Source organism: Gopherus flavomarginatus, chromosome 18, assembly GCF_025201925.1.
Source record: "Gopherus flavomarginatus isolate rGopFla2 chromosome 18, rGopFla2.mat.asm, whole genome shotgun sequence".
In the NCBI taxonomy this organism is placed as follows: Eukaryota; Metazoa; Chordata; order Testudines; family Testudinidae; genus Gopherus; species Gopherus flavomarginatus.
This window is the reverse complement of record NC_066634.1, coordinates 19,036,889-19,175,717: the sequence shown is the minus strand read 5'-3', so window position 1 is coordinate 19,175,717 and position 138,829 is coordinate 19,036,889. Positions and strand designations below refer to the sequence as shown.

Below are 138,829 nucleotides of genomic sequence, written 5' to 3'. Positions count from 1 at the left end.
GCTGTGCGGTGGCCAGCGTGACAGGCAGGGGGTTTTCTTGCTGAGCTGAGCTGTGCCGTGCCCTGCCCAGATGATGATCGCGCTGTCGTCCCACATCGGGGCGCTGGAGGCTGAGAAGCAGAAGCTGCGGGCGCAGGTGAAGAGGCTTTGCCAGGAGAACCTGTGGCTGCGGGAGGAGCTGGCGGGGACCCAGCTGCGGCTGCAGCAGAGTGAGGAGATGGTGGCACAGCTGGAGGAGGAGAAGAAACACCTGGAGTTCATGAACCAGCTGAAGCAGTATGACACCAAGGAAGGGCAGGTGCGGCCCAGACCCCCCTGGTTGGGGGTGGGGAGGGAGAGGAGCAGGTGGGGCCCAGACCCCCTCCCTGGCTGCACAGCATCTACGTTCCCACCTTTGCTGGCTGAAGCCTCAGGCAGGGAGGAGCCTGGGCCTGGCCAAGTGGCAGTGGGGGGTCTGAGATCTCAGGGGCATGTGGGTGTAATTTGGGGGTGGTCGGGGGAGCCCAGGCATGGGGGGTGCTGGGCTGTGAGGTGGGAATGCTCAGCCCCAGCTGCCTTCCCCCTGTACCCTCAGCCGGAAAAGGACGACGCCCAGAGGCGGAAGGATAGCCTGGCCTCCCTGTTTGCCAGCGACGAGGATGAGCAGCGGCAGGGTATGTGCCGGGGGGGAGCCCCAGGCAGGGGGGCTGTGGGGTGTGGGCTGTAGGCTGTTGGTTCGGGCCTGGCTCGCTGCCCCTCAGCTCTGTGAGTGCACCCCAGGATCCCTGCTGTCCGCCCGGGCGCTGACCCAATGGGTCCAATGAGCTCAGCCCCGCGGTTCTGCCAGCGTGAGGGCAGCGACCCGGTGCCTCCTCCCACCAGCGAGGTTTAATGGTAACGGTGGGAACAAAGCGCTGAGAGAAGGTTTGAACCTGCCTATCCTGCACTGCCTGTCTGCCCACCCTCCTGTGCACCCACCCTGCCTGTCCTGCTGCCCCATGCTGCCCTCCTGTGCACCCGCCCTGCCTGCCCTCCTGTCTGCCCCCCCTCCTGTGCATCCGCCCTGCATGTCCTTCTGCTCCATGCTGCCCTCCTGTGCACCAGCCCTGCCTGCCCTCCTGTCTGCCCCCCCTCGTGTGCATCCGCCCTGCATGTCCTTCTGCTCCATGCTGCCCTCCTGTGCACCCGTCCTGCCTGTCCTCCTGTCTGCCCGTCCTCCTGTCTGCCCACCCTCCTGTGCACCCACCCTGCCTGTCCTGCTGCCCCATGCTGCCCTCCTGTGCACCCGCCCTGCCTGCCCTCCTGTCTGCCCCCCCTCCTGTGCATCCGCCCTGCATGTCCTTCTGCTCCATGCTGCCCTCCTGTGCACCCGCCCTGCCTGTCCTCCTGTCTGCCCACCCTCCTGTGCACCCACCCTGCCTGTCCTGCTGCCCCATGCTGCCCTCCTGTGCACCCACCCTGCCTGCCCTCCTGTCTGCCCGTCCTCCTGTCTGCCCACCCTCCTGTGCACCCACCCTGCCTGTCCTGCTGCCCCATGCTGCCCTCCTGTGCACCTGCCCTGCCTGCCCTCCTGTGCATCCGCCCTGCATGTCCTTCTGCTCCATGCGGCCCTCCTGTGCACCCGCCCTGCCTGTCCTCCTGTCTGCCCACCCTCCTGTGCACCCACCCTGCCTGCCCTCCTGTCTGCCCCCCCTCCTGTGCATCCGCCCTGCATGTCCTTCTGCCCCATGCTGCCCTCCTGTGCACCCACCCTGCCTGTCCCCCTGCCCCGTGCTGCCCTCCTGTGCACCCGCCCCACCTGTCCTGCTGCCCTGCGCTGCCTGTCTGCCTGCCCTCCTGTCTGCTCACCCTCCTGTGCACCCGCCCCACTTATCCTGCTGTCCTGTGCTGCCTGTCTGCCTGCCTGTCCACCCTCCTGTGCACCCGCCCTGCCTGTCGTCCTGCCCCATACTGCCCGCCCACCTGTCTGCCCACCCTGCATGTCCTCCTGCCCCGTACTGCCTGCTCACCTGTCTACCTGCCCTCCTGTGCACCCGCCCTGCCTGTCCTCCTGCCCCATGCTGCTCTCCTGTGCACCCGCCCTGCCTGTCCTCCTGCCCTGTACTGCCCTCCTGTGCACCCGCCCCACCTGTCCTCCTGCCCTGTGCTGCCCTCCTGTCTGCCCGCTGTCCTATGCACCCGCCCCACCTGTCCTCCTGCCCCATACTGTGCACCTGCCTGGCTTAGCCATCCACCTGCCTGCCTGCTCGCCGTCCTGTGCACCCACCACACCTGTCCTCCTGCCCCACAGGTGCGCAGTGCAGGGCAGGACAGGTGTGTACCCACACCTGTCCTCCTACCTGCACTGCGCACCTGCATGGCCTAGCCATCAACTTGTCTGCACACCCTCCTGTGCACCCGCCCCACCTGTCCTGCTGCCCCACGCTTCCTGCCCGTCTGTGTACCCGCCACACCTGTCTTGCTGCCCACCTGCCTGGCCTAGCCACCCACCTGCCTGCCCACCCTCCTGTGCACCCGCCTCAGCCCACCCTGCACTCCTGTGCTCTGGCCCACTCTGCCCTCCTGCTCCGCCTTGCCCTACCTCCTGTGCACCCTCCCACCCCATCCCAGCCTGGGCAGGCCCAGCTTCTCTACACAGCCAACGGACGCCTGCTCCAGCAGCCCTGGAGAGTCCCTTCTACCCAGCCATTCCCAGGCCGTCCCCAGCCACCCGCCGGCTCTAACAGCCCCCCAGGGTTTGCAGTCGGGTGACTCCCACCCCCGGGCCACCTTCCGGATGGTTTTCTGACAGCCCCCTATGACCTGAGCCGACCCATCTGTGCAGTGATGACCCGCAGCTGTCCCTGCCACCCGTCACCGAACAGCCCCACGTCTGCCTCAAACTCTGGGGGCTCCCAGCCAGCCGGACCCCTAGGCAGGGGCGGATGGGCTCTGGATGGGCTCCTCTGCATGTTCCCCGTGGCACCCCTCGCCTGCCCACACCCCTAGAGACAGCTGCTTCCTGGCACCAAGGGGGTTAACATTTTTACTGCCTCCCCCTGTGGGGTTTTACAGAGCCCCTGCCCCCGGAGCCCAGCCTAGCCCGAGACTGGAGCATCCACCCAGCTCCTGGTTTCAGAGTGGGAGCCGTGTTAGTCTATATCACCAAAAACAGCGAGGAGTCCTTGTGGCAACTTAGAGACTAATAAATGTACCTCAGCTAAGCTTTCGTGGGCTAAAACCACTTCGTCGGATGCATGGAGTGAAAAATACAGAAAAAGCTTATGCCCAAATACATTTGTTAGTCTCCAAGGTGCCACAAGACTCCTCGTTGTTTCAGCCAGCTCTAGTTGCTGAGTCCAGGACCCTGGGGCAGTGAGCCAGGGATGAGAGGAGGGCCAGTGTGGCGGTGGGGTAGGTGAGAGGAGGGCTGGAGGGAGGAGGCAGCCCGGGGGCAAGAGGAGTGTGGGGATAGGTGTGTGGGAGGGGAAGGGGACCCGAGGGGAAAGGAGAAGGAAGGAGAGGAGGGTCGGTGAGGGTGGGAGAAGTTGGGTCAGTGCGGGGGTGTAGGAGGGGAAGGGGGCCTGGGGTGAGAGGAGTGTTGGGATGGTGGGGAGAGGTGGATCAGGGGGCGGGGGGGAGAAGGTGGCCCTGTGGGGAGAGGAGGAGCCCTGAGGCGTGGAGGCCTCTGCTGACTTAGCCCCATCAGTTGGGGAGCTGGGTGAGGGGCATCCTGCCGGGGGGTCTTCGCCCCGACTCCCCCAGCTGTGCTAGGCCCTGGGGGTTGGGGGGCGCTGACCCTGGCTCTGTCCTGGTGGGTCGGCCCTGAACTGGGCGCAGGACAGCTGTCAGGGCCTGGGGCTCGCGGGCGCCTCCCTTCACTGCTGCTCTCCGTAGGGAGCCAGCCGACCAGCTCAGCCATGGCAGCAGCACAGCAGGGTGGCTACGAGATCCCGGCGCGGCTGCGAACGCTGCACAACCTGGTGATCCAATACGCCTCACAGGGGCGCTACGAGGTGGCTGTGCCACTCTGCAAGCAGGCGCTGGAGGACCTGGAGAAGAGCTCTGGGCACAGCCACCCTGACGTGGCCACCATGCTCAACATCCTGGCGCTAGTGTACAGGTGAGGGCCGCAGCCAGCGGGGCAGGGCCAGCCCTCGCATCTCCTCCCCCATTGGGCTCCTGGCTGATGCACGATGCAGCCCCCCGGGGCTCAGAGACACCCCCAGCCAGGCATGTGGCAGAGCTGGCTCCAGCACTGAAGGACATTGGCAGCGCCATGTGCAGAGGGAGGCTCGCAGAGGCCTTGGGGCTTGTCCTGTGTGGCTAGCGGCACGTGGCCTGGGCGGGGAGGGGTCCCAGGCCTGGCTGGTATCTGGGCAGGGATCGGGGATCCAGGTGAAGTGAGGGTGGGCCAAGCTCCTGGGTGACACTGCTGCTTTCTGCCCTGCTGCAGGGACCAAAACAAGTACAAGGAGGCCACGGACCTGCTGAACGACGCCCTGGACATCCGGGAGCAGGCCCTGGGTGTGGAGCACCCGGCGGTGAGTGCCAGGGAGGCGGGGGGTCTCCCTGGATCAGATATCCTGGGACAGTGGGTCCTCCAAATGCAGCTGGAAAAGGGGAGGGGCCTCCCCATCCCAGTGACTCTTGGGTCCAGCACGGTTTCCAGGCACGGGCCCTGAATCCTTCTCTGGAGAGATGAGTCCATCGCCAGCCACTGCCCACAGAGTGCAGCGGGAGAGCCCCTCGTCAGCCTGCTCCGCTCCCCACAACGCCACTGCTGGGGGGGGCTAGAATAGCTAGGAGCTCCGCCCCCCCCCAGCGCCCCCTGCTGGGAGAGATGGAGCTAGAGTCCCCTGGAGCTTCCCCCATCAGCATCCTTGCCCCCCTCCCCACAGCGCCCCCTGCTGGGACAGGTGGGGTTGGAGTAGCCAGAGCCTTGCCCCACCCCCTAGCGCCCCCTGCTGGGAGAGGTGGGGCTGGAATAGCCAGGAGCTCCCCACACAGCCAGCGCCTTGCCCCCTCCAGCGCCTCCTGCTGGTAGAGGTGGGGCTGGAGTAGCTGGAATCTCCTCCCATCAGCCAGTGCCCTGCCCCACCCCCTAGTGCCCCCTGCTGGGACAGGTGGGGCTGGAGTAGCTGGGAGCTCCTCCCATCAGCCAGTGCCTTGCCCCCCCCCCAGCGCCCCCTGCTGGGAGAGGTGGGGCTGGAGTAGCCGGAAGCTCCTCACACAGCCAGTGCCTTGCCCCCCCGAGCGCCCCCTGCTGGGAGAGGTGGGGCTGGAGCTGCCTGGAGCTTCCCCCATCAGCCAGCACCCCTGCCCCCTCCCCACAGCGCCCCCCCCCCATGTCTGTGGCGCGTCTGTGGTGGGGGTGCTCCCTGCGGGAAGGAGACGCATGTCCGTGCTGGTGCATCTGGGCCCTAATGCTGCCCCCTCCCCTGGCAGGTGGCCGCCACCCTGAACAACCTGGCCGTGCTGTATGGCAAGCGGGGCAAGTACAAGGAAGCGGAGCCGCTGTGCAAGCGGGCGCTGGAGATCCGCGAGAAGGTAAGGCCGCCCTGGCGGGCACTGCCAGCCACAGCCCCTTGGCCTGGCCCCATCCCTGACGCTCTCCCTCCCCTCCCGGGCAGGTCCTGGGCCCCACGCACCCCGACGTGGCCAAGCAGCTCAACAATCTGGCGCTGCTGTGCCAGAACCAGGGCAAGTTTGAGGAAGTGGAGCAGTACTACGAGCGGGCGCTGCGCATCTACCAGAGCCAGCTGGGCCCCCACGACCCCAACGTGGCCAAGACCAAGAACAACCTGGTGAGGGGGGGATCTACAGGCGGGGGAGGAAGGGCCCATGACTGCCCCTGGGGGGAGGGTCTGGGGTACTGGGGGAGGAAGGGCCCATGACTGCCCCTGGGGGGAGGGTTGCTTGGGGAGGGGGAAGGGCCCATGACTGCCCCTGGGGGAAGGGGAGGGTTGCTAGGGGTGGGGGGGAGGGTCTGGGGTGAGTGAGGGGTTGGAGTACTGGGAGAAGAAGGCCCATTGCTGCCCCTGGGGGGAGGGGGAGGGTCTGGGGGGCTCCTTGGTGGCTGGCTGCAGGGTTTCTGCAATTGTAGCATGCATGGGTGGTGCTGCACAGGAAGGACTAAACTGCCCCTGCTCCCTGGTCTGGCCTTTGAGGGGGGAAATCTGGCCCCTGGGGTGGGGGGCGGCGGCGCGCTGGCAGCGCCACCTGCAGCGGCGCTGGGTGAATGAGGACTCCCCTGGTAATGCTCCTCTTCCCGCCAGGCCTCCTCCTACCTGAAGCAGGGCAAGTACCAGCAGGCCGAGGAGCTGTACAAGGAGATCGTCGCCTCACATGACCAGGAGCGGGCAGCTGCCCACCACGGTGAGGCCACCCAGCAACGGGGCTGAGCCATGCACCGGCATGGGGTTCAGGGGCAGGTTTATTGCCGGGGGAGGGGGGCAGGGTCTCGGTGTGGTTTCTCTTAATCTCCTCTCTCGTCCAGGTGACCCCGCAGCAGGCCAGAGCAGTGCAGACCCCCTGAGCCAGGTAAGCACCAGGGCCTGTGCAGGGGCCAGGCCCAGTCAGCAAAGGAGGGGCACTAACCAGCCTGGTGGGCTGCAGCTCCTCCCTGCCGGGAGCTTTGCACACCCCAGCTCCCCCCTGTCTCCCCCAGGATGCCATGGGCACTGTGCGCCGGAGCAGCTCCTTCTCCAAGCTGCGGGAGTCCATCCGGCGTGGCAGCGAGAAGCTCGTCTCCCGGCTGAAAGGCGAGAGCGTCCAGACCATTGACCCCAACCCTGGGTAAGGAGCTCCTGCACCCAGCGCTCTAACAGGCTCTGATGTCCTTGCCAGTGTCACTAGTGCCCACTGGCACAGCTGTCTTTGGCCACTGAAGTGCTCCTTGGCCCAAGGCAGCTGCCCCTGCCAGCCCATGGCTCTGTAGAGCTGCCCCGACCCGTCGCCAGTTACTGCACTTGTGTGCCACCCAGGGAGGGGCCAAGAGCAGAGCCCCACAGGACCCCCATGCCTGAGGGGGTGACCACTCCCCCTTCCCAGCCATGATCTAGCGTCTAATCCAGTCAATGGGGGTGACCCTGGGTTGGCAGAGTGCAAATGCTTTCCTGGGAGGGTGGGGGGCACCTGTCAAACCCTGGGTCTGTTCTGCCTGGGGTTACCCTCAGCAGCCAGCTCGACTGCTTTAACACCTGGCACGGCCAGTGCCCCACTGTGAAGGCTCTAGCCCTTGTGCTGGGTTGGCCTGTCCCAGGGTGGAGGGCAGGCTGACTAGCCCCTGGGCAAGAACTGTGGCACTGCGGGTGCACTACCCGCATGCAGCGACGCCAGCTGCTCACCTCACGCTCTCCCCTGCAGGATGAAACGCGCCAGCTCCCTGAACGTCCTGCATGTGGGTGAGAGGCCACCGGTGCCAGCGGCTTCCCCAGCGGTGAGAACTGGGCCCAGGGCCCCAGCAGCTGCAAGCCCAGCAGCAGGGTTCCTGGCCCAGGATCCCTTAACTCCCTGCTCCCCTTTATTCCCTCTCCACAGGTGCCCAGCAGGAACCTGAGCGCCAGCAGCAGCTCCCTCTCCAGTGCAGGCTGAGGCACTGCCATGATCAGGCCAGCTGGAGTCTCAGCTCTGCTTGCTACCAGCCCCCCTGCAGCCTGCCCATTAAGCCTCCAGGGAGCAGAGTGCACAGAGCAAGGGGCACTGCTGGCTGCACCCCAGCCAGCCCCCACACTGGCTGCAGTGAATGTGCCCCCCTCAGCTAGGAGAGACCAAGCCGGTGCCTGCCCCCTACTGGGCTGCTCTGGCTCCATAGCACAAGCTGCTCCTTCTCAGGATGCCCAGGGGCTTGGCCTGGCCCTGCTCCAGCTGCCTTAACTCCCCCCCGATTGCAGGGGCCAGCGCTCGCTATTTATTCTATTTATAGGACATGGTAGGTGAGAGCAGAACAAGCACAATGTGAATAAAGGTGTTTAGCAACTGCTGGCTCTGGGTCTGTGTCAGGCCTCAACCCCGGGAGCAGGAAAAGCTCCCCGGCCCCTCTGGGAGGCAGCAGGCCGGTACTGTTGCCACCCAGGCCAGGGACCCCCTCACCAGAGGTGTAGGGCAGGGCCCTAGCCCCCCAGTTAAAATCCTGCAGGTTGGGGGAATACCACCCCCACCCCTCAGCAGCAGGGAGACGCCCAGCACCCTTCTGTAGTGGTCTCCTGGTTTGCAGTGGCTGGGGGAGGGTGATCACACAGCACACGTACTCTGTCCTGGTCTTTATTGGTGAGTCCCAGACAGTCACTTTCAGTATAAAAGCCAGTAGCAACCAAAGCCCTGGCGGCAGGGCCAACCCGGCTGCCACTGGAGCCTCCAGCCCTTTGCTGGTGTGTCTGCTGCTGCTCCGGCTCACACCTGGTGCGCGATCTGCTCGACCTTGCGGAGCATCTCCTCCGACTGCAGCTGCTCCAGTGTGAGCAGGGACAGGCCCAGCTGGTCCTCCTGTCAAAACCACACAGCCTGTGAGAGCAGGGCTGAGCTTACAGCCAGTTCCCCACCTCCCACTGCCCCCGGACAGCGCTCACCTTGTGGAAGGGCTGGGCCATCTGGCGCAGGAAGTACTTGGCCACCTGCACGGCCTCGTCCACCGTGAGGTTGAGGTTGGCGTCCGTGATGTGCTCCTGGATCCAGCGTGGCAGCTTCCCCCGCTTGTCTGCCCGGGCAAAGCGCTACCAACCAAAGAGACCCAGATGGCCCTGAGCTGTGGGGCCACTGCCCCCCAGAGCATGCCATCTCCCCCTCGGGTTAGCATGCTGGAGCCCCAGGGTGAGGCCTGCTCAGCAGCCACTTCCTGCAGAGCCCACCGTCCTGCCCCCTCTGCCCACACACCTTGTCTGCAAAGATCATGAGCCCGTAGTCTGTCTTGCCCCGGATGGCCCGGCCCACGCACTGCGCCGCGTGCCGCATGGCGTCGAACGTCAGAAAGTCGTTCTCCCGAATCTGGAACTGATCCCGCAGGTACTCCAGCCGTGCCTGAGGGGGCAAGAGCAGGGTTGTGGCACACACCATGCGGCCTTGGGCCACAAGGCTCCTGCTATAGACCTCAACTTCAGGGGGCAGCAGGGCGAGGAGCCCCTGTGCCGATCCTGCATTTGCACCCCATCTCCCTGCCCGCAGGGCCCTGTAGGCTGATCCCCATTGTGCTCTCAGGAGGATAATCTCTGCACCCCTCCCCCCCAGTGCACTGGGTCCCGGCTCACCTTGAGGATGCGGCTCTGGGTGTAGACGTAGGGTACGCCAAACATGATCACAGCTCGCCCGTAGTGGTGCACTGCAGGGGCAGATCAGAGGTCAGGCTGCCACTCTGCCTCACGCCACCCCCGGCAGGTGCCACGCGAGGGGCCTGTGGTCAGAAACCGAGCTCAAGCTATTGCCAGCAAGGACGTGCTCTGCCCCGGCACCCAGAGCGAGCCCTGCGGGGACATGTCATACCGGCTGGGAGCAGGAAGAGCTGTGCTCAGGTCAGCATTACCCACCCCACAGAGGGCGCTGAGAAAGTCCTGCACCCCCAAACAGCAGCAGGCCAAGCAGGGGAGCCGAGGCAGGGCCACACTGGCACTCCCTGGCACACAAACTCACCGAAGTCGATGCCTTCGGACACCTTTCCCCTGGCCACGGACAGCAGGATGGCTCCCCGCCCATTCTCACAGGCCTGTGTGCAAACGGGTCACACCAAGTTAGGACCATCCTGCAACCCGTCCCAGCCAGTACAGCACAGGGGAGAGCTAAGGCTGAGTCCAGGAGCGGGCACGGCCAGTTTCAACCCAGGAATCTCCATCCGCCCCCGCTGGGACACGGCGCAGTCCAGCAGCTGCGTTCCAGCCCAGCGCCAGCCCGAGGGGTTCAGGCGGTCGGGAGATAAGGGAGAACTGTCACAGTGGGAGCACCCTGGCCCTCCCTAGGCAGCTGGGCAGTGCTCAGTCAGCACGGGTGCTGCAGCAGAGCCGCACTGCCGTAACCGGCCTGGCACAAAGAGTCGGCTCCCTAGCAGCAGGCAGCTCCGCTCCATCCCAACCTGCAGCCTCATGCCCTTTGCCTAGCCTGCAGGGGCCAGCCCCTCCCTTCCCCAGCACCGGGACTGGGCGGGTGCTGGCACAGTGCCCACCTCCTGGTACTTCTCCAGCGCCATGCTGGTCTCGGCCCCATCCTGCGTCTCGATGAAGATGAGCTTGTTGCGCTGGATGTTTTCCAGGATGCCCTGTGGGGAAAGCAGCCTGGGTCAGACACCGGGGCTCAGCACACCAGCTGCCCAGGGAGCCTCCGGCTCAGCTGGGACCCACAGCAGGGCCAGATCAGGTTCCAGTCCCACTCACGGCTTTGTGGGGGAGAGCAGCACATTCCCCTTCGTCAGGGGCTGCAGCCTCTGGCCACGGGAGGCTCTGCTGCGTCACAGGCTGGAGACCAAACCCGACAGGAGCTGGCAGGCGCTGCTGTGGGACCCTGCACTCCTCCCTACCCAGGGGTCCCACACTGCCAGAAGGGTCAATGGGGAGCAGGAGGGGTGACCCCTTTCCTTCCCTCTCAGGGGGGTGGAGTCGAGTCCCATGGGGGACCTGACTGAGAGAGGGGGATGCAGCCGGGCACCCTGATGCCAGTGCACCATGCCAGGAAGGTGTGGCATGCAGCTGCCTCACCCAGGAGCCTGGCAGGGAGTCCCAGGAAAACTGCGGCTGGAGATGAGCTGGGAGAGAAATTTCCTCCCCAGAGACTCGCTGTGGCTCAGTGCCCGGCCAGGCAGCTACGGCTGTGAGCAAGCAGGACTGGAAGTCAGGACGAACCCACCGGCTCCTGCCCCGCCAGCAGTGGGCACTGCCGAGGGGAGCCAGCTAACACAGCCAGGGCCCTTTCCAGCCTTTTCCTGCAGCTGTGACATTCACCCATCCGCCCGCTCAGGCTGGCAGGGTCCTGGTGTCACACTGTGATCTCTCCTCTTCCGGGATGGCAAGGGGCCGGTCTGGATCCCAGATGCCCAAGTGCCCATTAGGCACCAGAGTTCACGGTGTTAACAGAACTCAGCCTAGGAATCCCCCACCATGGTGCCTGCTCAGCCAGTGTGCCCACAGCTCACACCCTGCCCGCGGGCTCTGTGCCGCTGGCTGCCCTGCCACATTGTCTCCACACCAGCTGGGCTTCTTTGGCAGGGCAGTGGCTGTGGCAGCAGCTGCGTGGGCAGGGAATGGGCAGAGCCAGCAGCGGGCACCCTCTCTGCAGACAAGTCTGGGATTTCTGGCAGTGAAGTGGAGCAGGGAAATCCCTTGCAACTGCCTCCCAGGCCACCCTTCCTGCCAGCCACTCCAGCAGCACTGGCCAGACCCGAGGCCACCTCTGCGTCCAGCCCCCCACTGGCCCCCCTGTACACACCTGCTCGTACCACGAGGCCACGATGTTTTCCATGTACTGGTAGCTAGTGAAGAAGGCCACAATGCCATCGGGCACGATCGCAGACATCTCCAGCAGCAGGTTGCCATAGTTCCGGATCACAGCTGCGAACGGGTAGGGAGGGTGTCATGGGTCCAGACCCAGATGGGTCGTGGTCAGGGGTGAATCCCCACACGGCAGTGGGGCAGGGACTGAAGCTGAGATCTGGCCCCCCACTGGCCCATGCTAGGGGCAGTCCCAGCCAGTGCTCGCGGGGGTGGGGGGGACATGTTCAACTCCCCAGTGGTAGAAGGCGGCCATGGAGGAAGGGCCACAGGCCTGGAACTGCAGTCGGTCCCATGGCCAGGAAGACCGACAGCTGTCACACCACATGGGGCAGGTGGGGGCTGGTCCATTGGTGCTGACTGACAGCTCACTCCCGGGGGGGGGCATATGGCACAGATCACCCCTGCAGAGCAGGGGTCCCCCCACAATTCTGGCACAGCAGCACCTGGCAGAACAAGGGAAGCTGGCTGCTGCAACAGCCCCCACAAACCAAGCTGTCACTGGGGGACCCTAACTCTGCCACAGGGCCAAGGCAGAGGGGAGCCGGGTGGGGAGCCCCTGGCAGGGCAGCCTATCACCACAGCTGGGAAGAGGAGAGGTGATTCCAGGGTAAGCCCATGCCCCAGGGTGGCGCCCACATCCTCCCCCCAGGTTAACGCCCTGTAGCAGCCCTACCAATGTCCTCGCGGGTCTCAAACTTGGAGCTAATGGCCACCTGGTCATTTCCTCGCCCCACAATCTGAAAGGAAAACAGGACGCTGGCAAGTGGGCCCCGGCCCAGAGTCAAGCTGGGCCCAGCTGCCCAGGAGCTGCCCCCAGGAGAGCTGGGGCTCAGAGGTGCCCAGCAACTGCCAGACACGGGGAGAACGGGGCTTTTGGCAGCCCCCCACCCAGCCCAGCCCCCTGCAGCTACCCCCGCCCAGCCCAGCCACCCACTCACCATGGGGCAGAGACAGGTCCTGGCCAGAGTCATGGTAAAGGTGGCCATGGTAACAGGATGGAAATCCAGGATCTTGGGGTATATATCCAGCGGGGACAGTGTCTACATGGGGAGATGGGGTGAAGCATGAGCTGGGTGGCTGCTGTTCACCAGACACTCAGCCCATGGGACCTTCGTTCCAAAGGCCTGGATATGAGGAGGTGGCTGAGCAGAGATGCCAGCTACAGATGGCTCGAGTGTCTCTGCTGTGCCAGGGCAGGGCTCTGCTCTCAGGGTGACCCACATGCAGTGCCAAGGTTCGGGGGGTCCCCACACACACGTGGGAGCCAAGCTGGACTCGCAGCACTGGGTCACCAGCCCAGCCCATGGGCCCTTGGCAAGCCAGGGCAGCAGAGGGCTCCAGCCAGGCACCCTCAGAATTCCCACCTATGCCCAGGCCAGGCCGGCTCTGCAGGGGACGGAGAAGCCGGGCTGGCCCAAGTCGTGGCACACACCAGAGATGCAGCCCTGAATGCAGCAGATGGGGGGAGACAGAAGCACCCGGTGAGCGGGAAGGGCTGTTTCTAGCAGAGTTGCCATGCAGAGCAACAGCCAATCACCGGTGCCTGCATCGGCCACAGCTGCAAGATGTCCCGGGCCCAGCTCCACACCAGCTCCCCCCAGCCCAGGAGCCACGTGCCAGGCTGCCACTTACCCCTGAGGTGATGATGACTGACTGGAACCTCTCAAAGACTGGCTTGATGGCGATGGAGGCGTCCATGCAGCTGGAAGGACAGGACGAGTATTTTGGGGAGTGGGCAGCAAACAGTGGCTCCTGTGCAAGCCTGCCCACCCCCCGCCGCTCACCAGAGCCAATGGCCTTTCCAGGCCTGTTGCCCCGCCCGCTCACCTGAAATGCAGGATGGGGTTGGCGATGGTGGGGGTCCTGTCGTCGAAGGGCTCTATGATGATGGTGAAGCCTGCAGAGGGGTCAGAGCTCTGGAGTCAGTGAGGTGTCAGGATCTCTCTTCATGCCTCATCCCACAGGGCTCCCACCTCCCCTCACCACTGAGATGCGGCCCCCCCCCCGGTGGCAGGGACCTGATGATTACCAGCACTACCCGCAGTGGCTTCAGCTGGACGGCTCAAAATCTCAACCCCCTCGTGCCAGGCTGGGGCTCACCCCTGTACTCAATCCCCCACCCCCTGCTGCTCTGCTGGGGTCTCCACACACACACTGACCAGCTGCACCCCTGTATTCACTCCCTGCACCCCGCTGTACGGAGCTTTGTACCAAACATGCTTTGTGAGGTATCTGGAGACTGGTAACTCGCTGGACACAAATGTGGGGAAACGTGTAGCAACGTTGCATGTAAAGCTATGAACAGAGGCTGAAATCAGGACTGAAGCGTTTCCCAGACATGCCTGGGCAATGGGTAAACCCATTTCTCAAGGACGAAGGAGAAGCTAATGCCTGTAGCCGGGTGTCATCCCCTGCCCAGTGGCCATCTTTGGCAAGGCGGTGGACAGTAGCAAATAGATCTGCATCTTAGCGAACAGGAGCAAGGAACCTCTGTCACCACCATGCTCCTGGTCTCCGTCATCACGCTGGGAATGACCTTTGCCAGGGGTAACCCTGAGGAAAATGCTTTTCAACAGCAGCCTGAACTATGAAAGGGAGGGGCAAAGGCAGCGCTCTGTCCACCGCTCCCACTTCCCCTGAAGACAACCGAAGGAAGAGCCGTTGAACTTGGGCAGCAGATCCTGGCCTGGGAATTTGTCCAGCAGTTACACTGGGAGCACGTGGTAAGGGAGCCCACCTCGACCCTTAGGCTAGGTTGTTACGCTGCAGTGCTAGGAAAAGGTTTATCTGTCGTTCTCTTATAACCAATTCTGACTTCAATGCCCTGGATGTGTGCTCCCTTAAAACCTGCCTCCGTGTAGCTAAATAAACGTGTTAATCAGAATGAATCCAGGGCTGGGAACTGGGCAGGGACCACCATGTGAGGCAGCAGACTGCTGTACATTGATCCCCTTAGAGCAGGGGTGGGCAAACTGTTTGGCCCAAGGGCCACATCTGGGCCAGGAATGCTCACAAAATTGGGGTTAGGGTGCAGGAGTGGGTGAGGGCTCTGGCTGGGGTGCACCAGACAGGGACTGAGGGGTTCAGAGTGTGGGAGGGGGCTTCAGGCTGGGGCAGGAGATTGGGGTGTGGGAGGGGGTCGGGGGTGCAGGCTCCAGGAGGCGCTTACCTCAAGCAGCTCCCGGAAGCAGCGGCAGGTCCCTTCTCTGGCTCCTACGTGGAGGCTGGGCCAGTGGCCGCCCGTGCAGCTCCCACTGGCTGGAGTTCCTGGCCAATGGGAGCTGCAGGGGCATCGTGCAGAGCCCCCTGGCTGCTCCTATGCATAGGAGGAGTAGGGGGGACATGACGCTGCTTCTGGGAGCCTCACAGAGCCACGGCATGCACGCATGGAGCAGCCCCCAACCCTGCTCCCTGGCTGGAGCACGGGAGAGCAGGGCAAGCCCCAGACCCCACTCCCCTGCGGGAGCTCAAGGGCCAGATTAAATCGGCTGGAGGGCTGGATATGACCCGCGGGCCATAGTTTGCCCACCTCTGCCTTAGAGCAGCAACAGACCTAACACATCTGAACTGGCCAGGAGAGGGCTGGACTGTGCAGAACAAATTTGGGGCAACATCTGGGGCTGGGATTGAGCTAGGGTCACCCTGCAATGGTAACCCAGGCCGGTGGAAGTCAGCGTGGGAGTGAGCGAGGGTCACCCTGCAATGGTAACCCAGGCCGGTGGAAGTCAGCGTGGCTGGCGTTTGCCGACAGCCTGCTGGGGCGAGAGCTGCCGGAGCAGACACCTGAGGTGCAACCGGCAGGCTGGCTGTGAGCAGCCCAGGCAGAAACCACAGCAGCATAGCATCAGGGGGCAACCGAGTCTGCAGGGCAGGGGTGACCCAGCCCCTCTCTGGTCTGCATTGCCCCAGGAATGCCCTAGCCCCTGTGTAGCTGGAGACCCGCCCAGGGACCAGTGGGGGCAGCCTGGCTGCAGGCCAGCCCTCCAACGGCTCAGGGCAGGGAGCGCCCAGCTCACCTGCTCTGCCGTCTGCCCCAGCTCTCCCTGAAACAGTGGGGGGGGGGGGGCAGGCATTTCCTTGTGGGCAGCAGAGAAGTATCTGGGCTCGAGCCCTGCACTGCCTGTGAGTGCTGCACACAGGAGCTGGGGCCCCTCTGCTTGGCTTCTCCCATTAGCCATCCGGTCTCACCCAGCTTGCCTGCCGGGGGCACCATGGAGATGGGAGAGCAAGTGACGACGGCTGCTGTCCCAGATTTGCAGTCCCCTGCTGTGTGCAATCCCCCGCTGAACTCACACAGCCACCGAGCTCCTGGGAGCCCGGCCCTGGTGTGACAGGCAAAGATACAAACGAACAGGAAAGCCAAGCCCTGCTCGCCCCCTGCACTCAGGCCCCATCCGTCCCCCTGCATCCAGGTCCCGCTCACCCCGTCCAGGCCCCATCCATCCCCCAGCATCCAGGTCCCGCTCACCTCCTCCAGGCCCCATCCATCCCCCAGCATCCAGGCCCCGCTCACCCCCTCCAGGCCCCATACATCCCCCAGCATCCAGATCCCACTCACTCCCTCCAGGCCCCATCCATCCCCCAGCATCCAGGTCCCGCTCACTCCCTCCAGGCCTCATCCATCCCCTAGCATCCAGGTCCTGCTCACCCCCTCCAGCCCAATCCATCCCCTGCACTCAGGTCCTGCTCACCCCCTCCAGGCCTCATCCATCCTCCAGCATCCAGGTCCTGCTCACCCCCTCCAGCCCAATCCATCCCCTGCACTCAGGCCCCGCTCACCCCTTCCAGGCCCCATCCATCCCCTGCACTCAGGCCCCGCTCACCTCCTCCAGGCCCCATCCGTCCCCTACACTCAGGTCCCACTCACCCCCTCCAGGCCCCACTCGTCCCCTGCACCCAGGCCCCGCTCACCCCCTCCAGCCCCACTTGCCCCCTCCCACTCCTGGCTCCACTCACCCCCTGCACCTGGGCTCTGCTTGCCCCCTCCTACCCTGCCACCTGCTCACCCCTGGCCCCTGCTCGCCCCCTGCTCACCCTACACACCCACTGCCCGGGCTCCACTCCCAGCACTAGGAGAGGAGCAGGTGCCCACCAAGCCCGGCTTAGTGCTGCTCTGGAAGGAGTGCTGGAGGACGGCAAGCATCTGTGCCAGCCAGGCCCACAGGGCCGTCACACTGAAGGGAAGGCCCCAGTCCACGTGCTGGGAGGGGAGCAAGCTGCTTAGCACTAAGAGGATTGAAACTGCTGCATCCCCAAGGCTGAACGCTTAAGAAATTTATGTGGTATTTATATTCCACTGCCACATCAGCACGCTGGCCCAGAGAGACGCCTCTCGGTGGCGGGGCACCTTACCCTTGGCGTAGGTGCTGACGAGCGTGGCGAAGTTGGCGATGAGGGTGATGGGAGAGAAGTCAGCGATGTCCACGATCTCCAGTGTGCGGAGCAGAGAGCGCAGCCGCTCGGCACAGAACCTACGGCAGGCATGAGAGGTCGAGGGGGTTACCACAGTGGGGGGGATGTTACCTCCGGGGGAGGAGACGCCCCTTTATCTGCCCTCCAGCCCCACACACTGCGGCTGCAGGGGGGTTGCTGATCCCTCTCCCAGCATGGTGTGGCTGCAGAGCCGTCTGGGCTGAGCAGGGCACAGGGCATCCAGTGGCCTTGGGCAGCACCAAGCACAGGCACCTCCATGGCACCCCACATGGGCAGTATGGAAGCAGCTCAGCCAAGAGGGGGCCGAGATTCAACAAGTCAAACACTGTACAAGGGGCTCTGCAAGTTCTGTCTGCCCATATCGGAGGAGTGCCAGCGCCTCCAGGGGGAAGACATGGCAGAGGGGAGGGTGGGCAATGCCCAAGTGGGGAGGGTATGGGGAGAAAGCAGACGGCAGACCAGGTGAGGGAGGGGTGCTGAGACCAGAGGGGCAGGCCAGGCCGGGCAGGGGTGCAGAGCAGAGGGGCAGGCCAGGCCGGGCAGGGGTGCAGAGCAGAGGGGCAGGCCAGGAATGTCCAGCCAAGGCTGGGCAGGGGCGCAGAGCAGGGGGGCAGGGCAGGGAAGACCAGGCCAGGCCGAGCAGGGGTGCAGAGCAGAGGGGCAGGCCAGGAATGTCCAGCCCAGGCTGGGCAGGGGTGCAGGGAAGACCAGGCCAGGCCGAGCAGGGGTGCAGCACAGGAATGTCCAGCCCAGGCTGGGCAGGGGTGCAGAGCAGGGGTGCAGGCCAGGGGAGACCAGGCCAGGCCAGGCCGGGCAGCGGCACAGGGCAGGGGGGCAGGCCAGGAATGTCCAGCCCAGGCTGGGCAGCGGCGCAGAGCAGGGGGGCAGGGCAGGGAAGACCAGGCCAGGCCGAGCAGGGGTGCAGGGCAGGGGGGCAGCCCAGGAATGTCCAGGCCAGGCCGGGCAGCGGCACAGAGCAGGGGGGCAGGCCAGAGAAGGCAGAGGGGCAGGCCGGCTGTGCTGGCTGGGTCCAGGCCAGCTGCTTACCGCAGTGGCTTGCGCTCGATGCACACCTTCTCGAAGACGTCCTTGAGGAAGGAGGGGGGGCTTTCCTGCACCATGTGATGGACCCGCAGCCGCGACTTCAGATACTCCAGGAAACGCTTCATGAAGCCCACGAAGTGCTCGGCTGTCCGGATGTTCCCAGGCACGGCCTCTGCACGGGATAGAGGCTCATCCTGAGTCACAACCTGCCCCTGCCCACACCCCAGCCACATGGGGGCACGACCAGGGTGAGCATGCCACTGCTGCAGCCCAGCCCTCCTCAGGCCCCATCCAAAGGGGCACGGATGCCCACCATGCCCTTGACTGCAGGGCCTGCGTCAGTGGCCGGCAATCAGGGCTCAGGCTCCATGGTTCCAAGGAGATCAGGGAGAGGGCTGAGAAACACCAGCTCATCTCATGTACAGCACCAGGGGGCCTGGCAGAACAGTTGCTGAGTCAACAGCAGCCCAGGCTGCGGTGGAACTGATGCCGTTGGGGGAAGGCCCTGTGTCCCACTCCCCACCCACCCCCAGTGCCCTCAAGGTGTCAGTCCCCCTGCCCTGGGGCTGGACTGGAGCCTGCACCCCTTGGAGGGGAAAGGGCCTGCATCCATTCCCTGCCTGCACCCACCAGTGCCAGCCAGTCCCTTGCCCTGGGGCTGGATTGGATCCAGCTACACCAGTATCCCATACCCCAGCCAGCCAGTTCCGTTTGTCCTGGCTGCACTGGGAGGCGCTGGTCCCCAACAATGCCACCCTCCCCACACCAGCTAGCAGGGCCCACCTTGGAGAATCTCGTCGGGCAACACTGGATTGGCCAGGTAGACATCTGTTTCCCGGGCAACATTGGCCTCTCTCAGCCCCTCTACCAGCCGCCTGTATTCCTCCTTCAGCTTCTGGGCGTCCGTCTCCTTAATCCTGAAAGAGGAGCAACGCCCGTGAGCCTGGGAGGGCACAGGGAGGGCAGGGAGGGGGTGCGGGGAGGGCACTCACTTCTGGATGGTGGCCTGTAGTGTGGTCACGTTGGCCTGGCAGCGATCCAGAGTCCGGCGCGTGATGTTCACCCCCATGGAGTCGATGCACACGTTGTCTGCAGGAACAGGGCACCTGGTCTCCAGGGGAACCCAGCAGTCGGGCGGGCAGGGGGCCTTGTAGAGGGACTAAACCCCAGGTGGGAGTGGGGTACAGACTCCAACTCCCCTGACAGGGAGCAGGCTGGGCAGACGCCCCACAAGCGGAGTGAAAGGACAGGTCAGTTCTGCCAGTGGGGGCCAGTAACAAGCAAGGACGGGCGGGGGGGGGCGGGGGGGGCAGGGACTGGCCTTTACATACACACTCCCCTGACCCACAGCAGACAGTAGTTGAGGACAACAGCCAGCCCAGGGACACCCTGGCACGGGGCCTGGGGCAGTCCCACTGGCTCGGACAAGAGCAGCGTCCTGTCCCAAGTGACAGCCGCAGGGCGGGAGCCAAGAGACAAAACAGGACACGAGGGACTTGGCAGAGGAGGCAGCGATGCCCTGAACCAGGAAACGTTCAGACGCCAGATAGCGAACCCCAGGGCACTGGATCCAACTGGACCAACACAGGCACGGGCTGCATGGCCCCGAGCAGGAAGGGGGCAGCCAGAAGCAACTGGGCACCTCGTTAGCACACAGGGCTTGACGAAGTAGAGGTAGATGGGAAGGGATCCGAGCCCTTCCACTCCCCTGGGAGCCCAAGGGGCGTGACAGGGAATGGGAGCAATACCACACTCAGGCATCAGGAGACATGCCCATACCCGGATCAGGCGGGGAGTCGTTCCCCAGGGGGCTGGTGCAGGGATCGTCTGCCCAGCACATTCATAACCAGCTGGGACAGTGTGCCAGCCAGCCGGGCATGGAGCAGCCCCACAGCACCAACAAAAGGCTCAGCCGCCCCCACCAGGGGCCCTTAGTACTGAATGGCAGGCAGGGACCTGGCACATATGGCAGGCAGGCCCCCCCAGGATCCTGTCCGCCCCCTGTGAAGGCTCACCCATCCCCCATTACCAATGTTATGAGCTTCGTCAAATACGACGACGGATTTCCTGGCCAGCTCCTTGGACACCAGGTCTGCGATCTTGGGGTCCAGCAGGTAGTGGTAACTGTACACGACAATGTTGGCGTGGAGAATCTGACCAAAGGAAGGAAAGGGTTAATGCCCAGAACACACACACACACACACACAGAGACCTCCACCGCTGGGGGCCCAGAGACAGGCAGCCCCCGGGTTGGCATACTACCTCCCTAGCAAGCCCTGGAGGGCCACAGGCTAGCAGCCCCCGGGTTGGCATACTGCCTCCCTGGCGAGCCCTGGAGGGCTATAGGCTAGCAGCCCCCGGGCTGGCATACCTCCTCTCTGGCAAGCCCTGGAGGGCCACAGGCTAGCAGCCCCCGGGTTGGCATACTGCCTCCCTGGGCGAGCCCTGGAGGGCCACAGGCTAGCAGCCCCCGGGTTGGCATACTGACTCCCTGGCAAGCCCTGGAGGGCTATAGGCTAGCAGCCCCCGGGCTGGCATACCTCCTCTCTGGCGAGCCCTGGAGGGCCACAGGCCAGCAGCCCCCGGGCGAGAGGGAGGCTCCGTGTCCGGCAGCAGGGCTGTGCACGGCAGCAGCTGGGATGGGCTGGCCTCAGCAGAGTGGGTAGCCGCAAGGCAAGCAGCTCTGGGTGGGATGGGCTGAGGCTGCTCTAGCTGCCTAGGCCACTGAGCAAATGGAAAATCCGGAGCCCCTGGGGGGAAGCTCAGGGGGGAGGCTGTCGACCCCGCCAACTGCTTTGCCCTGGGGGCTCACTCAACCCAGGCCTGGACCCACTCAGACTCCTCAGGAACACATGGCCCTGGGGGACCAGTGCCTCAGCTTCAGCCTCTGCCCAACCCAAGTGCCCATGGGTAGCCTCCCAGCGCGGGAGTACCCGGCCTGGGTCACAGCCAGTGGGGCTGAGGAGGCCAGAGCCACCGGGGCCAGAGGACAGGCTGGCATTGTACTCAGCAGGGGGAAGTCACCCAGCCCAGGAGCACAACCGCACCCAGCATCACAGCTCCTTCCCCTCACCAGGCAGTGCTGGACTGGGCTCCCTGCTGCCCGCCCGGGGAGGAGGTTCACTGAGCTCCCAGCCCCCCATCATTAGGGCCAGCAGGGCCCGATGGCCCGCCACGTACCGAGTAGCGCGCGAGGAAGTAGGGGCACCAGCCCTTCTGCCGACAGTACCCTTTGAGGTCATCCAGGTTGTAGATGCCAAAGGGGATGGGCACCTGCCGCCCATGGGCATCGAACTCCTGCAGGGGGGCACAGCACGCTGCACATCAGGGCCGAGCGCCACCCAGGCTCATGTCCCTCCCTCTGCTGCGCCAGGCCTTGGGCCAGCCCATCCCCAGCTCAGTCCCTTCATGCTATCATCCCCGCTGCCCAGCTCCCTGCCCATTAACCCTTCCGAGCGGGCCACGGGGAAGCCTCCCATCAGTGTGAATGGCAACAGCCAGCAGCCAGGCAGCAGAGTGGGTCTCCTCTTCGCCAGTGTCCTGGGCTGGCCGATGGGGCTGGGAGCTTCCCCCGGGGAAGGCAGACCGCTTGGTGCCACCTGGCAGAAGGGTTTACAGGGATCCCCTGGGTCTGATGTCTACATCATTCTGTGCCAACGGGTGGCACGTGCGGTCTCTAGTGAGAGCCCCTAGCTGGCTGGTCACAGGACAGTGTCTGAGGTGGTGCCTATCAGTGTCGTACTAAGGCCTGTGAGTAAGGACCAGAAGGCGATGCTCTGGTTCAGCTCCGGCAGGGGATACTGGCCGTGGCTCTCCTGGGTCTCGTGTGTCTTACAGTAAGAGTCCACTGGCATAAGAAGCCACCAGCTAACCAAGACTGCAAAGCTGCCATGACACCACACGAGCTCCAGAACGCAGCAGGCGGCGCCCTGCTTACGCCCAAGATCGAAGACCAAGGCCGGTGTGCCTGGGGAACACAGAGACACACCTGGGATCCTCCCCACCGGGGCCCAGCTGCCAACGGTTTGTCTTATGAATGCAGGGTCACGGCCGGCCTGGCTGGGAAACGCTGGGAGAAAACCCAGGCGCGAGACCCCCTCAGATAGGCAGGCGGCTGGTGAGTTACATCTGGGATCTGGAAGGCGAGTTAGGATTTTGTTTGACTCGTAACCATGTTTCCAGTACTTCTCCCTCGAACCTTTGCTTTGTCCCATGAACTTCACCTGGTTCTCAGTACAAACGAACGGAAGGGCTGCAAGCCGGGCTGGGACTGGGGAGACAGGCTGGACGCTTTGGGCCAGCGGATCTGTGAAAGCTGCATGCGGGCACTGGGAGGCTGGTGTGTGCCTATTGCTAACCCGCAGGGGGACGGCGGAGCTGAGCCCGGCTGGCACAGACAAGGCTCCCGCCAGCTCCGGCAGATGGCAGCAAGGTGCCACATAGCCCGGGGTACCCCGGAAAGCATCCCAGTAGCCCTTCGGTTCTAGTGACAGTGCTCAGCTGGCCTGTCAAACCCCCGCCCCGCTATCTCCCGGGAGGGGAAGGCTGGCCCCATGGGCTGGGAGGGGCTGACCCTCGCCCAGGAACCCTGCTACCTCAAAGAAGCGGCATGAGGGGATGGCGCTGTCCCACTGCTGCTGCGCCCGCACATACGACGCCGTCAGGCTCAGACACTTGCTGTCCACCTCCTTCCCGAACCGCAGCGAGCTGACCTACAACGAGCAGCCGTCAGGCCGGGCAAAGAGCCAAGGGTGCCTGGCCACGGGGCCCTCAGTTCTGGAGAGCACAATGTGTAACGCACAGGGGGGCTGTCTACCCTCCCCTGCCTCATCTGCCAATGCCCCTCACTCCCAAACTGCAGCCCCCCTGCTAGCCCAGCTCTGGGCTCCACCCCCACAGCTCTGTCTGTGCCCCTCACTCCCGACCTGCAGCCCCCTGCTATCCCCACCCCGGGCACCATCCCCACAGCTCTGTCTGTGCCTCTCACTCCCAACCTGCAGCCCCCTGCTAGCCCAGCTCTAGGCTCCACCCCTACAGCTCTGCCTGTGCCCCATACTCCCGACCTGCAGCCCCCTGCTATCCCCGCCCCGGGCACCATCCCCACGGCTCTGTCTGTGCCTCTCACTCCCGACCTGCAGCCCCCTGCTAGCCCAGTTCTGGGCCAACCCCACAGCTCTGTCTGTGCTCCTCACTCCTGACCAGCAGCCCCCTGCTAGCCCAGCCTTGGGCTCCCCCAAGCTCTGCCACTGCCCCTCAATCTCAACCCACAGCCCCCTGCTAGCCCAGCCCTGGGCTCCACCCTAACTGCTTTCTCTGTGCCTCTCACTCCTGACTTGCAACTCCCTGCTAGCCCAGCCCTGGGCTCCCCTAGCTCTGCCGGTGCCCCTCGCTCCTGAGCCGCCGCCCTGTTATTCAGCCAGAGTGGCGATCACTGGCACATGTCAGACTCAACCACACATGCTCACACAAAGGGGCAGCTGCTGGGGCACACAGGGCAGTGGAGTCACCATGCACAGGAAGGGGCAGGGCAGGAGGATCTGGCTCCGGAGGAGGGGAGGGCAGGGGGCAGCAGTTCCACAGTCACTCCATGGAGCAGCCTCAGCCTCTGCCCAGGGCTGGGCGTGGGGCGGCAGGCACGGAGGGCAGACCAGTCCTGGGCTCCTCCCCTGGCCTGCCGGGCAGCTGAGTCCTGGCTGTGCCCCAGAACCAGGGACCCAAGGGTGGGGAGCCAGGAACCAACTCACCTCAGGGTGGATGCAGAGGTTCTTCCTGGAGCTCAGAGCCAGGCCGAGGAAGGGAAGCTTCTCCCTTGTTTGTTTCTCATAGAAATCCAGGAGCTTCCGTAGTTCCTCAATGACCTGTCGGAGCAGGGGCAGTGAGAGGCCCACCATGATCCCCCACACCCTCTTCTCCCTGCAGGGCAGCAAAGGGCTCCGCTGCAATCCCGCACCCACTCCCCCTCCTCCTCCCAGGGCAGTGAGGTGCCCTGTCACCATCCCCCACACCTTTCCCCCAGGCATTCCTCCCCTTGGGGCAGCAAGGATCCCGTCACCATCCTCCACACACTCTCCTTCCCCCCACTCGGTTCCCTCACAATCTCCCCACTCCCCACCACAGGGCAGCAAGGCCCCCCCCCATGATCTCCACCCACCCCCCAACACAGGGTCACGAGGGGCCCCAACGCATACAGGTCCGGCCCACCCCTCCTCCCCACTGGTCACCTTCTCAATCTCAGGCACGGTTCTGGAGCAGTAGATCAGCTTGGTCAACTCCAGTGGATGGGCCTAGGGAGAGAGGCCAGGCACCTGCATTACTGGGCAGGGTGGGGGCTTTGCTAGCCCCAGAGGCCGCCAATGCCGAGCCTGGAGCAGTCAGGGCATCAAACTCCCCAGGCTGCTTTCCCCTCCCCACCACCGTCACAGCTACAGCCCAAGGGATGAGGGGCCGGTGTGAGCACTCCCACCTGGCTACGGGGCGTAGTCTGCCCAGAAGGCACCCTGACCCCCAGCCCCAAGAGTCCCCAGATCAGGGCTGCCAGTGGAACAAGCAGAGGCAGCTCCAGCCCCTGCCCAGACCCACCCACGAGGTCTGCGGAATAGCGCCAATGCTGGGCCAGCACCTGCCACGCTGGCCTCGGGGGAAAGTGCCTCTCCCAGTGGACCCCCCTAGACACAGGCTTGGCAGCCCCTGCCCCCAGCTCTTGCCTGGCACTCACCTGCTGGTAGGCCACAATGAGCGACAGGAGGGAAATGGTCTTCCCAGTCCCTGAGGGCATTTCCAGCACGCCATGGCCCTGGGAGAGAGGAACAGCCGTCACATAGGGAGCCCCGAGGGCGTGGGCAGGGGGCTAGTAGGGAAGGCTGAGCCAGGGCCTACGGAGCCCTGATGCCTGCCTCTGCAGGGACCCAGAAGGGCAGAAGAGAGAGGAGAAAGCAAGAGTCCTGCGAGGAAAGGCCCTGGGAGCGGAAGTCACCAAGCCCAAGACAGAGGCAGGGCTGGGAGGAACGGAGACTGCAGAAGGACCCCACTGGCTGAGCCAGGCCACGCTGGTCCCTCCCAGCAGAGTGGCCTGGGCAGCGCAGGGGCAGTGTCACACTGGGGACGGGGGGGAGGGGGAGAGACAGGGTTAGGACATATCACAGACAATGACCCTTGCACTCGCAACCAGATCTCAGGCTCCAGGGACAGCAAGCACCACCCATTCCACCCCCACGGCTGTCCAGCCAGGGGACCTCTGGGGCATCTCTCCATCTTCTGGAGCAGGGTTCTGACCGTAGTGGAGGGAGGGCTGAGATAGTCCGGCAATCTGGCCTGGTGGCATGCAGCCCCCACAGTGTATCATTGCCCCCAGGACACAGAGATTCACCCTGCTAATTTCTGAGTGGGCATCACATCTGCCATCCAGGCCAGGGTGCCCAAGCCAGGTGACGGGCTGCATGCCAGGAGCCCCACGTGGGCAGGGCTCTGGGGCTCCAAAGGGTACATGGGTGAATACAAGCGCTGGTATTTAACCATGCACAGTGAGATGTGCCACCCCCGCCCTCCGGTGCTCCCCACCACCACGCAAACCCCCCATCCCCAGGAGGGACCTTGGCATCCAACGTCCTCTTGAGCTCCAGCATATACGAGTACTGCTCCGGGTAAATGTAGTCATAGGGGAAATACACCAGCAGCCCATCGATGTTCAGCCTGACAAGGAGATCAAGTCATGGGCTCAGAGAGGCAGCCGAACCGTGGCTACGAGGGGCACCCTGGCACAGTGGGGCACAGGAGGCTGGCCCAGCAATGAGCAAGCGAAGTCACTGTACAGCACGTCCGGGTTCTCCCAGACACAGCGTCTTTTTTAAGCCTCCTTTCTCTGGCCAGCTCCCCTCCCTGCTGTCCCGACCTCCTCCATCCCCCACAACACCCCCCACATCCCTTTCCCCTCCAACCCCCACAACACCCCCCACCTGTGTTCCCTCCATTCTCCATCCCCCATGCCCGCTTTCTGCTATCCCCGCCTCCTCCATCCCCCACAACACATCCAGCACCCCTTATCCTCCATCCCCTACAACACCGCCCACCACCCCTTTCACTCCATCCCCCCACCCCACAGCTCCCCTCCCTGCTGTCCCCGCCTCCTCCTCCCCCACAACACATCCAGCACCCCTTATCCTCCATCCCCTACAACACCGCCCACCAGCTTTCACTCCATCCCCCCACCCCACAGCTCCCCCACAACACCCCTACCTTCCCCATCCCCCACAACACCCCCGAGCACCCCTTCCTCCTCCATCCCCCACAGCACCGCCCACCACCGCTTTCCCCTCCATCCCCCACAGCACCGCCCGCAGCCCTTAACATCCCCCCCCCCCCCCCCGCGCGCCCCTCACTCACTTCATGGCTCCGGGCCCCGCCCCTTCCCTCTTCTCAGCCCCTCCCACGCCTCATCCCAGACCTGCCCCGCCCTCTGCCGGTTCCCACCTCGGTCCGCCACGCCCGCCCTCTCCGCCTACTGCCTGGAGCGCCGTCCCGTTGGGCAGAGTCCAACTGCCATTGGGTGAAGCCCTTGCCAGTCAGGCCGGAGAGGCGGGACTTGCCGCCTGAGCGGCAGGGTAGGCCGACAGCCCGTAGCGCGCGGTGGGTTCGGCTGCACTGCGCAGGCATGAGCAGCGCAGGGGAGCTCCATGGATGGGCAGGCCTGAGCAATCGAGCCGAGAGCTGCAGGAGCAGCTCAGCTGGGGGCTAGGGTGACTCTGGGTTGGGGTGGAAGGGGGTAAGGGAGGGGTCAGGGGGAGGATGACCCTATGGCAAGAGAGGTGCTCTCAGTTCTCAGGGGTTTATGGCCAGTCTCACATGGTTTGTTGCCCCAGCCCCAGAGTCATGGATTTTGGGAGGAGCCACTGCTCAATTTAATAGGTTCTAGATTCATACATTTCAAGGCCAGAAGGCACCACTGTGGTCATCCAGTCTGGCCCCGTGTAGAGCACAGGCCGGAGAACTGCCCCAAAACAATTCCTAGGGCAGAGGTTTTAGGAAAACATCCAGTCTTGCCAGTGATGGAGTATGTACTGCAGGGGTAGGCAACCTATGGCACGTGTGCCAAAGGCAGCACGCAAGCTGATTTTTAGTGGCATTCACACTGCCCGGCTCTGGCCACCGGTCTGGGGGGCTCTGCATTTTAATTTAATTTTAAATGAAGCTTCTTAAACGTTTTAAAAACCTTATTTACTTTACATACAACAATAGTTTAGTTATATATTATAGACTTATAGAAAGAGACCTTCTTAAAATGTTAAAATGTACTGGCACCTGAAACCTTAAATCAGAGTTTTCCCCCTGCTGCCACGTGGGCTCCATAATACGGCTGGACACCGTTGCTGTGGCACAAGGGTGTCACTGGGGGACATGGGTCAGCCCTAGGGAACCCTCCTCCCAAAGTCCCACCCACAACCCCACAATGCAGGCAGAGGGCCAGGGAGTGAGGCCCCATTCTGGGAAATGCCAGTGTCCCTGAAGTGCGCTTTGCTGTCCAGGCGTCACTCCTGAGCCCAGAGGTGAGCCTGCTGCCGGCCCAGGGTTTGTGTCACAGGGCTGCAGAGCCGCAGGCAGTTGCATGGGACTCAGGCACTGTGCAAGGACAGATGCAGCTCAGGTCGTCCGCTCCCCAATTCTGCATGTGCCTCTCCTGGTGGCTTGGCATATGGGCCTTCTCTCTCTCAGGCCGGCCTCATGGGAGCTCCTACCCCGCTTGCCCCAGGGACAGCTGATTTCACTGGCCCCACCCAGACACTATGGGCTTTGCTTTGGGCACCGTGGGGTTTGGGGAGGCTGCAGGCTGGGTGGCTGGGATCTCCGCAGCTGCTTCTGTGATGATAACAAGCTCTGCGGGTGCCATTCCCCAGTCAGAGCCAGGAGCTAGTGGGACGGGCTGGTTCTGATGGCGTTACATGCAGTCAGGGTCAGCTCCAGCTCTTCTAGAGAAACCCCCCCCCCCAATGCAGGGGCTGCAGGGAGCTGACCCAGCAATGCTTCCTGAGTGTTCAACAAGCCCCCTGCCTCATCCACTGCCCACTGCTTCCCTCCGCCTACCTCATCCACTGTTGCCTGCCCCACCCACTGCCCACTGCTCACTGCCACCTGCCCCATCCACTCCCCACTGCTCACCTCGGCATATCCCATCCACTGCCCCCTGCGCCCCTCCGCCTGTCCCGTCCATTGCCCACTGCTCCCCTCTGCCTGCCCTGTCCACTGCTCCCTGCTCCCCTCCACCTGCCCCATCCACTGCTCCCCTCCACCTGTCCCACCCACTGCTCTTTGCCCCCTTCCCCATCCACTGCTCCCTGCCCTATCCACTGCCCCTTGCTCCCCTCTGACTGCTCTGTCCACTGCTCCCCACCCCTGCCCCATCCACTGCTCGCTGCTCCTCACCCCTGCCCCATCCACTGCCCCCTGCACCCCTCCGCCTGTCCTGTCTGCTGCCCACTGCTCCCCTCTGCCTGCCCCGTCCACTGCCCCCTGCTCCCTTACACCTGCCCCATCCACTTTTCCCCTCCACCCGTGCCACCAGCTGCTCTCCACCCCCTGCCCCATTCACTGCTCTCTGCCCCATCCACTGCCCCCTGCACCCCTCTCTGCCTGGTCCGTCCACTGCTCCCTGCCCCCTGCCCCATCCACTGCCCCTGCTCCCCACCCCCTGCCTCATCCACTGCTCCCTGCCCCATCCACTGCCTGCTGCTCCCCTCCGCCTGTGACAGTTGGGGCCCAGACACCTCGGGGGGTGGGGCTGTGACAATCGGGGCCCAGATGCCCTGGGGGAGGAAAGATGTGGTGGGTCTGAAACAAGCAAACATGCATTTGACTCGATGGAGGCACATAGCAGGAATGTGTCTGGCAATATGTGGCGTATGCAGTGGTTCTCAGTCAGGGTCCAGGGCCCCCTGGGAGGCTGTGAGCAGGTTTCAGGGGGGGCCACCAAGCAGGGCCAGCATTAGACTCGCTGGGTGCCGGGGCTGAAGCCAAAGCCTGGGCAACATCACTTCACAGTTCCCCCTGTGGTGTGGGGCCCTGGACAATTGCCCTGCTTTACCCACTAACGCCGGCCCTGGCTTTTCTATGCAGAAAACCACTCGCTGTGGCACAGCTGGGCCATAGAGATTTTCTAGCGTGTTGCGGCGTCTCCGAGGGGAAAAGGTTGAGAACTCCTGGCGTACAGTCCCTCCTGAGCCCGAGGCCTGTTCTGACCATGCTGGTCACTATGCGCTGCAGATCTAGGGGTGGGGCTGCGAGTGTATCTCTGCCTGTGCAGCTGGGCTCATCCCTGGGGCTTGCACCATTCAGCCACCCCGCCCTCTGCACCTCCCCCAGGGCGGTGGGCAGCCAAGGGCTGCCTCCTCCCTCCATGGGACTCGTGCCAAGCACCAAGCACTGGACAGCCCAGGAAAGACACAGGATGGGCCATTAGGGTGAAAGGAATGGTCCTGCTTTGAGCAGGGGGTTGGACTAGATGACCTCCTGAGGTCCCTTCCAACCCTGATATTCTATGAAAGCACAGTGTCCTCCCAAATATCCCTGAGGCACCGTGCAGGCAGGGGTGGGGGGGCAGCCTTTTATACAGGGGCTTGAAACTGAGGTGATTTTCATCCAGAGGCTCCATGTGGGAAGCTGGCCATGGCCCGTGGGTGCCCTTGATGGCACAGCCCACGCTGGGAACCCCGTCAGCCACAGCAGGACAAGGGCCGGCCCCTCACACAGCCTTGCGGCTTCAGAACTTTTGTTTGGTTTTCCAGACTATTCTAGCTGCTCATGAGCTGGGCACCGGTATGAGAGCCCAAGCCAGGGCAACATACCATGAGGGTCCCCCTGGGCACAGGACATCCTGCCCCCCCCACTGGGTGACCCCCAAAGGTCTCGGTTTGCAGCCTCGCTGCTGTGGCTCCTTGCTCAGTGCCCTGGTGCTGGTGCACACGCTCCTCGGCGGCTCTTCTGACTCCAATCCGGCCTGTCCTAACGGCATGGCACCTTCACTGGGGCTCGTTTCATACAGGGCCGTATTCTGTGGACTGAACTTGGACAAGCACAGCCACCGTCACCCCCCCACACACACCCCACCATCGACCCCCAGCCAGTGAGCCAGGCCCAGCCCTCAAAGGAGGGTTTGGGGGTATTTGTACAGGCCCTGGGGCTGTGCATTGCAGGCCAGTGGGTCTCTCCCACCCCCTCATTGTCCCCCCTCCCCAGACAGGGATGGGCTCACAGAGGTTTGGCCCATCAAAGCAGAAGCACATTGGTCCAATTGATGCAGCTTGCTGTGCGAGTCTGTCCATCAGCTTCAGAGCTATGTGCACAAACCCCATTGACACCCGCTCCCCCCCCCTACACACACCTGATTGGGCCGCGTTCTGCCCCACGGGTTCCTGGGCTGGAAGGGCCCCCTAGACGCTGCCTCACCTAGAAGCAGCAAGTGGCCCCAGCACACCTAACCCTAGCCCTTCATGCCGTAGGGTGGCAGCTCTTGGAGCTCCATCCATTTGGGAATCAGGGCAACCATGGGCATGTGCAGGAATTTAAATTTGACCATTTTTGTGACCCCCCAGGAGCTTGCTCTCCCCCCTCCCCACCAGGCCCCGGGAGGAGCTCGATCTTCCCTCCCTCAGCTGTTCCAGGGCCAGAGAAGTTCTGTGCCCCTGATGATTATGGTGGGGGCATGCCCCTGAGGGCAACAGGTCTCCCCAACCCACGTGTGACTGGGAAAACTCTGCTCCCTGCCCCAAGGCCCTGCCGGGGGAGGGGGTTGCATGGGGACCAACAGCCCCAGGAAGAATGGCCCCAGATGCTTCGGGCAGAGGGGGTGGGGCACAGGTGAATGGAGAACCCCCGTGGGTCCTGCCCAGACACCCCCTCAGAGCCTCATACCCACAGCGGCTCCCTGGATCCAGGGTGATGGGATTCCCAGAGGTGCTTGCCTGGGTCTGGCCTCACACTGTTCCCACTGGCATCAATGTGGCTGGGAGATGGAGCCTCTGGGTGGTCAAGGGAGTCACAGGAAGCCACAGGGCAGTGGAGACCCGCGAGGGCTGGAGCAGCAGGGAGGGTGGACAGCAGAGGTGGGAGTCAGGGCAGTGGAATAAATGAGGGGGTTTCAAGCGGGTTCTGCAGGGAGCAGTGCTAACCCTGACACTTTTGGACATTGTCAGCAATGAGCCAGAACTAAACATACTACAGCTTGGTGGAGCAGTGAATAGTGAACACAGGGCCATCAGCCAGCACGAGCTGGGCCCATTCGAACACGTCTAACCCAGCCCAATGCAGTTCTATGTGTGGGAACAAGGGACGCCAGCCTCCCCTACCGCACAGGGGGCTGTCTCCTGGCAAGCAGGGACTCTGAATGGGATTGAGGAGTCACAGTGGGCAAGCAACTCAACATGAACTCCCATGGTGATGCTGGTGCCAAGAATGTGAGAATGGCCAGACTGGGTCAGACCCATGGTCCTGCTAGGCCAGCATCCTCTCTGACCATGGCTGGTGTCAGATGCTTCATACAGAACAGGGCAATTATGGAGTGATCCCTCCCTGTCATCCGTTTCCAGCTTCTGGCAGTCAGAGACAAGGGATATCTAGAGTATGGGATTGCATCCCTGATGATCTTGGCTAACAGCCATTGATGGACCTGTCCTCCAGAAACTTAGCTCATGTTTTTCGAACCCAGTTATACTTTTGGCCTTCACACCATCTCCTGGCAATGAGTTCCACGGGTTGACTCTGCCTTGTGTGAAGAAGTATTTTGTTTTAAACCTGCTGCCTTAGTTTCAGCAGGTGACCCCAGGTTCCTGTCTTATGTGAAGGGACAAATACTTCCTTATTCACTTTCTTCACACCAGTCCTGATTTTATAGACTTCTATCATATCCCCCCTTTGTCGTCTCTTTTCCAATGTGAACAGTCTCAATCTTTTTAATCTCTCCTCATAGAGAAGCTGTTCTATACCCTTAATCATTGTGGTTGCCCTTCTTTGTACCTTTTCCAATTCTAATATATCTTGAGATGGGAAGACCAGAACCACCCGCAGTATTCAAGGTGAGGGCGTACCATGGAGTTCTATAGAGGCAATATGATATTTACTGTCTTATTATCCATCTCCTTCCTGAAGATTCTCAACATTGTTTGCTTTTTTGACTCCCGTTGCATGCCGAGTGGATGATTTCAGAGGACTAGCCACAATGACTCCAAGGTCTCTCTCTTGGGCGGTAACAGCTAATTTAGACCCCATCATTTTTTATGTATAGTTGGGATTGTGTTTTCCAATGTGCATTACTTTGCATTTATCAACATTGAGTTTCAGCTGCCATTTTGTTGCCCAGTCACCTAGTTTTGTCAGATCCCTTTGTAATTCTTCACAGTCAGCTCTGGACTTAAGCGTCCTGAGTAATTTTATAATGTCTGCGAACTTTGCTCCTACCTCCCCGTTCATGCCTTCTTTCAGATCATTTATGAATATATTGAACAGCGCTGGTCCCAGTACAGATCCTGGGGTGACCCCCCTATTTACCTCTCTTCCCTATGAAAATTATTTATTTCTACCCTTCGTTTCCTGTCTTTTAACCAGTTACTGATCCATGAGAGGACCATCCCTCTTATCCCATGACTGCTTATTTGGGCCTTTGGTGAGGGACCTTGTCAAAGGCTTTATGAAAGTCCAAGTAAACTATATCCAGTGGATCACCCTTATCCATCGTTGTTGACTCCCTCAAAGAATTCTAGTAGACTGGTGAAGCGTGATTTCCCTTTACAAAAGCCATGTTAACTCTTCCCCAACAAATCGTGTTTATCTATGTGCCTGATCATTCTGTTCTTTACTATAGTTTCAATGAATTTGCTTAGTACTCAAGTTAGGCTCACTGGCCTGGCATTGCCAGGATCACCTCTGGAGCCTTTTTTAAAAAAATCAGTGTTACATTAGCTCTTTTCCTGTCATCTGGTACAGAGGCTGATTTAAATGGTAGGTTACATACCGCAGATAGTAATTCTGCAATTTCACATCTGAGTTCCTTCAGAACTCTTGGGTGATACCATCTGGCCCTGGTGACTTATTACCGTTTAATTTATCAATTTGTTCCCAAACCTCCTCTAGTGACACCTCAATCTGGGACCGTTCCTCAGATCTGTCACCCAAAATAGAATGACTCAGATTTGGCAATCTCCCTCACCTCCTCTGCAACGAAGACCAATTCAAAGAATTCATGTAGCTTCTCCACAACAGCTGTGCCTTCCTTGAGTGCTCCTTTAGCACCTTGATCATCCAGTGGCCCCACTGGTAGCTTGCCTGGCTTCCTGCTTCTGATGTACTTAATTTTTTTTTTTTTTGCTGTTAGCTTGTCCGCTTTTTGCTAGTTGCTCTTCAAATTCTTGCTGGGCTGCCGAATTCACGTCCTACTTGTCAACCTTTGTGCTCCTTTCTGTTTTTCTTAGGATCTAACTTCCAATTTTTAAAAGATGTCTTTTTGTCTCTAACCACCTTGTTTAGCCATGGCAGTATTTTTTCCCCATTTGGGATATACATTTAGCCTGAGCCTCTATTAGGGTGCTTTAAAGTTCTCAGTGCCGAGCACAGTCTGTTTAGCTGATCCCAGAGAAGACTGAGAAGCGACTTGATCACAGCGTCTAAGCAACTTCACAGCAGCCACACTGGGTACTAAAGGGCACTTTAATCTAATGGAGAAAAGCAGAACAAGAACCAACGGCTGCAAGTTGGAGCCCGACACATTCCAGTTAGAAATTAGGCACAAATATTTAACAGTGGAACAAACTCTCCAGGGCAGTGGTGGATTCTCCACCTCCTGATCTCTTCCAGTCCAACCTGGCTGCCTTTTGGGAAGACGTTTCAGCCAAGCACAAGCGATTGGGTCCCTACAGGGGTAACCCTGGGGCAGTTCCCTGGCCTGTGACGGAGCAGGTCAGACTAGATGATCTAACAGGCACGTCTGGCCTTGGAATCTGAGAGAAATACAGGTTCTACCGCTGGAGTAACAGCCTCTCCCGTGTGCACAGCGGCCAGCCGCACAGGGGCACAGGCCCCGGCAGCCGGCTTCATGCAAAGGGCTGCAGGACAGCACAGCTGCATCCCCAGCCCACTGGGGTTCCCTGACTCAGCTCCACACCTCCAAGTTGCCCCATTGATTGGAGAGCTTTCCCCCCCACTTCAGCATCACGCCGACATAACAAACAGCCAGAGTGGCAGAGAACCAGGGCCTGTGTGGGGAGCTGAGCTGAGCTGAGGCTGGCAGGTAGTGGGGGGGTCAGAGGGACATCTTTGAGGAGAGGCCTGTGAGTGAAGGGCACAGAGTGGCGCTCAGCTCAGCCTCATTCCCCACTCCCTGGCTGAATGGGGGCTGGGCTCCAAGCCCCACGGGTAAGGAGGACAGCAGCACCCTAGGGCCCATTGTACTGGCACCAGGAGTGCTGCCAGACTGTGGAGGAAGCTGGGCCCTGCGCCTTTTTGGCCTGGGCCTCTGTGGAAGTGCCCAGGCTCCAGTGAGGGTGAAGCCCCCAGAACCTCACCGCTGGGGGTCACCAAGCCGACTGTCCCCAATGCATGCTGGGACCCAAAGTCTTCATGGGCTGCATGTCCATCTCTCGAAGGACTCTCCCCCTGTATGCCCATTAGCTGCGACTGGCAAGGGCTGGCAAGCAGATGTGCCTGGGTCCAGTGATTCCCACAGCTGCTCTGAGACTGGGCCAGGAAATGACCACTCCCTGCACCTTCCCCCAACCACGGCACCGGGACAGGCTGGAGCCCACAGGGTTGGGGAGGGGCAGAGTGGCACCTGGTCTGGCACAGGAGGCTGCCCCCGCCACACTCACCCGCCCTCGGGTTTTCCCAAGGCACAGACTGTTTAGTTTCATTAGAGACCAACTTGAATTTGTTCCCCACCCCCTGCAGTCACATATACAAGTCTCTGATGCAGATGAGCCACGGACAGGGCCCGACCGAAGCCAAGGTGAGACCCAGGCCCCACCAACGCTCTCACCCCCCACAGTGCACACCAAAGCCATGACCCCACCCCCCATCCCACCTCTCTGCCAGCAGGACATCTGCCCAGCCCACCTGGCTTCCTGGCAGTCCTGCCCCCCATCCATACAGCCCCCAGGGGCCAATTGACCAAATCCTTGGGAGAGGGGCGCACTTCCCAGCAGGGGAGAATCCCAGCAGCAGAGCCCCATGTTCTCCCCAGACCCTAAGTTCATTGTGTGCCAGCTGCATTCCCAGGTCTGCAGCAGCTGCAGCAGACGGGCCGTGTGCTGGCGCATTAGACCTTCTTCTGCTGAGGCCTCACCCTGGGGAACAGCTAAGGGAGGAGAGAGAGAGAAAAACAGTGTGAGCTTCCCCACAGCAGTGCCCTGCCAGGGGCTGGAGCGCCGCGAGCCTCCCCACAGCAGTGCCCTCCCAGGGACCGCGGCGCCGCGAGCTTCCCCACAGCAGTGCCCTCCCAGGGACCGCGGCGCCGCGAGCTTCCCCACAGCAGTGCCCTCCCAGGGACCGCGGCGCCGCAAGCTTCCCCATAGCAGTGCCCTCCCAGGGACTGCAGCGCCGCGAGCTTCCCACACAGCAGTGCCCTCCTAGAGACTGCAGTACCACGAGCTTCCCACGCAGCAGTGGCTATTGGTCAGTCGTGGTCAGAAGCCTGCCAGTGTTCAAGGGTCCACAGCTCAACCAGCGAGCCTGCCCGTCCCCCAGATCCTGGCTGGAACTGGGGCTCCAGGGACTGGCCGGCTCCCAGCCGTGGAACTGCGAAGTGAAATTGCCATTCTTCTCCGTCTCGTGGCTGCGATTTACTGAACAGCTCGGAACTCTTGTCAATTTCACAGCTCCGTTTCAGGAGCACCATAGTCTGGTCTTTCTGAAACCAATTTTTCAGGGCTCTCTGGTTCGCCAGGGAATTTTGGTAAAATGTATTTTCTGAATCTGATCCAAAGCAAATTAGAAAATACCAAAGCTTCAGGCGAACTGAAATCCCCAGGCCTCGGGCCAAATGCACACCAGCACAGCTAGGTTCATCGGGAGGCGTGTAAAACCACCCTGGCCAGTGACCCAGCTCCGCTGTCAATGCCCCGTGTGCAGACAGCGTTGTCGCTGGAGGCTCGGGCAGGTTCAGGTTCTAGGGCTCGGGGAGATGGTGTTCCTAAAGCAGCAGGACTCCTCCTATTGTCAGCATAAGCTGCGTCTGCACTAGGGGCTCTGCTGCCATAGCACAGGTCCCCAAAGTGTGGGACACTCCCCCCCCGGGGGGGCATGAATGAACATCCAGGGGGTGCAGCGGGGTCCAGGCCAGCCCCCCTTTGGGGGGGGGTAGTGCTACCCAACCCCACTCCACTCCCAGCTCTGATCCAGCCCTGCCTCCAGCCATGTCCCTTGCTCCAACCCGGCCCTCTGGCCCATGGCAGCCCCCAGCCTTGACAGCTGCTCCATTCCCTGCCAGGCCCCCACCGTAGCCTGGCTGCAGGTGCACTTCCACTCCCAGCCTCGGCCCCACTCCAGGCTCCAGCCCCCAGACCCACCCCCAGCCCTGCCCGCTTAACCGGGGCCGCGTCCCCCCCTTCCCAAGCCACAGCCCCAGCCCCAGCTCTGGGAGATTGGAGGTACGGATGGGGCAAGGGGGGGTGCATTTGGGGACCAGTGCGCTATCAGCTTTGCACTGAAGACATAGCCTAGGTCAGGTCTGCTCCCAGGGGGTTCCTCCTCCAGCCCCGGTTCAGTGCCCAGCCCTTCCCCACCCCGGCGAGCTCAAGGCAGGGCTTACCCCAAAGTAGTTCTTGGGCACGTAGCCCTCCTGGCCGTAGAGCGAGGCCCACCACCAGTCCAGTTCCTCCTGGCTGTCACGCCGCAGCACAGTGACCGGCTCCCCCTCGCGGAATGACAGCTCGTCGCGGAACTCGGCACTGTAGTCCCACAGCGCGTAGACCACCCCGTTGTTCAGCAGCCCCATGTTCTGCTCCACATCTGCAACGACAGCCCGACCGGGCCAGGGGACGTGAACCAGACAACCACGGGGATGGGGGGAGGCGCACGAGCGAACCAGCTGCCACGGGCTTGGGAGGCAATAGCCAGCACCCCTCAGGGGAGGACCAAATCCCTCCATGGAATAACTCACCCTCCTGGCCCCACCCCTCCTACCAGCCACCGGGCTCCCCACAGCAGTGTCCTGCCCCTTCCCCCGGGGGCAGGGGCAAACCCTGGCCCCTCCAACAGCTGCCCCCACCCACCCCTATGAAGTTGGCCCCCCTCACCGGCCAGGTAGTTGAAGCACTCGCTGTAGCCCTCGCGGTAGGGGTCGCACTTCTCCAGGGCCATGCTGCCGTCACTGAAGGTGGTGGTGAAGATGGCGGCTCCGTGCCGGATGAGGGCCATGCAGATGGCCGTGTCGTTGCAGGAGGCAGCGCAGTGCAGGGGAGTCCTGGGGGCAGGAGGGACAAGCTGACAGGCACCCAGGGCAGTGGAGGACTCTGCTGGAACCGTCAGCATGTGTCTGCGCCAGTGGGCATGACGGAGACCTCGGGCAGGCAGCACTGGAGATAGGGACGGATCAGCAGCCTGGGCAAGCTCTGCCTCCCCAACCATGCACACAGCACCCACCCACCCACCTCAACTCTGCCCGTGGGTCTGAGGTGCTGAGGGCACAAGGCTAGGCCTGGCATGCTGCGAGCGAGGGGCAGGGTGCCGGGCTGGGCATCAGGCACTGGGTGATGGGGGGACATGGGGACTAGAGCAGTGCTCTGAGGTGCCAGGGCTGTGCAGCAGGACCTCAGGAGGGCAGGGATGGCGCTGCACATAGGGTGTGGGCACTGGGATGCTGGGGCAATGCTGCATGGCTGCATGACGGGGGGCCACAGGGCAGCGCTGGCAGGCACAGGGCTAGGCACTGGGACACAGGGCAGCAGGCTGCATGGCAGGCGTGGGACCAGGCACTGGGAACAGGGTGTCAGGGCAGCGCTGGCAGGTGCGGGGCAAGGCACTGGGACCAGGATGCCAGGGCTGCATGGCAGGCATAGGGTGCCAGGGCACGGCTGGCATGCACAGGGCTTGGCACTGGGATGCAGGGTGCCAGGGCTGCATGGCAGGCGAGGGGCTAGGCACTGGGACCTGGGTGCCAGGGCAGGGCTGGCAGACGCAAGGCTTGGCACTGGGATGCAGGGTGCCAAAGCAGGGCTGGCAGGCGCAGGGGTTGGCACTGAGATGCACGGTGCCAGGGCAGGGCTGGCAGGCACGGGGCTTGGCATTGAGATGCAGGGTGCCAGGGCTGCATGGCAGGTGCGGGGTTAGGCGCTGGGACCAGGGTGCCAGGGCAGCGCTGGCAGGCACCAGTGGGCACAAGACTGCACCATGGGTGCTGGCAGGCACAAGAGTGCAGGCTGGGTGCTGTGCGGGCAGGCGCTCACCATCCGTGGCTGTCCATAGAGTTGACATTGGCGCCCACGGCGATGAGGAAGTCGACGATGTTGTGGTTGGCCCCGCAGATCGCGTTGTGCAGAGCCGTGATGCCCTCGTCGTTGGGCTGGCTCGGGTCGTTGAGCTGCGGGCCAGAGCTGGTGAACTCCGAAAACACTGCCAACCCCCCACCCCAGGGCTGTGCCCCCTGCTCCCCCCCGCACACCGGGCCCGTCCCAGGGACTGCGTCCATCCCGATCCACCAGAGCAGAGCAGGACACTCGCCATCTCCCTGTCCACTGCTGACAAAGGAGCCAGAGCAACCGCCCAGGGGCCTGCCGGCCATGGAGTACAGGATGTGCTCGGCCTGCCCATGACAGCCCCTCTTTGGGGGGCCCCTTGGCTGATTCCTGTGGAGATCGTGGGCTGATGGGGGAGCAGCTTTGGCTCACCAGCCGCGGGCTGGAGTCTGTGTCTAGCTGCCCAGGCCCCAGCCAGACAAAGGGGAGCGGAGCAGCCTGGGGGTGCACCGGCCCCCAGCCATTGCCTCCTGCCCAGCCTGTGCTCAGCAGGCTGGGAGCCGCCTGGGGATTCTGGGGTGGATTTCGGTGGTCCCTGGCAGGCCATGTGGCTGCAGGGGAGTTGGCAGCTCTGGTGGTCCCTCCCAGAGGGGCGGGGCGGGGCAGGGCAGCAGCCTCACCTCATTCACTGCCTGCTGAACCACGTCCAGCTCGCCCGTCAGGGCCGCGTCCAGCAGCAGCACCAGGGGGTTGAGCTGAACCCGTTTCCCCAGCCATCGCCTCGGGGACGAGAGCTTGCGCAGCGCCGAGCGCTTCTCCTGCAGGCATGCAAGGGGCAAGGTCACGGTGTGGGCAGGAGGGGCCGGAGCTCAGGCTGCGCCGGCGAGTGGGGGGAAAGAGCTAGCTGACAGCTCCATGGTGCACTGACAGGGCTGGGCGTCGGGGTGCTGGGGCTTGGGGGTGTGTCTGGCTGACAGCTCCATGGTGCACTTACAGGGCTGGGCGTTGGGGTGCCGGGGCTTGGGGGTGTGTCTGGCTGACAGCTCCATGGTGCACTGACAGGGCTGGGTGTCGGAGCTTAGGGACGTGTCTGGCTGAAAGCTCCGTGGTGCACTGACAGGGCTGGGCGTTGGGGTGCCAGGGTTTGGGGACGTGTCTGGCTGACAGCTCCATGGTGCACTTACAGGGCTGGGCGTCGGGGTGCCAGGGTTTGGGGACGTGTCTGGCTGACAGCTCCATGGTGCACTGACAGGGCTGGGCACCGGGGTGCCGGGGCTTGGGGACGTGTCTGGCTGACAGCTCCATGGTGCACTGACAGGGCTGGGCGTTGGGGTGCCAGGGTTTGGGGACGTGTCTGGCTGACAGCTCCATGGTGCACTGACAGGGCTGGGCGTTGGGGTGCCAGGGTTTGGGGACGTGTCTGGCTGACAGCTCCATGGTGCACTGACAGGGCTGGGCGTTGGGGTGCCAGGGTTTGGGGACGTGTCTGGCTGACAGCCCCATGGTGCACTTACAGGGCTGGGCGCCGGAGTGTCGGGGCTGGGCGTCGAGGTGCCGGGGCTCTCCGTAACAGCCAGCAGAGGTGACGCTGTGGGTGCTGGTGGGCTCTGGGGCACGGGCGCCGGGGCAGGGCTGACCGGGGTTGCTGCCTTCAGCTCAGCTGTCTCAGTGATGAGTGGCAGGTCGTCTCCCGCCGACACTGCATCCTCCTTGCGGCCCCGGTGATGGAAAAGGCGGCTGATGAGCTGCTGATATTGCTTCTTGTGAGCGGGCGGCAGCACAGGGCCGGGGCTCTGCTCCATGGAGCCGCGGCGCTTCAGAGGCCGGGGAATCTCTGCCAGCACCCGGGCCACCTCCTCGAACTCGGGCACCTTCTGAGCCTCGGGGGGCAGGACAGGCTGCAGGCGGGTGGGGCTCAAGGGGCGAGCCACCTCCTCCGCCTCTGCAGCCTCGCTGCCCCGCAGGATGCTCTCCAGCTCGGGCTCCGTGTCGCCCCCCGCTGGGGCCCCTCGCACGGGCTCCACTGGTGCTTCAAGGGCTGAGGCCCTTCCTGTTGCTGCCAAGAGACACGCCAGGTCAGCACTCCCAAATCCCCAACGCCAGTCAGCACCCTCAGACATGGGACAGCACCCCCGGACTCAGACCCAGCACAGCACCCCAACCCAGGGCAGCACCCTGAGACCCGGATCCCAGTCAGCACCCTCAGACATGGGACAGCACCCCCGGACTCAGACCCAGCACAGCACCCCCAGACTCAGACCCAGCACAGCACCCCTAACCCAGGGCAGCACCCTGAGACCCAGACCCCAGTCAGCACCCCCAGACTCAGACCCAGCATAGCACCCCCTAACCCAGGGCAGCCCCCTCAGACCTGGATCCCAGTCAGCACCCTCAGACCCATGACAGCACCCCTAGACCCATGACAGCACTTCCTTCCCCAGATCTGCAGGGGCAACCAGGGCAGCACCCATTCCCCAGCCCAGCACCCCAGGCTCAGACCCCAGTCAGCCCCTCTAGACCCAAGAGAGCCAAGGCAGCACCCCCATCCCAGATCCACAGGGGGAACCAGGGCAGCACCCCCAGACCCTCACACCAGTCAGCACCCCCAGACCCAGGGGAACCAGGGCAGTACCCCTTCCCGAGACCCCAGGAAGCACCCCCAGACCCAAGGGAGATCCCCAAAACCTGCTCAGTTCCACACTTATCCGAACAGCTCGGGGGAGTCCCAGATCCACTACCAGCCCCCCGGCCCTTGCACATACTCAGCGCCCCCTCAGGGCACCCCATTGCTGAGTGTAGAGCAATTCCCCATTTCCCCACACGCTGGCCGGTGCTAGGGGTCTGACCTCACTCCCACCCCGGGGGGACCAGGAGACCATCAGGCCCTGCAGCAGCTGCCCTGGGTCTCTCACCTTCAGTCCCCGAGGGGGCTGGTCGCAGCGGAGCCTGGGCCGGAGAAGGCGGCTGCTGGAGCTGGGGCTGTTTCTGTGGGGAGCGGAGGAAGATGGGGGAGCCTGGGGCCCCCTGGGGTTGGCCCTTGGCACTGGAGGCTCCGGATGCCCAGAAGGCGTTTTGCAGCTTGAAGATCATGGAGAGGGGCAGGGGCTTGTGGCGCGTCGCCCGCGTGCCATGTGGGCTGGGGGGCGGCATAGCGATGCGCGAGACGGGCTGCTGGGAGAACTGCCAGTTGCGGGGCAGGGTGCCCGTCTGGGTGGCGGGTAGCAGCCTGCGGAAGGAGCTGTCTGGTCTGCGCTCGCCGGGCAGCAGGGACACTTTGTAGTTGCGGGGCAGCGTGGCGCTGTGGATGGCGTAAGGCTGGGGGCGCTCGTCCTGGAGGGGAGAGAGGGGGCGCTGTGAGCCGGCCAGGATCAGATGCAGTGCTGGAAACACCTCCCGCCCAGCAGCACAGGGGGACACCCAGCCATAAATCATTGCAGCTTCCACCCCTAGTCAGTTCCCAGCGCAGGGGCGAACTCATGGGCCCAGCTGGCCCCAGACCCCTCCCCCGTCACCCCAGATCAGGCCCAGCCCTGCACCAGTGGCCCTAGATCAGACCCATGGGCCCAGCTAGCCCAGTATCTGACCTCTGGCTGGGGTCAGCTTGGCCTGATTCAGATGCAGATGAATTCTCTTCACCCCCCAGAGCACGGTACTAGGACTCCTTCCTCCCCATGTGGTACCATGCTATGGGCCAGCGCTGCCAGCTGGTAGCCCTGGCCAGCACTTACCTTGCCTTGCCCTGCAGCCCCATCCAAGCTCGATTCCCTCCAAGGAGCCAGCTGCAGCCCCGCGGGCGCCTGCCTGAGCCCGGCATGCAGGTCGCTTCCTGTGGGAAGGCAGCTGGTGAGGTGAGAGGCTTCGATGTTGTCTTGGGGCCAAGCCACACCCTACCTTCCTGTCCTGTTAGGACAGGGGATTTGAGGGGCTCTGTGGAAATGGAGCTGGTGCCCATCATGGAGCAATGCTAGGAGGGACCTTCGGCGCTGCCAGCTCCCCCGTGGCGCTGCCAGCTCCCCTCCAGCCACATGGCCGGCCAGGGACCCCGGGTGCTGCCAGCTCCCCTGCAGCCATGTGGCCGGCCAGGGACCCCGGGTTCTGCCAGCACCCCTGCAGCCACGTGGCTGGTCAGGGACCCCGGGCGCTGCCAGTTCCCCTGCAGCCACGTGACCGGTCAGGGACCCCGGGCGCTGCCAGTTCCCCTGCAGCCACGTGACCGGCCAGGGACCCCCGGGCGCTGCCAGCTCTCCTGCAGCCACATGGCCGGCCAGGGATCCCCGGACGCTGCCAGCTCCCCTGCAGCCACGTGGCTGGCCAGGGACCCCCGGGTGCTGCCAGCTCCCCTGCAGCCATGTGGCTGGCCAGGGACCCCCGGGTGCTGCCAGCTCCCCTGCAGCCATGTGGCCAGCCAGGGACCCCAGGAGCTACCAGCTCCTTCAGAGCCAGGAGCTTCCCAGAGACTGGGAGTAGGAGAGAGAAGTCTGTCCATCCCCCCAGGCCCTCCCCACGGACCCCGGGCACTCACTCTCGTAGCCGGCTGAGTGGGACGATTTCTTCTCATACGCCACGTCCAGGTCCGACTCGTTCCAGCTCCTCTGGGGCCTTCGCCGGATCACCAGGTCATCTGGGGAGAGAGACTCTGAATGGTCTCACCCGCCCCAGCCCCTGGGTCCTCAGCCCTGCCCTGCCCCCACCAGGGGCCATTCCAGCCCCAGGATGGGCAGGGGCGACCTCACTAGTGTGACCCAGAGACCTCCACGTCCCCCAGGGGGTAACTGCCCATCTCAGCACCAGCTGGTCCCTGCTCTGAGCCGGGGTCCATGCCGCACCCCACTGTTTACTGGCTGTAAGGGTGAGCAATGGGGCGGGGAGGAGCGAGCAGGGGCTTGGGGGAAGAAGGGGTGCAGGAGCAGGGCTTCGGGGGCGGGGACAGCAAGGGAGCAGGGAGAAGGGTCGACGCAAGGGCGGGGCCTTGGGGCAATCCGCAGCGTCAGGGCGGAGCCTCAGGGGAAGGGGCGGGGCCACAGTTCAGGCACCCATGTTGGGTGACCAGATGTCCCGATTTTATAGGGACAGTTCCGATATTTGGAGATTTTTTTTTATACGGACTCCTATTATCCCCCCACCCCCACTCCGATTTTTCACACTTGCTGTCTGGTCACTCTATCATGCCCTCCCTCCCCCCCCTTTTAGAGAACTCCCATCACTCCTGCTCTGAGCCCCCCATAACGCTGCAGGGTGCAGCAAGCACCCCCTACGGGAACAGGCCCAACGGTGCACTCTGCTAGGCCCTCCCCTTCCCCCCCAGCCACATGGGGAGGGGGCTTGTGTATCAGGCTGGGGCTGACTTACCTTGGGCCCGGAAGGGGGCGAAGGAGCTGGGCCCAGTGGGGAACAGGCTGTGGCTCTCGTAGGGCGGCGGGTGGGGCGGCCGGGGTGACAGCGCGCGATCCGGGAAGAACATCTGGGGTGCCGAGGCCTCAGAGGGGGTGGGCACCAGCCTGGGGGAGCCAGCGCGGCCCCCCGGCCTGGAGAAGGACAGGCGCTCCGTGGCACCAGCCTGCCACAGGGAGCGCGGGGAGGGCGCACGTCCCTTGGGGCTGGGCAGGGGCAGCGAGTCGTAAGAGACGGGCAGCACCTTGGGCCGAGGAGACTGGGCCCGCTCCAGGGGCTCGCCCTGCAGGTAGAAGGGGGACTGGGGCGAGGCGGGGTGGGCCTTGGCAGGTGGGCTGCAGGCGGCGGTGGGTGAGAAGGTCTCAGCATAGTAGGAGATGAAGCTGTCGGTGCTCTCCAGGGACAAGTTCTTCCTGGCGTACTGAAGCTGTGGGGACGTGGCCAAGCGAAGCGGCTCTGGGGTGTGCGAGGGGCTGGCGCCGTATCTGTCCACCTGAGAGTGGCAGGGAGAGCAGACAGGCTCAGCACGGGCCTGGCTGCTGCAGCACATGGCCCTGGTGGGGCAGAAAAAGACCCTGCCCCATCCAGGGAAAATCAGACTCTTATTATGGCGCCACTGCACCGGAGGGGCATAGCACTAGGGGGTGCTGCGCTGCAGGGAGCAGGGCAAGGACTCGTTGGGGGTGCTGTCCCTTCGGGGTGAGTGCTGACCCCACTGGCCCAGCCTGGCACTAGGGGACGCTGTGCTGCAGGGAGCAGGGCAAGGACTCTTTGGTGGGGCTGTCCCTTCGGGGTGAGTGCTGACCCCACTGGCCCAGCCTGGCACTAGGAGACGCTGTGCTGCTGGAGGTACCATTTGGGGATGAGAGACCTGAACTCTTGCCCGCTTGATTCCTTCACTAGCCCATTCACAACACTCCTCCTTTCCCAGGGTGTTAGCCCTGGGGTCCTAGTCAAATCTCATTCCTCCTCCCTGAAACATCCCATCCCAGAGATGGCTGCATCTCAGTGGTGAGGCAGTGCTCCCCATGACAAGCCGTCTCCCTTCCCTGCCGTACCTTGGGCTGCCCAGCAGCCTGCCCCGAGCTGTCCGTCCACAGGGTTTCCAGCTGTTTGGACAGCTCATCCACCTTGGCTACGGCCGTGTCCAGTTCCGCCTGCTTCAGGTCAATGTGCTTCATAGCTAGGGCTGGGGGAGACGGCAACATGAGGCCCTGTGCCAGGGCAGGCTCTGCACCCGGCTGGCCCTGGCTATGCAGCCATGGCCCTGCGGGGCCCTTGTCCCACTCTGAGTGTATTCGGGCAGGCTGGCGATTTCAAGAGAGGCCCATAGATTCAGTGAGCGATGGGTCCCAGGTTCATCCCATCCCCAGCTCATCTCCAGGCCTCTCCCAAGGAGTCAGTGGGTAGCAGAGAGCTCGGGCCTGTTGGTGGGACACCTGGGCTGCTGGATCAGCAACTGCAGCCCAAGAGCTCTGGGAGGCTGTGACCAACTAGCTGAAAATCCTACTAGCTACTGCATCCCCCAGAATCCCAACCTACTGCACCCTGAGCCCCTGGCCACCACACACACCCTCTGCACCCCCCAGAATCCCAACCTACTGCATCCCAAACCCCAGGCCACCTCACACACCTGCCAGCTACCATGCACCCTCTGTACCCCCCCAAAATGCCAACCTACTGCACCCAAATCCCCACCCCAGGCACCGCACACACCTGCCAGCCACCGCACACCCTCTGCATCTCCCCAGAACCCCAACCTACCGCACCCTGAGCTCCTGGCCACCACACACACCCTCTGCACCCCCCAGAACTCCAACCTACTGCACCCCAAACCCCTGGCCACCTCACACACATGCCAGCCACCATGCACCCTCTGTACCCCCCCAAACCCCAATCTACTGCACCCCCAACCCCCACCCCAGCCACCACACACCACCACCAAATTTCCAACCACCCCACATTCCCCCACCCTTCCTGGCCACCCCACATGCCACCATGCACCCTCTGCTCCCCCCAGAACCCCAACTCCCTGGCACCCCAAATCCATAAAAGCCACCATGCACCCTCCAACCCCTGGCTACCCTGCACCCCTGCCAACCAGCAGGCACTGCTCCCAAGCCCCCGGTCACCAAACACCCACCAGCGCCCGCTCCTGGCCACCCCCCCAAACACCTCCCCCCAGTCACCACACAGGCCCCATCTCCCTCAGTCACCCCTACAGACCACTGTGCACAAAGCAGAGGGCCTCCCCACCCTCCACCCCCCAGCCCTTTGCTCTTACACTGGAAGCTGAGGTCCAGCAGGTCCTGTGCACCCTGCATCTTCTCACTTGCCATGGTGCAGGGGGCTCTGAGGCCACTGGCCACCAGCTGCAGTGTTGCAGGGATCTGGGGACGAGAAGCACTGCCATTGGGACCCGGAGCTGCCTTCTCAGCCAGGGCCTCCCCCTTGCCCTGCCCAAGTGCCAATGGGCTGAGTATGCGCCCGGTGCTCAGTATCGCTCCCCTGCCTTACGACGCTGCCCTGGGAGCCAGGGGCGTGGCTGGCTCCTGCCCAGTCCTGGGAATGCAGGCGGAGTGGCTGACTCAGGGCTCTTGGGCAATGGAAGCAGCAGCAGAGACACCTGGCCAGGCCACATGCGCTGCCAGTCCCAGCCCTTGCTAGCCAGATTGCCACAGCTGGCATCCAGCACCAAATGGGAGAGTCTTGGGGATGCCCAGGCACCGGGACCCGACACCAGGGCCGGCTTTAGGAACAGTGGGGCCCAATTCAGTGGCGGTCCGGGTGAGTAAATGCCACCGAACACCCGGAGCGAGTGAAGGACCCATTGCCGAAATGCCGCCGAAGACCCGGAGCGCCACCGGGTGAGTGAAAATTAAAAAGTTAGGCGCTCTTCCTTAGGGCGCGGTGCGCTCTTCCTTAGGGCGTGGGGACCGATTCGGGGGAATCGGCCTAAAGCCGGCCCTGCCCAGCACTACCACCGATGCACGGGCTAGGGACACAGCGAGCACCCAGCCCACCTGGCACCGCCCCCACCAGGTTGATGATACTCCAGCCGCTGGCACTTCTGCCCCCCTCGTGGAGCCTGCCTGGCGCACAGGCTTGGCACAGCCATGCCTGAGGCTGCTGAGCACCATGTAGGGGAGCAAACCCTCCTGCAGCTGGGCCTGCCACCCACAGCCATCCCAGGCAATAAGCGAACACCCACAGCTGACAGCTACGCACTCGGGCCTGCTTGCCAGGCGCACGCAGAGCCAGTAGTGCCCTGCTATTTGCCAGGCCAGCAGTACAGCTACTATCAGCTTCACTCTGAGTGGCTGCTCCCGCCCCATCTAGGGACCTGCCCTCCCCTCATCACCCAGACCCCCCAAGGACCTGCCCATTCCATTCCCCTAGGGGACCCACCCTGTTACCCCGAATCCCTTGGGAACTGGACTTGCCCCCCACCCTGTTATCCAGAATCCCTAGGGATCCTACAGCCCATTCCTGGCTGCATGCTGTGACTGGCTTGAATCACTTTCAATAATAATAATAAAAACAATCCATTGTGAGGCTCTGCACCGGGCATCCTACCCAAGAGCAATCACCGCGAGAGCTACCTGCCGCGGGCACCTCTGCCCCGAGTGAGGCATCCCCCTGGACACGTCATGCCTGCGCCAGCGTGTGGCACCAAAATGGAAGTTATGGTGAGAGGCTCCAGTGTATGCAGGTTAAGCCAGGCCAAATCCCAGCTCCTCGAGCCTGAACCAGTCCTCATACTGGGCTGAGGGCCACCACGGCCTGGCCTGGCACAGCACACCCTCCCCCGAGTACCAGCAGTGCCACAGCTCCACAGGAGGGTCTGGCCTCAGCTCCCCGAAACCCCACAACGCAGAGCAGGCCCCCAGAACGGTCTCCTGAGAGCCAGGAACAAGTGGCATTAGGATACATGTGGGCAAACCTACCTGGGCACATGGAGACATAGGCCCACACATGGGACCATGGAGACCCAACTGCATGGACAGGTACAGACAGACACACAGTGACATGGACACACGTACGCTAACCCCATGGGACTCTTACATCCATCCATGGGTCCAGAAAGACTGGGGTGGCCCAATCCAGAGCTGAGCCTTGTGCCTCTATCTGGGCCCAGCCAGAACCTGGCCTGTCCTCCACAGCCACAGGGACCCAGAGCCTGGCTGCTCCTGGGTCTGGTTCACATTGGGCCCCTTGCTGGAAGGATTTTGAGCTGCAGCCTCAGACCCACTGAACCAAGGCTCTGCACTGTCTCCAGTTACCAGCCACAGGCAGAAACCACGCTTGGGGCAAGTCAAGGGGGCAGGGAGGGCACCAGCAAATGAGCTGGGGGACATGCAGCAAGGGGTTCAGAGCTGTGGGGCAGGGGGTCGAGCTAGTTCCCACGGCTGAGGCTGTGTTACCTGGATTTGGACTTTCCAGTGCGGTGCCTCCGGGAGCTGTTACTGTGGGGTCCAGGCCAGATCGCACTATCTCCAGCCCCCAAGCTAGGGGCCATGGCCCAACCCCACACAGACCCTATGCTCTGAGCTGTTCTGCCACTTCCCCATCATGCCCCAGCAGCCCCCACCCAAACTTCAGGCCAGCTGGGATGCGTCACGTGAGTTCCCCTTGAAGCCAGGCAGGGCAGGTGGGCGGAGAGTGCTGGTGCCCACAGCGCAGGAGACACCATGTCCCCGGCACTACAGACCTCTGCCGGGCCAGGAAGGTGCCTGGGGACAATCACTGCAGGGGAAAGGGCAGGGAGGTGATGTCTCCTGGGGACTAAGCCCTGCCTGCAGCAGGGCAAGGAGGCTGGCTAGATGCCCAATGCAGGGGGCCATGTTGCGAGCATGGAGTACAGTGCTGCGCCCTCCCTAGTACCACATCCTGAGCCACGGAGAGCTCTTGGCGTGGTTGGGGGGGGGGAAAGCTAAGGCATCGAGAGAGTGAGGCGCAATTGGGGCAGGGAGTGACGAAGTGGGAATGTTCTTGATGTGTTCTTTGAATACTGACTGGGGAGTATTGACCTGGGAAGGTTGCAGGAGAGTTTTGCTGGAACTGTCTGCATTGGGGAAGGGAGCATACCTGAGTACGTAACATGAGAACCCAGGAAGGGGCGGGATGGAGGCCAGGTGACACCTCTGCCCTGGAAACTGGACAAAGGCTGGTGGGGGGGGAGCCGGGGGGAGGCTGAGTGAGAGGCTGGAAGGAGTTTCAGTTTGGAGCTGGCTGGGAAATGGAGAGGGGTGCCCCAACGGGGCTTGGGCTTCCCAACAGGGCTGTGGCCTCCCTGGGACCCCCAGATGGACCTAACTAAAGGGGATCCTGTTGTCTGCACCGGCAAGACCTGTTTTGAACTGTGTTCCTGTCATCTAAATAAACCTTCTGTTTTGCTGGCTGGCTGAGAGTCACGGTGAATCACAGGAAGCCGGGGTGCAGGGCCTTGGCTCCCCCACCCTCCGTGACACAGGGATTAAACCTACCAGTGCAACAGGGGAACTGGCTCCAGGGAGTGCGCGGAGCCCATGGGGGGGGCAGGACTGGGAGGGACAGGCCGGTGGGTCAGGGGATCGAATTCAATTCTCAGCTGTGGACGCCCCATGTGACCTTCATCGCCAGCCCTACCCCGAGCCGCAGCTACCCCTGAGCTACAGCTGATCGCGGGGCCTAGCAAGGCTGGCACCGAGGGCCAGGGAAGGAAGAGCAGGGAGGCCATAGGGGGAGGAAGTGACGAGCTATGGCTGCGGTGGAACGAACAGGTCCTGGGAGGAGCCAGCCGGTAGGCCACGGAGGAAGGGAATTGGAGGGGATTTGCCATGGGGTCTGGGAAGGAGCAGAGTGAGCTAAGGTGGGATCACTATGAGACCCCTGCTCCCAGGGGAAAGGAGGGGCCTGGGGCATAGGTGCCAACTCTGTGGGTGCTCCGGGGCTAGACCACCAAAGGAGAAAAAAACAGTGGGTGCTCAGCACCCACCAGCAGCCCTGCCGGTCAGTTCCTCCCCTTCCTCCCAGCACCTCCTACCCACCAGTGATCAGCTGTTCAGTGGGGGGCTGGAGGCGATGGGGCAAGAGGGGGCGAAGTGAGAGTGGGAAGTGGCAGGGGTGGGAAGAGGCGGGGCAGGGCCTTGGGAGAAGGGGTGCAGGGAGGGCAGGGCCTGGGGTGGAGCAGGGGTCGAGTCCCCCCTGGAAAATTAGAAAGTTGGCGCCTCTGGCCTGGGGCACAGTGCCAGCCCTGCAAAGCTGAGCAGTGTGGGTCAGCCAGGCTGCAAGTCTAGCTTGAGGGGCTTGCCCAGGCTGGGGAACGAGAGGTGTCATCACCCACGCCAGCTAGCCCAGGTTCAGCACCAGAGCCAACCAGCTTGTGGTTTCCCTGCCACAGGGTGGGGGCAGGCTCAGATCTCATGGAGACAAGGCTCGGGAGGGTTAACCCATGGTAGCCAAGTGAAGCCAGCACTAGCCCCTGACTGGGTATGCTCAGGGCACTGCTGCACAGCCTTGTAAAACCATCACGGAGACAACAGGAGAGCAAGTGCGGGTTGGAAACACGCGTTTTTATGGGTGGTGAGGGCACAGCCCGAGGGGGGTTTAAAGCCAGGTGAGTTAAATTTGCCCCCTTTAAGCTCTGCCCTGCACTCAGCGCCTGTCGCTGGAGCTGTGCGTGGTCGTACACTACCACCTCTCACGTAGGTGCAGCAATCGGCCTGCTACCCATATGGCAGTAACTAATGTGCTACAACCCCTCGCACCACCCCGGTAGAACTGCCTCCACACTGCAGGCACATTCGGACCTATGTACAGATGAGGCCCTGAAGCAGGGCCACCCGGGGGGGGGGGGGGGGCAAGTGGGGCAATTTGCCCCAGGCCCTGCAGGGGCCTCCACGAGAATATAGTATTCTATAGTATTGCAACTTTTTTTTATGGAAGGGGCCCCCAAAATGGCTTTGCCCCAGGCCCCCTGAATCCTCTGGGCAGCCCTGCCCTGAAGCCAATAGCCAGGCTCCGGGCCGCATGCTTCTGTGACGTGCAAACTCAGATGTTTCCCCGTGTGGCCAAGCCCAACCCACGGCTGGCTCTGGAGACCCAGGGAGGTAACAGAGACTGAGGCTGTATCTACACTGGCACTATTGTCGGTCAGGGGTGTGAAAAAAACACCCCCACTTCCTGGGCCGCTGTAAGGTCTGTAGTGTAGTGCGGACATAACCGGAGATAAGTCAGTATGGGAGCAGCCTTCAAGTACAGACAGGACCCTGATCCTGGTCCCACCCTGGTAAATCCAGGACCAGGGGCCATGGGGAGGGAAGAGTGGATTCCCCAGGCAAGAATCGAAGGAGTGCGGAGCCGCACGAGGGCCAGAGTGGCTCTGTCTGTTTTTCGGGGCCCAGCCAAGGGGAAGGGCTTTGAGCTCCAGCTATCCGATATCCACCAGAAGCAAGGCTGCCTGGGCCTGTCACCTTCCTGCTGGCAGGAGCGCAGGCTGGAGAGGGAGCTGCTTTGCGGGTGGGCTAGGAGTCAGAGCCTCGCTCACGTCACATCAGCCCAAGCCTCAAGAGCGCCACTGCAGACCACGCTAACCAAGGCCAGAGAAACAGGCCAGGGGATGGGCCCAGAGCAACGCAGCTAACCCTCCCCCAGGAGTATCTACAGCCCAGGAGCCGCCTGGCTGGCCAGGAGGGCTGGGACCTGGCCCTGGGCTTAGTGAGAATCCACAAAGCCTGGCAGGGTGTGAGTCCTGTGGAGGGAGGAGAAGGCGAACACCATAGGGACAGGCCGGGGGCTCTGCCACTTCCTGACGGGGATGGATACAGCCAGGAATCACCCCAAGGGGGAAGGCTGGGGGCCCCATCAGGAGGGATGTATAGACCCAGATTTGGCAAAGGCTCAGGGACAGACTGTAAGGATGCTGCTGCCTGGCTCTCTACAGTCAGCCCAGACAGGGCCTTTCTAGCTTCTGCCCCATCATCTCGTCATCCCCCTGCTCCAGGGTTAGGCCCCCCTGTACTCTGTCATGCTGGTAACCCATGCAGCTCTGCTCTCATGCTGTGCAGCGCCCCCGCCCCTGGACTGAGCTCCCAACTGGGGCAGTCTCCCCTGCGGAGTTACACCAGCAGTAGAATGCCTCTGTAGCCCAAGCTGAGCTCCGTCCCTGCACCCCCTCTGCCCTAGGGAAATGACTGCGGCACTCTCTGACCAGGAGCTAGGGCCAGAGACTGCAGCTCCAGAGTGCTGTCGGCTCATGGCGTTGCTGGGACTCTGCCTCAGCATCCACCAGCTGGGTGACCCCCCAAGAACGCCCCTTGCAGAGCAACGTTAGGGTCACCACAGGCAGGGCCTCCCAACATCATGGGCGAGGCCAGAGACTGCTCCCGGTGCTGCCACCTGGGCAGCACTGGGCTCGGCTGCTACCAAGTGCTGACATGCTGTCTTGGTGGGTAAGCACAACGCACATGCAGACACAACAGGCAGGTGCACACACACCATAGGTGCATGTAGAGGTACCTACACCAGATACACATAGCGCATGCAGACACGCAGAGCTCCATCCACCCTACATACACACAGCACATACATATACACAGAGGAACACATACCCTATGCACACAGCACATACACACAGAGGTACATACACTCTACACATACACAGTGGAATATACACCTTACACACAATGCATACAGACACACAATGGAATGTATACCCTACACACGCACACAATGCATACAGATACACAGAGGTACATACATCCTACATACACACACAGTGCATACAGACAGAGGAATGTACACCCTACACACAAACACAACACATACAGACACACAGAGGTACATACACCCCCCACACACACATACAGTGGAACACACATCTTACATACAATGCATACAGACACACAGAGGTACATACACCCTACGTACATACACAGTGCATATAGACACAGAGGAATGTACACCCTACATACGAACACAACACATACAGACACACAGCGCATACAGATACACAGAGGTACGTACACCCTACACACACACACAGAGCGAGGACATACACTACGCATACAGATACATAGAGGTACATACACCCTACATATGCACACAGTGCGTACAGACACACAGAGGCGGTTACCCTACTCCTGGGATAAAAGGAGTGAGAGCAGCTGAGGGAGGCTGGCTGGGGAGCTGGCCACAGGGCCTGTTAAGAGGGCTGTGAGTAAGGAGCCCTGAGAGTCTCACTCCAGCCCTGGAGTGGGAAGGACCCAGCTGCCTGGGAGAGACACGGTACCTTCGGCAGAGCAGTGCTGGGGAGCTCAGGCCTGGCAGGAAGGCCTAAGGAGGTACTGGGGCTGCAGAGAGATAGCTGGGGCTAGAAAGGCAGCAGGTCCAACCCCCTTGACAATGAGGAGTGGCCATTACAGACTGCAGTGTGCCCCAGAGAAAGGGGGCTAGATGACGACTGGCAGTAGCCACTGAGGCAAGGGGGCATAGGGGGAGGGGAGACCCAGAGTGTGGGGGCGCTGCTGTGGAGCAGCACCCCAGGATAAAGGGCACTGAGGTCAGGGAGGGATGCGGGGCCTGAAGTGCCTGAAGTACAGTGGTGGAGATAGACGCGGAAGCAGGTACCGGTAGGGAGATACCGGCCAGCAAGAGGCGCTCTGAGGCTGGACTGAACTGATTCCCAGACTGACCAGCAGGAGGTCAGGGGCCGTGGCAGTCAGTGCCCACCGTGCTACACCACTTTACACATACACCCTACACACACACCGTGCATACAAAGAGCTATGTACACCCTACACACACACTGAGCACATGCAGAGGTATATATACCCTACCTACCCACACACACACACACACACACAAAGCCCAAGAAGCTGGGCACACTTGCATGGCTGAATGGCCAGCGGTTTTGCTGAGCGTCTCCCAGGCCCAGCCTGGCGTTGAGCGTTACCGTGATGCGTCCATCAGGCTGGAGGAGGCAGGTTGGGAGACACCGATACAGAGATGTTGCAGCACATGGGGGCTGAGGCTCTGTGGGGCTGAAGCAGCCTGACCTGGTGCTTCCAGAGCGGAGCAGCATCGCCCTGTAGGTCACTCCTGTCCCCCCTTGTGTATCACTGCCGCTGCTCCAGTGGCCCAGCTCTCCAGGCTCTGGTCCTGCCCATCTCTGCTCTAGGACGAAGGTCCCAGGACGGCAGAAAACAGGAACAGCCATGGAGGATGCCCCAGTCTCTTCCTACCAGCTCCCCAGGCCAGCTTGCAGCTGAACAGACATATCCCCAGGGGGCTGCAGCTCAGCTGTGACACTCTGCAGGAGAAGGGGATGGTGGGAGCGCCAAGCCCAGGAGTGTCAGGCACCCACGTCACCCCAATCCCCTCAGAGAACCCAGCCAAGGCACCCAGGGTACGAGCCACGGGCAGCACTCCTCTCCAGGAGCTCAGTAGGCTGGGGAGACCTGGCTCCAAACACACTTAGGGGGCAGCCCCCACCCCCAAATGCACTTGCAAACCCTGGTAAGATCCCACTCCAGGAAAGCCTCTTGGCATGCACTTGACTCCTAGCTTCAGCAGGGAATCCAGCAGCTTCCATGGGACTTCACAAGCTCTCAACAGGAAGCAACTGTTGGACGTGTGTGTGACCTCGAGAAGCTCCAGAGGGGTTCAGATCATGGGAAAAGCACATCCCTCCAACCCCAATTCTGTACTTAACCATTTTTGCATAAACTTTCTAAGTAGGTGAGGGGCGCCGGGAGTCCCCATGGCCAGAAGGGAAATGGGGCGCCAGGGATCAGCGCAGCCCTTCAGGTGAAACAGGCCCCAGATCCATTGCTGCTGGCCAGTCAGTCAGGGCTTGAGAATCCTACAGGAAATGGAAGAAGTGGCACGTCACCAAGGAGCGTACAAGAGAACAGCGCGAGCATGTAGGGACAAAATCAGGAAAGCCAAGGCAAAGAATGAGCTACAGCTGGCAGGGATGTTAGAGACAATAACAAGGGGTTCTACAAATACGTCGGACAGAAAAGAAAAATCAGGGATGGTATGGGGCTTCTGCTCAATGGAGAAGGCGACCCAGTAACTGCTCAAGGCCTATTTTGCTTCAGTCATCACACAAATAATAACATGTGACCGGACGACCAGCGAAGTTACCACTGACAATAAAGTGGACGGGATAAGTAGAGAACATGTCAGATCTTCTGCCCAACCGGAATGAATTCAAATCAGCAAGGCCGGGAGTTCCAAAGAGGATGGATCTAGACTGTTCTCAGTGGTACCTGACGACAGAACAAGGAGTAATGCTCTCAAGTTGCAGTGAGGGAGGTTTAGGTTGGATATTAGGAAAAACTTTTTCACTAGGAGGGTGGTAAAGCACTGGAATGGGTTACCTAGGGAGGTGGTGGAATCTCCTTCCTTAGATGTTTTTAAAGTCAGGCTTGACAAAGCCCTGGCTGGGACGATTTAGTTGGGAATTGGTCCTGCTTTGAGCAGGGGGCTGGACTAGATGACCTCTTGAGATCCCTTCCAACCCTGATATTCTATGATTCTATTCACCCCAAGATGCTGAAGGAATTAGCTGACAAAATCTCAGAGCCACTGGCGATAATATTTACAAACTCAGGGATGACAGGAGAGGTCCCAGAAGACAGGAGAAGGGCCAACGTGGTGCCCATCTTTAAAAGTGGAGGAAAGGAGGAGCCAGAGAACTACAGAGCACTCAGCCTGACCTTGATACTTGGGATCTACTAGAGAAATGTATAAAACATCCCATTTGCAAATACCCAGAGGCTGAAGGGGTGATGACTAGCAACCAGCCTGGATTTACTAAGAACAAATCATGTCAAACCAGCTTAATTTCCTTCTTTGCCAGGGTAGCTGGTTTGGTGGATGGGGGGGAAAGCAGTGGACATCATAACCTGGACTTTAGCCAGGCTTTTGACACAGTCCCACATGACAGTCTCATAAGTAAGCTGGAGAAACGTGGGCTCAGTGGAACCATTGAGTGATACAGAACTGGTTAAACCACCACAAACAAAGAGTAACTATAAATGGAACAATGTCAGATTGGAAGGAGGTCTCCAGTGGGGTTCCGCAGGGATCTCTTCTGGGTCTGATGTTGTTTAACACGTTTATTAATGACCTGGATGTAGGTATAGAGAGCACACTGGTCAAATCTGCAGATGACACAAAGCTGGGGGTGGGAAGTTGCCAATACTTTGGAGGATAGAGCTAGAATCCAAAAAGATCTTGATAAATTGGAGAATTGGGGTATAGACAACAAAATGAAATTCAGCAAAGACAATTGTGAGGTGTGAAAGCAGCAAAGAGTCCTGTGGCACCATACAGACTAACTGTGAGGTGCTACACTTGGGGAGGCAGGAACAAATACAGAATGGGGGATAACTTGCTTGGCTGAGAAGGATCTGGGAGTTGTGGTTGATCCCAACCTCAACCTGAGTCAACAATGTGATGCAGTTGCAAAAAAGCAAATGCAATTTTAGATTGTATCAGCAGAAGCATAGCCTGCAAGTCACAGGAGGTGACAGTACCGCTCTACTTGGCATTGGCTAGGCCTCAGCGGAATACTGTGTCCAGTTTTGGTCACCAATGTATAGAAAGTGTGTGGAGAAACTGGAAAGGCTCCAGAGTGGAGTGACAAAGATGATCAGAGGGATGAAACGCAAGCCATATGAGCAAAGGCTGAAGGAACAGCATATGTTTAGTCTGGAAAAGAGGAGATTAAGGGGGGACATGATAGTGGTTTTCAAATACTTGAAAAGGCTGCCATAAGAAAGATGGAGATAAGTTGTTCTCTCTTGCCACCGAGGGTAGGACAAGGGGCAGTGGGTTCAAACTACAGCACAGCAGATTTAGATTAAATCTCAGGAAAAAACTTCCTAACTGCCTAGTGCTGTATGAGGAGTGTTAGCCTGGGAAGGTTGCGGGGGAGTTTAGCTGGGACTGTCTGCATTGAGGATGGATGACTTGCCTTGAGGGGGATACCTGAGCATGTAACATGAGAACCCAGGAGGGGGGTGGAGGCCAGGTGACACCTCTGCCTGGGAAACTGGACAAAGGCTGGGGGAGGGGGTGGAGGAGAGGCTGAGTGAGATGGCTGGAGGGAGTTTCACTTTGGAGCTGGCTGGGAAAATGGAGGGGAGCCCCCTCCCACAGCTCTGAACAGAACCCAGGAGTCCTGGCTCCCAGCCCCCTCTCCGCTCTGACCACTAGACCCCATCCCCTCTCCCAGAGCTGGGAACAGAACCCAGGAATCCTGGCTCCCAGCCCCTTGCTTTTTTCCACTAGACCCCACTCTCCTCCCAGAGCCATGGACAGAAACCAAGAATCCTCCTTCCAACCCCTGCTGTCTCCATAGCTCCCGAGAGAGCTGCACGTGGGATCTGTCCACTCAGAACTCCTGCTCACCCCCGGCCTAACGAGTGGAGCAGTGGGCACACACGGCCGAGAGTCCCAGGCAGTTATGGGTACCAAACCCAACAGGTGCAAGCACACCAGTGGGCACCCAAGAGATGGCTTTTGGGAGTGTGCAGCTGTCCAAGCCTCCTGGCCCAGGTGAAGGGCTGGTTCCAGCCACCAGCCTCTGCAGAACTAGGGCAAACAGCCCTGACGTTGTCACTTTCCCCAGAGCAAATGCAAACTGAATGGAAGATGGGCCTGGTCATTCAGTTGGCTACCTTGGTGCTGGCAGCAGACACTGAGGATCAGGGAGCCAGGACCCTCAGCACAGGGTTCAGCTTTCCACTGGCAGCCATGGACCTGCCCTGTTCCCAGCTTCTCCTCATTCTCTGACGGGTCTGACTGGATCTGCCAGGTCAAAGGGGCTTTTCCAGGGAGGGATGGCAGGAGCTACCTGCCTGCCTGTGAAGGGGGTGGGGTGTGTCTCCTGCCAGACACCCTGTGAGCTTCTCCTCATATGCTGCCCATGGCTGGGCCTTGGGAGGGCTCTTCTGGGGCCTAGTCCTGATGCTGACCTGTTGGGGCCGCATAGAGGAGGGAAAGGGGTGAAGGAAGAGGACTTTGACAGGAGGTGCTGTGGTACTGTCCCCAGCACAGCTCTGCACCCAGCACTGAACCCCTGGCTTCCCGCACCTGCCTTGAGGGAGCGGTGAGTCCAGGGGTGAGCCGGCAGTGGGCTGTAACTGTCCCCAGGGCCAGCGAGCTGGCGCTAGCCAGGTGCCACCTCTCTCCATCCCTCAAGCCAGCCCAGCTCCGAGCCAGCTGCAGCACCGGTGGCTTTGGTGCCCCCCAGCCGGCAGAACGTCCCACACATCCTTGCGTGGCTGGCACGCAGGTCCCTGCATGGCTCTGGCTCCCAGGCGGCGCTGGCGGGCGGGTGAGTAACACGCAGCGCTGTTCATGTCCCAGACACTCGCTCTTCCACCGCCCACTAAGGAAACCTGCTCCCTAGCCAGCCACACCCAATTCCAGAGAGCCAGGTAACACGCAGCTGGAGCCACCCAGCCCGCAGGATGCACCAGGCGGACAGACTTGCCCAACACCTCCCAGCAAACTAGCCCTCGCCGGTCCAGGGGCAGGGCCCCAGCTGTGAATGTCACCATCAGGAGACACCATCATGGACCAAACTGCCCTGGACCCAGGATGCCACCCGCTACTGCCAGCTCGGCAGGGAGTCTGTGGGGGTCAGTGTGCTCCTCCCCTGCAGGACCCAGGAGTCTGGGGCTGGGTCCCTCTCACTGTACTACACCCATTCCCTGGTTCAACCCAGAAGCAAAGTGGCACTGGCCTCACAGCCCCAGATTCTGGCAGGTGGAGGCCTCTGAGCACAGACTGCCCTGCATGGAGGGCTACCCATCAGCAGATGCCCCCCAGGGTGGGATGGGGCCCTGTGACCACGGCCTCAGGTGGCTGGAGCTCCGGGTCCAGCCCCCCCACAGCAGTGTCACAGCTGCAGCACAGGAAAGGTTTTGCTAATCTGACCTTGTGACCTGATGGCAGCCAGACGTGACCCAAGCTGACACTCCCCCAACACCCCATTCCAGAGGGACCCAGGGCTCCACACAGACCTTCTCTAATCATAGAAGATCAGGGTTGGAAGGGACCTCAGGAGGTCATCTAGTCCAACCCCTGCTCAAAGCAGGACCAATCCCCAACTAAATTATCTCAGTCAGGGCTTTGTCCTTCTCCCTGCTTAGCCCTCATGTGTCCCACGTGTAACCCCTCTGATTATTCCTAGATCCTCTGCATCCATTTAACCCCCTGACATCCCCTGGCTTGTGTCTTACAAGTCAGACTGGATGGTCACAGTGGTTCCTCAGGGCCTTGCCTCCCAGCCCATCCAGGCTGGTGGAGCCGGAGCGAAGCGTTCAAGGAGATACAGCCAGTTTGGAGTTAAACCCTCCAGTAGATTGGGGGCCTTCCCGTGGCTGGTTAACACCCCTCACGGCTACACCCTCTGGCTGCTCTGGATCTATCTCAGCTTCCAGCCACTGACCATGCTCTGCCTTTGTCTGCTGGGCTGCAGAGCCCTCTGCTCCCAGAACCCTCCTGCCCAGGGTGTTGCAGACAGATTCAGTCACCTCGGACCCTTCTCTGGGGCAAGGAGAGAGACTGAAGAAATTCTAATGCAGGTTTCCAGCCCTTGTACGGCTCTCATGGCTCTTTTCTGAGCTCCTTCCAGCTCATCGGTCCCCTTTCTGACAACCCCTGAACTGGGCACAGGGTCCATGAGGGTCTCATTAGTGTCATATACCCAGGTGATCCCCCTTCCTGCTCCTGCTCGGCATCCCTTGTTCATGCACCCAGGGATCACATTCGCCCTCTTAGCCACACTGCCCCAGTGGTGGCTCAGCTGATGTCCACTGTAACCCCAAGTCCCTTTCAGTCTCTGCTCCTCGTCCCACCAGCGTGAGCACTGTCCTTGGTTCCTAGACGCAGAGCCTTGCCTTTAGCTGTATTAAAGTGCACATCACTCTGGGAGCCCAAGTCCCTCCCACAGGACACGACCCTGAGCCACCCTCCTCTTCTTAGGTGCCCGGGGTCTCTGGGACAGAGCGCAGTTCAGAGCCTCCTAGTCAGGGGAGGATGTGAACCTGGGCACGGCTGAGCCGCAGAGGAACCCAGTTACTCAGGGACAGCAGCCACCTCACACACCTGGAGCAGGAGTCAGCAACCCCCAGCCCAAGGGGCCTTTAGGGTTGGCACTGCAAGAAATGCTGGTGCTGACACAGGCAAGGTTCAGTGAGTGCCCCTGAAGGCCACAGAAATAAACTTGGGGGAGAAGGGGAGGCTGTGAAGCACCAGGAAGGTGCTGGGAGGGATGAGTTGGGGAGGACGTGATGTGCCAAGCTGGGGGAGGGGACCCCATCCCAAGGACTTTGCTTCCTAAACAAAATGTGTTTAAATTCCAGCTGGCCCAAGTCTCCCTGACCATGGGGTTCTACGTCAGTGCCCCCCGCTGGCTCAGCAGCCCCTCAAGCACGCCAGGGCAGGAGCATCTCACTCTTGAGCCTGGGGAGTTTGGGGCACCCTAGCCCCACTGAATTCCATAGGCACCCCTGTCCTCTTGGCTTCTTTGAGAGCTCAGCCCTGGGCCATGCGATGGCGACAGAGCCAGAGACACGTCCCCTCCAAAGCTCAGCAGAACGGGTGCACATACACTGGCAGGCATGGCCATTAGGATGCCCAGCCTAGAGCTCCCCAGAGACGGCATCGCACCAGCATAGCGACCTCCAGGCTCTGCTTAGCATTGGCCATGCTGCCCACACCCATGGTGATGCCACAGTGCAGATAGGCAGGGAACACCCTGCTCTGGGGCATGATGGGAGTTAAGGGGAATCTAGCCAGTGAGCGTGGGGCCGGGTAAGCACTGTCCTGCTCAAGTACACGGGGCGCAGCGAGACCCCGCCACTCCCGGAGTCAGAATCCCATAGGAATTAAGGAAAATGCCTATTTGGTGCTGACTTGCCACAGACACTGCCAGGAGCTGCACGTCCACCGTGCCACAATGTCCAGGATCGGCGCCAGCCTCGCTTGCGCTGGAGTCACTGGGGGGCACTGCACAGGACCCCTGCTCCTGGATACTACAGCCACAGGGTGACTACCATGAGTTACCCACACCCCTCACCTCCAGTCCCCACCAGCGCAGTACCTGGGCGCCTGGCAGCCCCAGCAGTCTCCCCACAGTACGGCTGGGACTCGAGGCCCAGGGAGGCTGAGTGACTCGTCCCACAGGCAGCCTGCAGCAGAGCAGGGACTGGACCCCGGGGCAGAAGAATGGCTGCTGGAACCACAAACAGATACACCCCTCCACTGTCAGCAGCGGGGCGGGGGGAGACCCCAGTGTGTCTGCGCCCAAGGCAACGAGGGCAGTTCTGGGACAAGCCAGCACCAAGGGGGGGTGGGGGAAGCCAAGGGGCCAACTAGAGCCCCCAAGGACACAGAGCTCTGCAGACAGTGGCCCCAGCTCCCCAGGGCAGGCTGGAGCCCTGGGGTCAGTGCTGCCAGTGGGGTAGTGTAAGAACAGAAGTGGACAAATCAACCCACGCTTGGGTCCATGTTCCCCAGATGAGAAGAGGGTGAATGCCATTCCCTGGGTGTAACTATGCTACCGAGTCCTGCCCCGGGTCCAGGAGGGCTGGCCAGGCTTGATGGTACCTGTCTCCACATCCAGAGCTCCCCCCTGCATGGGACCTGGGGCTAAGACCCTTTCCGGAGCCAGTGGATAATGCCAGCTCAAAAGCCAGACGCCGGACTGGTCCTGTCCCGCAGGAACTGCACTCCGAGCCCCAGACACAAGGCTCCAGCCCAGCCGGGATCCCCATTCCCTAGGGATCAAGTGGGCCTGGCTGCCCATGGCCCATTCAGCCCCGAGCCTCTTTGCTGAGGTTGTATGGAAGGGGTCTGTTAGTGCCACTGGCCACAGCAAGGTTGGCGATGGGACCCTACCCTAAGGGCTGGGTCTCATCAAACCCCCTTCACCTCAGTCACGGAGCAGCAGAGAGGGGAGACGGTGCAATCACTCGCAAGCAACACGGGCTGGTGCCCTAGAGCGGAAAGGCCTCAAGTCCCATTCCCTGCCCCTTGAGCCAGCCCATCGTGCCCCATTCCCTGGCCCCCGAAACCAGCCCATCCCATAGCCCTGAGGCCAGACTGGTGCTATCGCCCTCTAGAAGGGAAAGGCCCCATGCCCCATTCCCTGTCCCCTGAGCCAGCAAGGCCCCTGCGCAGGGGCCAGATCAAAGCAGACGCTCTCTGTTTGGGGTGGGGCTGTTGGCACCCTCCAGGCACTTTACCATGGGAGTATGCCTGGTGCAGAACAAAGCTGACAGAGCTCAGGGTCTGCCAAGGAAGCTGTGCAGAGGCAGGAGCTGCCATTCTGCATGGAGGAGGTCCTCGCCGGCGCCGCCACAGAGCTGGGGGGAGCAGGCAAACAGGAAGGAGACCCCCCAGCAGGAGGTGGAGAGAGAAGGAACAGTGATTGCCTCATGCGAATGGCGTGTACTCGTGCTGCCAGGCAGGCGTGGCTCTGCATCTGTACAAGCACCATCTAGCTGCAGACAGTGCTGGGAGCCGGCCAGAAGATCAAACAGCCACTTCCAGTCAGGTCGAGCCAATGCACCAAAGCCCTTAATAGCAGGGCAGGCTCTGCGGCAGTGCCCGGCGTCTGGGAGTGACTCTCATAAAGCACATCCTGCTGCCCAGCCCAGGCGCCTCGCTCCCCTGCCTGACACAAACACCAAGAGCCGCACTCACACCTTGGACCTGCCCCGCCCCTGCTCGGCACCCACAGCGGGGAGCATGAGGCCAGGTGTAAATGGAAGCCAGAGGACACGGCCCTGGAGAACCAGGCCCAGGGGGTGCACACAGGAATCATTTCACCCACTGCTGAGGTGCAGCCAGGCGGAACAGGGCAGTTTGTTAAACAGCCACACAAGCAACACTTGAGTGCAGTTTGGGACAGGAAGCGAGGAAGGTTCCCACAGCAAACTACCGGGGCCTCGAGAGATACACAATGGGCACCACAACCCGTCATCCGTGCTGCACGGCACGGTGGGCGGAGCACGGGCTGACGAATCCCCCACAGCCTAGCAGAGCAGGGATGTCAGGGGAACTAGCCAAACAGCCAGTGGGAACGTGGTCCCTCTCTGTGACTAACGCGCTGCCCTCCTGCAAAAAGTCCCTGGGATCTTTAGCAACCAGCATCTCTTTTGAAAGATGGCATCTCCATGGGCATAGCGACACCCGACACCACACTGGAGTCAGCACTGACAGCAAGAAGACAGCACCCCCTGCTGAGCCCCCGCCCGGCTCCCTGCAGCACAGCACCCCCTGCTGAGCCCCCGCCCGGCTGCCTGCAGCACAATGCTCATTAGCACTGTACTGGGGCATTGGGGTTGGCACTGCTTACAAGGGGAGAGCACCCCCAGCTAAGCTCCAAGTGCCACTTCCTGAAGCACAGTGCCCAATTTACTGTGCCCAGCACCATGTGAAGTAATTGGCACCAGCGCAAACTGGGTGTTTAACATGCAGGTTTTGGCCCTCACTTTTCCCTGGCAGCAGTGGCTCTGCAGGGGGTCACTGATGAACCATTCCCCCAGCGAACTGGGCCCTATGAAACGTGCAAAATTAGCAGCCACAGGGGTTCAGCTGCCAGTTCCTGCCCTGTGCTGCTATCTAGCTGGTCTGCCCACACTCTCTGTGTGATGTCCCTGCTCCCAAGCCTCTGAGCAGGAGGAGCAATTAGCCAGCAGCCACTTCACTGAACCCAGAGAGGGGTTTGGCAGCAGCTGGGCTCGGACTGGCTGCTCAATCCCAGCCTGGCTGGCAGGGCCCCTTGAGGAGTGGAGACAAGCCAGTTTCTGCAGCATGAGCTCCTTGCCGATATTTACCCGGCAAATCTGGGAACAGAGGCCCACTGTGAACAATGAGCACAGCCTAGCGCATCCCAGCAGCAGGTTTCCCGGTCCCTGCAATCCCAGCCCCCCACCCCAGCAGCTTTGCACCACGAGCCGGGGGCTCTGGATTCAGGGCCAGTCTGTGCTCAAACCTCCCAGCAGCACCTCAGAAAGGCAAATGCAATCCAACCCTACCCGAGTGGAGCCGAGAAACAGCATTGGGGCACGAAGTCAGACACGGGGCGGGGGAGGCGAGTAGGGTGACCAGACGTCCCGATAAAATTGGGACTGTCCCAACTTTGAGGAGTTTGGCTCATGTCCCAGCCAGAGTATGGTCGGGACATTATCTGACCCAATATTTTGTTTCTTGTCTTCAGCAGAGAGTCCTTCAGTTGCGGACGGACTTTGGCAGTATTTCGGCAGCAGGTGCTTCTGTCTTTGGCGGTAAGGTTTATTACCCCCTGCCAAAATACCGCCAAAGACCGTCCGTGACTGAAGGGCTCTCCGCCGAATTGCCGCCGAACTCCCGGACGGGTGAGTGTAAAAAAAAAACAACAAAAAACGCCCCCCCTGCGACGGTCCTGATATTTTCCCCTTAACATCTGGTCACCCCGGAGGCGAGTGGGAGCCAGTCTCCCTTGCCGCCCTCTATGGAACAAGGGGAGAGATGCCCCCTACCATTCTGGCAGGGAGGAGCTCTGAGGGGACAGGCCACAGACCATCCCCACAGTGCTGATAAGGGGTGTGCCTCTCCCTGCTGGGATATCTATCCCCACTGCTCTGGCTACTTTTTGATGCTGCCCAGTCTCCCCATATCCTCTCCTATCCCACATGGGCTCTTGGCCTGATTCTCCCCCACTGAGAGCCCTGATCTGGAGCACTTCATGCCCACTCTGCACAGGGGTACATGCCCCACAGGGCACCAAGTCCTCTTGGCTGGAGGCCTTTCCCTGCCTGGCACTGCAGCCCCCCACCCAGCTCTGATCTCCCGCCTCCGTGCTCCAAGGCCTGGAAGAACCTGTACCTTCCGCAAGTGAAAGTCAAATGTGCCTTCCTCACCCACCCCCGGTCCTTTGGCGAAGGACCTGCCAGGGGAGCCAGATGTGTCAGGGCCACTCAGCTGGAGGGAGCAACACCACAAAAACAGATTGCATAGCACCCCCTATCCTGGCACAGGACACCACATATTCAGCCCCTCTTCACTCCATCCCAATGCACTCATCACCACTATATCTAGGCACCAAGCAATGTTTCCTAGTGCTGTGGAACCAGCAGCAGCCAGGACTGCACTGGGAGGTGCCTGGGGAAGCCGAGAGCACAGAGAACGACCCATTACATAGAGGGTGCCCATCTGCTTGCCTGCTCACAGAAATACATTTGTTTTCACATTCCAAACCTGACACTGGGCACAGCGCTGGATAACACATTGCCCAAGCTTCTGCTAACATGATCAGCAGCCAGAGAGCTAATGACCATCCATCAGCATTAGGGTCCAGAGTCAACACTCCGCAAGAGTTGCTCACACCTCTCCACATGGCTATCTCCAGCTCTTTCTCAGCAGATTCAGCTCAGTCATTCAAATGAGCAATTTGGTGGGCAGAGCATGGGCCCACCAAGCTCCCACAGCCTGGCAGAGCAGGGACACCCAGGGAACGAACCATAGAGCCAGGAGCAGCACATGCCACCCAGGTTGCAGGAGTCTGAACCAAGGGCCGGGGTGGTAGGAAGGCCCAACCGCAGCCAGCCCAGGGATGCTGTTAAATTTCACCAGCCCAGCAGTGCCTTTGGGGGCTGATAGCAAATGCCATTCTCTGCAGGCAGTCTGCTAGCATGCCGCACAGCAGCTCCCAGAGCCCCTGGCATGGGACACTGACAAGCCGGTATCAGCTAATGATAAGAATGTGAGAGGCCAGAATGCAGCCAGCCACTAGGAGCCTTTTATGGCTGGCTGGTATGTGGACTTATCTCAGGCTGCTCACTCCAGACTGGAGGCGAATCCCAGTGACTCATGTGCAGGCTGGGCTGGAGCCTGCACAAGCCCAGGGGGTCTCTGAGGCTGCTCCGGGCCTGGTCCCCTCGGTAAATGGGGAGTTAAGTTACACTGGGATGAACGAGGCCAGAATCAGTCCCGAGGCTGGTGCTGTTTCACATCCCCACCCACAACGCACATGGTACAGGGGAAGTGGGACTGGGAAGCTCAGCGGAGTCCCAACCAGAGGATGCATGGCTGGTCTGTGTCCACAGAGGCTGGACCTACCGAGACAAAGCCAAGGCATTTCCTGGGGCTGGCAGCACCCCTCCCCAGCTCCTCTGGGGCCTGCCTGGGCATGGTTGGAGCAAGGGTTAGGGTCCCAGTGTGCAGGGTCTCTCAACAGTCCAACGCCAAGTGCCAGCAGGGAGCAAACCCTGAGCCAGACCAGATCAGCACCATGCTGTATCTCCCTACAGACCAGAGCACCGGGCCTGGCGTCATGCTGCAGCCGGCTGACCCCGGGGATGGCTTAACCCTGGCCAAGAGACAGCAGCGCCAGAGGGAAGCACAAGGCCAGCCTGGGTAACACCAATAACCAGATCCCCCCAGCCTGGGTAACACCAATGACCAGATCCCCCCAGCCTGGGTAACACCAATGACCAGATCCCTCCAGCCTGGGTAACACCAATGACCAGATCCCCCCAGCCACACTCCTCCCACCAGCTCTGTGTCCAGCTCTCTCCCCCTGCAGCAAAGCCCAGCCCGACCGGTCCCACATCCCGTGCCCCAAACAAGCTCAGACACGTGTCGGGCGGCCGGCGCAGCCCGCGCTAGGAGGGTCTCAGCGCCCCCCAGCAACCCCCCCGAATCGTACCCCGGGGGGGGAGCGCCCCTTTCCCGCCCCGCAGCTGGAGCATTTCCCACCATACCACGCCGGCCGGGGGCGCCCCCTCCCTGCAGCCGGGTCCGCTCCAGGCGCGCCGGGCGCTCTCCCCCCGCCCCCAGCCGCTGGGTGCCCCGGGCAGGCGACAGACCCCAGCCCGCCCCCCGCGGCAGCGCCCCTGGGACGGGCCAGTCCCCCCGCACAGCGGGCGCAGGTGCTGGGGCTGCGCGACCCCCCGGCCGGTCCGGAGCGCGCGGGGCTGGCACTGACCTGGCGCCGGGCGCTGCCTACGCACTCCCAGCTCCCTCCGGCCGCGCCGCGCTGCACTGCGAGCAGGTTCGGGCAGCTGCACAGGTGGGACAGGGAACAGGCGCGCCCCGGTGCACGCTGGGAGCTGTAGTTCTCCCGCGGATCCAGCGGGGACCGCGGTTCCGGAGCCTCGAGGCTCCAGTGGTCAGGGCGGGGGGGCCTCTGTCCTGCGTTTCATCCAGAACAGGGTGAAATCTGGGGACAAGGACCGGCTCTGCTCTGGTTTGTGCAGCACCCAGCGCTCGCTCGGGGCTCCGAGTGAATGGTTTGTCCGGGGAGTTCCCAGGGGCAGGGACCGGCTCTGCTCTGGTTTGTGCAGCACCTAGCACTCGGGGTTCCATGTGACTGGTCTGTACGGGGAGTTCCCAGGGGCAGGGACAGGCTCTGGTTTGTGCAGCATCTAGCACAGCAGGGGTCTGGGTGACTTGTCTGTACAGGGGGGTTCCCAGGGCCAGGGACTGGCTCTGGTCTGGTCTGTGCAGCACCTAGCACAGCAGGGATCTGGGTGACTGGTCTGTCCAGGGGGTTCCCAGGGGCAGGGACAGGCTCTGCTCTGCTTTGTGCAGCACCTAGCACAGCAGGGGTCTGGGTGACTGGTCTGTCCAGGGGGTTCCCAGGGGCAGGGACCGTCTCTGCTCTGGTTTGTGCAGCACCTAGCCCTCGGGGTTCCAGGTGACTGGTCTGTACAGGGAGTTCCCACCAGGGCCAGCTCTAGGTTTTTTGTCACCCCAAGCGAAAAATGTTTGGCCAAGCCCCCCCCACCCCCGCTTTTTTTGGCTTTTACACGTTTGCACTTTGCAATTTTTTTATTATTTTTTTTGTTTTGTTTTGACTGTTTAAAATTTAAAAAAAAGCACCAGAAAGTTGTTTTCGTTTTTGTCCCAGCATTTTAGCCCTATAACCACTGGCACCAACGTGACATGGAAATTGGTGCGAATGGCGCCGATAGGGCGGCACAATACACACAAGTAATTGTGATTCCTGATTTAATTAATCAATAACTATTAACATTTGCACATTTAGGCATGTTCACATTATGAGTGACTGTGTTATGACGTGACATGATATTTTTCACGTCATGCTCCTACCGCACTACTGGAGATTTTTTTGATCTTCATGTATTTTTTTTTCGTACATTGGTGGATTTTTCTGAAAAAAAAAAAAGGATGTCCAGAATGCCAGCCCTGGAAATGTGCCACCCCAAGCATGTGCTTGCTTTGCTGGTGCCAAAAGCCGGTCCTGCTTCCCAGGGGCAGGAACCATCTCTGTTCTGTTTTGTGCATCACCTAGTGCTCAGGTGTCCAGGTAACTGGTCTGTGCAGGTGGGTGAGAGGGTTTCACAGACTCACAGGACTCGTGCTCTCTCCCGGCTCTGTACAGTCCCTGGGAGGAACCCCCTTCAGAGCGACAGCCCTTCTCGGGGGTCCATTCTCTCGCGGGGTTAAGCCCCTCTGCCTCCTGGAACTGCATCTCTCTGAGCCTTAGCATGCCTGTCTCTTGCTGTGGGCCCCCTCACAAGTCCAATCACTCTGGACCCCCGAGGCTTCCACTCCCAGATGGAATAGTGCCACCCTGTTCTCTAGACCGGAGTGACTCTCAGCCAGTGTAAAACGGGAGGGTTCTTTGAGCGTCTGAACACAGCACAGAAAACTCTCCAGGCCCTCAGGCCTAGCAACCCCTGAGCACAGTACATTTAGGTTTCTTCTACATCCAGGAAGGCTCTGGCTGCTCCTTTTCCTAGTCCAGCGGCCCCCCTCCTTCCAGCCATCCTATATCATCTTCCTCAACCGCTCCTCCCCTGTCCTATGTCTTCCATCCCAGGTAAACAGGTCGCTGGGGCCCTCTCTCCTCTGGCTGGAACTGGTTGGTCAGGTCACCAGGGTCCTCTCTCCTCAGCCCTTTGTCCTCCCACTGGTCAGAACCGGCTGACTGCCAAGCTGGGCTGGGCCTCTTAGTCATCAGGTCATCAGCTGTTAGGGTCCCCCATCTCTAGGCTGTTGTCCGGGGTTCCCTGCTGCTAGGTGAGGTCACACCTGGTCCTCTGCAACAACAAATCCTCTCCCACCACCTCATTAAACATGCAGCACATGGGGAAACTGAGGCATGCACACACTTTTAATGTAAAACACTACAAAAATCCCCAGCTTTGTCACACAGAGGCAGGGATCGGCTCTGTTCTGGTGTGTGCAGCACCTAGCACAGCCGGGGTCTGGGTGACTGGTCTGTGCAGGAGGTTCCCAGGGGCAGGGACCAGCTCTGCTCCGGTTTGTGCAGGACCTAGCATGCTGGAGCCCAGGCGACTGTTCTGTCTGCAGAACATCTATAATCCAAGACCACTGCTCTAGCCCCCTGAGCTATGGAGCCCCTGCCCAGGTCCCTTTGGTAGAGGGAGGTTAATGCTGAGGAGACATGAGCTATCAAGGAATGAGTGACAAGCCAGCAGTGAGGAGATTCCAAATCTGAGACAGCTACCTAGGGCCCGGCAAGATTAGAGACAGTGACCCATGCAGTCCAAGGCCACTGCTCCAACCCTCTGAGCTACAGCTGGTCTAAGGGTCTAGCAATTTTCAACTCACAACCTCACACTTAAATAGCAGCATTGTAACCACTTAGCAAAAAGTTTAACAAGTGACAATGTTTCAATAGAGGAGATTGCCTGCTTGGCCAAGCACTGCGGAGTCTTACCCTTGAATCAACAGCGTTTCTCTGTTAGTCTGTCTGCATTGGGGCAGGGGCAATAACGTGCGGATGGATTCCTGATGCCAAGGGGGAGTTTATGATTTTCATTCTCAAACACAATGCACAAAACAGGAATCAAACCTCAGTGAGTGAACTAAACCAGGGCCGGCTCCAGGCACCAGCTCAGCAAGCAGGTGCTTGGGGCGGCCAAGCAGACGGGCTCTTTGGCAGCAATTCAGCAGCGGGTCCCTCAGTCCCTCTCGGAAGGAAGGACCTGCCACCGAATTGCCCCCAAAGAAGGAAGTGGCGGTGGTAGAGCTGCCCCCGATTGCGGCTTTTTTTTCCGCCCTCTTGGGGCGGCAAAAACACTGGAGCCGGCCCTGAACTAAACAGCCACTTCCAAGTTCTTTGAGTCAGAAGGGGCCATTTGTACCTTTCACAGAGTAACAAGGCCATTTGGTATCTTTCACAGAGTGACTGGGTGGCCTGTGACAATGTTACCCAGGGTTTTAGAACCCAAAGCAGGGATAACTGAACTGTTTCTCTCCAGGAGGTGCCAGGAATAAACCAGTGGGGACACAGCTCTTGCCATCTGGTGAATGATTGATACAAACCAGAGTGCTTTCACCTAGAAGTACTTTTATTAGCTCTCAAGCGTGCGTACACACACACACCCCAGGTTCAGAGCATCTCAGACATAGTTCCTCAAAGTCTGAGATGGTTTGGCGTGATCCCTAGCTGGGCTACTGGGGGGCTTCCTTCTGTCTAGCTGATGGAGAGTTTAGATGTCCACTCCTTGCCCAAAGAAAAGCTCCCGAGGTGTTTAATTTACTTCATCTTCTGTAGCTAACACTTACAAAACACACATTACACAGTAACCACTACTCGGTCAGCAATTCTAACTTCAACAAATTTCTCATTGTCTCTGATCACCAAAGCATTTCCAATATTACTAGTCATAACAACAATAAAATGTGTCTGTCGGGGGCTCTTAACAGCAAGGTCGCTATCCACTTACTCCCTTCCATTCTCATGGTCTGTTAACTTTTCTATCCCATCTTTCTATTCTGATTAGCAAAACTGTGATCATGCAGCTGCTTGGCCTTGCTGCCTCTCAGAGTCCTAACAATCATTCCTAGCTATGTGGGGTTTGGTTTTCAGCTCACAATGGCTGGACACACAAAATGGCTGCAGTTCAATCTGATCAGGTTCTGGAGTTATAACAAGGCTGGGACATTGACCCACCAACTTTTAACTCCTTTGCTTTCAGCAACTTTACTATTCGTGTCTGCCACTGTAGTTTAAATGATCCAGCCCTTGACTCCCGGCCAAACCCCACCGGATTCTGTAAAGCAGCGGGGCAGGGATCCAGCAGGTGCCTCTGATTCCTTGATAAAGATTTTCTTGCACCGTGTGTGTATGAATTGTTGTGTGTATGGAAGCGATGAATGTGGGACTGACCCTGAACTGAAGGAGGGAAATGGTTGTTTACGAAAGATGGGGGGAGAATAAAAGTGGCCCACAAAGTTGAGGAAAGATTAGCAAACTGTTGCTGTAACTACTTGGTCACTTAGTCTGATGGGTTTATTGTTATTTAATTGTTTTTAAGGTCTCTGCTGCCTGTAATCTTTTCCCCAGCTGGTAGGGTTGCCAACTTTCTAATTGCACAACCCCAGACACCCTATCCATATCCCTTCCACGAGGCCCCACCCCTTCCATGAGGCCCTGTCCCCACTGACTACATTCCCCCTCCCTTGGTGGCTCACTGTCCCCCACCCTCACTCACTTTCATTGGGCTAGGGCAGGGGGTTGGGGTGTGGGAGGGGGCGAGAGCTCCAACTAGGGGTGCAGGCTCCAGGGTGGGGCAGAAATGAGGGATTCAGGGTGCAGGAGGGGGCTCCAGGCTGCGGCGTGGGGCTGAGGGATTCAGAGTGCAGGAGGGGGCCGCGGGTTGAGCCAAGGGGTTCGGGTGTGGGAGGGGGTGAGGGGTTCAGGGTGTGGAAGGGGGCTCTGGGCAAGGGGTTGGAGTTCAGAGGGGGGAGGACTCTGGGGTGGGGCCACGGATGAGGGCATTGAGGTGCAAGAGGGTGCTCCCGGCTTTGGGGGGCTCAGGGCTGGGGCAGGGGGTTGGCGCATGGTCTTACTTCAGGCGGCTCCAGTCAGTGGCGCAGCAGGGGGGCTAAAGCAGGCTGCTTTCACCCACAGGCACTGCCCCACCCCATCTCCCATTGGCTGGTGCAGCATGCAGAGCCCCGTGTGCCCCGCACCCCCACGCCTAGGAGCTGGACCTGCTGGCCACTTCCGGGGCGCAACGCGGTGCCAGGACAGGTAGAGGCTAGCCTGCCTCAGTGCCGCAGCACCGCCAAATGGACTTTTAATATCCCGGTTGGCAGTGCTGACAAGAGCCACCAGGGTCCCTTTTCAACTGGGTGTTCTGGCTGAAAACTAGACAGCTGGTCACCCCACCAACTGGGTGGTGGGGAGAGGTTTGGGCTACTGAAAAAACACTCTGTGGTATTGTACAAGACTACGGCCATGTCTATACTAGACAGCGCAGTTGTCTCACTGCACTGCGGCGGTGTTCTCATCGAAAAGGCATTTCACTGAATGATCATTTCCAATTGTTTGCTCACACCAGCTTCCCCAACACACTCACTGCTGTGCAGTTGTGTAAGTGTGGCCAGGGCTGAATCACAACATTCCCTACCAATTTCCCTTCTCTCTGCAGCATAATTTGAGTGTGTTTGTGGTTAATGACATGGCTGTAGAGAGTTGTTCATTCCCTATCCTGACAACTGAGACAAGTCTTTTCTCACTCATGTCTCCTGCAGCTCAGGGATTCCAATAGCAGGGGTCAGGTTTTCCCTGGGAACCCGAGCTTGGTGGCTCTTTTCTTTCCTCACCCTGGAGGGAACTCAGCCTTTCATTCCATCCCTGGCACTCCCAGAAATAACCCCAGCCACAGAAAGAAAGAGGAGAGGGAACATCTCACGGTCAGAGAGGAAGGTGTTCACGTCCCCTCTGTTTAGCCACACATCTCTGTTGCAGGGGAGAAGGTTTCGATGGAGCTGAACACCTCGGCTCAGAGAAGAGATAGAAAAAGATTGTGCTGCTCATGTAAAGGAAATTGTGTCTGTGCGTGAAATTGAGGAGGGAAATGAAATGCCCACGGGATGGTGCAATGCCCTCAGGAATGTGGCTGAAAAGGATGCAGGCTGAGAACTGAATTAACTCCACTCCCTGGGAACTAAAATGACAATGGATTCCTAGATACTCAGGAATGAGAGATTAATTCAGACATAAAGGAAGGGTGTGAGGGAGGCTTCTTTAACTGTTGGTAAACACATGAACTTGATTACCAGGAAGGGAGAGAGGAAAAATCCAGAGATGCCTTTATTCCCAGGCTGGGGTCTCCTGGGCAATGGGAAACATCCCTTATTTGCTGCTGAGTTGCATCCTGAGTTGATGGGATCCTTCTGCTCCTAAGTGGGGATGGGGTCACTGGACAATCTGAAATGGAAGGAATGATCCTGGAAGAGAAAAAGGAACAGAGAATGGAGAGGAAATAAATAGAGAGAAAACACCTATTCTCTCTCCCCTACCCCTCCCAGCAGGACATTTTATAAAGGCCATGTTGCTAACTCTCTGGTGTCCTTGTTTGCAGTGCTTGGGAAAACGCCACACACAGTTCCAGGAAGTTGTCTTGGCACATCTGAAAGTTCTGCAGCTACTGCTCATCGTCTCATACATCAGGGCCGTCCGTGGGGCGGGCAAGTGGGGCAATTTGCCCTGGGCCCTGCAGGGGCCCCCACGAGAGTTTATCGGGGCCCCTGGAGAGGGGTCCTTCACTCGCTCTGGGGCCCCCGGAAAACTCCCGTGGGGCCGTGGCCCCCGGAGCTTCTTCCACTCCGGGTTCCGGTGGGAATTTGACGGTGGGGGGTCCTTCCGCCCTGGAGCGGAAGGACCCCCAGCCGCTGAATTACTGCTAAAGCGGGACCCGCCACCGAAGTGCCAGGTCTTCTGGGCACTTCGGCGGCTGGTCCCGGAGCGGAAGGACCCCCCGCCGCTGAATTACCGCCGTAGCGGGAGCCCCTTGCTGCCGAAGACCCCAGGCCCCCTGAATCCTCTGGGCAGCACTGCCATACATGCATCATGCTGTGATCCCATCACTCACTGCTTGTTTCCTGAGCTCAGTACCGATGGTCCACCTTGGCAAGCTATTCCGGGAATGCCAGCAGCAATCTTCAATTATTTGTTTCCATGGCAAACAGCAAGGCAGGCATCACCGATTCACTCTCTGTTTAACAGCTCATGAAATACTGCAGGACCAGCCACATTGTGTTCAAAATGCTCGCTACCAGAATAGTCAGCAGCTCATCTATGCTGCCTGGCAGAGAGGGAGGGTCCACAGTTTGCAAGCACTGTTGAAAAATGGCACAGAACAAAGTATGAAGCCCATGGAATGATGGGATGGAAAGAACTGCATCGTGGGACAGCCAATATCTCCCCAGGATGCACTGCGATCCATTACAGAGCTTCCAGCAGCAAAGTGACTGATGAGTTGCACTGTGGGATAGCTACCCACAATGCAACACTCTCTTTGTCGCTCTGACTGTGGGCACACTCAGCCGACACAAGGAGAGTTGTGTGGATGTGCTTCACTTGAGGTTATTAAAATGACTTATGATCATTGACATAACTTAAGTCAACTTTACACTGTAGACATGGCATTAGGCAGGGACAACAGCAGTTCTGTCTAGATGTCAGGATTTCTGGTTTTCACCCAGATGATGTTTGTTCAACTCCCAGTGGGAGAAAGAAGCAGGACTTTGCTCAGAGATGGCAGGTAGTGTAAACAGCAGATCCATCTGTTCCTGGCACAATGGGGTCCTCAGTGTTGGTTAGGGTCTGTATCGTGCCTGGCACAAAGAAGGCCCTAGTCTCAGTTAGTGTTTTACAGCGTGAGTGAAAATTGTGGCCTTTGTTTTGACGGCGGTTTCTGCAGCATGTGGCACAATGGAGACTCTGATCTCGCTGGAACTGGTTATCCCAACTCAGTTCAGAGCAGCCTAGGTGTGCCAAGGAGAGGCCAATAACAAGATCAGTGTGTAGTGGTTACACTCAACTTTGAGTCATGTGCAAATTTCGATGGGATCTCAACACACCTAGATGTTTCTATTTTATTATAATCTTCACTTTGCAGCCTTGTCTGGCTCAATCTCCAATCTTCTCCTTACCAAAGTATATTAACAGTCTCCTTTTATTCCCCCCTTTTAGTTCATCTCCCTTTTCTTCATTGCATTATTATTCTAATTTAAGGGATGCGCAGCAACAAGAATGGACACAGGCCTTTTGCTTCCCGGTTCGGTGCCCTTCAAGCAGGAATAGAGCACAAACACCTCCTGGAGCAGACATGGGGACACTGCAGCCCATGAGATACAGATGCACGTTCCCAAGGATTGCTGTCTTCCTCAAAAAGAACAGGAGTACTTGTGGCACCTTAGAGACTAACAAATGTATTTGAGCCTAAGCTTTTGTGAGCTACAGCTCACTTCATCAGATTCATAGAATGGCACATATAGTAAGAAGCTATATATACATACAGAGAGCATGTATGTTTCATGTACATGTTCTTGCTATATGTGCCATTCTATGCACCATTCTGCAGATACAGACTAACAGGGGCTGCTACTCTGAAACCTGTTTTACTCAAGTGACAGACGGGTGATGATACCTCCACCTCCTCGAAGCAGACACTTATGTGCATTCCCTTGGGAGGCGGTGGAGGGGAGCTGGGAGACCCTGGACACTGCGGGATATTTACCCAGAGCTCAGGAGCAATCTGCTCAGGACTGATGCAGTAGAAACGAGCCGGGCGCTGCTTTCCCCAGTTATTTCTCCTTATCCCGGGTCAGTCTCTCGCTCCTTTTTCCCTCTGTAACACCCCACTCCGGAGACTTGTCACTTTCCTGTTCCCAGGGGCGTTCACTCTCCACTAGCTGGATCGGCCCCGGTTGCAAGTGCTAACAGGAGCCTGGGTGCGGGCCAGGCCGTGCAGGGCTCTGGGACACGGGCTGCAGGAGCAGGGAGGGGGCTGTGAAAGTCCCTGTCCCAGGGAGTGCGGCAGCTGCAGCCCAGGTAGGGCCCGGAGCGAGCGGGGGCCAGGAGGAGGAAGCAGGAAAAACAAGGATCAGAAACACTGGGCAGTAGTTCCCGGGGCGGAGCTGGGAGCGGGGCGGAGCAGCGGCTCCTTCCCCAGCTGGGCCTGAGCTGCTGTACCGCGCCTGGCGGGACTTTCTCCGGCTGGACCCGGCCCCGGGCTCTGCCACCCCCGCCCGGAGCCGCAGGCACCAGGTGCCGGCGCGAGCTGGGGGCTGCGCGGGGCAGACAGGGGCTCGGCGCTGCACAAAGGGGCCGCGCGCTGCAGGTCTCGCAGCCCCTGGGGACGCGCCCGGGCTGCTGCACCGGCTCGGGCAGGCAATGCGGCCGCGGATGGGGACAGAGGGGGCGGGGCCCGGGGGGGTTCTCCGTGGTGGGGTCAGACGGGACGTGCTGGAGATGGGGGGTTGGACCATCCCTGCAGCCAGGATCCCCCGGGGCGGCCAGGCTGGTGACAGGGGGAGGGGGGCTAATGAAACCCCCTCTTTGATTTGGCCTCGTGTCTCTCCAACAGGGCTACAAATCTCCCTTCTTGTCAGTGACGGGTGTAAAATCCAGGCAGGTGTCTCCCCTTTCTAATCACTGACCCTGTCTCTAGTCTCCGCCTCAGATTTTACCCCATTTTCTCTTATAGGCTCCCATGTCCATTTAAAATCTCCTGCGATGTGGGATAGTTTCCCACCCGTTTGACCTGCTACAAATTGTCCTTTGTTAGGTGGGAAACTGAGTCATTCCCCAGATGGGAAGGGGGCTAGTGGGGGCAGCTTGCAGAGCCAGTTCTCCGCCAGCAGCAAGACCTGGGATGGTCCAGTAAGGAGAAATGGCAGCAAATGGAGACCTCCCAGCCCCAGGTTACCCACTCCTGGCTGCTGCTCCCCACAACTGCCCTGTGCAGCTGCCCTAAGTCACCTGCACACCTCTCCCCCACTGCGGGGGAGTTTTCCCGCTCCATTTCCCCTCACCTGCCCTCTTAACATAGCTCCCCAAATGGCTCCTTGCTGCCCATGTAGACTGGTGGTGGGCGGGAATTCTTACTTTTGATTTATTAATTGAACTTTCATATACAGTCCTTGCAGATTTCCCCACATTTCTCACTTATTTAATATCAACTCTTGCTGTTTTTCTCAGCTGTTATCTAATATTTAGTTTTTGCCTTCTTTCCTCTCCAGTTCTCAGACATTGATAGCACATATCCTTACATTTGGCCCTGTTTTCTCTCCGCTTCTCTATTCCTAATTTAATATGTCCTGAGATTTTCCCCTAATTAGATAATATTAGCATAAAATCTGCTCAGATTTTGCCCGTTTCTCAAATTCTTGACTATTGATAGGAATCCTTGCACGTTGGCTCTTTTATCTCTATTTATCAAATAATAATCTGAAATTCACTCCTGATTTTACTACTTTAGCTTTTTCAGACACAGGAAGTAATTCTCCTGCTCTGCTGTGAGCTGATTAGGCCTCAGCTGCAGTATTGTGTCCTGTTCTGGGCACCCACGCTTCAGGAAAGATGTGGACAAATCGGAGAAAGTCCAGAGAAAAGTAACAAAAATGATTGAAGGTCTAAAAAGCATCACCTAGGAGGGAAGATTGAAAAACTTGGGTTTGTTTCAGCTAGAGAAGAGACCACTGAGAGGAGACATGAGAACAGTTTTCAAGTATATAGAAATTTGTTAAAAGGAGAGGGAGAAAAATTATCCTCTGAAAATAGGACAAGGGTGGTTTAGGTTGGTCGTTAGGAAAAACTTCCTAACCGTTGGGGTGGTTAAGCACTGGAATAAATTGCCTAGGGAGGTTGTGGAATCTCCATCATTGGTGATTCTTAAAAGCAGGTTAGACAAACACCCGTCAGGGATGGTCTAGATCAGGGTGTTCTCAAACTGGGGGTCGCAAGTTAGTTGCATGAGGCTTGCTGTGTGAAAGGGGTCACCAATAAAAAACGTTTGAAAACCATTGGTCTAGATCAGTGGTTTTCAAACTTTTTTTCTGGTGACCCAGTTGAAGCAAATTGCTGATGCCCATGACCCAGCGGAGCTGGGGATGAGGGGATTGGGGTGTGGGAGGGGCTCAGGGCTGGGACAGAGGGTTGGGTGCAGGGCTATGGGCTGTAGGGTGGGGCTGGGAATGAGAGGTTTGGGATGCAAGAGGGGGCTTCAGGTTTGGGGGGGCTCAGGGAAGGGGGTTGGGGTGTGGGAGGGGGTCAGGGCTCTGAGGTGGGGCTGGGGATGAGGGGTTTGGGGTACAGGAAGGGGGCTGGGGCAGGGGATTGGGGTGCAGGAAGGGGGCTGGGGCATGAGGTTGAGGCGCAGGCTTATCTCTGGCAGCTCCCGGTCAGCAGCGCAGCAGGAGCGCTAAGGCAAGCTTCCTGCCTGTCCTGGCACCGCGGACTGCACTGCACCCTGGAAGTGGCCAGCAGCTAGTCCGGCTCCTAGGGGGAGGCACACAAGCGGCTCCACACAGCTCTCACCTACAGGCACAGCCCCCTGCAGCTCCCATTGGCTGGTTCCCAGCCAATGGGAATGCGGAGCCAGTGCTCAGGCTGGGGGCAGCGTGCAGAGCCCCCTGGCCCACCCACCTAGGAGCCGGACCTGGTAGGAACTAGCCTGCCTTAGCCAATGGGACTTTTAACGGCCAGTGCCTTACATTCAGCGATCCAGTACTGGGTCGTGACCCACAATTTTAAAACCACTGCCCTAGTTTGTAAAAATTGATCTAAAATTCTTCAGATTTCCACACTTTTCTCTTTAATTACTGAACATTGGTATCAGCTCTCAGATTTTGCCTTTTTTCGTGTAGGAATCCTCTCAGGTTTTGGGATATTTCCCCTGTTTTTTAGCTGCAGCTGCTTCCCCTGTGCAGGAGGGAATAGTTGCTTTGAGTCATTTTCCATTCTGGTTGCTGCAGAGGGTTAAATGATAACCGTCATGAGAGGGGGAAAGTTTATTACTTTTCATCTTACTGTCCTCTAGGTGCTTACAAATTAATGTTTTAATAATTTGTTCCAGGATCTTTCCAGGTATTGAAGTAACACTTGATTGGTCTTTCATGCGGCAGGTGGTCTTTGTTCCCCTTTTAAACGATAGGTACTATATTTACTCTTCTGGGACCTCACCATGCTCCAGAAGTTCTCAAAGATTATTGCTAATGTTTCCGAAAGTGCTTCAGCTACTTCCACAGCTACCCTAGGATGAATTTCATCAGGACCTGATGACTTTAACACATCTAATTTAGCTAAATATTCTTTAATCTGTTCTTTCCATATTGTGGGTTTCTGCTCCTTCCCCCTCATTGTTCGTAATTACTGTTTTACGTATGTGGTCACAATTACACTTTTTTGTGTGTGAATATTGAAGCAGAGTGGCATTAAACACCTGAGTCTTCCTGATGTCATCTGTTGCTAGCTCTCCTTCCCTGCTAAGTAGAGGCCCTACACATTCCTTCTCCTTTCTCTTGCTACTAATATAGTTATAGAGTCTTATTGCCTTGTATGTCTCTTGCTAGGTGTAAATCATTTTGTGCTTTTGTGATTTTTGTCCCCGCAGGTTAGTGCTACTCTTTTGTATCCATCTTTAGTAATTTGTTCATTTTTCCCTTTTATTTTCCAGTCATTAAAGAGCTCTGGATGGAGCCATAGTGGCCTCTTCCTATCTTTTCTTGACATTTTGATAGTTTGCTCCTTTAATATTTTCTTAGAGAAACTGCCAGGTCTCCTGAATTATTTTTTCCCTTGGATCAGGGGTGGGCAAACTTTTTGGCCTGAGGGCCACCTCTGTGTGGGGAAATTGTATGCAGGGCCATGAATGTCGGGCTGGGGCAGGAGTTGGGGTGCGTGAGGGAGTGCGGTGTATGGGATGGGGTGCAGTATGCAGGAAGGGGCTCAGGGCAGGGGGCTGTAGAGTGCAGGAGGAGTTTGGGATTCAGGCTCCGACCCAGCACCGCTTACTTTGAGTGGCGCTGGGGGTGGGGGGCAGCAGCGTGCAGTGGGGCTAAGGCAGGTTCCCTGCCTGCCCCAGCCCCACCCCGCCCCTCTCTTGGAAGTGGCCAACATGTCTGGCAGTGGCTCCTGGGGGTGGCTGCCTGCTCCACCACGCACTGCCCTTGCCTGTGGGTACCACCCCCAAAGCTCCCATTGGCCACGGTTCCCTGTTCCCAGCCAATGAGAGCTGCAGGGGTGGTGCCTGCAGGCGAGAGCAGTGCCCGGAGCCCTCTGCCCCCTCCGCCCCCGCCCCAGGGGTTGCAGGGATGTGGTGCTGGCTGCTTCTGGGAGCAGCATGGGGCCTGCCTTAGCCCTGCTGCGCCATGAGGCTGGCAATCCCACGGGCTGGATTGAAAGCCCTGATGGGCCAGATCCGGCCCATGGGCCATAGTTTGCCCTCCCCTGCCTTAGATTTTATTCCAATGGGCCTCTACCAACCATTTCTCTAAGGTTTTTTTTTTTTTTTTTTATACAAAGTCTTGTGTCAAAAGCTGACTTTCAATAGATTGCAGCGAGGTAGCTGCTCTGACCCAGAATCAGGCAGTCAACGAATGATTTAGCACAAAGTTCCCCATGAATATGTGTTGTGCCATGAGTAAGAGGCAGCTCCCTTCTGTCCGCACTCCAGTCCCAACACAAATGGCTCTCCTCACCGAGCCCTGCCCCCCAGAAGGGGGAGGGGCAGCTATCCGGAGCCAACCAACGCTCCACGGCACTGCCGTATCATTACGTTTAGGGGGGATTCTGACTTAGAGGCATTCAGTCATAATCCCACAGATGGTAGTTTCGCCCCATTGGCTCCTCAGCCAAGAACATACACCAAATGTCTGAACCTGCGGTTCCTTTCCTACTGAGCGGGATTATTACTGCAACATGCAAGTCTGTTTTTTCCAATTCCATAGTCCTTATTTTACTGCTCTCGTTCCTTCCTTTCTTCAGAGTCATGAAATCTGTCATTTTGTGATCACTTCCACCCAGATTGCTTTGCACCTTCTGTTTCATAACCAATCCTCCCCTTTAGTAAGAATGAAGTGTAAAATGGCTGTCCCCCGATTACTGCTTCCATCTTCTGAAACAGCCATTCCACGAACATATTGGACGTTGTTTGGTCGGAGAACTTTCCCAGCAGATGTCTGGGTAGTTAATTGTGTTTTGAATATTTCTCTTATTTGCATGACAGTGTCTAGAACATCAGTGTGCAGGGAAAGAGGCTGCAGGGAATTGTGATGTGAAATTACTCAGACCTGTTCTGAAATCTCTCCAATTGCCCTTCTTTCCTTGACAGGCTGCAGCGTGACATCCGTGTTTTGCTCCGGATCGACCCATCCTTCTGTGGGACATGGAAGGGAAATGGCTGCAACGGAGGCAGTTCAGGTAGGGATTATTGCGGGGTGGCTGGTGGGTTCCTGCTAGAAGGAGAGGGGCAGTAAATAGATAAGAGGTGGGGGCTTCTGGATGGTTGGTCTGGAGGTGGAGGAAATATACAGAGGGGAGAAGGGGAGGGGAATAGGATGACAAAGGTCCTGGATTTGTTTACTTGGGCCCTAGATTCTAGAAACAGACCCAGGGGGGTTGTGGGTGGAAAGTCGTTAATTTATGGAAAAGGAAACAAACTCCCTGGACTGGGCTGGGAAAAAGTGACCAGACTCCAGATGCTGGAGCCTGAATCTACTAGCCAGAGTCTTGTATGAAATATGAAGGAAATACCCACCAGTGATGATTTGGGGAGACGCCCCATCCCCTCCCATTCAGCTGCTGGCAATAGGGAGGGTGTTGGGATTCCTACCGGGGGCTGTTCCTGGACAGCACTGGATCCCCATCTCCTGTATCAGCCTCAGGCTAGGATTTGTGTGATGAATGTGAAGACTCCTGTTGCCTGTGTCTACTGTATAGAAAGCTCATGCTCCAGTACATCTGTTAGTCTATAAGGTGCCACAGGACTTTGCTGCTAATATAGGAGAGGGGCTGTCTGTCTCCTCTCACCCTGATGCCTCCTGGCTTTGCAGGGCAAGTTCGGTGTAACACTTTGTCTACTTCCCTGAGCTGCCATGTGGTTGTCCCTCCTCTCCCGTGAGCAGTGGGGTTGTCATTAGGCAGCAGGTACTGAATGCGGGGGAGGATTCTTGCTCTTTCAGGCACCAGTGACCTTCGAGGAGGTGGCTGTGTATGTCACCAGGGAAGAGTGGGCTTTGCTGGACCCTGCTCAGAGAGCCCTCTACAGAGACGTTATGCAGGAGAACTATGAGAATGTGACCTCACTGGGTAAGGATTCCTGTCCTCTCAGTTCTTAGAAAGGGAAGTTAAGATTTAAAGTTCACAACACCAACAATACAACCTTAACTCTGCCCTGGTTCAGCAACACCTTGACAGGCCAATGACCTGTGCGAGCGCTCTACCCTCTCCCGCTACAGAATACTTTGGGAACAGAGCACAGGAGCAGCATAGCACAACATCTAACGCCGTCTCTTTGCTAGGGCAAAACTTGGGTTTAGGTCTGGTGTGGCGAACAGAAGCTTCATGCACGTGGGCTGAGCTCAAATACTGAGCCTACTCCACGCAGACCAGGTCAGACTTCTCAAATGTTACCACCCCTTTACCCTCTGCTAAGTCATTGCCTTCACTTACCTCTCACTAGGCCCTGGAGACTTCTAGCATGTATGCCACCAGAGTGCTGACAAACTCCATGGCAAGGACACACCCTGGTGCACCGTTACTGACACAACCTCCAGTGTTCAGCACTTACATGAGGCACACCTGTTCCATCAAGGTTCATGCGCACCTGTCTTTATATCACAGTCACAGCTTTGCCAAGCGGCACCGGCTCATCCCATCACTGTTCCATTAACATACAGCTGACACAGTGCACACAGCTGGAGTACACGCATGGAAATGCTGGTATTCAAATACGTAGAACACAACACACACAATGGCATGTTCTCTTAGTCCTGCCTCATATCGATTATAAATTAATACAATTTAAGGCCAGGAGGGACAATTAGGTGATCTAGTCTGATCTCCTGTATTATACAGGCTGTGGAATTTTATCCACTTACTGTTGTATTGAGCTTAATACCTTGTGTTTGACTAAAACATCTTCCAGAAGGGCATGAAGACTTCAGGAGATGGAAAATCTGTCACTTGGTAGTTTAACTTATGCATTATCCTTACTGACCTAAGCTCCAGGGTTAGGGGGCAGTAGCAGAGTTAAGGCTGCATTGCAGGAGTGGCATGGGGTTGAGTTCTTCAGTTCTTGGTTTTCAGAGGTTTTAAATGTAGCTACCGTCCACATGCTGGAAGGGCATGGGGCAGCACTGGGCAACCTGAACTCTGCATTTATCTAGTTTATGGATATTTAATGTTCTTGAGTTTTTAAAAGGACTTTTTTGCCACTGATAACTGTCACTAGAGTTTTTGCCAGCAAAACTGTGTTGGATAGGGATGTGAAAGTGATTTGCAGGTGAAACATTTATGTGGTCACCAGGCCAAAGTCTCCATGTGGATTTTAGAGCACCTTAAGAATATTGTCCTGATACCAAGATTTCTGGGTTAAGAACAACATTTCTAAGAGAAGCTCCTGCGGAATGTCAGAAAAATCCACCCCACCCATTTCTCTGGAAGCTGTCGGTGGTGGGGCTCAGATTCAAATGCACTGGTGGAGTTCAGGTTCCGTGGGCACAGCATGTCCTCTTGAGCCTACCAGTTAGTATGAGAGCCGATTGCTCTGGCTGTTCGGAGTCAGTCTTGCTACACACGTGCATTTCAATCTCCTTGACCAGGCGTTCTCAAACTGGGGGTCAGGACCCCTCAGGGGAATTGCGAGCTTTTTACATGGGGCATTGTGAGCTGTCAACCTCCACCCCAAACCCTGCTTTGCCTCCAGCATTTATAACGGTGTTACCTATATATAAATTAAACACACTTTGTAAGGGGGGGGGTCACACTCAGAGGCTTGCTGTGTGAAAGGGGTCACCAGTCCAAACGTTTGAGAGCCACTGTCTTTGACTGATCAGTTTGGCTTGTGTCAATCTTACATTTCAAACTCTGCAATATTTAACTTTTTCAGTGCTGCTTCCTCTAAGAGGCAGTGGGGGCCATGGACTAACTGAGATAAATGCCAAGTGACCGTGATTAGTCAGGGGACCATTAGAACTACAGTTTGAGCAGGGCTTTGGAGCAGAGCCCGGAGCTGGAGCCCAGAGCAGCGGAGCTGCAGGTTTTTGCCTGGAGCTGAAGCAGAACCGGAGCACAGCTCCAAAGCCCTGCGGTTTGAGTCCAAGTTCTGCAAGGAAGTGTTTATAGGAGCAAAGTGATTTTTGTAAAAAAAGCTGCTTTTGTGGGGGCTGTCTCAGATACTTCTTGATCAAATAACCCCATCTTTGGGGCACTAACCCAGCCCTGCACCCCAAGGATGAGCGGTGTATTTCAAGACAATATGAGTAAGAATGTAAATTTTAGAAAGATTAGAGTAGCTGACCTTTAAACAGAAAGTAATGCTGAGCTTAACTCTGCTGTAAAAACTTGCAAATGCATGGCAGGGGTTAGGTGCTTCCCTCTGTAGACAGGAGACAGTGTGAGGTTCTTAAAGAGGAGCCCTTGAGTCAAGCGAAAGCAGAGAGCAGGGAACAGTGGGAGAAGAGATGATAGGGGCGGGGAGGGTTGATGGTGCTGAGGTGCCACAAGGCAGGGAGGGCTGAGAGCCAAGGGCATGAAGGGGAAGGGTTTGTGGCACATTGGGACGAGAGGGAATCAGGGATGGTTGGGTACAGTGGAAGGAGGGAGTCGGGGTGGGAGGCACTCTTGGGAACGGTGTGAACTGGGAGAGTGGGAACGGGGGAAAGGGGGTGGAGGGCCCAGCAGCAGTGATGTTCTAGAGGAGGGTTGGGTAGAAGATCCATTTTACATGGGAGTGGGGAACGCTGGGGGTAGAAGCATGGGAGAGGGAACAGGGTGGGGAGTGGTTGCTCTAGGGAGTGTGGAGGGTCTGGTGGAGCTGGGAAGGGAAGGTTTCAGGGGGTGAGAGGGAGATTTGGGGCACTCCACTGAGACTGCTTTTGCCAAGGTCGCTAATAACTGTTAGCTAGGCAAATCTCAGAGCCAGTACTCCATCCTCATCCTCTTTGACCTGTCAGCCACCTGTAACACCACTGACCATGGTCCTTTTCTTGAAATCTAATCTTCAGTAAGCCGCTCCTGATTCTCCTCCTACCTCTCTAATCTCTCCTGCAGTGGGGCCTTAGGAGAACTCTCCTCATCCCCTCCCCAGCATCTGAGGGGGGTATCATAGCATTTCTTCTCAGATCTGAACCTTAGAGTTCAGAAAATGAGATACTAGCACCTGAATCCTCTAAGCTTAATTACCAGCTTAGATCTGATAGCACTGCCACCACCCAAAAATATAGTGTTTTGGGGCACTCTGACCTCCCCAACCTTCCCTGGGGACCCCAAGAACCAGGTCCCTTGGGTTCTTAAAACAAGGGGAAATAAACCATTCCCCCACCTTTCCCCCTCTCAGAATTTCCCTCCCTGGGCTATCCTGAGAGATACTGATCTAACCTCTAAATCACCATACAGAGAAGCATCTCCCTTCCCTTCCCCCAAGAGGCAAACAGATTCAAGGAAAACAAAGAGATTCTCTCTCCCCCCCCACCCATCCCGGCGAGTATCCCAATTCCCTGGAATAACACAAGGGAAACAAGGAAGAAAAAAAATCAATCAGGTTCTTAAAAAAAAAGAAATCTTTTAATAAAAGGAAAGAAAAAGTAAAGAATTATCTCTAACTTCAAGATGTAAATCTTACAGGGTCCTATAGCTTACAGACACCAGAAAGAGACTTTCCCCCCAGTACCAATACAAATCAGAATATTCCCAGCAACTACACATATAAAAGTTAACCAGCCAGATCCACAATTACAAATAGAGTAAAAACAATCAAAAAGCCTAAACCACCTGTTTTTACTTACTATATGAAAAGAAACTTAGAGAGCCTGTAGTAATGTCTGGTCTCTCTCAGACCCTCCGAGAGAAGAACACACAACACACAAAGAACACACACAAAAGTTTCCCTCCACCCAAATTTAAAAGTATCTTGTCTTCTGATTGGTCTTCTGGTCAGGTGTCCCGTTCCCTGCTTGTAACCCTTTACAGGTACAAGAGACATTAACCCTTAACAATCTGCTTATGACAGGGGGTTCACAGGGTTACCAGGCAAGGTTGTGGAATCCCTGTAATTTGAGAATGCGTGAAATAAACCCCTCTCAGGGATGGTCTAGGGATACTTCTTCCTACTTTAGGGCTGAAGGATGCACTAGATGGCCGCTTGAGATGCTTTCTACCCCTACAAATCCAAGATTTTATGATTCTTTATCCTGCCCCTTTGCTATATCTTTATCTCCCTCTGGAGAATGTGAGGATTCAATTAGTTTTTTGTTTTTAAATGAAAAATATGCATGAGTCCGCTTCTCTTCCCACTTTGCCTTTTTACCCACTGGCTGTGAATGAGTTTATTCCTCTTATGGGACAGGGGAACAGTAGCTGTTGAAGTAACATGGGCTTCTCTATATTGGCATGGATACACTATCAATAAGCACCTTGGAGAAACAATGGAAGACCCAGGGGCTGGCTACTAACTTGTAGGGACTGTGATAAGGGTAGCAGAACATGGGAACACAATGGGACTGCAAGTTAGGACTTAGGTTACAAACAGACAAAAAGCTTGCTGCTGCCCAGGGCAAAAAGATCAAGAGAGGGAGACAGAGAGAAAGGTGAAATGGAGGAGGCTTGGGGAAAGCCAGGCAGATGATTCTTGCAAAATAAACTTTTGAGTTCAGTTTTGTTTTACCAGTTGTAGATGTGTGGACTCATCCCTGCAGCACCTCCTGATGGTCTCTCAGGGAATTAGCCCAATTTCCACTCCAGAGCACCCTCTGCAGGCTGGTGATCAACCTGTTCTCCAGCCCCCATGTCCCTCTCTGGACTCTGGTGCCCTGTTAGCTGGGGGTCTTCCCCTGGCAGTAACCCCTTTCAGCCTCAGGGTCTCCCCCTCCCAGGGGAACCTCCACCCAACCTCAGTATATGGCTACTGCACCCACACCCTGGGGCAGACTACAGTATCAGCCTACCCATCACTGGCAAGGTTGGGTTTAGAACTGCTGCCTTGGCCTACCCCTGGGCTTCCCTCTGCAACCCCCAGTACCTGTTGGCCTTCTGCTAGGCCACAGCCTGGGGCTTTCCAGGCTGGAGCTCCCCAGCCCTGCTCTACTCAGATATCCTGTCTCTAGCCCCCCCCACCCTACAGCCAGGCCCTTCTCTTTCTACAGCCAGAGAGAGACTGACTGGGCCTCTGGCTCACAGCCTTTTATAGGGGTCAGCTGGCCCTGATTGGGGCATGGCCCCAGCTGAGCCTACTTTCCCCCAATCAGTCCAGGCTTTTAGAGCTGCAGCCCTCTGCAGGGCTGCTTTTAAACTCCTCAGGGCTACACAGACTAACCTATGGATCTTCAAATGCTGTATTTCAGTTGCCTAATCAGTGTCTAATCTTGTTTTGAAAAGGCTGTATTGCATTGCTGCAATACCTACTAGTTGCAGCACCCGACAGAGAGAGTGTTTAGCAGGAGTCTGAAATCATTTGCACTTTCTGGAAAAAGGTCTGTCTCGGAGCTGTGGGGATCTCCCATGTGAAAAGCTACATCTAGAGTGTAGCACACTATGGGTATGTCTACACTGCCTCCCAGCCTGGGTCCATAGACCTGCACTGGTGGGCTAAACACACCTGTATAGATGTTGTTGATTGGGCTGGAGCTCAGTCAGTCAAGCCAAGGGTGGGCTTGACAGCCTGAGCTACAGCCTGAGCCACTGTGTCAAAGAAATGTCTGTATGGATGTTTTTTTAATGTGCTAAGATTAGCATCGCTGTGGATCCAGGCTGATCGGCTCGCTCCCTGATGCAGTGTAAATATAATGGGGCCAAAGACTGCATAAAAACTGGGGCATATAAGACCTTGTAAAACCATAACTTCCTATCTTCCCTGTCAAAGCCCTTCATGGCCTATCCCTTCCTTGCGAATCATCTCTCATTTGGTACTGAGGTGCTAATTCCCACCTCTGATTAGCCCATGGTGCCAGCCTTCATCACTCATTTATGAAATCTTAAAACATGCTCCTTAATGGACATGGAAAATTATAATTGTGTGATAGGAACAACAAGAGGGAAATCAGTGGGGGAACCTGCTCAACGTCTAGATGTCTATATAAAAATACAAAGAGTGTGGGTAAGAAAGAAGAAGATTTGGAAGTATTAGTACATAAGCTAAATGATGACTTAATTAATATCACAGTGACTTGGTGGGGTAAATGTCATGACACAAATATTGGTATAGAGGTGTGCAGCTTGTTCAGGAAGGACAGGTGGGGTAAAAAGAGAGGAGGTGTTGCATTCTAAATCAAGACTGTACACACTTGTTCTGAGCTGCAAAAGCAGGTGAGAGCCAGACCAGTTGATAGTCTCTGGGCAAAGATAAAAGTGGTTAAAAAGTAGGGGTAACCTCATGGTAGAGGTCTACTATAGTCCACCGGATCAGGAAGAGGAGGTGCAGGAGGCATTTCTGAACAAATCACAGAAATATCCAAAACAAATAAGGACAAGGGACTTCAAAAAAGCAGACTTGAACAAACTCAGAACTGGTAGGTATGGGAAGAAAATCTAAGGGAAAAAGGAGTTCTGGAGAGCTGGCAGTTTCTTATGGAGACAATATTAAATATGCAGCTGCAAACTATCTTAATGTGAAGGTGAGATAGAGTCACATTGATCTGTTACTATACTGCCTATCAGGAGTGTTTTACTGAGCTGAAAATCAAAAAAGAATCTCTCAAAAAGTTGAAACGTGGACCAGTTGGTAAGGATGAGTACAAAGGATAGCCCAAGCATGTAGAAACACATTTAGAAAATCTAAGGCACAAAATGAGTGATACCTAGCGTTGTCAGTAGCTACCGGTGTGGTGCTCTGCTCTTGTTTGATGATGATAACAGTCGGCTGCGTGCGTGTTCCCTCTGTGTGCTGCCCCGGCTCTGCACAGATCGCTGACACAGCAAACCCCGAGAGAACCCCCAAAGACCGCAGACTCTAGTAAGGTACGAAGGAACCCGAGCCAAGCTTATTGTCAAACAAAGCACAGTAATAGTTTCCCATAGACTCTACAGAACATACTACGAATATGTGCCCCCTGGCAATGGACACAGCTCAATCAGTGGCGGGACACTCCACTGACCCCTGGGCTGGCCAAAGACACGCACTCTGCGACCTACTTTTATACAGTTATAGGACAGATTACTCATCCCTCCTGACGTATTGAGGTACAGCCCTTTGGCTCATTAGGGTGCTGTCTCTCCTTTGATCATGTTGTTCCAGACATAGAGATCTATCCATCACGCTGTCCTGTCTTTAAGATACACATGCCTGTTCCTTGTTATGTCTGTGGAGTGTCCTGACATCATCTTGGCACAAGTTCATCTTCTAGCTACTTCTGTGAGTGAGGCCTGCCTCTGGCTCACAGCCCAGCGTTTGCTTAGCAATGCCTGGAAGTTCTTTGGTTCAGGCTTCAGGCTTTTAGGCCTCAGACTAGGCCTCTGACACAAGAGTTTATGTTTCAGGGCCTCATCTTACTACACCTAGAAAGGGACATAAAAAGCAATAAGAAGATATTTGTTCAAAACTTTGGGAGCAAGAGAAAGATGAAGGAAAGTGTAGGTCCTCTACTTTGCAGGGAAGAAGAGCTATTAATTGATAACATCAAAAAAGCTGAGGTGTTTAATGCCTATTTTACTTCAGTCTTTATTAGAAAGGTTAATGGTGACCAAATACTCATCACAATTAATACTAACAACAAGGGGGCAGGAATGCAAACCAAAATAGGGAACAAACAGGTTAAAGAATACTTAAGGCTATGTCTACACTACACAGCTTTTAGTGACACGGCTGTGTTGCTACTGCCGTGCCGCTAAAAGGCGCACAGTATAGTCACTGTTTGTCAGCTCTCCTGCCGACAAAAAACTTCCATCCCTGACAAAGCATTGTTCACATCAGCACTTTTCATTGGCAAAACTTTTGTCTTTCGTGTGTGTGTGTGTGTGTGTGTGTGTGTGTTAACACCTCGGAAAGACAAAAGTTTTGTCCTTCAGTTGTCACTGTAGACATGGCCTTAGATAAGTTTGATGGATTCAAGTTGGCAGGGTCTGATGAAATTCACACTAGGATACGTAAGGAACTAGCTAAATCAATAATGGAACCCTTAGCAATTATCACTGAGAACTTCTGGAGGATGGGTGAGGGCAAACATAACACTTGTATTCTTTAAAAAGGGGAACAAAAAGGACTCAGAGAATTATAGACTAGTAGGCAGCCTAACTTTGGCACCTGGAAAGATACTGGAACAGATTATTAAACAATCAACTTGTAAGTACCTAGAGGATAGTAATTTGATAAGTTATAGCCAGTACAGATTTGTCAAGAACAAATTGTAGCAAACCAACCTTATTTCCTTTGATGAGGTTACTGGCCTAGTGGATGAAGGGAAGCAGTAGATCTTGATAATTGTTACCCACAAAGACCACAGACTTGGTTTGGTGGTGAAGGCGCTCGGCCAGTTTTACTGCCCTCAAGACACAATACTAGCTTCTCAGATCAGTATCTACAGGTACACTAACACATGAGTGCCCAGTGGCAAGGACTCAGCTTGGTCAGAGGCGGGATTTTCCAGTGTCCTCTAGGCTGGACAAAGGGTTAAGGCAAGGTACCCCTACATTTATAGGCTGAGACATACAACTGGAATAAACAACTTACATACCCCCTTACATGTTTCATGACATCTGTTTTGTTACCTCCCTTTGTTCCTGATATCTCAGACAAAACATCCCTATTTGTTATTCTGTCAAACCATCTAATCTTGTACTAGATTGGGACATAGCTGTACTAGCTGGAATATATTTACGTAAATATCTAGTGCACCAGTAACAACATCGCCAAATTCATTTACTGGACAGTGAACTTGTACGCATCTGCTTTACTACATGGGCTGACTTTGGTTCACAGCCTCTGGTTCAGGCCTCAGATCTTGCACCACACCCAGTGATCCAGGCTCTCTCTCTCTCTCTCTTACACAAGGGAGGTTGCGGGTTGCCCATCGCTGAAGATTTCTAAAAACAGGTTGGACAAACACCAATGCCGAATGGTGTAGGTTGACTTGGTCCTGTCACATCTCAGGGGACTGGACTTGATGACTTCTTGGGGTTCGAAGACTGGTCCTGCTTTGAGCAGGGGGTTGGACTAGATGACCTCCTGAGATCCCTTCCAACCCTAATATTCTATGATTCTACATTTCAGTGGTTCTGTGCTTTCTCCCATGTTGCCCCTTCCTCTTCAGAGGACCTCCCCATAAACATCCATAATTACCTCGTTATCCTCCTTCCTATCCCTCTGCACAACGCCTCTTTTCCATAAAGCCTTCAAACACATGAGAACTGTTGGGGTGCTTGTGTGCTGATACCACTGCCTCTCCTGGTGACCAATGTTGTCTCACTGGTTCCTTGTGCTGCCTCATCTCTATTCAGGATAACTGCACCTGTATTCCCCCTTTATGGACAAGGACACCCACTCTCAGGCTCCCCTGCCATCAGCTTCCTTGGGCAGAGACGCACATCTCTCTCCCTCCTGACTGGGGTATTTCCAGGCTGCTTAACTCTCTGCCTACAATGTAAATTCCCCAGCAAGATAGACTTCTTCAGCAGGCCTTCTTTGCCTTCCTTCCTCAGAGGCTATGAACTGTCCCCGGTGAAGGTACCACACAGCCCTTTCCAAGCACGCATTTATTCTTAAGGTAAAGCATTACAGAGAAAACATACTGAAAACAAAAGAACTGGCACACAGGCCAATAAGCTTACCAGAGATCAACCCAATTCCACCAAAGGTTCTGGCATTTGAACAGACCTTCAAATGCCTCAAAGGGTTTTTTATTGTGGTCACAAGCTCATAAGAGCTGTTAGCTCAGGACAAGCACCACCGGGCCTCTGCGTGTCACCTTTTGTCCAGTTTGGGCCTGTGAACTTGGCTTCATGTAACAGGTGATCAGCAGGCAATGGGTTTCTCCTCAGCATGCAGCTTGAAAAGGTTTAGTCTGAAGGTGAGAAGTTGCCTTCCCCACCCCCCCCAAGTGTTTTCTAGGAATCCCACTTAACTTTGCTTGCCTAGCACAGTGGTTCTCAACCAGGGATAAACATATCCCTGGGGGTACGCAGAGGTTTTCCAGGGGGTACATCAACTCATCTAGATATTTGCCTAGTTTTACAACAGGCTACATAAAAAGCACTAGCAAAGTCAGTACAGACTAAAATTTCATACAGACAATGACTTGTTTATATTGCTCTATATACTATATACTGAAATGTAAGGACAATATTTATATTCCAATTGATGTATTTTATAATTATATGGTAAAAATGAGAAGTAAGCCATTTTTCAGTAACAATGTGCTGTGGCCCTTTGCATTTTTTTGTCTGATTTTGTAAGCAAGTAGTTTTTAATTGAGGTGAAACCTGGGTACACAAGACAAATCAGACTCCTGAAAGGGGCACAGGTGTCTGGAAAGGCTGAGAGCCACGGGCTTAGCACATTAATTCAAAGAGTCCCCAGAGATGTTACAGCCAATCCCACAGTAACATATACACACTCATATTTCTAATACTCCTTAGATACTGAAATTTAGCATAATAGAAGATTAGGGTAGGAAGAGCCCTCAGGTCATCTGGTCCACCCCCCTGCTCAAAGCAGGACCATCCCCAATTAAAGCATCCCAGCCAGGGCTTAGTCAAGCCAGGCCTTAAAAACCTCTAAGGAAGGAGATTCCACCACCTCCCTAGGTAACCCATTCCAGTGCTTCACCACCTTCCCAGTGAAATAGTGTTTCCTAATATCCAACCTAAACCTCCCCCAATTAATGTGGTCAGGATGGTCCAGGATATTGAAGGAAATTTCCATCTCTGTCACACCCTTGTCTGTATCCAGGTGTTCCTTGTCATCTTGTCATTCTTTGGGGGCAGAACTGTTTTTGTTCTGTTTGGAGAATGTTGAACTCAGTGGGATCCTGCTCCAAAACGTGGTTCTAGGCTCTATGATAAAAATGGGGCAGTTCTGGGCAGTGGGAGGGAGGGTATTGGAGAACCAGAGAGAGGAAGGTTTGGGACAAAGAGCTCCTGTGAGTCAGGAGGGCTGGGGGCAGTGGGATGGGGTGGGGATGCAATGGAGCAGCTGCTGTAGGGAGTTGAGACGTGCAGAGGGCTGGAAGAAATGGAGCTTAAGGAGTTGGAAGGATTGGTGCTGGATGGAGTAAAGGGAATGTAGGTGCCAAGGAGTGGATGCACCAGCAACAGGAGGAAGGGAAGGGACACTTTGTTTGGCAGGAGCCCTGTGGAGTTAGGAGCAAGGAACATTTGGACAGTGGGACTGGGGGTTGGGGGTGGAAAATGGGTGGGGGGGCAGAAAATTTGGGAGACCTGGTAGTGAGGAGGGCAGCACTCAATGGGAGGAGAGGAGAGGAAAAAAAGGAGTGGGTGCTGCTTGGGCCCAATGCGGAGTGGAGGGCTAGGGAGTGGGTGTCATAGTGAGTGACAGGGCTAGCTGCACCTCTGTCCCCTGCCTGATGTCTCTGACTGCCCCCACTCAGCTGTCAGGCCTCGTGTCTTTCCCTCTCCTGCAGTGCATCTGGGACTCTCTGTGTCAGTGAGAAGTAGTTCCAGGGGGACTTCCCGTCTGGCTGGAGTCTTCCCTTCCTGGGAAATGGAGTTACCTTCTCTGGGTTTCAGGAGCCTTTTTGGTGCTGAATATCTGGCTGTGTGTGTCCCTCCCCCCAGTGGAGGTGGAGATAGTTAAATCCCTCATAAGCAGAGTGTGCTGGGATTTTACTCCGTTAAAATGGGCTGGAGTTAAAATAAGGGAACTTTTTTTGGTGACAAATATCGCATGAATTCACGTGAATTCATTTCTCTTTCTATTGAACAGGGTTTGCAGCTTCCAAACCTGATGTGATCAGCCATCTGGAACGAGGGGAAGAGCCGTGGCTTCTAGAGCTCCAGGGCTCTGAGGAAAGAGAGATCCTGGGAGCCACCAGCCAAAGTGAGGAGTCATTAAACCAACTGAAAACCTGTCAGTGCCGGCAAGGAACAGCTGGGCTTCCCTGCAAAGCCCTTGTGAATTCTCAGAGTAAATCAGGATTGTCCCCAGCAGGCATCATATCTTCTAGCTACGTATTGCTCATGGCTTCCAACCCTTCCTGACTGACTCCTGGCAGTAATTCCCTCCATTTCCCCTTGGGAATGGAAGCAGAATTGATCCCGCACATCTCCACCCTGTGGGGAAGAGTTTGGGGGAATTCAGACCCTAACACAGAGGTGGCCAAACTACAGTGGTCCGCGGGACTGTCCTGCCCTGCCCGGCCCTTGACCTCCCGGCCGGGGAGGCTAGCCCCGGCCCCTTCTCCGCTGTCTCCCCTCCCCTGCAGCCAAGCCGCTGTGCGGGCAGCACTCCAGGTGTCGGGATTGGGTGTTCCTGCTGAGCAGTGCAGCAGCGGGGCTGGCTCCGGCCGGGCAGCACGGCTGCCAGACATGCTGCTTCGAGCGGCATGGTAAGGGAAGCCGGGGTCAGGGGGTTGGAAAAGGGGTGGGAGATCCTGGGGGAAAGTCAGGGGACAGGGAGCAGGGGGTGGTTGGATGGGGCAGAGGTTCTGGGGGGCAGTCAGGGGACGGGGGAGCGGTTGGATAAGCGTGGGAGTCCCGGGGGGCTTTCAGGGGTGCGGGGGTGGATAGAGACCAGAGCAGTCAGGGGACTGGGAGCAGGGGGGTTGGACGAGGCGGAGGTTCTGGGGGGGCGGTCAGGGGATGGAGGTGCAGTTGAATAAGTGTGGGAGTCCTGGGGGTCTGTGAGGGGTTTGGGGGTGGATAGGGGTCAGAGCAGTCGGGACTGGGAGCGGGGGGCGTTGGATAGCAGGTGGGGTCCTGGGGGCAGTTAGGGGACGGTTAGGGGAGAAGGAGCAGGGGGGGTTTGGATGGGTCAGGGGTTCTGAGGGGGGCAGTCAGGGGGTGGGAAGTGGGAGGGGTTGGATGGGGGCATGGGCCAGGCTGTTTGGGGAGGCACAACCTTCCGTACCCAGCCCTCCATACAGTTTTGCAACCCCAGTTTGTCCCTTGGACCAAAATAGTTTGCCCACCCCTGCCCTAATATGTTCCCCCTGTCTCTCCAGCTGTTATTTTTGTTTGTTCTCCATGTTTCCATCCCTGTTTCTGAGGTGTCTCCCTTTCTCTGTCCCAGCAGGTGGCAAGATGGTAAGTGAGAAGAAGGAGCAGAATCCTCGGCAGGAAGTGGTTGAGCAAATGCCACCACATATGGCCAGATCCCAAGAGAATGTGTCCTGGAATCATGAGCAAGGAAAAGCCTGTGAGCATCAGTGCAAGTCAGAGAAGTGGCAGGAAAACCAATCAAGGGAGAAAGTTAGTAAATCTATTAATTATCAGGGAATTCAGAAGGGTCTCAAGGAAACCAAAGCCCAGCAGAGCATCCCTGCGGGAGAGAGAAATAACACATGCTCTGAGTGCAGGAAAAACTTCCACAGCCACTCACACCTCATTAGACATGAGAGAATCCATACTGGGGAGAGACCCTACGAGTGCTGTGAGTGTGGGAAAAGCTTCACTCAGCGCTCGCACCTTCTTACCCATCAGAGACTCCACACAGATGAGAGCCCCTATGAATGCCATCAGTGCGGAAAAAGCTTCAAGGAGAGATCAAACCTTCTTACACATCAAAGAATCCATACAGGGGAGAGACCCTATGCATGCTGTGAGTGTGGGAAAAACTTCAGTCATCGCTCAGCCTTTGTTGTACATCAGAGGATCCATACAGGAGAGAGACCCTACAGATGCTGTGACTGCGAGAAAAACTTCAGTTCCCAGTCAGACCTTATTAAACATCATAGAATCCACACTGGGGAGAAACCCTATGAGTGCAGTGAGTGCGGGGAAAACTTCACCCAGAGTTCTGCCCTAATTACACATCAGAGGATCCACACAGGAGAGAGACCCTATGCATGCTGTGAGTGCGGGAAAACCTTCAGTCATAGCTCTGCTCTTGTTACCCATCAAAGGATCCATACAGGAGAAAGACCTTACAGATGCTGTGACTGCAGGAAAAACTTCACTTACTGCTCAGACCTTATTAAACATCAGAGGATCCACACAGGGGAGAGACCCTATGAATGCTGTGAGTGTGGGAAAACCTTCACTCTGAGCTCACATCTTACTGCACATCAGAGGATCCACACAGGGGAGAGACCCTATGCGTGCTGTGAATGTGGGAAAACCTTCAGTCAGAGCTCACACCTTAATAAACATCAAAGGATCCACACAAGAGAGAGACCCTAGGAATGCTCTGAGTGTGGGAAGTGCTTCCATCAGAGCTCAGCCCTTATCATCAGAGAAGCTCCAAGGGAGAGAAACACCGTAACAAAATTGTCTAAGGCAGAGAAAAGTTTTTTTTCCACCCCTTTTTCACTTTTGCTGTTTCCCACATTGTGAACATTAAGGCTGTTTGCTGCATTTGCGCCACCCTGGTCTCTCAGCTGAATTGCCCTCCTCTCCCTTTGGCTGCTCACCCTTCCTTAAGGCAAATCCCATGGTCCTTTTTATCAACCCACAGGTCATGGAAATGTGTCCCCCTCCAACAGGAATGTCCATCAGCTCCAGGTGGGGAAAACAGGGGTAACCTCAACTAGCTACATTGAGGTTAAATCTACCTGGGCTTTGTCCACATTACGATTTAGCTAGCGAGCATTACCTATCCTGATGTAAAACACAACTATTCTGGCACTAAAAAAATAGTCCACATATAGTCACTGGGCTAATCCAGTATGTTTCTTCGTGACTTGACATAACCTCCATCACTTGTCCTAGTCTAAACAAACCCGCAGCATCACATTTATACTCTTCTTTCCACTGAAAAGTACTAGTCAGTCACCCAGTTCCCTAACCGGGGACAGATTGGCTCATTCTTGGGTCTTCTTACGTTGCACTGGGTTCTGCTGAAGAGCAGTTATTCTTGTACCATTTTTCTCATGTAAATATATTTAAATATAATAAAGAGCACGAGGAGGGGGGGGAACGTGTTTTTTCAGCTGCTGTGACACCCGAAGATGATGGCGTGAGTCGGAGGGATTCCCACCTTCCTTGTCACCCCAGCAGTGTTGCCTTCTTGCTGAGCTATATGAGGTATATCTTCTCCACAATCGACACCTCCCCAAGTGTCATGTGATGCAGTGTTCTCAGCTCTCTGTGCTTGGGAAGCATAGTTTGATTTCTTTGGTCTTAAAACGTATTCATTTAGGGCTGGAGATGAAGGTAGCACAGATCTGGAAGAGGAATTTGAAAGGATCCCAAATGCAATGTGAGTACTTGGAGTATAAATCCATTTCTGTCTGTTGGCAAAGCCTCTGCTAGGTTTTTTTCCTACTGATCTGGGATTGTTTGCGGATGGGAAGCCTGCTCAATAACATCTCCTGAAGCCACTGGCCTCCCTCAGCCCTTAACTCCCAGCAGAATCTGCTCCTTGCTGAAAATGGGGCTGTGAAAGGGGGCAAATCAGAAGGGAGGGTTGGGCAGAATTTGTGCAGGGCAGGCAAGCTGAATGCATTGGTGGATCAAAATGTGGAGGCATGGGAGGCAGCGGGGCAAAGTCAGGGCCAGGGAGTAGGAGCTGGTATTAAGAAAAGGGAAGATGCATGGCCAGATCATGGTGACAGGGAGGGGTACAGGGAATAACACTTCATAATTGGGGTAGCCTTCCAAAGTGTTTTCAAACCTAGAATGTAGAGGCAGAGGGGCTTTACTGAGCCCCACAGGATGGTCCATCTCCGTACCCCCTCCCCAGGGCTGTGTTCCTTAAGGCACATCCCTAGGCCTAGACGAGGCACTGATCCCGATCTGAAATGATGTATGGAGCTGCTGTAGGAGACTGGAAGCAGTGACGTATTTTTTACATCCGCTCCTTAAAAATGGGTAATTTTCATACATGTTTTTGGAGTTTAAACTTGAGAGTGCTCGGTAAGAGCAAAGTAGCAACCCGTGCAGGAGAGCAATTCATTGGTTATTATTACATCTATATACCCTCAGCCCTAGAAGCTCCAGTCACACACACTGTGTCCCTGCTGTTTTAAGTGTTGTACAAACACTGAGCAGCCCTAGGCTTGAGGAGCTGACAAGCCAGCCAGACACGATGGAGCAGGGGTAGACCGTACCAGCGGAGTGAACGACGTGATGGCAGCAACTGGCGTGTTAATGTCACCATGTTTTCTTTTTGCTGGGCTGAATTACAATGTGACCAGCTAAAGAGGAGGGACAGGGACATTGAATGGATGGGGTGAGGGGGGAAGGGGTGCGGAGAACAGGGTGAGACAAGTGATGGGAAGGTGAAGAGATTGGGAGGGAGGTGAAAGGTGTAAGAGGACTGAGGGCTCAGACAACCGCTCAGCACAGGGCAGAGGAAGCCCAGTCCAAAACTGGTCTTTGAACCTCCAGAAGTCTCTTATTTTGCTGCTTCTGCTCTGACTGGCTGGGGTTTCAGGCTGGCTGGTTCTGCTATCAAAGTGTCCCCTATGACCCCCTGTCCCCCAGGAGAACAATGGGACTTCAGGGAGCTGGATTGTTACCTCAGAATTTGACAGTACTGAAGTCAGCAATTTTGCATGGTCAGACACTCCCAGCTCAAAACAAAACATGACAGAGCTAGAGGTAAGGCCACATAACTGCATGTTTTCTGGTTTGCTATCAGAATGAGAGGATGGGATAAGTGAATGTATTGTAAGAATAGCAGGAATGTTTGAACGACCGACGTTGGTCTTGAGCACCTCTGACACCATTAACATATAAGTTGAGTTATTGTTATGAATAAAAATGTTTTGATGATAAGAGATAAGGACTAGTTTTGCTGAAAGTAGGAGAATTGGTGACCCACTAGGGGTTACTGTGGTGACCCACTAGGAGTCACTAGAAGTTATGTGCTTTGTTTGAAGTTAGCTAGTAAAGATCAGTGAAAGAATTTGCTTTGGAACAGTCCAAGGAAGCTTTCTTTGGGCAAGGATCTGACAGCTACATTCCTCAGCAGATAAATCGAAGGCAGTCCCTCCCAGAAACCTGGATGCTGAACCCTCAAAACCATTTCTTAACTTTAGGTAAATATAAATGAAGATTGGGGTTGGAAGAGATCTCAGGAGGTCATCTAGTCCAACCCCCTGCTCAAAGCAGGACCAACCCCAACTAAATCATCCCAGTCAGGGCTTTGTCAAGCTGGGCCTTAAAAACCTCTAAGGAGGGAGATTCCACCACCTCCCTAGGTAACCCAGTGCTTCACCACCCTTCTAGTGAAATAGGTTTTCCTAATGTCCAACCTAGACCTCCCCCACTGTAACTTGAGATCATTGCTCCTTGTTTTGTCATCTGCCACCACTGAGAACAGCTAACCTCTATCCACCTTGGATCCACCCTTCAGATAGTTGAAGGCTGCTATCCAATCCCCCCTCAATCTTCTCTTGTGCAGACTAAATAAGCCAAGTTCCCTCAGCCTCTCCTTGTAAGTCATGTGTGCCAGCCCCCTAATCATTTTCCATTGGACTCTCCAATTTGTCCATGTCCTTCTTTTAGTGTGGTGCCCAAAACTGGACACAGTACTCCAGGTGTGGCCTCAGCAGTGTCAAATAGAGGGGAATAATCATTTTCCTTGATCTTCTGGCAATGTTCCTACTAATGCAGACCAATATACCATTAGCCTTCTTGGCAACAAGGGCACACTGCTGACTGATATCCAGCTTCTTGTCCACTTTAATCCCCAGGTCCTTTTCTACAGAACTGCTGCTTAGCCAGTCGGTCTCCAGCCTGTAGTGGTGCATGGGATTCTTCCATCCTAAGTGCAGGACTCTGCACTTGTCCTTATTGAACCTTATCAGATTTCTTTTAGCCCAATCCTCCAATTTGCCTAGGTTACTCTGGACTGTATCCCTACCCTCCAGCATATCTACCTTTCCTCCCAGTTTAGTGTAATCTGTGAACTTGCTGAGGGTGCAATCCATCCCATCATCCAGATCATTAATGAAGATGTTGAACAAAACCAGCCCCAGGACAGACCCGTGGGGCACTCTGCTTGATACCGGCTGCCAACTAGACATCAAGCCCTTGATCACTACCCGTTGAGCCTGGCAATCTAGCCAGCTTTATAGCCACCTTATAGTCCATTTATCCAATCCATACTTCTTTAACTTGCTGGCAAGAATACTGTGAGAGACCATATCAAAAGCTTTGCTAAAGTCAAGATATATCACATCCACCGCTTTCCCCATATCCAGAGAGCCAGTTATCTCATCATAGAAGGCAATCAGGTTGGTCAGGCATGACTTGCCTTTCATGAATCCATATTGACTGTTCCTGATCATCTTCTTCTCCTCCAAGTGCTTCAAAATGGATCCCTTGAGGACCTGCTCCATGATTTTTCCAGGGACCAAGGTGAGGCTGTAGTTCCCCCCCAGATTCTCCTTCTTCCCTTTTTAAAAGATGGGCACTATATTTGCCTTTTTCCAATCGTCTGGGACCTCCCCTGGTCGCCACAAGTTTTCAAAGATAATGGCCAATGGCTCTGCAATCACATCTGCCAACTCCCTCAGCACCCTCGGATGCATTAGATCCAGCCCCATGGACTTGTGCATGTCCAGCTTTTCTAAATAGTCCTTAACCTGTTCTTTCACCACTGAGAGCTGCTCACCTCCTCCCCATACTGTGCTGCCCAGTGCAGCAGTTTGGGAGCTGACCTTGTCTGTGAAGACTGAAGCAAAAAAAGCGTTGAGTACTTCAGCTTTTTCCAGAGCTTTTTGGCCCTATAACAACTATGGGTGAACCCAGACAATCATTACACTATTGCATGAAATCATGTGGAAAGTGATAAAAGACCAAAAAAACCTATCACCTGTGGGTGAACAACACACATGTCAGAGCGCACTCACTCTCCGTAAGTCTGCATAGCAAAGGAAGACCCGGGGTGGCAATGCCAGCTGACTTGGGCTCATGGGGCTCATGCTGCAGGCACCCACTGGCAGCCAGCTCCTACCATCCCTCCCAGCATCTCCCACCTGCCAGTGGCTCTCCGATCAACTCCTCCTCCTCCCTTACAGCGCCTCCCGCCTGCTGCAATCAGCTGTTCCCCAGCTGAGCACAGGGGAAAAGCTGCTCCGTCCTGCAAGCTGAAACATGCCAGGGAGGATGCAGGACATGGATTACAGCAACAAATTCAGCAAGATCAACCCACTGTTATATATACACCCCACATGGCTCATAAATCAAATGTGGTTTTTGTTGAGGTTTGCAAAGTAAACAGCATCAGGATATTTTTACACTCTAGAGGGCTCGTTTGCCTTCTTTTCACAGCGTGGCACACATGCTTACTTGGAGGCCCAGAAGACTCTTGGAGTGAAACTGGAATTGTGTAGTTTAAGTGACACGAGATGGGCATGCAGATGGAAAAATGTATCTTCTGTAAAAAAAAACTCCATGAGAGCACTTCTTAGCCGTTTGGTGGGACTGTCAGTGCCTCCCTACCGAAGATTTATTGAAACATCAGGTTTGTAGAAGAATGTGCAGAAAATAGATTGTTGTGTGCTTGATCCTTTTTTAGCGTATTCTTAGTATGAGTCACATAGCGCACAAAGCTCTGCAGCCACAAGACACGACACTTTCTCAGGCCTGCAGTGTATGTCAGAGAACTGTCAACGCATTAGGATGTGAACCAGCACTAAGTGGGATGATGTTTGGGAGAAAGCCCAGAACTTTTGTGAGCTGCATGATGTCCCTGTCACCCCGATACAAATGAAAAGTATGCTTATAAACAACTCATGAAAAAAACAGCCTTCCTTGATTGTTTAGTTGTTATAAGCACATAGGGTGACCAGACAGCAAATGTGAAAAATTGAGATGGGTGTGGGATGTAATAGGAGCTTATATAAGAAAAAGACCCAAAAATCAAAACTGTCCCAATAAAATTGGGACATCTGGTCACCCTACAAGCACACTCAGACAATGAGACCATCAACCAGGTGTAAAGGAGAGCACTAAAGAAAAACAAGGCCGACTGCTGTATTTTCCTGTTGGACACACTGTTGGATGAATGCAATTGCAGGTTTTTGTCCCAGTCCATGGAAATAGCTGAAAGTGCAGATGCAGGGCTAACATGTGATCCAAAGGTGGCATTGCTGGGCTGCTCTGGCAATATGCAAAGGCCCTTTCAATCAGTTCCACACTCACTCACGCAGAGCTGCAGTGGGTTCAGGGTAGGTTTGCCAGAGATCATGCTGGACAGCCTGCAGGCAGCTGCTTCAGCAACATTTTATCCAAATTTTACAAAACTGTGGAAATTGGCCCTGACCTGCTGGCACAGCTGGAGGCGAGACATCGTTTTCTGCCATGTGCTGGGTACGATCCACAGTGGGTCAAGACTGTCAGCTTTGTGGTTACTGCACACTCAGAGTGACTTTACCAGAGACATTAACCCTGAGCAGATCATTGACACCTATGGTGCCAAGTCCAGGCACTGGAGTTTACTTCACTGATGTTTAAGGGACGATGGCAGCCGGTTTTATTTTTATTATTGTTAGTAGCAATATGTTATTTGCACTGGGCTGCTTTATGAACGACAATGAATGCTGCTGATTGGACAAATATGTCACTGTATCTGCATCTGAATGTTTCCAAATGAAGCAGTACAGACAGTGAATGTAAACTGGTGCAAGCTTGTGGAGAAACGTGTTGTACTGTAGGAAAGCTTAACAGATATTTTAACCCCCCATGGTGTTTGAAAGTAGACGTACCTGTTAATAGTGCTGCTAAACCATACTGCCCAGCAGAGTTTAACATGTAGTATAGTTGAGTGATTTCAGGACATTTTGTAGTAGAAATTATTACACAATTCTTAAAAAGATGCAGGTTTACAACATTTATTTTGTCCATAATCTGATTTACAGCCTCACTAGAAACTTAGTAAAGTGTCTGTGGGGTTGTGTGTATCTTCCTCCCATCCTTGCTACACAACACAGTTCTACTGCTGCTGTTCTTCCTAACCCATGAGCTCATGATTTCCTCCTCTCTTACACCACCACCATCTTCTGACTCTTCCCTGATCAACTATTGCTAAGCAAATTGTTCTTCTTCTTCTTATTGTAGAGCCCGTTTGTGATGGCATTTTGTGGGATCCTGTTGGTCAAACAATGAGTTTTGCACATTCACCCCCTTTTCTGTGCGACAGATGATGAGCAGAGCTGCAGTGACTGTAACAGGATAAAACTCCAGGGAGGAAAGTGGGGGTGTGGGTAGGGCTGCATTAGATATCTCAGGCTTTTGCTGGTCTGTTCTCCAGTGCTGGGGGGTTTGTCTTTTCCGCCGCTTTCAATGATTTGAATGTACATTTTCAATGGCATCTGGGAATTTGGAGCTGCAGAGAAAGAGAGAATGTGTGTGGGAAAGGTGTGGGAGGGTGTGACGAACTGGGAAAGTTCTTAATGTTTTCTCTGAATACTGTGTTGGTGCCTCAGTGTCCCCATGGCAGTTCTTAAGTATCTGGCAGAGCAAAGGGCCAGTGCACCTAAATGCCTGGCACTCTGTCTCCTAGCAACTGATGGCCTGGGCCCCTCCTCTGCAAAGGTGCCAGCTGAAGGTGTTGGAGACAAAGGGATCAGGTGACCTCCTGGCCCGGGAAAGGGGCTGAGCAGAGAGGAGGGGCTGGGAGGGGTGGTTAGTCTGAAGCTGGCTGAGGGCAGACGTGGGGGTCAGGCTCACTGACCCCCAGAATGGACCCAGCCGAGGGGTCCGGTTCTCTGTACCTACAAGCTCTGTTTTAGACCCTGTTCCTGTCATCGAATAAACCTCTGTTTTACTGGCTGGCTAAGAGTCATGTCTGACTGCAAAGTGGGGGTGCAGGACCTGGTGGCTTCCCCAGGACCCCACTGAGGCGGGCTCGCTGTGGGAAGCGCCCGGAGGGGCAGAGGATGCTGAATGCTCCAAGGAGAGACCCAGGAGGTGAAGACGTGGGAGCTTCTTGCCCTGAACAAGTCTGCTCCAAGGGAGAGGAGGCTCCCCAAAGTCCTGCCTGGCTTGGTGGGGAGCAGTTCCAGAGCATCGCCCGGTGACTGCGTGACAGAGGGTTCGGAGAATAAACACATAGGAGTAGTAGTAAGAGATTTATTTCCAAATAGGGACTTGTCACTTGCTGCGGCAGTGATGCTAAAATGTAATATCCCATACTCAAGTGTAAGTAGGAAATAAATTTTAATGAGAAAGACTTAGACACAACTTTGTTTATTCTAGCATCCGTGAGTTCATTTTCTCCTTCTTTGGACTTTGTGCCACTTCACTGGTTATGGCATTTGCATGCTTCTGCACTTGTGCTTGACGTCTGGGTCCTACACCTGCCCCAGCTGTGGGACACCTCCTGCTGCTGGGCTGATGTTGGAGCAACTCAGCGAAGGGACACCAGAACGGGGGAGGGGGGGGACTGTGGGCCAGGATCTCATGACTTCTAAAAGAGGGAGGTGTCATAAACAGATAGCTAAGGGTTAATGTCTCTTTCACCTGTAAAGGGTTAACAAACAGTGACCTGCAACACCTGACCAGAGGACCAATCAGGAGACAAGATACTTTCAAATCTGGGTGGAGGGAAGTTTGGGTGTGGGTCCTTTGTTCTTGGGCCGTTCTCTCTCTGGGCTCTGAGAGTGACCACACGAATCTCCAGGCTCTCTAATCTTCTGTTTCCAAGTTGTAAGTACAAAGGTAGAAAGACAATATAGGCTTTTACATTGTTTTTCTGTATTTGCAAATGTGAAGTTTGCTGGAAATAGTTTAAATTGTATTTTTTCTGGATAAGGCCGTTTATCCATTTTCTATAAGCTAAAAGACCCTGTAACTTTTTACCATCTAAATTGCAGAGATAAACCTTTTACTTTTTTCTTTTTTTTTAAAAAAAAAGCAATTATGACAGGAGGGCTTATGGAAAGCTTGTCTCGCTCGCCAACAGAAGTTAGTCCAATAAGACATTCCTCACCTACCTTACACAGTCACATAGAACTCACCCATTCCTGCTCTGTGCAGTGGGTGCGATGTTCCCTCCCCTCCAAGCTGCTGCACTGTGTGTGTGGCAGGCACTCAAGACAAGCAGTGCAAGTTTATTACTTGGTTCCTCACTTCATCAATGGAAAGTGGATATACACCAGCCTTTGTAAACCTGAGCAGATTTACCAAACACTTCAGGCAACCTCACTGGTAAAGCTAAACAGTTAAACAAGTTTATTGACTACAAAAGAGAGATTTTAAGTGATTATAAGTAATAGGCAAAAAGTCTGAGTGGTTACCAAAAGAAAAGAAAAGCAGCACTCATTCTAAACTCTCAACCCTATTAGCCTGGGCAACATCTACATTAAGCAGTTTTTCTCACCCCACTGCATATTGCAGTTCATAGTACACAGATTTCACCCTTGAAGCCTGGGCCAGTCTCCTCTTTTGGAGTCTTCAGTCTTCTAAGCATCCTTGTTGCTTGCAGCATAGGTGGGGCCAGGAGAAAGGCCAAGCATGTACCACTGTGTTCTGTTTTATACCCTTAGGCCCACGTGCTTGGACATGAGTCCAGGCATGTCTGGTGGGCACTGTTGACTCACCAGGCAAGACTGAGTAATTCCGTTGGTGTGGCCTTGTGCATGTGAGTCATTGCACTGTAGCTCCCTTGCTGGATGATGGTGGTTTGACACCCGCCCAGGCACTGGTTAGCTCCCTGGTTACTGTCTTTTCGGGAGCTAGTATCTAGGCGCTTCCCAAACACACAGTATATTTTAGTGACAATCATACAGCACAATTCTCATAACATTATATGCATTAATGATATCTTTAAATGGAACAGGGGGGTTCAGCAGATCATAACCTTTCCTACGATACCTAACATGGCCTGCTTTATATGCAATATCACAGTTATAGACAAATGATGAATATGGAGCTACAGGGCACTCCCCTGGGGTGTAGAATGGCCCACGTACAGAGGGTGAAAGTGTGGTTACTGTTGGGATATTTTCGAGTGTGCAAGACACACCCTGAGTGTCTGTGTGTAACTGCAGCCTGCCAGCCACACTTGTGTTACACTCAACCTTGGTTATACTTCAGGGCATAACCCCAACACATGCCCATTCCAATTTCCCCCAGAAATGTATATCCTGTGCTGCCCAGCCCTCTCCTGCTGACAAAACAGTGGAGGTGCACACGCTGCAATGTTACTTTTGCCGACAAAACAAAACCACTTAGATGAGAGAGACAGAGCTTTTTTCTGCAAAGTTAAAGTGACGAAGCATCAGTATAGATGCTGCAATTCATTATGTCGCCATCACTGGCATCCCCCAGTATCCCAGAATGCCTGCTGTGACCACTCTGCTCACTGTTTTGAATTTGGCTGCCCTTCAGGCACGTGCCCCTCCCCTTTCAAAGCTCTAGGAAGTTCTGACAGCTGAGCATGCTGCTCCATTCTGGCAGCAAAGAGCAAATCATTAACATGGAATCCTCCTGCTCTCCCTGCACTAGGAACACAATGGCAGGTAGGCTGCTGCTGTGAGTGGGACTGCTCTGCTGTGCAGAGCGAGCGCGTGTGTGTGAGTGTGTGTGTGGCGGCCTACCTCAGGACTGGTTGCTTCTGGCTACTGTCTGAACTTAAAGAGCCAGAATGCCGACATACTCACTCTCCCTCAAGACACACACTGTCTTTGTTTCTGCCCCCCCCCACACACACACTCCCTGTCACACACTCCCCCCCGCCCCACCCCACACTTCCATTGAAAAACAGCTGGCAATCTAGTAGGATGCCCATGGAACAATGGGATTGAGAAACCTGCATCATGTGACACTGTACCTGCTCCATAAGGCATTGCAAGCCCTTCTCAAAGCAGCCTGTGTCCTGTTGCACAGTGCACTGCTTTCTGTGTCAGTGCAAGACCTGCTAGTGTGGATGCGCTCTGCCAACACAAGAAGTATAGTGTGAACATACAACAGCAGTTTAATTAAAGTGGCACAATTTTGTTGACAGAAACTCTAGTGTGGACAAGGCCTAAAATGCAGATTTTTTTTGCTCTTTCCCCCTTTCCTGCCACTTAGCAGGGAATGGTCCATCAGTTTTGTTTACACTTGGCTGAGGTGGCATTTGGTCTCTGAGGAATTGCTTTTGGCCATTCCTCAGATTTATCTGCCATACATACGTTTAGCCATGATTTCAGCTTGTGTTTATTACATTACATACAGTGCTGCTATGTGTACTTTTCCATACTATTGATCAGCAAATTATGAATTTTTAAATGGTACCTGACAAGACAAGCCTTATACAAAAATTACTGTAATAGTGTTCAGGGTGTGAACAAGTCTGTCACAAGACCCTGCATCACAACTGCCTTGGGAAACACATATACGAGCCTTTTGCCTAGTTCCTAATCACTTACTGTGGAATTCTCTTTCCAGATCATCTGAGACAATATTGATCTAAAGAACTGAACAGCACTGTGACTGTATCCAGTTACTTCTGTTAGTTGCATTATTTGGGGCATGCTGCTGCTCACTATTTCAGACTGGAGATTTAAAACCAGTTGGTGATATGTCCAATAACTCGGAGTATTCTCTTCTGTTGACTGAACTGCACTTGAAGTTTCTCCATGTCATCATGGAGGGGGGCAAGGAAAAAACAAAAATAAAGTAAGAAATGACTACTTGCTAAAATGGTCATTTTCTCAAAGTCCCCAATAAATCAGAGTGACAGGTTGACAAATCAAACTAATATCCCGTTTTGTGACCAAATGGCCCTCAAGAAAGAGGAAAACCTCACATCACGGAAAGATATAAGATACATCCAGTTTTATAAAACTAGAAATTCCAGAGCAGGTTAAATGTGTGGACTCAGAACCAAGACAAGAGATTCTCTCAGTGAATTCTCCTCTGATCCACTTAAATCTGCTTCACTCATTAGTGATGAGTTGTATTATTTACAAAACATCTAGAAGCACTGTAATGAAAAAGAAGGAAACAGAACAAGATAAAAACCCTGCTAACCTTCCCATCTGCAAACAATCCCATCTCCTTTGCTAAAAGTTGGAAACTGGGATTTAAACTCCAAATGAGGGCACTGTGTTTGAGATCCAGTAAAATTCCCATTCCAGGTCTCTGCCAATTTCATCTCAGGCCATAAATTACTAGGTTTTAAGATCAAAGAAAACAAAGTGTGATTCCAAAGCAGAGGACTGAGAACACTGAATCATATGACACATTGAGAGGCAGAGTTGTAGAATGTGTAGAAGATAAATTCTATATGACTCAGATAAGGAAATACTGCTGAGCTAATTCTGACCACAGGAATGCTTCCAACTCACCACTTCAGGTGTCATAGGAGTTGAAAAAACATATTTTCCTATCCCTAATCCTGCTCCTTCTCTTTGTTATATTTAAAATAAGAAAAATGATACAAAACACAGTGATTCAGCACAACCCAGTGCATTGTAAGAACAACTGGGAATGACACAATTTGTCCCTAGTGAGGGAACCTGGCGACTAACAATCACTTTGCAGTGGGAGGAAAAGTATGAATATGATGCTCCAAATTTGTTTAGACTAGAAGTGATGGAGGTTATGTCAGGTCTTGAGGAAATTTGCTAAATTTCCCTGGCCACTATACATGGGCTATTTCCTTTACTGTAAAAACACAACTATTCTTTCATCAGGACAGCTAATTCGAGCTAACTCACTCCATGGAATATCCTAGTGCAGTCAAGGCCCAGGTAGATTTAACTTCCATGTACCTAGTTGAAGTGACTCTCAGTTCCCGCACCTGGGGCTGATGGACATTCCTGTTGGAGGGACATACATTTCCATGACATAGGACAAAGGAGTTGGTGAAAAAGAAAAAATTGTGAGATTCACCCCAAGGAAGGGTGAGTGCAAAAGGGAAAAGCAAACAACTCAGCTGGGGGAGCTGAGAGACCACAATGACATAAATGCTGCCTTGAAGTTCATTATGTGGGAATTAGCAAAAGAAAAACAAAATCTTTTTTCAGCCCTAATTGAGGTTTATGGTATTTATTTCCCTTACAGCTTTTCTGATAATAAAAAAAGGGCTGAACTCTGACAAAATTTCCCACACTCAGAGAATTCATAGGATCTCTCTTTTGTGGGTCCTTTGACATCCACTAAGGTGTGAGCCATGAGCAAAAGTTTTCCTCGACTCACAGCATTCCTAGGGTTTCTGTCTTGTGTGGATTCTCTGATGTGTAATAAGGGTTGAGCTCTGCGTGAAGGTTTTCCCACACTCACAGCACTCGTAGGGTTTCTCTCCTGTATGGATTCTGTGGTGTATAATAAGGATTGAATTCCGAGTGAAGGTCTTCCCGCACTCACGGCATTCATAGGGTTTCTCCCCTGTATGGATCCTCTGATGTGTAATAAGGTGGGAGATCTGAGTGAAGGTTTTCCCGCATTCACTGCATTTATACGGTTTCTCTTCTGTATGGATTCTCTGATGCGAACTAAGGTTTGAGCTCCAAGCAAAGGTTTTCCCGCACTCCCAGCATTTGTAGGGTTTCTCCCCTGTGTGGTTTTTCTGATGTTTAATAAGATTTGAGATCACAATGAAGGCTTTCCCACACTCCCAGCATTCATAGGGTTTTTCCCCACTATGGATTCTCTGATGGCTAATAAGAGATGCCCTTTGAGTGAAGGTTTTCTTGCATTCACAACATTCATAGGGTTTCTCCCCTGTGTGGATCCTCTTATGTGTAATAAGGTTTGAGCGCTGAGTGAAGGTTTTTCCGCACTCACAGCATTCATAGGGTTTCTCCCTTGTATGGATTCTCTGATGTGCAATGAGGGTTGAGCTAAGAGTGAAGGTTTTCCCGCATTCACAGCATTCATAGGGTTTCTCCCCCGTGTGGATTCTCTGATGCGCAATGAGGTTTGAGCTCCGCGTGAAGGTTTTCCCACACTCACCGCATTCATAGGGTTGCTCTCGAGTATGGATTCTCCGATGGCTAATAAGGCATGAGTGCCTACTGAACTTTTCCCCACACTCAGCGCACGTGTTACTTCTCTCTCCCACGGGGATTCTCTGCTGGTCTGTGGTTTCCTTGAGGCCTTTGTGAGTTCCCTGATAATTAACAGATTTACCAGATTTCTGCATTGGCTGGTTTCCCTGCCATTTCTCTGGAATGTGCTGACTCTCACAGGCTTTTTCCTGCTCACAACCCCTGGTCACACTCCCTTTGCATCTTTGCCATAACGCCCCAGGTGGTTCCACTTGCTCACCCTCTTCCTGCTGAGGAGTCTGCTTCGTGGTCTCACTCATCATCCCAACACCTGCTGGGACAGAGAAAGAAAAGCCTCAGAAACAGGAACGGAATAGGGGAGAACAAACCAAAAGAGCAGCTGCAGATGGAAAAGAAAATCCCCAAAGAGGAGAGAAGAGGGGATCAATTTTGCATCCAGTTTGCATTCAAACACTCAGGGAGAAGCAAGTACAGGGAAGGAACTACTGCCAGGAGTTAGTCAGGATGGGCAGGAAACCATGAGCAATATCTGCCCTGAGAATATGACCCCTGGTGGGGACAATGCTGAACTTGGAGAGCTCACAAGGTCTTTGTTGGGAATCCCAGCTGTTTCCTTCAGGTACTGACAGTTTCTGAGTTGGTTTAATGATTGCTCACCTGTGCAGATGCCTCTCAGGATCTCTCTTTTCTCTGAGCCCTGGAGATCTGAGGCCCACGACTCTTCCCCTCGTTCCAGTTGGGAGATGACATCAGGTTTGAAAACTGGAAACCCTGCCCAGGAGAAAGATGATAAGCGAGATCAGGTGAATTCATAGGACATTTGTCACCCACACAGGAAGTTCTGTTATTTTAATTCCAGATCATATGAAATGAGTAAAATCCTGGGGCCAGGTCCCCAGGTGCTCAAAGGTGCAGGACACTCTTCTTAGGAGGAATTTAACCGTGCCCATGTCTACTGGGAAGACACCCAGCCAGACAATCATGATCAAAAGGGCTTCTAAAACCCAGAGCAGGTACCTCCATATCCCAGAAAGGGAAGACTCTAGCCAGAGGGGAAGTCCCCCTGGAACACTGGCCTGCACAGAAAGCTGCAAGCAGAGACTTTCTTTCCAGACCAAAATATTACAGTGGGGGATGTTGAAATACCCATAGTGATCCTGGGAGATCCAGCATACCCCTTACTCCCATGGCTCATGAAGCCTTACACAGGAAACCTGGACAGCAGCCAAGGACCACTTCAACAATAGGCTTAATCGGTGCAGAATGACCGTGGAATGTGCCTTGTGCAGATTAAAAGCACGCTGGCAATGCCTTTATGGCAGGTAGGAGCTGAGTGAGGAAAGCATTCCCATGGTCTTAGCCTAAGTTCCCCGTAAGTTGTGTGGTCATGCAGCAGCCTATTTAGCACCGCACAGGCGCTTGGGGAACCCACCCGTGGACCTGTTGTGGTTGCGGCAGGGGCACCTTTTTCCCAGCCCCCAACCTGCCCTGGGAGGAGCGCCTCTGCCCTGGCCTCAACTCACCCTGCTGAACAGTCCCAGTCTTTTTCATCTCTCCTCATATGGAAATGGTTCCACATCCCTAATTTTTTTTGGCCTCTGCACCTTTTCCAATTCTAATGATCTCTTCTGAGATGGGGTGACCAAAACCACAGACAGTATTTAAGATGTAGCATACCATGGATTTATATAGTGGCATGATGATATTTTTTGTTTTATTACCATTGCTTCTCTAATGGTTCATAACATTTTGTTAGCTTTTTTGACTGCTCCTGCACACTGACTGGATGTTTTCACAGAACTATCCACAATGACTCCAAAAGGACTTTCTTGAGTGGTAACAGCTAATTTAGACCCCATCATTTTGTATCTATAGTTAGAATTATGTTTTCTAATGTGCGTCACTTTGGATTTATCAATACTGAATTTCATCTGCCCTTTTGCTGCCCGGTCACCTAATTTTGTGAGAATCTTTTGTAACTCTTCTCAATCTGCTTTGGACTCAATGATCTTCAGTAATTTTGCATCAGAGAATCATAGAATATCAGGGCTGGAAGAGACCTCAGGAGGTCAACTAGTCCAATCCCCTGCTCAAAGCAGGACCAATCTCCAACTAAATCATCCCAGCCAGGGCTTTGTCAAGCCTGACCTTAAAAACCTCTAAGGAAGGAGATTCCACCACCTCCCTAGGGAACTCATTCCAGTGCTTCACCACTCTCCTAGTGAAAAAGGTTTTCCTAATATCCAACCTAGACCTCCCCCACTGCAACTTGAGACTATTACTCCTTGTTCTGTCATCAGGTACCACTGAGAACAGTCTAGATCCATCCTCTTTGGAACCCCCATTTCAGGTAGTTGAAAGCAGCTATCAAATCCCCCCTCATTCTTCTCTTCTGCAAACTGAACAATCCCTGCTCCCTCAGCCTCTCCTCATAAGTCATGTGGTCCAGCCCCCTAATCATTTTTGTTGCCCTCCGCTGGACTCTTTCCAGTTTTTCCACATCCTCCTTGTAGTGTGGTGTCCAAAACTGGACACAGTACTGCAGATGAGGCCTCACCAATGTCGAATAGAAGGGAATGATCACAGCCCCCAATCTGCTGGCAATGCCTCTACTTATACAGCCCAAAATGCCATTAGCCTTCTTGGCACAAGGGCACGCTGTTGACTCATATCCAGCTCCTCGGCCACTGTAACCCCTGGGTCCTTTTCTGCAGAACTGCTTCCTAGCCATTCGGTCCCTAGTCTGTAACAGTGAATGGGATTTTTCCGTCCGAAGTGCAGGACTCTGCACTTGTCCTTGCTGAACCTCATCAGGTTTCTTTTGGCCCAGTCCTCTAATTTGTCTAGGTCCCTCTCTATCCTATCCCTATCCTCCAGCTTATCTACCACTCCTCTCAGTTTAGTGTCATCTGCAAACTTGCTGAGAGTGCAGTCCACGCCATCCTCCAGATTATGTGCAACCTTTGCCACCTCCCTATTTCCAGTTCATCTGTGAATATGTTGAACAGTACAGATGCCAGGGGACCTGACCATTACCTCTCTACTGTGAAAATTGACCTTTTATTCCTACCCTTTGTTTCTTGTCTTTTAACCAGTTACTGATCCATAAGAGGGGCTTCCCTCTTAAGTAAGCTGTCATGGGATAAGAGCCTTTGGTGACGGAACTTGTCAAAGTACAGTAGAACTTCAGTTACAGACATCTCAGGAGTGGAGATTATCCATCAAGTATCAGAGGGGTAGCCGTGTTATTCTGGATCTGTAAAAGCAGCAAAGAATCCTGTGGCACCTTATAGACTAACAAACGTTTTGGAGCATGAGCTTTCGTGGGTGAATACCCACCTTGTCATATGTATGTAGTGGAAATGTCCAGGGGCAGGTATATATATGCAGGCAAGCTAGAGATAATGAGGTTAGTTCAATCAGGGAGGATGAGGCCCTGTTTTCCAGAGTCTCCTTCCCATGGGTCCAGATGAAGAAGATGTCATCAATGTAGTGTAGGTAGAGAAGGGGCCCTTCTCTACCTACGCTACATTGATGACATCTTCATCATCTGGACCCATGGGAAGGAGACTCTGGAAAAATTCCACCACAATTTCAACAGCTTCCACCCCACCATCAACCTCAGCCTGGACCAATCTACACGGGAGGTTCACTTCCTGGACACCACGGTGCAAATAAGTGATGGTCACATTAACACCACCCTATACCAAAAACCTACCAACCGCTATGCCTACCTTCATGCCTCCAGCTTCCATCCCGGGCACATCACAGGATCCATTGTCTACAGCCAAGCACTGAGGTACAATCGCATCTGCTCTAACCCCTCAGACAGAGACCAACACCTACAAAATCTCCACCAAGCTTTGTCAAAACTACAATACCCGCAAGAGGAAGTAAGGAAACAGATCAACAGAGCCAGATGTGTACCCAGAAGCCTCCTACTGCAAGACAAACCCAAGAAAGAAACCAACAGGACTCCGCTGGCCATCACATACAGTTCCCAGCTAAAACCCCTTCAACGCATCATCAGGGATCTACAACCCATCCTGGACAATGATCCCACACTTTCACAGGCCTTGGGTGGCAGGCCAGTCCTCGCCCACAGGCAACCTGCCAACCTGAAACATATTCTCACCAGTAACTGCACACCGCACCATAGTAACTCTAGCTCAGGAACCAATCCATGCAACAAACCTTGATGCCAACTCTGTCCACATATCTACACCAGCGACACCATCACAGGACCTAACCAGATCAGCCATACCATCACCGGTTCATTCACCTGCACGTCCACCAATGTAATATATGCCATCATATGCCAGCAATGCCCCTCTGCTATGTACATCGGCCAAACTGGACAGTCGCTACGGAAAAGGATAAACGGACACAAATCAGATATTAGGAATGGCAATACACAAAAACCTGTAGGAGAACACTTCAACCTCCCTGGCCACACTATAGCAGACCTTAAGGTGGCCATCCTGCAGCAAAAAAACTTCAGGACCAGACTTCAAAGAGAAACTGCTGAGCTTCAGTTCATCTGCAAATTTGACACCATCAGCTCAGGATTAAACAAAGACTGTGAATGGCTTGCTAACTACAAAACCAGTTTCACCTCCCTTGGTTTTCACACCTCAACTGCTAGAACAGGGCCTCATCCTCCCTGATTGAACTAACCTCATTATCTCTAGCTTGCCTGCATATATATACCTGCCCCTGGACATTTTCACTACATGCATCTGATGAAGTGGGTATTCACCCATGAAAGCTCATGCTCCAAAATGTTTGTTAGTCTATAAGGTGTCACAGGATTCTTTGCTGAGATTATCCATAACTCTGAAATGTTCTGCAACTCTGAAGAGGAGGTTATGGCAAACTGTTTGGCCCATGGGACACATCTAGGTATGGAAATTGTATGGCAGGCCATGAATGCTGAAGAAATTGGGGGTTGAGTTACAGGAGGGGGTGAGGGCTCTGGCTGGGAGTGCAGGCTCTGGGGTGGGGCCAGAAATGGGGGATCAGGGTATGGAAGGGAGCTCTGGGCTGGGGCAGAGTTGTGGGGTGGGGGCGGAGGGCTCTGGCTGGGGATGAGGGATTGGGGGTGCTCTAGGCTGGGACCGAGGGGTTTGGAGGGCAGGACAGGGATCAGGGCTGGGGCAGGGGGTGGGGGCATGGGAGGGGGTCAGGGGTGCAGGCCCAAGCTGGTGCTTACCTCAAGCAGCTCCCAGAAGCAGCAGCATGTCCATTCCTCCGGCTCCTACGTGGAGGTGCGGCCAGGCACCTCTGCATGCTGCATGGTCCACAGATGCCACCCCCGCAGCTCCCTTTGGCTGCACTTCCTGGCCAATGGGGGTGGCACTTGGGGCAGGGGCAGCATGCAGAACCCCTTGGCTGCCCCTACGTGTTGGAGCTGGAGGGGGGACACGTGGCTACTACCAGGAGCTGTGCAGAGCCACGCCACACATGGAGCAGGACAAGCCCCCGACCTGACTCCCTGGCTGGAGCAAAACAAACCTCAGACCCTGCTCATTGGGGGGAGTTCAAGGGCCAAATTAAAACATCTGAAGGGCCGGATGTGGCCTCCAGGCTGTAGTTTGCCCACCCCTGGGTGATGGACCTCAGCCACACAGAGGATTGGGGTTGCAGCTGCGGAGGGGCGGGGCCTTCTGACCCTTGGGGCACCAGAGCTCTGGGCTTCTGCCCTGCGAGAGCAACAGGGCTCGGCGCTTGAGAGCTGGGGGGAGCACTGAGGCTTGCAGCTCCATTCCCAGCTTCACCATGGCTCCACTCCCAGATTCAGCGGGGGGAGGGGGTGCTCCGGCTCAAGGCTTTAGCTACGAGCGGGGGAATGCTGGGGCTGAAACCGGCACTCCCCTCAAATCTAAAGTCCCATGGCTCGGGGCTTCTCACAGGGCTGAAGCTGGGAGCAGAGCCACAAGGCTGAACTCCCAAGCCTCAACACTCCCTCCTGGTCTAAAGCCCTGAGCCCTGGTGCTCCTGAGGGTCAGAAGCCCTGAGCCCTCCCCCTCTCCAGGACCCTGACACCCCTCTCGCTCTCCCTCCTCCCACTGCCGCCCCAACCCCCGTGGGGTTTGTCTGCACTGCTGCCTGACTGAGGACTTCCGCTTCCACAGGATGTCTGGTTGACCGGTAAGTCTGTAACTCTGTTGTTCATACCTTTGAGGTTCTGTTGTATCCACTGGATCACTCTTGTCTACATGTATGTCGACTCCCTCAGAGAATTCTAATAGATGAGGCCTCATTTCTCTTTACAAAAGCCAAATTGACTCTTCCCCAACAAACTGTGTTTGTCTGACAATTCTGTTCTTTACTGTAGTTTTCAACCAATTTGCCTGGTACTGAAGTTAGCCTTCCCAGCCTCAAACTGCCAGGATCTCCTTGGGACCCTTTTTAAAAAATTGGTATTACATTAGCTATCCCCAGTCTGGCACAGAGGCCGACTGTAAGTGGCAGGTTACATACGACAGCCAGTAGTTCTGCACTTTTCATGTATGAGTTCCTTTAGTACTATTGGGTGAATACCATCTAGTCCTGGTGACCATTTCAACACGAATAAATCAATTTGTTCTAAAACCTCCTGTATCAACACCTCAGTCTGGGACAGTTCCTCAGATTCGCCAGCTAAAAAGAACGGGTCAGGTTTAGGAAATTCCCTCACATCCTCTGCAGTGAAGACTGATGCAAAGGATTCATTTAGCGTCTCTGCAATGGCTTTGGCTTCCTCGTGTGTTTGTTTAGCACGTCAGTGACTGAGCAACCCCGCTGTCAGGCTTCCTGCTTCTGACGTACTTCCGGAAAAAAAAATTGGTGTTAATTTGAGTGACTTTTTGTAGTTGCTCCTCAAATTGCTTTTTTTGGCCTGCCTAATTATACTTTCACACTTGACTTCCCAGAATTTATGTTCCTTTTATTTTTCTCTGTAGGGTTTGACTTCCAATGTTTAAAGGCTTTTTTTTTTTTTTTTTTTTTTTTTTTTTTTACCTCTAACTGCCTTATTTAGGCCAGGGCTACACTAGCAGGGGGGTTCAAACTAAGAAACCTCAACTTCAGCTATGCGAATAGCGTAGCTGAAGTTGTGTATCTTAGTTCAACTTACTTGGCCATCCTCACAGCAGCGAGTCATCTGCTGCGGCTCCCCCGTCGACTACACTTACTCCTCCTGCCAAGGTGGAGTACAGGCATCAATTTGGGGATCAATTTATTGCATTCAGCTGATCCCTGATAAATTGATCCCTGATACATCGAACACTATGCGCCAATCTGGCACGCAGTATAGACATACTCTTACTCTTTAGCCACGGTGGTATTTTCTTAGTCCTCTTACTTTTCGTCTCCATTTGGGGGTACCCATTTATTTTGAGCCTCCATTATGATATTTTAAAAATGTTTCCACGTAACTTTCTCACTTTTTGTGTAGTTTCTCTTTCTGAAGTTAAATGCTATTGTGGTGGAGTTGTTTGTACTTTCTCCCCTCGCAATGATGTTGCATTTAATTACATTATGGTCTCTATTACCAAGTGGTTCACTCCTTGGACCAGATCCTGTCTGTCACTTAGGACTAAATCAAGAATTCCCTCTCCCCTTGTGGGTTCCAGGACTAGGTGCTCAAATAAGCAGCCATTAATGGTTTCTAAAACTTAACCTCTGCATCTAGCTTGAGGTGACATCTACATAGTAAATATGGGGACAGTTGAAAATTATTACTACTGAGTTTGCTATTGTAACAGCCTCTCTGATATCACTGAGCATTTCATAGTCACCGTCACCATCCTGATCGGGTGCTCAAATAGCATATTCCTACTGCTATACTCTCTTTATTCAAGCATGAATTTCTATCTGTAGAGATTCTATGGCATAATTTGATTCACTTAAAATGTTTTCTATATTTGACTCCGTTTCTTTCACAGAGTTACTCCTGGGGGAATTCTGTGTCATTATGCATATCCAGAATTCATGTCCCCTGCAGATTTCTTTGCTTCCCAGCAGAAAAACGACTTCTGACAGGGAAGCTGCAAGAGTGGTCACACACCCCTCACAGCAATGCAGGCAGGTTGGTTTGGGTGCCCAGAGCAGCCCATAGAGAAATAAATCACCACCGGGGGCGGGGAGGGGAGGAGCTGAGCAGTCATGCATGTGAGAAAGACACTCTGTCCCTCTTGCTTGCCACTGTGGCATGCTTGGCGTAGAGGGGCAGGGCTTTGGGGTATTTCTGAGGAGTTAAGTATGGGGCAGGCTCTGTCCCCTCAGGTGGAGCAGAATGTAGCAGCCTGCCTGCTTTGTGAATTGTTCCTATTGTCTTTGTGAATTCCCCTAGGAGCATAAAATAGGTATAAAATTTTAAGGTGCCTTTATAGTGCCAGAGTGGTGTAAAGGACAGTATGGCCTTGTAAATCCTTCTGGTGCTTTAGTGATTAGAACGGGGCTAAATTTTTGGACTGAAAAAATGTGCTGTATGAACTGTTTGCCACTGATGTTTCTGGAGATGGTCAGTAGCCAATATAAATTGTGAGGCTGATTCCCCAGCCCTCATTTGCTCTTCAGTTGTCAATGATGTAACACTGAGCATATTAGCCAACAAATGTATGCAGCCATAACTAGAAATAGAGTCAAATCTAGCTACATTACTATTTCCTCCAATGCTCCCCACTCCCAATCCATTTTAATGTAGTTTAAATTACCTAAATAACTGAAACCAGCATGATTATATTGCGTTATTTTGATAAATAAAATATGCAGAATTTTGCGATGTGCACAGAATTTTAATTCTTTGGGCACAGAATTCCCCCAGAAGTAACATAGTGTCTCTCTGCCACCAGCACAACCTACCCTGTCATTCCTATATAGTTTGTTTCTTGGTATTACCATGTCCCATTTATTATAATTTCACCAAACTTCTGTGATGCCTTTCATATCAATATCCTCATTCAGGATTAATTTGAAGAGCAACAAGCAAAAGTCACAAACTAACACCAATTGTTTTGTTTTAAAGTACATCAGAAGCAGGAACCCTGACAATCAGTGGGGCCACCAGGTGACAGAGGTGCTAAACAAGCACTCAAGTTCACTCATTTTATGGAACAGTTGGAGCAGCTTGGCAGAGCTATGATTCTGATGTGAAGAGAGGTGCATGTGAAACTTGAAGGAACACGTATTCCTCAGTTCAGTGGGGAGTGTTGTAGGTAGGTCAATAAAGGTGCACAAGGGTATGTTCTTGTCATGACAATTGTCAGTAGTCTGGTGGCATACATGCAAGTGGTCTCCATAAGACAGGGGTCCCCAACGTGGTGCCCACAGGCACCATGGCGCCCGCTGGGGCATCCATGTGCGTCCGCCTACCGGCCGCCGGACAAGCAGCCACCAACATGCTGCCGAGAAGCGGCAACGTCAAGAAGCGCTACCGCCAAAATCTTGCTGAATTTCGGTGGCATTTAGGCGGTGATGCCTCTTGATGACGCTCCTTCACAGCGGCATTTCGGTGGTGACATCTCTTGATGTTACCACTTCACAGAGGCATTCTGGCGGCTGCCTGTCCGGCGGCCACGGTTCTCAGCAGCTAGTTGTCCGGCGCCCGCCCCACAGAAGAGGTTGGGGACCACTGCCATGAGGGGTAAGTGACTCAGAAGGAATCCCCAGTGCAACGACAAAGGGGTGGTAACACTATGAAAGTCTGAGGTGGATTGTGTGCAGTAGGCTGAGTGTTGGAGTGCAGGCTAGGGGTATGTAGCTTTTGTTTTCTACACTGGACCAAGCTACAAGTTTTCTCTTAGCAAAGAGAAAGTGTTGGACTTTATACTATACTGCTTCTGTGTTCTGTTCCCAGAGTACTCTGTAGTGCGGAGGATAAAGTGCTAGCATGTGTCATTGGTCTGTCAAGATGTAGCTGAAACAGGGCACAGCTGAGGTTGCACTGTGGGATGCTGTAAACCTTAATTCCTCATTTTCCCCTTCTAACAACCAAGGGGATGGGAATCCTTACCCAGCGAGGTCACATTCTCATAGTTCTCCTGCATAACGTCTCTGTAGAGGGCTCTCTGAGCGGGATCCAGCAGAGCCCACTCTTCCTTGGTGAAATACACAGCCACCTCCTCGAAGGTCACTGGTCCCTAAAAGAGCAAGAACCTGCTACTCAGTACCTGCTGCCTAGTGACATAACTATTGACAGGCGAGGAGGTCCAATCACATGAAAGCTCTGGGAGGCAGGAAGTGAGCATAGTCTCACCCCATCAGAGCAGCCAGGAAGCATCAGGGTGAGGGGAGAAAGAGAGAACCCTTCTAGCAGAGAGAAGAGGCAGTGGTCTCCTCATTCTCACTGCTCACTTAACTAGCCAGAAGCTGATACAGGAGATGGAGCCCCCAGCAGCGCCCAGGGACAATTTCCTGGTGGGAATCCCAACACTCTCCCCATTACCAGCAGCTGGAGGGGAGGGGGTTGATGAGTCTTCACTGGGGTGCCCCTTCATATCTCACAGCAGCGTCTGGCTCGCAGGTTCAGACTACAACACGTGGAGGCTGATACGTTTTCCCAGCCCAGTTCACAGGGATTGTTTCCTGTTTGACAAATTAGGGAAGTTCCACACACAAACCCCAGGGCTCTGCTGATCGTATCTACGCCTCACAGTAAACAAATTGCAGTAAGTTTGTCACACCCTGTCTCCCGCTCCTCTTCTCCACACTGTGTATTTCCCTGACCCCTCCCACCTCCAGATCAACCCCCCAGAAGTGCCCACTTCCTATGTATTTATTGCCCTTCTCCCTCCAACAGGAACCCACCAGCCTCTGATAATCCCTACCTCAACTGGCTCCACTGCAGTCATTTCCCTTCCCTGGTAGGATGGAATGATCTGGAGCAAAACATGAATGTTACGCTGCAGCCTATTACGGGAAAAAGGGTGATAGAAGACATGTCAGAACAGGAAATAATTTCACATCACAATGCCCCCAAGCTCTTTCGCTGCACACTGATGTCCTAGACCCAGGCAAATAACAGAAAAATTCAAAAGACAGTTAGTAATGGGGGGCCAGGGAAGCATGTGTTAGAAAAATAATTCAACCATACATAAAGTATCTAATAAGTTATTGCAATGTACTGAGGACAACTGTTTCTTTCAGAAGATGGAAGCAGTAAGTGGAGGATGGCCATTTAACACCTGATTCTGACTAACAAGGAATTAGTTAGGAAACAGAAGGTGGAAAGCAATATGGGCAAAAGTGATCAGACATGATAAATTTCATGATACTAGGAGTAACAAAAATTCTAGGAGTAGCAAAATAAAGACAGACTTCAAAAAGGCAGACTTCAACACTCTTGGAAAATGGTAGGTGAGGTCCCATGGGAATAAAATCTGGGGTGAAAATTAGACTCTAGGACAGCTGGCAGTTTCTCTGAGACAATATTAAAGAAGCAATGGCAAATTATCACAATGTGAAGGAAAGACAGCAGTATTGCCTGCTTACTAGTCTTTCTATCAGGAGCTCTTTAATGACCAGAAAATAAAAAGGAATCCTAAACAAGAGAAATCACAGATAAATAGCTATGGTTGAGTACAAAAGAATAGCACAAGCATGTGGGGACAAAATCAGAAAGATTAAGTCACAAAATGAGTTACGCCAAGCAAGTGACATAAGACAATAAGATAAGGGTTCTATAAATATTAGGGCTGTCAAGAGATTAAAAAAATTAATCTCAATAAAAGAATTCCACTCAACGCACAGCTGCTGCCAAAAACAGCTAACACATTAGGATTCATAAGGAACAGGATGGAGAATAACACCAAACATTTGTATATAAATCAAAGGGACAACCTCCAATATACTGGGACCACCATGGCTACTACAGCAATGCACACAGGAGATTTATATTAATCTCCAAGAATTGTGGAGGCAATGGGAAAAAAGAAATATTTGGTAATATGCTAGAAAACAATGAAGATCTAAAGGGATTTTATATCGATATTAAATATGTGAGAACATTGGGACAATTTGACAGCACTGTATACAGAATTTCAATAAACCAGGGGTTCTCAAACTGGGGTGTCAGTGCTCCTCAGGGGGTTGCGAGGTTATTACATGGGGGGGTCCACAAGCTGCCAGCCTCCCCCCTAAACCCTGCTTCGCCTGCAGCATTTATAATGGTGTTAAATATACAAAAAAGTGTTTTTAATTTATAAGGAGGGTCAAACTCCGAGGCTTGCTGTATGAAAGGGGTCACCAGTAAAAAAGTTTGAGAGGCACTGCAATAAACAGACAAGTTTATTTTTCCACCACTGCCAGTCACATGGACAGCAGGGAGCCCCTTGGGGAGTTGCTTCAAACTCAAGAGGGTACCTGAGGGTGGTAGGAGCAGGAAAACTTCCTGGCAATGGGGAGGGGGGGGTGCACAGCAAGGGTGTGCAGGTGCCTCGCAGCTCGGGAGAGCAGGCGGTATCTGGGGCTGCCTGACCTGGAGCTCCCACTTCTTCTAGGCTTCTTTTTTGTGTTTAAGATCAGCAAGGATTTGCCTGTTAAAACTGCCCACGGTCTGAGAAGACTTTAAATTGACATTGCAAAAATTAAAAAGAAAATGGGGTAAAATCTCAGGTGGAGACTAGAGACAGGTCAGTGATTAGAAAGGGGAGGCACCTGCCTGGATTTTACACCCGTCAGTGACAAGAAGGGAGATTTGTAGCCCTGTTGGAGAGACACGTGGCCAAATCAAAGGGGGGGGTTCACCAGCCCCCCTCCCCCTGTCACCAGCCCGGCCGCCCCGGGGGCTCCTGGCTGCAGGGATGGTCCAAGCCCCCATCTCCAGCACGTCCCGCCTTACCCCCCCAGGCCCCACCCGCGCCAGCATTGCCTGCCCGAGCCGGGGCAGCTGCCCCATCGCGCCAGCCCGGGCGCGGCCCCTTTGTGCAGCGCCGAGCCCCTGCCCGCCCCGCCCCCAGCTCGCGCCGGCACCTGGTGCCTGCGGCTCCGAGCGGGGGCGGCAGAGAACGTCCACCGGGCGCGCGCCAGAGTGAGGGACGAACGCTCCGTGGCTGACTCCGAGGAGCCCCCTGCAGCGCGCGCACACCCGCCCGGCCAGCCTGCCTTCCACCGCCAATCAGGGAAAACGGAGAGCGCGGCGCGCTGACGTAAACGCCCCCCCTCCGCCAATAGAAGGCCAGCGTGAGAGAGAGCGCGAGGACTACACTTCCCAGCGTGCCCCGGGAGGGCCCTTTTGCCTCATGTCCTCCCCGAGGGCAGTCAGGAACTACACTTCCCAGCGTACCCCGGGGTCAGCCTGACTCCCCCCATCCCCTCCACCCAGTCCCCACGTGGAGCCCTCCCAGCTCTGGCAGGAGCCTCTCAGGGCCCCCAACCTGCCCCCCCCCCCCAACACACACATCAACCAGTGTAGGGTGACCAGACAGCAGCTGTGAAAAATTGGGACAGGGTGGGGTGGTAATAGGAGCCTATATAAGAAAAAGACCCAAAAATCCGGACATCTGTTCACCTTAGTGCCAGGGGCTTCACCAGGAGTGACCAGACCAGGCAGCCAGGGAGGGATCCACCCCCTCAGCCCAGTCCCAATCAGGCGGACTCTGAGGACTGGCTCCGTTGCTCCCCGGAACAGTTATTGACCCTTTCAGTGGTCTCAGTTTTAGCCCTATTTTCTCTCTAATTCTCCACTATCCATTTAAAATCTCTGATTTGGGATATTTTCCCACCTGGAGCAAATTCTCTTTGTTTTGGTGGGAAATAGTTACCCAAATGAGAAGGGGGTTAATGGGCACAGCTGGCAGAGCCCTGAGTCAGGCTGCATCTGCGGTGGGGTGGGGTATCCATTCCAGCTGAGCAGATTGCTGGAAGCCTTTTAGCTGTTAGAAGACCATCTTGCTGCACATGTGAATTTCAATCTCTTGACTTATCATTTGATGATGGAGTCGGGAGGAGGGTTTGGAACCTCTTGGGAAAGGACAAGCCTATACAGGAGGGATGGGCTCCACCTAAACCAAAATGGAATGGATAAACCCTGGCAAGTCAAACGTAAAAGAAAAATTAGGCAGGCCAAAAAAAGTATTTGCAGAGTAACTAGGAAAAGTCGCTAAAACTTACACCTTTTTTTTTTTTTAAGTACATCAGAAGCCTGACAAACAATCAGTGAAGCTACTTGGTTATTGACCTGCTAAACAAGCACACAAGGAAGCCAAGGCCATTGCAGAGAAGTTAAATGAATTGTTTGCATCAGTCTTCGCTGCAGACAATATGAGGGACTTTCCTACACTCGAGCCACTCTTTTTAGGTGATGAATCTGAGGAAATGTCTGAGACTGAGATGTTGATAGAGGAGGTTTTGGAACAAATTGGTAATTTCAACATTAATAAGTTACCAGGACTAGAGGGTATTCACCTAATGGTACTGAAGAAATTCATATATAACAGGTGCAGAACTACGGACTGTAATATGTAGCCCACAACTTCAATTGGCCTCTATACCAGATGACGGGATAGCTAATATAAAACCAATTTTTTGAAAAGGCTACAGAGGTGATCGAGCAATTCAAGACCAGTAAGCCTAATTTTAGTACCAGTCACCCTGGCTGAAGCTATAGTAAAGAACAGAATTATCAGACACATAGATGAGCATGATTTGTTGGGGAGGAGTCAACATGGTTTTTGTAAAGAGTAATCACACCTCACCAATCTATTAGAATTTTCTGAGCGGGGGGTCAACAAACAAGTAGACAAGGCTGATCCAGTGGATATTATATACTTGGAATTTCAGAAAGCCTTTGACAAGGTCCCTCACCAAAAACTCTTAAACAAAGTAAGCAGTCCTGGGATAAGAGGGAAGGTCCTCTCACAGATCAATAACTGGTTAAAAGACAGGAAACAAAGAGTAGAAAAATAAATGGCCAGTTTTCACAGTGGAGACAGGTAAATAGTGGGGTGCCCAGGGGATCTGTACCTGAAATACTGTTCAACATATTCATGAATGAACTGGAAAAACATTTGCACTGTAAAAAAAAAAAAAGATGAAAATTCAAAGCATGAGGAGGCATATGAATGTTTAGTATATCTGGCGCATAAATACCTTGCAACACCAGCTACAATAGTGCTGTGGGAATGCCTCACGTTCAAGTGACATTGTAAATGAGAAGAGGGGAGCATTATCTCCCATATATGTAAAAAAAAAACCCAACACTTTTTTGTCTAAGCGATTGGCTGAAGAAATAGGACTGACTGCACTTGTATGGTCTAAAGTTTTACATTATTTTGTTTTGAGTGTAGTTAGGTTAAAAAAATTCTACATTCATAAGTTACACTTTAATGATACAGAGATCGCACTACAAAATATAAAGTGAGCACTGGACACTTTCAATTGCGTGTTGTAATTGAAATCAATATATTTGAAAATGTAGAAAAACATCCAAAAATATGTATAATACATTTAAATTTGTATTCTGTTTTTGTTTTACAGTACGATTAAAACTGCAATTAATTGCAACTATTTTTTTAATCTAGTTAATTTGTTTTGTATTAATTGGTAGAACTAACTACACTTTGACAGCCTTATTTCCGACCCATCCTGACTGACTCCTGGCAGTAGCTCCCTCCCCAAACTTCCTTCTCCCTGAGTGTTTGGATGGGAATTGGATGCAGAATTGATCCCCTCCTCTGTCCCCTTGGGGGACCTTTTTTCCCCCATCTGCAGCTGTTATTTTGGTTAGTTCTCCCCTTTTCTATTCCTGTTTCTCAGGTTTTTAATTCTCTGTCCCAGAAGGTGTTGGGATGGTGAGTGGAACCTTGGAGCAGAATCCTTAGCAGGAAGATGATGAGCAAGTGGAACCATATGGGGCGTTATTGCAAAGATGCAAAAGGAGTAAGTATGTCCAGGAATTGTGAGCAGGGAAAAGCCTGTGAGAGTCAGCACATTCCAGAGAAGTGGCAGGGAAAGTAGGTAAATCTGTTAATTGTTGGGGAACTCAGAAACACCTCAAGGAAACTACGACCCAGCAGAGAATCCCCCCAGGGAGAGAAATAACGTTTGTTGAGTGAGAGGGGGGGAAGTACTGTAGGTGCTCACACCTTATTAGACATCAAAGAATCCACACAGGCGAGTGCCCCAAGGAATGCTATGAGTGTGGGAAATACCTTCTCTGAGCGCTCAACCCTTATTAACCATCAGAGGATCCACACAGGAGAAACCCTGTGACTGCTGTGAGTATGGGAAAAACCTTTGCTCAGAGTTAACACTATTAGACATGAGAGGATCCACACATGAGAGAGATCTTATGAATTCCTGGAGTGTGGGAAATTGTTCAGAGCTCAGCCCCTTTATCATCAGAGAAGCTGCAAGGGAGATAAAGACCATAAAAACCTTGTCTAGGGCTCAGAAAAGATTTTGATTTTGTTTTGCTAATTTCCACATATTGAATTTTAAGGCAGCGTTTGTGTCATCACTATAGTCTCTCAGCTCCCCCAGCTGAGTTGTCTGCTTTTCCTTGGGATGAATCCCACATTGTTTTTCCATCAACTCCTTTGTCCTATGTCATAGGATCATAGAATATCAGGGTTGGAGGGACCTCAGGAGGTCATCTAGTCCAAGCCCCTGCTCAGAGCAGGACCAATTCCCAACTAAATCATCCCAGCCAGGGCTTTGTCAAGCTCAGCCTTAAAAACCTCTAAGGATGGAGATTCTGCCACCTCCCTAGGCAGGGCTGGTGCAACCATTTAGGCAAACTGGGTGGCCGCCTAGGGCGCCTAGTGGTTGGAGGCGCCTAAAAGCCCCTGCAGGTGAGGAGGTGGAGGTGTTCTGGGTGGGGGGGCACGTGGAGAGGGTTGCCTGCAATAACGAGGGGGGGATGCACAGGGGAACAACTCCCCGCCCCTGCTCACCTCCGCTCTGCCTCCTCCGCTAGGCACACAGCCCAGCTCTAAGTCTCCTCCAATCAGCACCGCAAGCCTCGGCGGGGAGGAGAATTAGAGCAGCGCCGACATGCTCAGTGGAGGAGGCGGAGCTGAGGTAAGCTGGGGCGGGCTACTCAGGCAGGCTTAGTTTCCACAGGAGGTCTCCCCAGGCAGGGTTAGCTGTCATGGGGGGAAGGGGGTGGGAGAGGGGTTAGCTGTCACTGGTGGGGGGGGGTAGCTGCTGCAGACTGGGGCTCCCCGGGTGGGGGGCTGAGTTAGCTGGGAGGGGGGTGCAAGGTGGAAGTTTCACCTAGGGCTTGAAACTTCCTTGCACCGGCCCTGTCCCTAGGTAACCCGTTCCAGTGCTTCACCACCCTCCTAGTGAAATAGTGTTTCCTAATATCCAACCTAGACCTCCCCCACTGCAACTTGAGACCATTACTCCTTGTTCTGTCATCTGCCACCACTGAGAACAGCCGAGCTCCATCCTCTTCAGAACCCGCCTTCAGGTAGTTGAAGGCTGCTATCAAATCCCCTCCACTCTTCTCTTCTGCAGACTAAATAAGCCCAGCTCCCTCAGCCTCTCCTCGTAAGTCATGTGCCCCAGCTCCCTGATCATTTTCATTACCCTTCGCTGGACTCTCCCCAATTTGTCCACATCCCTTCTGTAGTGGGGGGACCAAAACTGAACGCAATACTCCAGGTGTGGCCTCACGATTGTTGAATAGAGGGGAATAATCACTTCATTCGATCTGCTGGCAATGCTCCTACTAATACAGCCTGTGACAAAGTGGGAATTGTCTTAATGTTTTCTCTGAATACTTTGTGGGTCCCTCGGTTTCCCCCATGCATTTCTTAAGTATCTAGTTGGTGAGATAAGAGTGTGTGATTATTGCAGAGCCTTAGAGGGCCAGTGTGATGCTGTCTGCACAGAGAATGGCCGACACCTTGTCTCCTGGCAACTGATGGCCTGGGCCCGTCCCCTGCAAAGGTGCCAACTGAAGGTGTTGGAGAACAGAGATCAGGTGGCCTCCTGGCCCGGGAAACAGACAAAGGCCAGAGGAGGGGCTGGAGAGTTTCAGTTTGGAGCTGACCGGGGAAATGGAAGGGGGGCCTAGATGGGGCTCTGGCCTCCTTGGCCCCAAGATGGGCCTGACTCAGGGGTCCTGTTTCCTGTACCTACAAGCTCTGTTTTAGACTGTGTTCCTGTCATCTAATAAACCTCAGTTTTACTGGCTGGCTGAGAGTCACATCTGACTGTGGAATTGGGGTGCAGGGCCCGCTGTCTTCCCCAGGAGCCCCACCTTTGCGGACTTGCTGAGGGAAGCGCACAGTATGGAAGGGGATGCTGAATGCTCTGAGGTCAGACGCAGGAAGTTTGAAGCTGGGGAAGCTTCTTGCCCTAGATACAGTCTGCTCACAGCGAGGAGGCTCCCCCAGAGTCCTGACTGACTTCGTATGGAGTAGTTCCAGAGCATCTCCCCGCTCACTCTGTGACACAGCCCAATATGCCGTTGACCTTCTTGGCAATGAGGGCACACTGCTGGCTCATATCCAGCTTCTCTTCCACTATCATCCCCACACCACAACTGTTACTCTTGCACATCTTCACAACTGTTACCTTTTAACATTTCCACAACTCCCAGCTATTTGCTTCCCTCCAAACTCTGTAGTTTTAATTTCTGCCAAAGCTGCATTTAACCCTTCACTCTATAAATCACTTCCGCATTCTTTCAGGTGCATTTTGTCTGTAACAACTTAGCCACCAAGTACAATCCCTGCAACACAGCTGCCTTGCCCGGTGCTGTCTTTACCTTGGGATTGTTCAAAAAGGCAGGAAAATATTTGCCTCCATGGTCACCCATGGATCTTTTACTCTAAGAATTTCAGTGGAATACAGCAGACCTCCATCATGCAATATCCAGAAAAACATTTCCTATAAAAATCAACAAGGAGTCCGGAGACACCTTAAAGACTAACAGATTTATTTGGGCATAAGCTTTTGTGGGTTAAAAAAAAAAAAAAACACAACCACCACTCACTTCTTCAGATGCATAGAGTGAAAGTTACAGATGCAGGCATTATATACTGACACATGAAGAGAAGGGAGTACTTCAAAAGTGGAGAACCAGCGTCCACAGGGCCTATTAAATCAGGGTGGATGTAGTCCACTCCCAATAATAGATGAGAAGGTGTCAATTCCAGGAGAGGCAAAGCTGCTTTTGTAATGAGCCAGCCACTTCCAGTCCCTCTTCAAGCCCAAATTAATGGTGTTAAATTTGCAAATGAATTTTAGTTCTGCTGTTTCTCTCTGAAGTCTGTTTCTGAAATTTTTTGTTCAAGAATAATGACTTTCAAATCTGTTCTAGAATGTCGAGGGAGATGGAAGTGTTCTCCTACTGGCTTTTGTATGTTACCATTCCTGATGTCCGATTTGCGTCTATTCTTTTACATAGGGACTTTTGGGTTGGCCAATGTACATGGCAGAGGGGCATTATTGCAGGCACATGATGGCATATATAACATTAGTAGATGAGCAGGTGAATGAGCCCTTTTTGGTGTGGCTGATGTGGCTGGGTCTCTGATAGTGTTGCCAGAGTAGATATGGGGACAGAGTAGGCAACCACATTTGTTACAGGGATTGGTTCCTGGGTTGGTGTTTCTGTGGTGTGGTGTGTAGTTGCTGGTGAGTATTTGCTTCAGGTTGGGGGGTTGTCTGTAAGCAAGGACTAGCCTGTCTCCCAAGGTCTGTGAGAGTGAGGGATCATTTTCCAGGATAGGTTGTAGATCATTGATAATGCGCTGGGGACTGTGCGTGTTGGCCACTGGTGTTCTGTTATTTTCTTTGTTGGGCCTGTCCTGTAGTAGGTGATTTCCGGTACCTGTCTAAGGGCTTGGCTACACTGGAGAGTTGCAGCGCTGGTGGTGGCTTTACAGCGCTGCAACTCACTCACCGTCCACACTTGCAAGGCACATACACCGCTGCATCTCCCTGGCTGCAGCGCTGGCTGTACTCCTGCTCTGCCTGGGATATAACGATTGCAGCGCTGGTGATGCAGTGCTGCTCCGCCAGTGTGGCCACCGAAAGCGCTGTAATTGGCCTCCAGAGGTATCCCAGAATGCCTGTTCAGCCACTCTGCTCATCAGTTCGCACTCTATTGCCCTGGCCTCAGGTGACCTGCCCTTTAAATGCCCCGGGAATTTTAAAAATCCCCTTCCTGTTTGCTCAGCCAGGTATGGAGTGCAATCAGTGAATCTCTCCAGGTGACCATGCCTCCACGCGCCAAACGAGCCCCAGCATGGAGCAATGGTGAATTGCTGGACCTCATCAGTGTTTGGACGGAGGAAGCTGTGCAGTCACAGCTGCGCTCCAGCCGTAGGAATTACGATACCTATGGGCAGATATCAAGGGCCATGCTGGAAAGGGGCCATGACCGGGACACGGTGCAATGCAGGATTAAAGTGAAGAAGCTGCGGAGTGCCTATTGCAAAGCCCACGAGGGAAACCGCCGCTCCGGCGCTGCCCCCACGACCTGTTGTTTTTACAAGGAGCTGGACGCGATACTTGGGGGTGACCCCACTGCCAGTCCGACAACCACGATGGACAGTTCAGAGCGGAGAGAGGAGGGAGTGATGGTGGGGGGAGGAAACTGAGAGTGAGGGTACTGGGGTGGGGGGAGACACCCCGGAGTCTCAGGAGTCATGCAGCCAGGATCTCTTCTCAAGCCAGGAGGAAGGTAGCCACTCACAGCAGCCGGTACTTGGTGAAGGACAAGCAGAGGAGCGGGTTCCCGGTAAGCAGCTTTTATTTTCAGGATGGAAATGTTTCGGGAGAGGACTAGGTGTTATGGCTGCATGCATGCATGCCTAGATGTGGAATAGCCCATTGATGTGGTCTATCACGTCGCGGTAATCGGCCTCGGTAATTTCTTCAAAAGTTTCAGCCAGAGCATGGGCAATGCGCTTGCGCAAGTTTATAGGGAAAGCCACTGTGGTCCTTGTCCCAGTCAGGCTAACGTGTCCGTGCCACTGTGCCGTGAGGGGTGGGGGGACCATTGCTGTAAACAGGCAAACTGCATAGGGGCCAGGGCGGAATCCGCATTGCTGTAGAAGACCCTCCCGCTCTTCCCAGGTGACCCGCAGCAGCAAGATATCTTCCAGGATTAACTCCTGTGGAAAATGTTGGAAGACTGTTCAGTGTAGATGCCCCCTGCAGCAGTTTGCTTTCCCCAACGCACAGAAACCCCTGCACATCCCTGAAGCAATCAGTCCCCCTTACTCACCATTTCGTGGCTCCTGTGGGTTATGTGCGCTCTGTTTGGTATGGGAAAAGTATGCTAAAGTGAAGACTGTACACTCCTTTACTGTGTGGGAATAACTGTCTGGGTGAGATTATAAACAATGCTGCCTCTGTTAACTGTTGCCATTTTCGCCTTTCGAAAAATGTCCTTGACTACTTGACTGCCCATATCATTGACTGCTCAGAGGCTACAAAACCTCAGGAAGAAGCCACGAAAAAGCAAACAAGACATGCTGAAAGCAGTTATGGATCACTCTGCCAGAGACAGTAAAAAACTGCAGGACTGGAGGGAAAGGGAAAGCAGGATCTGCCAGAGAAACGCAGCGGCTAAGAAGGAAAGCACAAAGCAGCTGATAAGCATCCTGGCGCGCCAAGTGGACTCTATCCAGTCACTCGTAGCCATGCAGGCAGAGCACTACCCTGCCGGCCCCCCTAGGCCCAAAGCTCTTTCCCTTGTGCCCCAATGTCAGCTCCAAACCCCCTTCCCCAGCATCCAGGTTCTTACCACCACCAGCTGCCCCCAACACCTGTATGTTCACCTACCAGCCCTGAGAACTACGACCCTTACCCTCTGCACTCAACCCCCATCACCATGCACTATAGGCATCCTGAAGTGCAGCAGTCATTGCACAGCACTCCAGACAGGACATATTCAAACCTCTGACTGTACAGTTCCCCACCCCACCCCCTGCCCTTTTAGGTTCCCAAAATGTTGTGTCTGTCAATAAAGTTATTTTCTTTTCAATAAATGAATTCTTGGCTTTGAAAACAGTCTTTATTATTGCAGAAAGTGAAAGATACCATAGCCCAGGAAAGAAACAGGCACTGCAAATCATTTTAGGAAAAACAGATTCCTACTAATATTGTAACCACTGCACTTCACTCCCGTGCAAGGCACCAAACATTACTGTTGGTTTTCAGCCTCAAATTCCTCCCTCAAGGCATCCCTAATCCTTGTAGTCCTGTGCTGGGCCTCTCTAGTAGTCCTGCTCTTTGGCTGTGCAAATTCAGCCTCCAGGCGTTGAACCTCGGAGGTCCATTCCTGACTGAATGTTTCACCCTTCCCTTCACAAATATGACGGAGGGTACAGCACGTGGATATAACCGCAGGGATGCTGCTTTCCCCCAAGTCTAGCTTCCCATACAGAGATTGCCAGCGCCCTTTTAAACGGCCAAAAGCACACTCCACAGTCATTCGGCACCGGCTCAGCCTGTAATTGAACTGGTCCTTGCTCCTGTCAAGCTTCCCTATATACAGTTTCATTAGCCAAGGCATTAACGGGTAAGCGGGGTCTCCAAGGATCACAATGGGCATTTCGACATCCCCTACTGTGATCTTCCGGTCTGGGAAAAAAAGTCCCGGCCTGCATCTTCCTGAACAGGCCACTATTCCGAAAGATGCGTGCATCATGCACCTTTCCAGGCCAACCTGTGTTAATGTCAATGAAACGCTCATGGTGATCCACAAGTGCCTGGAGAACCATAGAGAAATACCCCTTCCGATTAATGTACTTGGATGCTAGGTGGGGTGGTGCTAGAATAGGAATATGCGTCCCATCTATCGCCCCTCCACAGTTAGGGAAACCCATTTGTGCAAAGCCATCCACAATGTCCTGCACATTCCCCAGAGTCACGGTTCTTCTTAGCAGGATGCAATTAATGGCCCTGAAAACTTGCATCAACACGATTCCAACGGTCGACTTTCCCACTCCAAACTGGTTCCCGACCGATCGGTAGCTGTCTAGAGTTGCCAGCTTCCAGATTGCAATAGCCACCCGTTTCTCCACTGGCAGGGCAGCTCTCAATCTCGTGTCCTTGCACCGCAGGGTGGGGGTGAGCTCAGCACACAGTCCCATGAAAGTGGCTTTTCTCATCCAAAAGTTCTGCAGCCACTACTTGTCATCCCAGACTTCCATGATGATGTGATCCCACCACTCAGTGCTTGTTTCCTGAGCCCAAAAGCGGTGTTCCACGGTGCTGAGCATTTCCGTGAATGCCACAAGCAATTTAGTGTTATACGCGTCAGGTGACTCAATATCATCGTCGGACTCCTCATTGTCACTTTGGAGCTGAAGGAATAGCTCAACTGCCAAACGTGATGTGCTGGCGAGACTCATCAGCATACTCCTCAGCAGCTCAGGCTCCATTTCGCACAGAAATCGCGCTGCACAGAAACCATTGGGAGAGTCACAATGGCGCCAAACGTGGAAGGAAAACAGTGACTGCTGGGATGTGAAGTGATGCATCACGGGGCGTTGGGACAGGAAGCGGAATGACCCGCACCCTTCTGTCCCCTTCCCACAACCCACGGCGCAAAAATGGAACGAGGTGCTCTGTGGGATAGCTGCCCATAATGCACCACTCCCAACAGCGCTGCAAATGCTGCAAATGTGGCCACACTGCAGCGCTGGTAGCTGTCAGTGTGGCCACACTGCAGCGCTTTCCCTACACAGCTGTACGAAGACAGTTGTAACTCCCAGCGCTGTACAGCTGCAAGTGTAGCCAAACCCTAACTCCGTCAATCTGTTTCCTCACTTCCCGCGGGTACTGTAGTTTTAAGAATGCTTGATAAAGATCTTGTAGATGTTTGTCTCTGTCTGAGGGATTGGAGCAAATTCAGTTGTATCTTAGGGCTTGGCTATAGACAATGGATCGTGTGATGTGTCCTGGATGGAATCTGGAGGCATGTAGGCAAGTACAGCGGTCAGTAGGTTTCCGGTATAGGGTGGTGTTTATTTGACCATCACTTATTTGCACCATAGTGTCCAGGAAGTGGATCTCTTGTGTGGACTGGTCCAGGCTGAGGTTGGTGGTGGGGTGGAAATTGTTGAAATCCAGGTGGAACTCTTCAAGGGCCTCCTTTCCATGGGTCCATATGATGAAGATGTTATCAATGTAGTGCAAGTAGAGGAGGGATGCTGGGGGACGAGAGCTGAGGAAGCGTTGTTCTAAGTCAGCCATAAAAATGTTGTCATACTGTGGGGCCATTCAGGTACCCATAGCAGTTCCACTGACGTGAAGATATAAGTTATCCCCAAACCTGAAATGGCTGTGGGTGATGACAAAGTCACAAAGCTCAGCCACTAGGTGTGCTGTGGCATCATCAGGGATACTGTTCCTGACAGCTTGTAGTCCATCCTCATGTGGAATATTGGTGTAAAGCACTTCTACATCCATGGTGGCCAGGATGGGGTTTTCAGGAAAATCACCAATGCATTGTAGTTTCCTCAGGAAGTCAGTGATGTCTCAAAGATAGCTAGAAGTGCTGGTAGCGAAGGGTCTGAGGAGAGAGTCCAAATAGCCAGATAATCCTGCTATAAGAGTGCCGATGCCCGAGATGATGGGGTGTCCAGGGTTTCCAGGTTTATGGATCTTGGGTACCAGATAGAATACCCCTAGTTGGGGCTCTGGGGGGTGTCCCTGTAGATTTGTTCCCATGCTGTTGCCAGGAGTTTCTTGAGCAGATGATGTAGTTTCTTTTGGTAACCCTCAGTGGGATCAGAGGATAGTGGCCTGTAGAATGTGGTATTGGAGAGTTGCTGGGCAGCTTTCTGTTCATAATCCGACCTGTTCATTATGACTACAGCACCAATTTGGCAGCCCCTTTGATTATAATGCCAGAGTTGTTTCTGAGGCTGTGGATGGCATTGCATTCTGTATGGCTGAGGTTATGGGGCAAGTGATGCTGTTTGTTGACAATTTCAGCCTGTGCACATCTGCAGAAGCACTCTGTGTGGAAGTCTAGTCTGTCATTTCGACCATCAGGAGGAGTCCACACAGAGTTCTTCTTGTAGTGTTGGTAGGAGGGTTTCTGTAGGTCAGTGCTCTGTTCAGTGGTGTGTTGAAAATATTCCTTGAGACGGAGACAATGAAAGTAGGCTTCCAGATCACCACAGAACTGTATCATGTTTGTGAGGATGGTGGGGCAGAGAGTATCCGAGATAGGACAGACTCTTCTGCCGGGCTGTGTGTATGGTTGGATAGATTAACAATATTATTAGGTGAGTTGAGGGTACCACTGTTGTAGCCCCCTGTGGCAGGTAGGAGTTTAGATAGTTTACTGTCCTTTTTCCTCTGTAGAGAAGCGAAGTGTGCATTGTAAATGGCTTGTCTCATTTTTGAGAAGTCCAGCCATGTGGGAGTTTGTGTGGAAGGTTGGTTTTGTATGAGAGTCTCCAGTTTTGAGAGCTCATTCTTCCCATAAGTATCCAAACTACTCTCCATTAAAACTTCAGAAAAACAAAAGTGCAAAGGGAGGGTAGGGTGGAAAGCCAATAATTAACCCTGTGAAGCTATTTTAAAGTACAGGCTAACAGCAGCAAATTAAGCTAACTGAGGAAGAGAAGAAAAGGATATGGTTAGCTTGGAGCAAAGGGTAGGGCTCCCTAGGGTAAAACAGTTGGGAACTGTAACGGTGTTGGGACTCACCACCGCAGCAGCTCCCACTGGTTGCTCTGGGAATTAGCTCAGTCCAGTGGAGCACCCCATCCTGGTGGTGTCCCATCCATCATCTCACCCTCAGTTGGCATGTCTGGACCCACATTGCTCCCCATTCAGCGGTGTCCTCTTTGGGCCACTGCCCTCCAGCAGTGCCCCTTAGTCCATCCCCTTCTGGTGGGAGGATTCAGTTAGCTGTCTCTCTACACCCCAGCCCATGTGGGCCACTGCATCCCTAAAGTCACACCCCTCTTGGCAGGGGGTTGGTGCAGCCCTAGACAGCCACTCCCATTGACCGGGTCTAAGGCAAGGGGGGGACCCAGGCCTGCCCACTACTCTGGGTCCCAACCCAGGGACCCTCTAGTGGCCACCATCCTGCCCTCCTTCTCTCCTTCCATCTGTCCACATCCCTAGGCCAGGCCCCTCACACTGGCTAGGCCCTTCCCCTCAGGGCCTGCAGCCTGGCAGACACCGAGCTGGAGTTCCCTTCTGCTCCCCCAGGCCTGCCACGCACTGCATTGTCCCTGGTGCTAGTCTCCTAGTTCTGGGGACAGACCTTCCCCTATTGAAGCCCTAGGACAGACTGCCTGCTGCTGTTCTGGGCAGCCTTTATATATGGCTGAGCCTGGCCCCGATTGGCTCCCGATAAGCCCTTTTCCTATTGGCTGTCCATCTGGGTAGACCCCCTGGCCTGTTGCAGCCCACACTCTCAGGGAGTGGGGCAGCTGCCCCACTATAGGAACCTTTTCCCCTAGCTTTTTATCCTGGCGCTGGGAGAAAAGTGGGGGTTGTTACCCGCTCCTGCAAACCCTGAATTTGTTCTGCCACTGCCTGTTGCTTTTGTTTGCATGTCAAATGAATTGCAAGAGCGCCATTACCTGCTGTAGTTAACTGTTTCCAAGCAACTCCAAGTGCTAACCTGCTCACTCTCCCTTTTCCACTTTGAAACTGGTTTTTCTATACTCCCCTACAACCAAGTCACAGCTCCTGTTTCTTAGGTGGTCTGTTAACTCTGCTTCTGACTCCAAACCCTGTTGTGCCAAACTATCTTTAACCACCTCTAACTCTAATTTACAATCCTCCAGTTGCCTTTGCTGGAGTAGCACCAAGCTTGAAAGATCAATGGCAGCTTCCCATAATGCTGCCTTTATTTCAAACCTCTTACAAGTGGACATAAGTGGCTCCTTTCCCTGGAAGGCATCCTGTCCCCATGGACAAGGACCTCATTCTGCTACCTGTTTACCAAGGAGGAGCAGGAGTGACTGGTGGGAGGGCAGCCTGGCAGGAGGAGCCAGGCACAGGCACTGAGTGAGTGTGGGCAGTGCAGCAGCCACTGAAACAGGTCTAGTAGCAGTGGGAGCTGCGCTGGAGGAGCCCTCCCTGTCCAGCTCCTCACTACAACCTTCCCGGGACTACCCGCCACCTCTCAGGCCAAGGCAAGGTCTCTTCTCCCCAAACTGTGTGGCTGTAGACCCCAGGGCAGGAGGCAGGACTGGAGCCCCCATCCATGTGTCCCACCAGCAGACATATGCCCCAGGAGGTGGGGACTTGGGCTGGGGGCTGCTCTTGGGCACCACACCCTGCCCAGGGCAGATGGAGGGTCCAGGTCTCCCTACAGTGGCCTGGGGTCCCTGGACAGCTCTTATCTCTGCCTGGCTCCAGCTTCTGGCCTTGCTGCGGGGGGGGGGGGGGGTGTCGTCTCAGGGGGAAAAGGAGAAGCTGGGGACAAGACCACAGTTCCAGCATTGATGGCCCCTCCCAACTTCTATGCAGGTTCCATCACTCCTAAGGGGGTCCCCAAATTGGCCAGGGCCCCTGTGCTTGGGCCCTGTGCATTAATCTGCCACTGCTTTTGGACTTGGAACCTAAGAATCTGTCAGAAAAATACCAGAGGTCTTTGTTCCTGAATTTGTTACAGACCACCCCTCCCCCTTATGATTCCCTCTAGTCTAGAGAGTATCAGGTGTATAAAGTTCATGGCCGTGTTGTAGCAGATGAGACCCTGATTTCAGACATGAAGAACAGGTCTTGCTAGAGAAGGCTGTGATAAGCATGTTCACATGGGAAATCCCACCACTCATGAAAAGACTCCATGTCTGTAGGAAGTCTGGCAAATCTAGGGCAATTGTTGAGAGTGAAAGAACCCTTTCCTCTCAGGGAAGGGGGAAATGCTTCTCTCTGAAGAAGAAGAAGAAGAATAAAGCAGGTGAGAAGCATGCCCAGTTGGAGCAGGTAAAGATAGATGGGGAAACAGACACAAAGGAACTAGATCTTATAGATGAAGACATAAACCCCATAGCTGGGGAGGAACAGGGAGATTGTGAAGATAACATGCACAAGTCACTCTACAAGCCTTAGAAATCAGGGCATCTTGTAATCAGTTGAGTCTCTGACACTATGGGCCAAGGGTGAAAGAGATCCATTGCTGGAGTGGGAGGAGCGGACCAGGTTATCCCATTGGATAGTTGGCACTGTTGGACAGAGAGAAGTGTGACCTACATACATATGCCCCCTTCCATCAGCTGTAGCAGGAATTTCTTTTTATTTTTTTATTAGAGTCAAAAATCTGTTACTGGTATCTCAGCTGTTTTGGGAAAAATAACATCTCTCTGACACAAGACGCTGCCAACAATTTCTCTCTCACAGCACAGACTGGGCAGAGAGATGTGCTGATGACTATGTGTCTATCTCAAGGCGATGACCAGGTTGAAACCTTCTCTGTTACTCTTTGCAAACTGGGTGGTCCTTTTCTAGCCTCTCTTTTGGATGCAGGAGAAGGCTGAGGCCAGTACAGGTAGCTGCCAAGGACAGACTAATATGTCTCACCCCTGTATTCAAAGCAAGTGTTCTCCCCTGACACAGGCCTCGGAGTGTATGTCTGGGAATGAGCCTCCCCAGCCTAGTTAGACAGACTCATGCTAGCAGGGCTTGAGTGTAGATGCTGCAGCTCAGACTAGCCCCCTGAGCTCAAGCCCAGCAGTAGGCCCTAGCCCAGGGGTCCCCAACACAGTGCCCATGGGCGCCATGGCACCCATGGGGGCATCTAAGTGCGCCCGCATACTGGTCAGCGGACGAGCATCCGCTAAAATGCTACCGAAATTCGGCGGCATTTCGGCAGTGATGCCTCTGGATGCTGCCGAAATTCACTGGCGCTGCCTCTGGATGACACTGCTTGCCACCAACAAGCAGCGTCATCCAGAGGCGTTACCGGTGAAATGCTGCCAAATTTCGGCGGCATTTTGGCGGATGCTCATCCGCCACCATGGTCCTTTGTCTGGCGCCCACTACACAAAAAAGGTTGGGGACCACTGCCCTAGCCTGAGTCTCTGCTAGAACCACACTGTTCACACACTGCGATTTTGAGCGTGCTAGCTTGAGTCTTGCTAGAGCGCATCTGTCTATTTGACTTGTGAGGCTTGGTCTCAGCTGCAATGTAGACTTACTCTGTGAGGTCACAGCCCCATCCCCTGCGTGGCCAATAATAGT

At 55.0% G+C, this 138,829-nt stretch overlaps 5 protein-coding genes across 17 annotated transcripts in view; 2 read left to right on the top strand and 3 right to left on the bottom strand.

Moving 5' to 3' along the window:
* KLC3 (kinesin light chain 3) overlaps nt 1–7,936 on the top strand; it is an 11,166-nt gene extending 3,230 nt beyond the window's left edge. For 4 of the 5 annotated variants that reach the window (XM_050927814.1, XM_050927816.1, XM_050927815.1 and 1 more), the window contains exons 3-12: nt 71–298; nt 575–653; nt 3,856–4,081; nt 4,415–4,502; nt 5,407–5,508; nt 5,592–5,765; nt 6,237–6,336; nt 6,458–6,501; nt 6,629–6,756; nt 7,327–7,936. In XM_050927814.1, coding sequence (XP_050783771.1) covers nt 71–298; nt 575–653; nt 3,856–4,081; nt 4,415–4,502; nt 5,407–5,508; nt 5,592–5,765; nt 6,237–6,336; nt 6,458–6,501; nt 6,629–6,756; nt 7,327–7,519 — 1,362 coding nt within the window. In that variant the 3' untranslated portion in view covers nt 7,520–7,936. The remainder of the gene's footprint in view (nt 1–70; nt 299–574; nt 654–3,855; nt 4,082–4,414; nt 4,503–5,406; nt 5,509–5,591; nt 5,766–6,236; nt 6,337–6,457; nt 6,502–6,628; nt 6,757–7,326) is intronic. The other variant, XM_050927817.1, reaches the window with a different exon arrangement.
* A 273-nt stretch (nt 7,937–8,209) lies between these two features.
* On the bottom strand, nt 8,210–26,364 carry ERCC2 (ERCC excision repair 2, TFIIH core complex helicase subunit). 7 transcript variants are annotated; one of them, XM_050927783.1, is made up of 23 exons: nt 26,286–26,364; nt 25,496–25,595; nt 24,622–24,699; nt 24,128–24,190; nt 23,651–23,764; nt 22,502–22,618; nt 21,087–21,203; nt 19,936–20,059; nt 18,899–18,995; nt 18,690–18,823; nt 17,910–18,078; nt 16,782–16,900; nt 13,257–13,326; nt 13,062–13,131; nt 12,368–12,469; nt 12,103–12,166; nt 11,365–11,486; nt 10,109–10,201; nt 9,583–9,655; nt 9,204–9,274; nt 8,833–8,976; nt 8,529–8,672; nt 8,210–8,445 (listed from the first exon to the last, which is right to left on the bottom strand). In XM_050927783.1, the coding sequence occupies exons 1-23, from the start codon at nt 26,288–26,290 to the stop codon at nt 8,353–8,355; spliced, it is 2,283 nt and encodes a 760-aa protein (XP_050783740.1). In that variant the 5' UTR covers nt 26,291–26,364; the 3' UTR covers nt 8,210–8,352. The 7 variants fall into 7 exon arrangements, with proteins under 7 accessions (XP_050783740.1, XP_050783741.1, XP_050783743.1 ...); XM_050927784.1 differs by lacking the exon at nt 12,368–12,469; XM_050927786.1 differs by lacking the exon at nt 22,502–22,618.
* Nucleotides 26,365–33,572: 7,208 nt separating this feature from the next.
* Nucleotides 33,573–66,776, bottom strand: PPP1R13L (protein phosphatase 1 regulatory subunit 13 like). 3 transcript variants are annotated; one of them, XM_050927777.1, is made up of 13 exons: nt 66,699–66,776; nt 46,005–46,110; nt 44,779–44,909; nt 43,679–44,213; nt 42,852–42,950; nt 42,058–42,155; nt 41,242–41,659; nt 39,844–40,385; nt 39,010–39,147; nt 38,321–38,454; nt 37,172–37,338; nt 36,685–36,884; nt 33,573–35,232 (listed from the first exon to the last, which is right to left on the bottom strand). In XM_050927777.1, the coding sequence occupies exons 2-13, from the start codon at nt 46,057–46,059 to the stop codon at nt 35,194–35,196; spliced, it is 2,556 nt and encodes an 851-aa protein (XP_050783734.1). In that variant the 5' UTR covers nt 46,060–46,110; nt 66,699–66,776; the 3' UTR covers nt 33,573–35,193. The 3 variants fall into 3 exon arrangements, with proteins under 3 accessions (XP_050783734.1, XP_050783735.1, XP_050783736.1); XM_050927778.1 differs by having other exon boundaries at nt 39,844–40,379; XM_050927779.1 differs by having other exon boundaries at nt 46,053–46,110.
* An 8,656-nt stretch (nt 66,777–75,432) lies between these two features.
* Nucleotides 75,433–96,104, top strand: LOC127036698 (zinc finger protein 436-like). Its single transcript, XM_050927826.1, has 5 exons — nt 75,433–75,554; nt 80,836–80,924; nt 81,686–81,812; nt 93,595–93,795; nt 94,903–96,104. The coding sequence occupies exons 2-5, from the start codon at nt 80,901–80,903 to the stop codon at nt 96,006–96,008; spliced, it is 1,458 nt and encodes a 485-aa protein (XP_050783783.1). The 5' UTR covers nt 75,433–75,554; nt 80,836–80,900; the 3' UTR covers nt 96,009–96,104.
* An 8,824-nt stretch (nt 96,105–104,928) lies between these two features.
* Nucleotides 104,929–122,432, bottom strand: LOC127036702 (zinc finger protein 300-like). Its single transcript, XM_050927832.1, has 4 exons — nt 120,529–122,432; nt 119,715–119,841; nt 110,375–110,488; nt 104,929–110,030 (listed from the first exon to the last, which is right to left on the bottom strand). Exons 1-4 carry the CDS (start codon nt 120,550–120,552, stop codon nt 108,913–108,915), a joined length of 1,383 nt encoding a protein of 460 aa, XP_050783789.1. The 5' UTR covers nt 120,553–122,432; the 3' UTR covers nt 104,929–108,912.
* Between the last annotated feature and the right edge of the window lie 16,397 nt (nt 122,433–138,829).

Excerpts from the sequence above, each read along its gene's own strand:
- PPP1R13L (XM_050927777.1), bottom strand. The coding sequence starts at position 46,059 with ATGGCAAGTGAGAAGATGCAGGGTGCACAGGACCTGCTGGACCTCAGC. Across the intron at positions 38,455-39,009 it reads TTCAGCAGGCAGTGAATGAG|CTCAACGACCCGAGCCAGCC; the intron begins GTGAGGCTGCTG and ends TCTGGCCCGCAG. Across the intron at positions 37,339-38,320 it reads TCTATGGACAGCCACGGATG|GACTCCCCTGCACTGCGCTG; the intron begins GTGAGCGCCTGC and ends TCCTGCCCCCAG.
- LOC127036698 (XM_050927826.1), top strand. The coding sequence starts at position 80,901 with ATGGCTGCAACGGAGGCAGTTCAG. Across the intron at positions 80,925-81,685 it reads CTGCAACGGAGGCAGTTCAG|GCACCAGTGACCTTCGAGGA; the intron begins GTAGGGATTATT and ends TTGCTCTTTCAG. Across the intron at positions 81,813-93,594 it reads TGAGAATGTGACCTCACTGG|GGTTTGCAGCTTCCAAACCT; the intron begins GTAAGGATTCCT and ends TCTATTGAACAG.
- ERCC2 (XM_050927783.1), bottom strand. Across the intron at positions 22,619-23,650 it reads ACCTCTGCATCCACCCTGAG|GTCAGCTCGCTGCGGTTCGG; the intron begins GTGAGTTGGTTC and ends TGCTCGTTGTAG. Across the intron at positions 9,656-10,108 it reads CGCTGGAGAAGTACCAGGAG|GCCTGTGAGAATGGGCGGGG; the intron begins GTGGGCACTGTG and ends GTTTGCACACAG.
- LOC127036702 (XM_050927832.1), bottom strand. The coding sequence starts at position 120,552 with ATGACTGCAGTGGAGCCAGTTGAG. Across the intron at positions 119,842-120,528 it reads CTGCAGTGGAGCCAGTTGAG|GGACCAGTGACCTTCGAGGA; the intron begins GTAGGGATTATC and ends TTGCTCTTTTAG. Across the intron at positions 110,031-110,374 it reads CCTGAGAGGCATCTGCACAG|CAGGTGTTGGGATGATGAGT; the intron begins GTGAGCAATCAT and ends TCTCTGTCCCAG.